General features: G+C 33.4%; 2 protein-coding genes and 1 long non-coding RNA gene across 6 annotated transcripts; 2 read left to right on the top strand and 1 right to left on the bottom strand.

Moving 5' to 3' along the window:
• Nucleotides 1-18572: 18572 nt before the first annotated feature.
• LOC129920965 (ionotropic receptor 25a) lies at nt 18573-42467 on the top strand. Its single transcript, XM_056002552.1, has 10 exons — nt 18573-18786; nt 29796-29945; nt 30242-30447; nt 30504-30768; nt 30821-31058; nt 31143-31257; nt 31351-31596; nt 33747-34339; nt 41358-41873; nt 41935-42467. The coding sequence occupies exons 1-10, from the start codon at nt 18693-18695 to the stop codon at nt 42329-42331; spliced, it is 2820 nt and encodes a 939-aa protein (XP_055858527.1). The 5' UTR covers nt 18573-18692; the 3' UTR covers nt 42332-42467.
• A 6651-nt stretch (nt 42468-49118) lies between these two features.
• LOC129920964 (zinc finger protein 184) lies at nt 49119-105498 on the bottom strand. 4 transcript variants are annotated; one of them, XR_008773445.1, is made up of 9 exons: nt 104461-105498; nt 88134-88277; nt 73050-73413; nt 68959-70143; nt 68721-68888; nt 60307-61044; nt 60021-60218; nt 51264-56546; nt 49119-50832 (listed from the first exon to the last, which is right to left on the bottom strand). XR_008773445.1 is itself a non-coding variant. In XM_056002548.1 (8 exons), exons 1-8 carry the CDS (start codon nt 104629-104631, stop codon nt 55990-55992), a joined length of 3525 nt encoding a protein of 1174 aa, XP_055858523.1. In that variant the 5' UTR covers nt 104632-105498; the 3' UTR covers nt 49119-55989. The 4 variants fall into 4 exon arrangements, 3 of the variants coding, with proteins under 3 accessions (XP_055858523.1, XP_055858524.1, XP_055858525.1); XM_056002548.1 differs by having other exon boundaries at nt 49119-56546; XM_056002549.1 differs by having other exon boundaries at nt 49119-56546; nt 60307-61041.
• LOC129920966 (uncharacterized) lies at nt 103876-104464 on the top strand. Its single transcript, XR_008773446.1, has 2 exons — nt 103876-104181; nt 104254-104464. It is a non-coding gene; the product is annotated as an uncharacterized LOC129920966 (long non-coding RNA).
• Nucleotides 105499-117153: the final 11655 nt, after the last annotated feature.

Below are 117153 nucleotides of genomic sequence, written 5' to 3'. Positions count from 1 at the left end.
ACTGACTTACAGTGAATCAATTTCATATTCGTATCCCTTCAATAAAAAAATTTAATGCGCTCCTAATCCAAAATGACTTCAGATACAAAAATAATAACCATGTGCATTTTAAGTACGTATATGGTTGATATATTTTGTGGAATTTGTATAGTTGGTAACATTCATTTTTCATGAGAAATGCAAATAAAAGAAAAAACTATAGTAATAGGTCAATTTCGTATTCAGTCAAAAAAGCAGGCTTTTATATTTTGTGGCACAACCTTTGGAAGCAATTTGTAACCGTTTTAGTTATTGTATCTTAAAAATTGTATCTAATATACATAAGAAGTCACTTTGTTTTAAAAGAATCGATAGATTCATGTTGTAGTCGCTACTGCAACCATGTTGTACTCGATAGTGCAACAATGTTGTACTCGATAGTGCAACAATAGCCGTTTTTTATTATCACTTGATCCATATAGATCATTAATTAAAATGTATTACAACAACTACATGAGATCTTGCAAGATCACGATTCATGATCCTGATGAAAAGCAAGATCACGATTCGTGATCCTGATGAAAAGCAAGATCTCATATAGTTGTTGTAATACATTTTAATTAATGATCTATATGGATCAAGTGATAATAAAAAACGTCTAATGTAGCAATAAATTGTGCAACCATGTTGCTGTGAGTGAAGTTGCGGCAACAACTGTTGCGACAAATGCCCAAAGAGAAGGTCCAATGATTTCAGTAAAAGAAGCTTTCTTTTTATTTTAAATATATTGAACGCTATCTTACGGTAGGAAAAAACATTCGACAAATTACCGTCATCACGAAAACACAAAAGTGGTATTTCTCGTGTGTGAAAATAAATTTAAAGAAATTTAAAGAAATTTAAGACAATTAAGATTACAAGATAGTTAAACTATCCTTTTTATATATAAGTTGTGAACTCAAGTTTTAAGGTAAATTAATTGACCTTTAGTTTTTGATTTTTTTGTTTAATTAATATTTTTTTTTAAATTATAGGCGGTTCTTGAATATAAGAGCCGTCATCTATTCTACTCCGGTGCTAGACAAGAAATTTCTATTAGGAAAATTGCTTCCGGAAAAACCCGGAAAAGTCTCACCGAATATTCCTAATAATACCAGGCGAGCAGGAAAATTAGGCAGTGACATAACAAGGAAATACATAAGTTGAAATCAACTAAATTTAAAACGACCGAAACATAATAAATGTCGACTAAAAATAGTCCACTGATTCTTCAGCAAGTACATAGCTCAGAGGTCTTACGCTCCGATATATGCGAACGAGCTGGGAGGGTTCGACGTTCAAATCCCGAGCCGAACCAATTCAAAAATTATTTTTTTTAATTTTTTTTTATATTTTTTTTATTTTTTTAAAATAAGATTTTTTGTTTAATAAGTAGTGTTTCTGATAATTTGCTATATTTTTGCTCACCGCGTTACTTCAGCAAAAAAAGTGTTAGAACAATTTTATCAGTACGTGAACCTTACTTAAAGTAAAGTAACTCACGAAATTAAAAGTGTTATATATATAATATTAAAATTTGAAATTTGTGAGTGAACGAGGGTTGAAATCCTCAAAATCAAAAAAAATCAACACCTACTTCAGCAGTGGCCACTTAAGAAGGAAATAAAGGGTGAGTTTTCTCTTTAAAATTGATTGCATAAATACATATTTACTTATATATATATATCTACTTATTATAATAATTGCGGGAGTTAAAAGGGTATATATTGTGTGGGGATCAATGATAAATTAATTAATAATAAAATTGAATAAAAGAGGATTTTTATATCCCAAAACTATATAATAAATCGAAGACGTATATATAAGATTGCGAAGAACAATTATTTTAAGAAAGTGATTCCGTGGCATAATAAGGCAAATTAATACATAAACTTACTTAAAACTTAAACTTATATATCTATACTAAAAAAACTTAAACTTATAAATCTATACTAAGAAACTTAAACTTTAATTTTTCTATTATAAATATTGATTTACATTTGAATTTTAAACGAATTAAAAACACAAACTTATAATCATAAATAAAACAAATGTAATAAAACTTTAAGTAATAAATTTTTTTTTAATTAAAGCCAACATGAATCTAATATATTTAATTTCATGAAGATTTTAAGAATCTCACTATGAGAAGTGAATAGAGTAATTTTATAAAGAGATGGGGAGGGCAGTTTGAGAGAATGATGTTCTGGGAGTGAGAAGATACCTAGTTAAGGGATCGTCTAAGCGAGTACGACGACAATGGTAGGGAGGGCAGGAAGGATTCTCGCGCATCTTCAAACACCTGTAGATGCTTAAAGTCTGATATGATTAATTTTTTTTTTGTAAGGTATAATAAGGTCAAACAACCCACCCCACCGACGAGCTAAAATGGGAACTAGCATATCAGCACTGACCGAAAGCCTAAAATAATACGTTACAAATTACGGCATTGACCATTCCAATTTTTCAGTTGTTTCAGATGTTATTTCTATACATTCATAGAGAATTTTCTCTTCAGGTCGATTTTGTTCTTAACAGTGCTTTTGCGAATTCTGCGGTCCAGTTCATCCCATAAATTCTCAATTGGATTAATGTCAGGTGATTATTGAAACACAAAAATTTATGACCGAAAATTCAAATAGAAGTGTCTTTGTTTTTTCTCTTTCAAGTTTCCAAATATAATTTTTCCCATTTTATTTTAAATAATATAATTTAAAAAATATAATTTGTCCACGTTATTTTAAAGTGTTGTTTCTAATATAAGCCTAAATCGGCATTGTCGAAAGTTGTCAAAATGAGCCACAGAAAGCATTGTTCCGAAAAGTTCATGAAATTCAATAAAAAAATCTTTACTAAGAGGAAAAAACTTACCAGTGTATCCGAGACATCGAAGAATATCCCGTTGAAATGCTGAGCAATACAGCAACATCCAAAATAATAACATTAGCTCGAAACACGTTATCTAAAAAGTATCAGGACTTAGCGAATTGATTTATAAATTAGCTAAGTGGCAAAGTACCTAAGATTCTTTAAGAGGTACCAGAATACGCATCTACTTTTGAGGAACAAATTTTGAAAAAGAATGTGACTTAAGTAGTTTTTAAAGATGATTTATTGACCAATTTAGAGTTAATAATCGAAAAAGTGGGGAAGATTAAAATCTTGTTTTTCTTTGGCTTTTTTTGGTCGCAAAGGTTCATTTCTACAACCATTGCGACCAAAAAAAAAGCCAAAAGAAAAAAAGATTTTAATCTTCTCCATTTTTTCGATCACATTTTTTTTCAAAATCGATTTTTTTGCTAAAAATTGTTCCTCAAAGGTAGATGCGTAGGTATTCTGGGTAAAAAGTAGATAAGATAATAAATTCCTTCGCCTTCAAATTATTACGGTTATTTGAAAATAAACATAAGTCCAGGGACTTATGCCCGTCTTACGTCTAGCGTTCAACGCACTCAACGCGAATTTAACAAATTAATTATAAAAAAAAGGCACTATACGTATACTTTATAATTAATTCTATTAGCAGCGGTCTCCAACTGTCTAAAACTCGTTGTTTGAATATAATGGAAAGCATCATCAATTAGAATTTAAGGTTTTAAATTTGCGTTGAATGCGTTGAGAGCTAGATGTACGACGGGCATTACACTGTTTGATTGTAGGTGTTTCACCAATATTCAAGTCTTTAATGTGGATTATATTTGCCACAAATATAGAGGAAAAGAATGATAGAGAATATGATTAGGGACCTTAAAATAATGAAACATTCAAAATAAATACATGTGACATGTAAATAAATATTTGTTTAAGAACAATTATAGTTTTCAATAATAAATCATTACAAAATTCTTAAAAGAGATTATACACTGCGATTCACTTGAATAAAGGCACACATTTTAGAAAAGAAAAAAGCGATTGGAGCTTTGGTAAGGTAACTTACCAGATTCTAGGTTTTGGTCTTTCAAAAAGCAATTTATAACAAACAATATTGCAAAAATAAAAAGCCAAAACAGTAACCGTGTGGCTACAAGTTGCGTTTTTTCGCTACTCTTCACAAAACACAGTGATTCACTAGAATAAAGGCAGGCTATCAAATCGAGTAAATATGATGAAAAACGGTCGATCAAACTGGTTTTAGTATAGAAAAGTGAAGCGTTGATATTATTTGGGCATTTTAACCAAATATGGACCAAGAACTGTTATTATTAACCACGAAAAAGGAGAAAATCGAAGTTTGCACTGGAAATGCATTTTCACAGTGCACAATCACGGGCTAAAGTGCAGAAATTACATAAAATGCTTGGTAACATCTTAAAAAGTAAGAAATTATAGTTTTCCATAACATTTACATTCAATGAGTATGAAGGCTAGTCCAGTGAACTTTCGTCTTGATCCAAAGTGCATCAGTTTTATTTCTATTGCGATGCGATTTCGGGCATTTATCTTATGGAATGCTCATGACGTTTGTTTACCCATAGTGTTAACCAAACGAAAGCTTCCACTGTTATTTGTTTGTCAAAGTTTGCGATTATTTTCGAACCATGTAACTAAAAGTTAATTGTTGCATATTATAAAAAAGTATTGTTTCCTATTACACTTTTTAGCGACCCTTGTTGGTGATGAAAAAAATATAACCCCTTTCGAAATCTAAGAAATAGTACTAATATCGTTCTGGAACATTTTAGATGGTGTGTTTTCCATCCGAAAACCACTCACCACCCCATTTTTGTTTTCTTCAAATGCAACCGTAAATTATGAACTTTTTATTTTACCTTATTTGGCCAAACAGTGGTCTTTTTCTGCATTTTGAGGCTTTTTAAATATTGTACACATTTATAACTTCAGTGAATGTACAATACAAACTATCACACTAACATTAAATAAACACCACTTTTCGTTTGATTTTAGCGCCAACGTTTATGGAACGTGCAGCTAGTTTTTGAATTAATTTTCTCTTGGCTCTTTGTTTAGGTGCCCCATGCTTTACTTTTACATTAAATCACTAGATTACGTCAATTTTAAAATATTCTCATACAAATTTAGCGTATTTAACAACAGATTTTGTTAAAACACACAAATTATTACAAAGTTTCACTTTTCTATACTAAAACTAATTTTGTCCACGCTTTTTCATCATTTTTAAAAGATTTAAAAGCCTGCCTTTAATCTTGTGTTTTACAATATTGTTTGTAATAAGTTACTCTTTGAAAACCCAAAACCGAAAATCTGTTAAGTTACCAAATCACAGCACCAATCGCTTCTACCTTTTGTTATATTAGTGCCTTGATTCAAGTGAACCGCAGTGTATATACTGGTTAAATTATATACGACATATTCTATTCCTTGCTAAAACAACTTAAGCCCAAAAAAGTTTTTCGGTTTTTTCGTTATTATTTCTAATAAAATATGACGGTTATTTCTTTGCCGCTGCCGGGTACAAAAGGGTTAAATCATAAAATTGCACTTTTTTGGTTTTGATAAAATAAGAATAAGCTCTTTTTTATCTTTTAGTTTGTATCAAAAACATAAATTAAGAGGTACTCTTTCCTATAAAAATAAAAGAATCAATGCTCAAAAATTCATCGATTCAGCTTCAATCGCATTTTCTGGCAAACTACCATTTATGGCTTAACCCCTTTGTACCCGGCGGCAAACATTTTACACATCAGTTTCATAAGTCCTTCGAGATTCTTTTGCTTGAGCATGAAACAGTTTTGATTGGTTCCTGAAAAATTCAAATTGTTGGACTCAAATGGTTTTTGAAATTACCGATTCAAATAAGATAAGCCTAAGTTATTCTTGGAAGCAACAGCGTGTCACATCTTTCGAAAGAATTATATTATGAATACATATCTATGTGAGACCCATTGCACCACTAGTGTGAAATTTTTAGTGTGAAATAAGGCACCCAGTTACATCATATTCATATTTATTTTGATGTACACACATATTCAGCCCTATCGGCAATCTCACGTGAGAAATTTCCCTGGGAGTAGGTTTTGTCTCCCGGAAATTTTTCTCCTTATCGGCAATCTCCATCGGAATTTCGTTTTCGGGAAAGAAGTACAGCCAACTTAACAAAACAAAAAAAACCTTCGAACACATATCTTCGAAAATTTTGACAACTCTAATTTGATTGTATTTAGTGCACAAAAACAATTAAAAAGTTTAATAGTCAATATTTATATAATTTTTTTCTTTGGTGTTGATTTGTGGATTTTTATTCAATATTTTTTTTTATTTTTTGCCCAACTTATTACTTTGTTTGTTTCTTCAGATGGACATGTAATTAGTTTTGTGTTTGTAATTTTAATTAAAGAATCAATCAATAAAGTTTCTTAAGCTTTGTTTTGTTTTTGACATGATAAACAAATAACTGTAATACATTGAGGTATTCCACATAATTTGATCATTTCTTCGATCAAAGCAGCAAACTAATGCTCTCGGAATGGTCTCCTTTAGTTCCATGCTTTTTTTTTAAGGTTTTCTTATATTTTATTTTTGTCTACTATTGCGTTATCCAGTTGCAATATCATTTGCTTTTTGTTGGATTAAGGAAGTAAATAATTTAATATTTTTAACAGAATATTTTGAAAGAAAAACACGTACATTTTGGCTTCAAAAAATCTGTTCCCCATAAAAAATATGATAGAAATACTTCGGGGGAGAAACTTCATTACCGATAGGTATTTTTGTGTGGGAATTTTTTCCTAGGAAATTTTTCCATTCAAAAAGTATTGCCGATACCGATTTTTCGGAATAGAGAAATTTTTCCAGGGAAATTGTATTGCCGATAGGGCTGATTAGGTACTTGAACTATGCATAATATTAAATACAATTAAAACGGGCCAATTTTGTCGGAACTATGATCAATGAATGATAAATAGCATACAAAATTATCAAGCAAATAATCTGTGTAATTCCTGCTAAAGATGTTTAAGTGATATCTTAAGTATGTAAGTGAAGTGATAGATAGTAATAGGTACAAATTCTGTAAAATATGTACGTATAAGTCTTTATTGATTTTTTATTTAGATTAACCAATAATAATAACACTGTTTTACAAAATAAAAATCATGTCAATTACTTTGGAAATGACCTAGCAGAGGTTGTAGGTATTACTGAGTACCTACATCGTATTTCGGCACTTCAAATTTTTCGTAGACCCTCAAAATTTCAAGTTATCGTCAAAAAATCGTTTTTCAATGTTTTCACGATTTTTTACTCAGCTATTTTTCGGTCAATTTCAGATTTTTTTACAGTTCTGGCAAAAATCCTCGATCGAACCCTCCAAGTGGGTGCCGGGCGGACAATGACCACCACAGTTTATGCTTTGTACGATGTCAAAGCGGTGGCAGCTAAGGTTAGGTTGGATCGCTGAGTGGTTCTTACTTCTTAATAGTACAATCCTCAGAAATTCAACTTCACCATAGATTCGGGGTCCCTAATTTCAGTGGTGGTGTGAGCTTTTTGAAACCGTGCCGAAGAATGCAAGACTGGGGGGTAAACCAGTCACTTACGAGCTCTTTCGGATGCCTGGCAAGGTCCGAAATAGACTAGCCTTACCCCGGTACACGGCTCTGCCGGGGCTGACCTTTTCTTTCCGTTTCTACTCGTGGGACCTTCTATGAATTCTTTAAACAAAAAAACAAAACAAACAAACAAACAAACAAAACCAAAAAAACATGGCGGGAAGCAGGACTTGCCGGCCACTTGCTCTAAAAAAGCGAGTGATGCGGCAGTCATGCCAACGTCTACTACTTGCACGACGGAGTCAAATCCTAATGCTAGTAGTACGAACAATCTTCCGGGAACGGCGCCTCTGCTGCCACCGGTTCGCGATGAGGAAGTGAAAAACAACCAAACCGTAAACCTAGGTGGCGGAATGTCTCTCCTGGAAAGAAACAAACTTCCGGAGTTGCCAACTCTGCTGCCACCGGCTAGCGGCGAGGTAGTTAAGAACGACCAAACCGCCAACCAAGGTGACGGAACGTCTCTCCCGGAAGGAAGTATGAAAATGTGTGGAAAGGGGACGGTGTCACTGCTGCCACCGGTCTGTATCACAGACCAAGGTGACGGGGCACCCAAACCAGGAAACAACAATGTCCAAGGGGGGGGAGGCAGGGATGCTATTAGCAACTCTGTCTCTACCTCCAATGCCCGTAATACCAGTGAGACGGGGAAGAATATCGTGGCGAGAGGGGTTAGTGATACTAAAACCGCTGGCCACGATAAGTCATCCTCGAATCCAGCTGCTCCTTCCCTTGGTGGAGCTGCAGTTCTGAACAAGAACTCCAGCTCGGCCAAGGAAGGGGGCAAAACGAGATCCAGACCCGCTAATGAGCGTCGCCGAGCGATGAAGATCATCGAACTCGATGCTGAAAAAGCCCCGGGGGAGAGAAGTCGCTCTGAACTCGGCAAGCTCAAGTGGGCGAGGAAAGTGATGGAGAGGATCAGCGAAGACACTACGTCTAAGCGAGAAAGGTCCTTTGAGGAAGAAAATCCTCAACCCAAAAAAGCAAGGGTGTTGGATGGCGTACCACCGACACTTCGAATTGGGAATACCTTTAGTGACGTGGTCAAAGAAAAGGTTACTGTTGCGGTCATCGACAGAGGCAATTTAGATGGAAACATCTCGCCTGATCATTGGGCGGACGTCAGGGCTCACCTCGGGTTCAGGTTCATCCCTGTTCTCGAGGCGAACCCAGGCCCCCTTCCAAAGGTAAGCGACGGAGGATGGCACCAAAATAGGGTCAAACTCATCGTTTGCGATGATCAGAGATCGTTACATCTCTATAAGCTTGCTGTGGGTGATTTGGGTGAGATCTGGCCAGGTGCTAAGCTGGAGGTTGTGCCAAGGGAGGAAATCCCTTGCAGGCCAAGAGCTCGTACTCTGGTCCCGGCCTTACACACGTCACCAGAGATGGTTCTCCGACTGATTCAATTCAGTAACCCTTCGATGCCCACTCACGACTGGAAAGTCCCAATCATCGAAAAAGAGCCGGTGGGGCGCTATCGTTCGGCTCTTGTTATCATTAACAAAGAATCACTGGATCCTCTGGCTGCAACCGGGGGAGTTATCCAGTATGGATTTGATAGCCTTGTGCTAAAAATCTATAAAAAAGATGAGGAGATGGCAAGGCTTGCAGGCCATACGGCGCAGTCTGAAATGGAGGAATTGGGCATATGTAAAGCACTTTCAGCAATGGAAGTGGATGCATCATGCAGCTCTTCCATTCCAGATCAGCGGTCATCTTCGAAAGTTCCCGAAGAGGGAACAAAACAAACCCCAGTGTCAGTAAATGACACGAACCAAAACCCAGCGTCCGAAAAGGACGCGAAAACAATATCTTCCGTATTGGAAGATGATGAGATGGCTGGAAGTTTGTCCGACATGGACACTGTCAGCGTTGCGCAGGAGGATCTTCTTTCTGAGGATGAGCTATTAAACTCTACCTCAGAAACGGAAGACCTAAATGCCACAGTGGTGGAGGTTGATCGTACTGGTTGTAGCCATGCTGCAGGTGGTACAGATTAATCTCCAACACTCCATAAAGGCTTCGGCCGCCCTTCTTCTCCGACTAAGCAAGTCCGGAGAGGATATAGTCCTGATCCAGGAACCTTGGATTGTAAAATCCTTGGTGAGAGGCCTCGGGACGAAAGATTATTCTCTGCTGTATGTGACGGATAAAGGTGAGCCTAGATCCTGCATACTAGCAAAGAAAACACTAACAGTATTTTTACTCCCTAATTACAGCGATCGTGATATCACAACCGCTGCACTGCAGACCTCCAAAGGAACATATTGGATTACGTCTGCTTACCTAGGCCATGATTGTGGGCCGCCTCCGGGGGAGACACTTGGGCGAATGATCGCAGCAGCAGCGAGCCAAAAAGTAGATCTCCTCATTGGCAGTGATGCTAATGCTCATCACACAGTGTGGGGGAGTACTGACGTAAATGAAAGAGGTGAGTCACTTTTTGATTTTATTCTAAGTACTAGTCTCCTTATTTGTAATATTGGTAATGAACCTACCTTTGTTACAAAGAACCGACAAGAGGTATTGGACATTACCCTTGTATCCCAAACAATTCACCACAAGATAAAGAATTGGGCTGTATCTAATGATCACTCATTCTCAGATCATAGGTATATCCAATTTAGTCTCGAAGATGAATGCACAAAACCCACCGGTTTTCGTAATTATAGGAAAACGGATTGGGTGAAATATAGGGAAACTTTTACTACCTGCTACAATAATCAGGACAATATTTTCCCTTCTAATACAGATGATCTTGACTTAAAAGTCAACGATCTCACCAAAGCTCTAAACAATTCCATGGCTAACTCTTGTCCCCTTACCATAATAAGAGGAAAGAAAAAACCGCACTGGTGGAACAAAGAGCTAGAACCGCTCAGGAAAGACTGTAGAAAGGCTTTCAATAGGGCTAAACAAACAAGGAACCCATTAGACTGGGACCTGTATAAAGTTTCTCTAAAAAGTTACAAGAAACAACTACGGAAAAGTAAAAGATCCTCCTGGAGGAACTTCTGTAGTAAAATTGAAGATTCTTCTGAGGCATCTAGACTCAGAAAAATCCTTTCAACTAATCCAACCATGCCGAGCTCCCTAAAAGACTCTAATGGCGATTGGACTAGCTCCTATGAGGAATCGCTAAACTTGCTACTAGACACTCATTTCCCTGGTAGCTCGAACTCAATAAGTGACTTTGGTCACCGACCCAACCAATTTTATCAAATTAGCAAAGATCTTATTTCCAAGGATAGACTAATATGGGCAATAAATAGCTTCCATCCATACAAATCACCTGGGCCAGATAGTATCATACCCGCTGAATTACAACACGTCTCAGATATCATACTACGAAAGTTGGAAATTATAATGATAAGCTGCATAAGCTTCTCGTATATTCCAAAGGCCTGGAGAGAAGCAAAGGTGGTTTTTATACCAAAGGCGGGAAAATGCTCTCATGTCACTCCAAAAGATTTAAGACCTATTAGTCTATCATCCTTTCTGCTTAAAACTCTAGAAAGAATGATAGATATCCATCTAAGACAGGAAATTGAACCATGTCTGATCTCTAAGGCACAACATGCCTACACTAAAGGGAAATCGGTGGAAACTGCTCTCCATTCTCTGGTTAGCACCATTGAATACTCTCTACACTACAAAGAGTACACTCTTGTCGCCTTTTTAGACATAGAGGGTGCTTTCAATAATGTCAGGAACTCAGCAATCATGAATGCTCTTGACAATCTCAAAATAGAAGACCCGCTTAAGAACATGATAGAAATCATGCTTAGTAGCAGGATTATCAGTTCAGAGTTGGGAAACTTCAAAACCCGTAGAGCAGCCAACAGAGGGACCCCTCAAGGAGGGGTCTTATCGCCTCTCCTATGGAACTTAGTAGTCAACGAACTGCTGCTAGACCTAGAGGGAGAAGGTTTTAAGGTTATCGCCTACGCGGATGATGTGGCAATTGCCGTATCGGGCAAATACCCACAGACACTTGCAGAACTTCTACAAACAGCTTTAAACAAGCTAATTCACTGGGCTAGAGGATGTGGATTGGATATTAATCCCCACAAAACGGATCTTGTCCTTTTCACGAGGAAATACAAGATTCCAGACTTCAAACTCCCTACAATTAAAGAGGTAACACTTACTCTATCCGATCAAGCTAAATACCTAGGACTCATTTTTGATAAAAAACTGACCTGGAAGCTCAATATTGAAGAAAGAGTTAAAAAAGCCAATGTGGCACTCTTTTCATGCAAAAAAGCCATTGGTGGCAAATGGGGATTTTCTCCTAACATTGCACACTGGCTGTACACATCGGTCATAAGACCAATACTTACATATGGGATGGTAGTTTGGTGGACCGCACTGGACAAAACGATAAACTTAAACAAGCTTATCAAAGTCCAAAGGTCAGCAAGTATGTGCATAAGCGGTGCTCTGAGGTCAACCCCTTCTGACGCCCTAGACATACTTCTAAATCTCACACCCCTAGACATCTTCAGCAAACAAGTAGCAGCTAGCTCAGCTACTCGTCTAAAAGCAACCTCTCAGTGGACCAGTAATCATATTGGCCACACAAACATTCTAAACAACTTCGGATTCCTTCCGGATCGTCTAGACTATACCACACCTCAACTGGTGTTCGATAATAATTTCCAGAACTCCATTCCCTCCAGAACTGAATGGGAGACCCTTAGTACTCTGGATAATGACTCTTTACACTTCTATACTGATGGTTCAAAAACCAATGAAGGTGTAGGAAGTGGCATATTTTCGGAAAAACTGAATCTCAGTCTCTTCTTCCGCTTACCAGACCAATGTAGCGTGTTCCAAGCAGAAATTCTGGCGATTAAGGAGGTTCTCTCTTGGCTCAGAGAAAACGTAATATCCAACACGGATATTCGGATCTTCTCGGACAGTCAAGCAGCCATTAAATCTCTTGCCTCCGTCTCTACAAACTCAATCACGGTCCTCGACTGTCAAACATCTCTAAGGGAGATGTCTGAGCAGTTTAACATTCACCTCGTATGGGTGCCGGGACATAGAGACATCCCAGGCAACTGCAGGGCAGACGAACTTGCCAAACTAGGAACAATTACTCCTCTTCAACCAGAAAGGAACAATATAGGAACACCTATCGCTACATGCAAACTTATGCTAAAGCAGGACGCTTTAAAGAAAACCAACCTCAGATGGACTCAGAGTAATACTTGCCTAGCTACTAAACAAATATGGCCTTGTATAGACTTGAAACGTTCAAAGGGTTTGTTAAATTTAAACAGAATGCATATTAGCTGCACCATAGGTGTCCTTACAGGACACTGTCTAATAGGTAGACACGCAAAAAGAATGGGCGTGTTCTCTAACGATTTCTGCAGAAGTTGCATGGATGAAGAAGAAGAGGAAACTGTTCAACATCTTCTGTGCACCTGCCCTGCTCTCTCTAATAGAAGAAAACTCTATCTAGGAGAATTCTTCTACGATTACACTAGTGATCTAGTGAAAACGGACGTTAAAAGTCTATCTTCATTCATAAGAAGCACCGAGTGGTTCGGCTAGTGAGTCCCAACTTGCTAGTCTTTTGTGGTAACACAATGGATCCATAAGGGTCTAAGTGTGTCGGGTAATTTGCCTGACAGCCACTACTACCTAACCTAACCTAAACAGAGGAGTACTTGTTCTTTTTGAAAGTTTTTTTATTATGCTCAAGCACCTAATTGGGTGTTGATTTTATGGGCTGAATCTAAAAGTACAACATTTTTTCACAGTTTTTTAGAGTTCGGAGACCTTTAGATATAAAAAAAATTAAATAGGTAAGTGAGAAAAATAGTACAGTAGGAAGCAGAGTATTTAAAGTTCCATGGAGGAATGCAAAGAGTTTAGAATTTTACAAGATTGAACATTCGTGTTAAATATGTGAAATATTGTTTCACCAAGAGAAGAATATTCCAGAAGAATATATTGAAAATAAGAAGTTGTTTATTGAACAATAGTTTAACGTAGAATGAAAATAAAATAACAAAATAATTTATATAGAGAAAACAGATTTGTCAAAATAAAGATTTAGAAAATATTTTAAAGTTGAAATTATAACAAAGTAAATATATAGCATAGGAAACGATAGTATTGATTATGGATGTTGATAATAGAGTCAATATCCAACACGCCCTCTCAAGACGAACGTTAATTATGCAATTCATTTTTCTTTCTAAATCCAAGACCTTCAAGACATCTCCAGTGAACTTCTCGTGATAACGCTTTAGTCAGGACATCTGCAATCATATGTTCAGACGGTACATGCTTCAATACAAAACATCCCAGTAATAATCGATTCTCGGATAAAATGATGCTTAATATCAATATGTTTTGTGCGAGCGTGAAACACATGGTTGTTTGCCAAACACTGTGCTCCACGGTTATCCACAAAAATAGTTGTCTTAGCAAGGTTTGAAAATCCAAGTTCAATCAAAATACTTCTTAGATAAATAAAGGCGTCGAAAGAAGCCTCAGATAAGCTGATGTACTCAGCCTCAGTCGATGAAAGCGCTACAGTTCGTTGCTTCTGTGACTTCCACGATATAGCTGCACCACTGAGTAGAAATGCATAGCCAGTATATGATCGACGATCAACCATACAATTAGCCCAGTCTGCATCCGTGTATCCAGTTAATAACTCTTTGGTTTTTGTATACATTAATCCAAAATTCGCACTTCCAGCAAGATATCTAAGAACTCGCTTCGCTGCTTGCCAATGACACTTCTTTGGATTCCTAGTATACTGTGCCAATCTTGATACGGTGTTTGAAATATCTGGACGTGTAGCAACTGATAAATACATTAAAGACCCAATCAATTCTCGATACGGAAAATTCTCTTTTGGATTCATCTCTTCTGTATCATCGAAATATTCTTTCTTCTCTGAGGGTGTCGCTACGGGATTACACTTCTCCATACCATACTGTTTGAGAAGTCCTAAAGTATACCCTCTCTGAAAAAGTTCAATCATACCTCTCGTATTCTCAATGACTTTTCAACATCTTTTGCAGCAACTAATATGTTATCGACATAATCAGAATGAACAAAATCTCACCACCATCAGAATTATCTCGAAAGAGACAAGGTTCGTTTGCAGTCGGCTTCAGCCCCAAGCTTAATAACTTTGCACTTAATTTGAGGTACCATTGACGACCAGCTGGCCGCAACCCATATATGGCTTTTCGTAACCTGCAAGCATTACCTCCATTCTGTAAGTTATTGAGCATCTTCTCAGCTTTTCGTCTTAAGTTCGACGTTTCCCCTTGTTTGGAAATTATTTTTTGCAGCATTTCGGAGAACATCTCGGGTACTCGCATAGTAACTTCTTCATCTAATGTTCCGTTTAAGTAAGCTGTTACAACATCAAACTGCCAAACCTTAAGACCCATTTGAACAGAAAGAGCCAATAGCAAACGCAAGGTTTCTAATCTTGCCACTGGAGCATATGTTTGGTGAAAGTTGACCCCATAAGTCTGACTATAACCTTTTGCTACGAGTCGAGCCTTTCGTCTCTCAATATTACCATTCGGGCCATGTTTATTAGTTAAAACCCAACGGCAGCCAACGACATCATTCTTCTTATCATTTTCAATGATATCCCATGTGTCGTTTTTGAGCAAACTCATCACCTCTGACTCCATTGCCTCTTTCCATTCAACACTTTCTTCACTCTTCAGAGCATCGGCAACACTTATTTCAGCAACCCCAGCAAAATGTTCATGTTCATCTTCAGTTTCAGTTTCACTGAATCCATGAAACTCCTCTTCTTCTTCTTTCTTGGATTTTTCTGCTTGAAATATTTTTCTTGGTCGCCCTCTGCTGCCAGTTCGAACAAGGCGTGGTCTTCCAGGAGCTCTTGTTAAATCGTGATTTGGAATTCGTTCTTTTTCAAATGTTTTAGGCTCCACTTCCACATTGACTTCGTTTTCTGGTGGACTTTGCAAAAGATCCTCATCAATTGGAGTGCTGAGATCAGTTGAATTTTCCCACGATATAAACAATTCATCCATTTCAGGAAGAAAAGCACTTGGAATCTGTAGAGTCTATTCAATTAACTTTACATCGCGAGCATTTATAACTTGGTGTTTGTTTGGTAACCACACTCGATAACCTTTTCTGTCTTGAGGATATCCAACAAATACTCCTTCTATGGATCTTGCCTCAATTTTGTCTTTGCCAGAGTTTTTATCCAAGACATACACACGTGAGCCAAACTTCTTCAGGTAGTTAAGTTGAAGTTTCTTTTTATACCATTTGACAAATGGAACCTCACCATTCAGACTTCTTGTCGGACAACGATTCCGAATATGACAAGTAGTGGCAACTGCTTCAGACCAAAAACCACCCCTCAATCCAAACTGCAACAACAAACATCTTGCCATGTCCATGAGCGTCCTGTTCATCCTCTCGGCTAAGCCATTTTGTTGAGGAGTATGAGGAATTGAGAGTCTTCTTTTGATGCCTTGATCTAAAAGATATTTTTCAAATTCTGAACTGCAGTACTCACCACCATTGTCGGATTGCAAACATTTGATTTTCGCCCCCGTTTGCTTTTCCACAAGATTTTTATAGAATTTGAAAGCTTCAAAAACACTACTCTTTTGTTTAAGGAAATATACTTCGCACCACCTTGTGCTTTCATCTATGAAGGTAACAAAATATTTAGCTCCTCCAAGTGATTCCGTCCTAAATGGACCCACAACATCAGAGTGAACTATTTTCAAAACTTCTTCACAGGACTCTCGTGACTTTGGAAAGGGCAACGCTACCATTTTTCCTTTCAAGCAAACTTCGCATTTTAATAATTCTTCATGATTCTTTGTATCAATTGCAGGAACTACACCGATTTGAATCAGCTTAAGAAGATCTTTGCTGTTCAAATGACCCAACCTTTCATGCCACTTCGACAGTTCGGAGCAATCAGGCTGGACGACCACTTTTGAGCATTCTGGCCGTTCTCGAAGGACGTAAAGGTCTCCCCTTCTATCTGCAATCATACTTACAGAACCATCCTTTGCTTGAACAATTGCACAATCTTTACCAAATTTGACTTCATGCCCTTTGTTTGTAAGTCTTGCCACAGAAATCAGATTTGTACGTAATTCTGGTACAAATAACGTGTCTTTGAATGCAATTGTGCGAAATCCTGTATCATTTGCAACGGATAAATGTACAACACCTCTAGCTTTGACTTCAGCTGTTGCATGACTTGCAAGATTCAGTTTCGCCTTAGGTGATTCACATAATGATTTGAAGAGACCTTCATCACCACACAAATGAGACGTACATCCACTGTCAAGAATCCATGTTCTAGTTGGCTCAGACATGTAACTCTCTCCAACAGCGATTGAATCATTTGCAGCAAAAGAATCATCAGCATTATGGACAAATTGCTTGGATTTCTTTTTTGAATATTCTGGTTTTCTAGCAGGACATGCATTTTCTTTGTGTCCTAAAACACCACATTTGTAACACTTAACCTTTTTACCAGAAGTTTTCTGTGATGTTTCTTCAGTCTTATGATGTGTCTTATATTGGAATTTTCCATTTCGGGCAGCCATAGCCATGACGACACCTCCATTTGTTTGTTTTCGTGCTTCGCTCTCTTCAATGATTTTAACCTTAAGCACTTCAGCAGAAGGTAAGTCATCACGAGACTCTATGGCACAACGAAAATTCTCAAATGACGATGGAATACTGTACAGCAACATAATTGACAAAAGATCACCATTAATTTTTATCTTCATGCTTTCTAGTTTGTCAAAGAATTTAGCCATGTGCTCTCTAACATCACCACCATCGTCCAACTTTTGAAGCATTAATTGCTTTAAAAGCGTAGCTTTTCTTGCTGGACCACACTGAGTTCGAGGTTTCACATCCACGAATCTGCTTCAATTCTGATGGGTGAATCGTGAATGGACAGAATAAGATCAGCCTTTGCTTTACGATTCTGTTTACACCATGCCGCAATTTCAGCATCACCAGTTGCTGGTTTGAGAGATTTTCCATTTACAAAATCCCATAAATCGTTCTTGATAAGAAGTGCCTCCGCTTGCATACACCACGTATCATAGTTCTCCTTAGATAGCAACTCCATTCTTGAAGAACTATACGTTGTCGCAAGACCCGCAGCCATTTCAATTAAATAAATTAATTTAAAAACTCTTACCAACGTTAAAACCGTTAGTTAATAAAAAAACTCAAAATATCTTCTTATTAATTCTTCAAATGATTATACCACAATGGAACCTTAGGTCCTGGGCCCAAAACCTGTGAAATATTGTTTCACCAAGAGAAGAATATTCCAGAAGAATATATTGAGAATAAGAAGTTGTTTATTGAACAATAGTTTAACGTAGAATGAAAATAAAATAAAATAACAAATCTGTTGATTTGTCAAAATAAAGATTTAGAAAATATTTTAAAGTTGAAATTATAACAAAGTAAATATATAGCATAGGAAACGATAGTATTGATTATGGATGTTGATAATAGAGTCAATATCCAACAAAATATGTTCCGGTCCATTTATGAGAAAATTCTTCAGACTTCAGCATTTACCTAAATTTAGTCCTCAAGCATTTTTTTTTAATCGAATCCTAATGAATAAACTTTCAGATACCTGCATAATATAGGTTAGGTACTTGTATTTTTTATTTATATTTTCCTTCAGAAAGAACTTTGTCCCCATTCCTAAAAAAAATTCTGACAAAGCTCTACTAATATGATTTTCGTGACATGTAGTAAGTTGTAGTATACCTACATGAAGGGTGTCGAGCAAATACAAATCTGTTAGCAAATACAATGTTGACACAATAATGATTATAACGAATTAACTGCACAATTGCTTACGGTTCAAGTTACATACGTGTTCTTCAGTGACCAATCAATGACCAATAACTGTACATCACCAAGGATACTCTCTGACACATACATGACAAAATGCATTGAAAGACTAGTTGTAATTCCTTCAGGCATATCACAGTCAAAAACAGATTTTCGGAGAGTACGGTTGAGTTTGATTTTTAATTGAAAAAAAAAATATAAAATTTCCGAATAGGTAGTTTTGCTGTGAAAATATTTGCAATAAATGACGAAATGCAAATAAAGAAAAAATATTACATATTCTTAATAAGATATTTTTGGATACTGACCTTGGCTAATGGACAAACTACGCAAAATATCAACGTTTGTAAGTCTGAAACTTTTCTGTCTTGTTAGGTATAAATTTAATACTTACATTATGCCAGTATCTATGGGCTTTGACTTAATCATTTTCAGTAATTCTTAATCGTGAAAATGAAACACACATATTTAAGATTCCCTTAATAAATTAGTTTTTCAAAATCGCTACCTAATTATTCTTAAACATAAAATGTCAATGCAAATACAAGGCTAAATTTTTCGTGTGTTTTTTTTACCATTGGGTAGGTAAGGGAATGTGAATACGTGTGTTTTTTAAAGGCAGTAGAAAATACAATTGCAAAAATGTGAGAAATAGATATTAATCAAACATGACATTTTGTTCTGTATATCGAGCTCTGTGATATACTCGGTACATGCATTGACACCTACCTAAGCGCCTGCAATTAATAAATCAAATACACAAATAGCTGAAAATTGTTACTTACACATAGTTATTCGCTTATACAATACAGCTACAACTGTTGGTAGTTGTTAATACCTACATCCCTCAGGAAATACAATTTTGATAGTTGAAGTGAGAAGGAGTTAATTTTCATTTTTGAAAAGTTGTATGTCAAAAAACAACCTAAATTTTGGTCTTATAGTTTGTCGCCTTTAGTGTCATACCTTTAGAAATGAGCTTAAGACTTTTTTCCAAAAACAAAAAGTTTAAACGACCATTACTCAAAACTCTATAATTGCTACTCTTTACACCTTCTCACTCTCGACCCCTCAATTGTAGTAAGAAAGCTCCAAATAGTTAAATTGTAAGTTATAGATTGTAGGTAGGTACATGCAATGAATTTATCAAAAACAACGGACTTCTAAGTACGAAAAATATACATACATACATCTCAACAAAAACAAGTGTAAATAAGGAACCAAGTTCTGCTATGTTGAAATTATGATGGCATGAAATATCAAAGGATTAATATACTTATTTCATATTCTTCTGTCGCATATAATATTGAGGTATGAGTTTTTTTTATCAAAAATATGTCCTTAAAATCTTAGTGGGTCTACTTTTTGAGATGACTATAAACAGTTTGGCTTGTCAAATTTCAAATAATGGCTTGCTCATCTGTCATTTTTTTTCTCCAGATGGAGGAAATAAAACTGTTTTTCACCTGTATTTGTCTGAGCTTGGGACATTTTTTGACCAAAAGGTTTGTTTTTCTCCTCAATAAGTGGACAATCGGCCGCATTTGAGAGGGCAAAAAAATAAAGTTTTGCCAAAAAAAAAAAAATGGGTGAACCTTCTTTTAATGGACAGAATCAAAGTAGAAATCTAAATGAAACATAAATAAGAACAAAGCTTCTTGTTTGCATGTTAGAGCTTAAACAAATGAACGAAGTTGTTACAACTTACCCCGGAAAAATATTTTTCTCTCTCAAGGTATTCTTAATTCTTAGAGAAACAATGTTTTTTAACTGTTACTTCTTACACCCATTGTTACTTCTTATCCCTATCTCGCCCTTACTCAAAAAGCATTAATCTTTTCATAAAAAGGTTAAAAGCTTTTTAAGAGTCGGTGTTTCGGGTCTTATTCAATTCAGCATAATAAATATTTACTTAAAAATACTAAGACATGTGATCATATTGCATGAACAAAAATGTTCTAGCTGTTTAAAGAAATAAAAATTACGTATACATCACAGTGTACGTGGGTAACGTTAATTCGATGAGAAAATTGAACCTAAAGGAGACTGGGCATTTTGGCCCATTGCACAGTGGTACCGGTTGCTAAGAAGGGCGGCCATAGGGGATTATGGTTTAGGACAGCAACAAAATATGCTTGAATATGTGTGAGAATATATTTTTTTTGCAATAAAAAAGAATAATTCAAATGAAAAACAATTGATTTATAAAGAAATCTTGTATAGGTATATTTAATAACAAAATGAACAAAATGTAAAAAGAAGCCTTGAATCAACATACAAACAAATGATAAGTTATTTTTTGAAATTATTTATTTGTTTCTTTTTTTTCAATTTCAGTCATAATTTTTATGTTACATTTTAGATTTAAAGCTTGCTTAATATCATATATTTTTATAAAAATATGTACAAAAACTTAAGGAAAACATAAAAACTTAAAAAAAAATATTATTAAAAAGTTTTAAATATGAGAAATATGGGTAAAATTGAAACAGTGGGTGTGAAAGAGTCAGTCGTAGCCCGTCGCATTTATTCGCAGACAGATTCAGTTGTTTAAGAAACTACACATGCTAGAGAAAAATTTTATATATGAATCATGTATTTATATTGATGACAACATAGTTACACGGTGGGCAGGAAGCATCCATAGGTATCACAAAAATGTCGACAAAAACTGCAAGTTGGGTTGTATTCGTTGATGATTATACGTCCAAAATCCGTTGGATTTGAAATCCTAGCTGCTCCTTTTCAAAAGTTATTCATATTTTTGTATTTCTAGTCGGGACAATTTGGAATAAAAATCTTGGGGAGAGTACGATAACTTAGGCGACAAGAATTGATAACGGTATTTTGTAGAGGAGTTTAATACAATAATTTTGTACAATGGGAGGGGGGGTCCATCTCCCCCCGTTTAGGCGGGAGGGGCAATTTTCTAAAATATCACGTTAAATACAAAAAAAAATTATTTGAAAACAACGGCAACACTTACAGTTATGAATGATACATTTTTCAAAAGCCAGAATTGTACACTTGATTTTTATTTTTAAATCAAATTATTGCAATTAATTGTTCTCGAAATAATCAACTTCAAAGTCAAAATTTGGAAAAAAAGTTGAAAAAAAAAACACATTAAATACAATTTTAACCAAGATTGCAAATTTAAATATGAAATAAATCAATGAAATAAACTGCCTCAATCAATTTCTTATCAAATCCTAAAAACTATATGCTTCTATGCCTTATAATTTCCGAGAAAATTGAAAATAAGAAAATTACTTTTTTATCAGATTTTCATTTTCTTAACTATTTTCGCCAATATGAACAGCTTTTTAACATAAAAGAATCATGTCTGGCTCTCTTCTCGGGTTCTCAAGATTCAAATTTTTTTGGGTCCTCTGTCCCGCTAAGACAACTTCGTTGCTTCGCTTAGGCCATTTGAAATTGGTCCTAAGAATCTCGCGATTTTTGTATAAAAATGGTAAATAAAAATGGTTAAGATATGAAGTTCAAGGCGTATCAAAGTGAGATGGCTAAGAGGGGGGGGGCATGCTGCCCCCTGCAACCCCCCAGCTTTGGCACACTATGGGATTCATTTGGGGTGGGGTCAAGGTTGGGTATGTACAAAGTTTCTTTTGAATTCGAAAAAACTTTTAAATTCTGAACAAAATTTGTCTTCACCCAAACTCGCACCCACCCCAAATCCTATAAAAGTGAGCTCAACCAGGGGGGTTGCAAGGGGGCATACTGCTTGCAAGCATTATGTTTATGTAAACACGAAAACAGCTAAAAAATAGAAATCCGATAAAAAGGAAGTTTTTTAATTTTCAATTTTCTCAAAAACTAGAAACATAGAAGCATATAATTTTCAGAATTTGATTATAAATTTATTGAGGCTGTTTATTTCATTGATTTATTTCGTATTTAAATTCACATTCTTGGTAAAAATAGTACTTAAAGTGTTTTTTTTTCAACTTTTTTCCAAAATTTTGACTTTGAAGTTGATTATTTCGAGAACAATTAATTGCAATAATTTGATTTAAAAATAAAAATCAAGTGTACAATTCTGGCTTTGGAAAAATGTATCATTCATAACTGTAAGTGTTGCCGTTGTTTTTAAATAATTTTTTTTTGTATTTAATGTGATATTTTAGAAAATTGCCCCTCCCGCCTAAACGGGGGGAGATGGACCCCCCCTCCCATTGTAAAAAATTATTGTATTAAACTCCTCTACAAAATACCGTTATCAATTCTTGTCGCCTAAGTTATCGTACTCTCCCCAAGATTTTTATTCCAAATTGTCCCGACTAGAAATACAAAAATATGAATAACTTTTGAAAAGGAGCAGCTAGGATTTCAAATCCAACGGATTTTGGACGTATAATCATCAACGAATACAACCCAACTTGCAGTTTTTGTCGACATTTTTGTGATACCTATGGATGCTTCCTGCCCACCGTGGTTAAAAGTTTCGTTGAAGTGAGAAGAAAAACAAAAGTATGGAATTTGAACCAATAATTTTCTAGTCTGTTTTGTATTGAAAATTTTAAATAAAATAGAATTGTAAACTCTTTAAATATATAGACCGAGAGCCCAAAGCAAATTTTGGGAGTGGAGGTATAACCAAAATGTGAGTATGCAGTTTTATAGCCATATGCATTCTAATAACGAATTCAAAAGTCTGGCAGCTTTAAATCGCGGCTTTATATGGTTTCCGAGGGGTTAAATATCGCGAGTTTTCCAATTAATGTGAATTGGCTAAATTAACACAAAATGAAATTCGGAATATAAGGGCTGATGCTCTGTCATTTCCCCTAACCCTGAAGACATCAATCTTGACGATGCGATGAATAGAACTCAAGATATAAGCATTTTAAACTAACCATAAGGGCTCTATTTTTGGAGAGTTCTGAATTCAAAATAACAAACAATAAATTAAACAGGAAAGTCTAAAAAACATAGCCGTTTAAACAGCTTATATCTTGAGTTCTATTCATTGCATCGTCAAGATAAAGCCGCGATTTAAAGCTGCCAGACTTTTGAATTCGTTATTAGAATGCATAAGGCTATAAAACTGCATACTCACATTTTGGTTATACCTCCACTCCCAAAATTTGCTGTGGGCTCTTAGACTAATAGTACATACCTTATACTTTAACTTCCATAACAAAAAAAAACTTTAAAAATTATTTTAACCGAAAAATACACTTAAAAGTTTAAGTTGATTCGGGACCAAAATTAAAGCATTGAAAACAGACTTTTTTCGACAACTTTTCATGGTCGATATGAAAAGTTCCGTTATTTTCTCAAAATTTCTGTTATGCCATCTTAAAGAATAGGCTTTTTACACCAAATATTACGAAAAATGACGTCATTATATTGACTTTCTTGTTGGTGGAGACTTCAATGCGAAACACACCCATTGGGGTTCAAGACTTATATCAACTAAAGGCAAAAGACTTTTCCAAGCAGGCCGTAAATACAATTGCGAATTCTATTCCTCCAGGTCGCCTACTTACTAGCCTTCCGATACTAACAAAATACCAGACCTTATTGACTTTTTCGTAGCTAAATCCAACTAACAATTTCGATGTTATAACGATGGTGAGAAGCTTTTTGTCATCACTAATTTCACACCTAAAAGACTCATGTAACCCTGTTTATCATTAAAAAGGCCCCCTTTTTTTACTCCTATTAAACCTATAAGAAATTCAATGAAATACTCCTGTAAAGTTTTTCATCAGTAGCCGAATGTGGTATTCTATCCTATAAATGTGCGAAGAAGTACACTGTAAGACTACTGTAAGGTTTCTCATCAGTAGCCGAAAGTGGTATTCGATCCTATAGGTGTGGGAAGAAGTACACTATAAGACTACTGTAAAGTTTTTCATCAACAAACGAAAGTGGTGGAGGAGAAATAAAAAGTGAGGTTGGATATAAAAGGAGGGGAAATAAAAGGAGGAGAAATAAAAAGAAATTAAATTGTGTTGCATTTATACTGATTTTTATTTTAGTATTAACTTTTTTTTATAAACCAAGTTTATCTGAGGAGCTAGGTTGATACTAATAGTATAAAAGAGAAATACTTTAAACTTTACACCAATTTTAACTGTTTTTATATTTTATTTTAAACTATTTAACACACAAAATAATTACAATAACGCACTTGAGAATTTTTAAGTTTGAATAAAAATCAAACACTTTCCAACTAACATTATTGTATTATGACACTGTAAGCACTTCCCAACATCATTATAGTGTGACACTAAACAGAAGTCCAGCGAAGCTTTATACAATGCTTACAGAGAATTTTTCATCGCACCTATAATCCCACTATAAGATACTCCTAAAAAGTTTCTTAGAGGTATAAATATCAGCGTTTACTGATATTTTTTTACCGTGAGTAGTATACCAGTTTTATAGGTGCGAATAGCCCTTTGAGCTCGAAACCCGTAAGCAAAAATGTTAGTTGGGAAGGAATCAAACGAAATCACATTAGTGTCGAAGGTAATTATGACTTGTCATCAGATCATACTCCAGTGATTCTATCACTAAGTGAATCGGAAGTAATAGAAAAAAGTAATCCAAAGCTTGTAAATAAGAAAACAAACTGGAGTGATTTTAGAGAAAGGCTTTTAAGTTTTATAAATTTAAGATCTCCTATGGATACAATCGAGCAAATTGACCATGAAGTGGAACAATTTATTGCTGATGTGCAACAGGCCGCTGAAGAAAGTACTCCAACATTTTCTAATAGAAGACAAAATGAAATAAAATATCCTTTAGAGATAAGAGAGTTGATAATAGAGAAAAGAAGAGCTCGAAGAAAATGGCAAAATACTAGATTTCCAGACGATGAAACAACGTTTAACCGTATAAGCAACAATCTTAAAGTATTTCTCTTTTATACTATTAGTATCAACCTAGCTCCTCAGATAAACTTGGTTTATAAAAAAAAGTTAATACTAAAATAAAAATCAGTATAAATGCAACACAATTTAATTTCTTTTTATTTCTCCTCCTTTTATTTCCCCTCCTTTTATATTCAACCTCACTTTTTATTTCTCCTCCACCACTTTCGTTTGTTGATGACAAACTTTACAGTAGTCTAATAGTGTACTTCTTCCCACACCTATAGGATCGAATTCCACTTTCGGCTACTGATGAGAAATCTTACAGTAGTCTTACAGTGTACTTCTTCGCATATTTATAGGATCGAATACCACATTCGGCTACTGATGAAAAACTTTACAGGAGTATTTCATTGTACTTCTTATAGGTTTAATAGGTGTACAAAAAGGGGGCCTTTTTAATGATAAACAGGGTTATATGAGTCTTTTAGGTGTGAAATTAGTGATGACAAACAGCTTCTCACCATCGTTATAACATCGAAATTGTTAGTTGGGAAGCCACCTTAGCCCAGGGAAATTAGTAAATTAAATCGCATTTTTCGCGGGACAAAATTTTTTTCATGGAATGTGTTCGGGGGGATGTCCTTATCATAAAAGTAAATTTGTTGGGATGATTGGAGGTTGGGAACAGCCGCCATCTTGGAAAAGAGAATGGTATCGTTTTTATTGAATAGCTCCATTGTTATTCATTTCAACAAAAAATGACAAAGGTATGACTTATTAACAATAAAATTATCTAAAAACTGATATACAAAACAATTCCGTGAGTTGATTAAATAAAATTATATAGTTGGTTAAAGTGCGGGTTTGTTTCGCAAGTTTGGGGCAAAATGGCATTTTTTAATATATCTGACGAACTTTTGATTTGTCTGGGTAATTCTTCAAGAATGAATTATAGTACTTATAATTACCTATAAATTGAGCCCACAATTGTTATTGTAACCATCATATTTTAGAAGTAATCTAACTTCGAAATTCTCTATGTACTAGTCAAGAGTGATAAAAAAGCAAGTTTTTTGCTACAAGGCCTAGCAAATTTTTTAAGTAGAGGTATTACCAAAATATAAGTACGCAGTTTTGTACCTATGCTCGTCTTAATATCAAATTCAAAGGTCTGACAACTCTAATTTTATGCTTTATACGGTTTTCGTGGGGTTAAATAACGTAAGTTTTCCAGTTAATGTGAATGAGCTAAATTTACATTATTTCAAATTATAAACATAAAACCAGATGCTCTGTCATTTTTCCTAAATTTGGACACCTCAATCTTGGCAATGCGGCCAGTAGAACTCAAGATATAAACTTTTTTTAACTACCATATCGGGGTTTTCAATTCAAATAAACAAATAAAAATTTTAACACAAAAGTCTCTAAAACATTACCGCATAAACGGCTTATATCTTGAGTGGGCTCAATTTATAGGTAATTATAAGTACTATAATTCATTCTTGAAGAATTACCCAGACAAATCAAAAGTTCGTCAGATATATTAAAAAATGCCATTTTGCCCCAAACTTGCGAAACAAACCCGCACTTTAACCAACTATATAATTTTATTTAATCAACTCACGGAATTGTTTTGTATATCAGTTTTTAGATAATTTTATTGTTAATAAGTCATACCTTTGTCATTTTTTGTTGAAATGAATAACAATGGAGCTATTCAATAAAAACGATACCAATCTCTTTTCCAAGATGGCGGCTGTTCCCAACCTCCAATCATCCCAACAAATTGACTTTTATGATAAGGACAACCCCCCAAACACATTCCATGAAAAAAATTTTGTCCCGCGAAAAATGCGATTTAATACCCATATTTTGACTAATTTCCCTGAGCTACCTACAGAAGTGACGTCTTGTAGACCAATATCGCTTATACCAATTATGGCAAAAGTTTTTGAAAAACTGCTTCTGAAGAGACTTAGCAAAATTATAGAAGAAAGAAGGTTAATCTCAAATCATCAGTTTGGCTTTAGAAATAAACATTCCACGATAGACCAAGTTCATAGAATAACGGATGTAATAGAAAAAGCATTAGAAGAAAAACAAGTATGTTCAGCTATTTTCTTAGATGTTGCTCAAGCCTTTGACAAGGTTTGGCATGAGGGACTTGAGTACAAACTGCAAAGGGATCTTCCCAGACAGTACTATGAAATATTAAAATCGTACATCTCAGACCGATTGTTTAGAGTAAGGTACGATCAAGAATATTCGGAATTGAAGAAAATAGAAGCCCGTGTACCACAAGGAAGTGTCCTAGGTCCTACCCTGTATTTACTATACACAAGGGATATCCCAGTTGGTAATCACACCATAATGGCTACTTTTGCAGATGATACCGCAATTTTGGTACCCGACAAATGTGTCTCTAAGGCAGCAGTAAAACTGCAAAATGCCGTCGACACAGTCAGAGATTGGACCGAAAAATGGCGTATCAAACTCAATGAAACAAAATCTTCACATATAAACTTTACAAATAAAAAGATAAACAATATTCCAATATTCATTAATAATCAAGCTGTACCTTACGTCAATACGGCCAAATACCTTAGAATGACTTTGGATGCAAAGCTAAAGTGGAAAGAGCACATCAAAAAGAAAAGAGAAGAACTAAACTTGAAATATAGAAAAATGTACCTACTGGTTACTTGGTAACAACTCTGATTTATCAACCCAAAACAAAATAATGCTGTATAATCAAGTACTAAAGCCTGTTTGGACCTATGGTATCCAATTATGGGGCTGTACAAAGAAAACAAATACCGAAATCATCCAAAAATTCCAAAACAAAGTCCTTCGTGGAATAGTTAATGCACCTTGGTACATAAGAAATAGCGATCTACATCGTGACTTACAAATAGAAACGGTTACAGAAGTTGTTAAAAAATACGCTGTATCGCATAATCAGAGACTGCAAAGTCATACCAATTCTGAAATGGTGTCCGTCTTGAATACAAGAAACCATGTTCGGAGATTAAGAAGAACCAAGCCTCATGAGCTTATGGTCTAAAAAAACATGGGAAAGTATTAAAAGTTTAAACTTCCCCCAAAGTGATTTTACAAAGTTAAGAAAGAAAAATCTGATGTCGATCTCTCAAGATTGGTCCTGATAAAGAGGTGGTTTTAGTGGTTAAGAGTCCCACACTACTTGGTGTCGAATACTGCCAAGTGTCTTTTGAAGATTTCCTCCCGTCAAAAAAAAAAAAAAAAAAAAAATTATATTGACATCGATATTTCGGCCTATGGCCTACAACGGAACCACTGTGCATTGGTGTAACACATTGAACCATACATCAAATGAAAGGTCTCGATTACGATGAGTGTACCTACTATTTTTTTGTATGGCCACAAGTTTGTATCTCGTGCAGGGAAAGTACAGTGATGCATATTATGCTCAAAAATGTATATAATAAAATTCAGAAAAGTATACATTTTCACTAGATGCTCGATTAAATTGTTTTAAAAACAATTATGGATTTATGGAATACAATAATAAAAAAACATTTGAGTATAAGTATATGATCTTCTGTACTTTGAAGTCGTGTGCGAAACTACCTTGTTTGTTTTAAAATAATTCAAATATTCGAAGGTTGTGGCTAATTTTTCAAAAATGCAACTCAAACTATCCACGAGATAGAGTATTGTGTCCATTCAAAGAAATAATGCGCTCATTGAGGTCTTTCATATGATGTATGTATGTCTCAATGTGTTAAACCAATGGGCCACGTCCCGTACAAAAGTGATCTAAAAATCGAAAAATGCATTGCGTCATGGGTGAAAACTGGTGATGGAATAGCCCAATTGAATCTCCAACACCGTTATTATGTTTTTGAATCAAGCTAAGTCAAGCATCTAGTCAAAAAAGATACTTTTCTGAATTGTATTATATACATTTTTGAACATTAAATGCATCACTGCACTTTCCCCGCACGAGATACAGACTTTTTCCCATATAAAAAATAATATACTCATCGAGACCTTTCATTTTATGTACATATGTCCCAGGGCGAGTTGTACAAATATTTAGTCCGTGGGCCAGAAACTTTAATCTACTGGATTCGGTAGTAAAGCTGAGGTTTAGCACTGGTTCAAGGTCCATATATGTAAAAATAGCCGCATCCATGTTTGAACCGAGGTTGACCCGCAGCTAATCCGCAGAAATTGGCGAGTTAAATTCCTGAACCAAGGCTGATCCACGTTTGTACAAATGGCCATCAATGTGTAACACCAATGGGCCATGTACCATACTAAAGTGACCAGTCTCCTCTTTCTTAAATATCACTTAGGGTTTTTCTGTCCTCTATTAGCCATGTCTTTAAAAACGATTTATTTATAAACTAAGTACTTTTTGTAATGGGAAGTGGGTTTTTGAAATCTGAATGTATTTAAAAAACAAATTTAATTTATAACAATATATTTTTTTTTTTGCTAAACTAATTTTTAATTTCAGTGTTTATTAATGAAGTGGACAACGAACCAGCCACAAAAGCTGTTGAGGTCGTTCAAACGTTTCTTAAGAAAAATCCCAGTTATGGACTTTCCGTGCAAGTGGAACAGCTAGAAACCAATCGATCTGATGCTAAAGTTCTTCTTGAAGCGAGTAAGACAAGACATTATTTTAATTTCTCTTAGCGGTAATCTTAGGAAGGTAAATTTAAAACACGATGAAAGTCTGTGTAATGATTTATTATCAAGTAAAGTTGAAGCTTCAGTGGGAAAGTAAAAATTTCTTATGACCTAAATATATCAATTAAATTTTTGTCTTAATTTTAAATATTTTGATCCAGATCTTTCGTAACCATACCTGCCCACAAAACTGATAGGTTTATTTAAAACACTCCTTACTTTTACATTTGATTTATTCAAGTTCTTAAAATTTGTATCTGTTCCAAACAGTATGTTCAAAATATGCTGAAAGTATAGAAAAGAAGCAATCTCCTCATGTAATTTTTGATACAACAAAAAGTGGTGTTGCATCAGAAACAGTCAAGTCATTTAGTCAGGCTCTTGGCTTACCAACTGTAACAGCATCATATGGGCAGGAGGGAGATTTAAGACAGTGGAGAAATATTGACGAAAAGAAATCGAAATACCTTTTGCAGGTTGGAAACTGTGAAATTGAAATTGTTTTTCAATTGTAAATTGTTGTGATTTATAGGTAATGCCACCTGCCGATATAATTCCTGAGGTTATTCGTAGTATTGTTAAATATATGAACATAACAAATGCGGCAATTCTTTACGATGAAACTTTTATCATGGACCATAAGTATAAATCCCTGTTGCAGAACATCCAAGCTCGCCATGTGATTACTGCTATAGCTAAGGACGGTGAAAGAGAACAGCAAATTGAGAAACTTAGAAATTTGGATATTAATAACTTCTTTATTCTCGGAAGTTTACAATCTATTAAGATGGTTTTGGGTAAGAATTGAAATTTTGTAAATCATAGCGGTGCAATGTTGTTTTTTTTTAGAGTCTGTTAAACCAGAATATTTTGAACGAAATTTTGCTTGGCATGCTATAACTCAAAACGAAGGAGAAGTTCGGAGTCAGAGGGACAATGCGACCATTATGTTTTTAAAACCCATAGCTTACCAAAGGAACCGTGATCGCTTGGGATCATTAAGTACAACATACAACTTAAAACAACAACCGCAAATCGCATCGGCTTTCTACTTTGACCTAGCCTTAAGAACCTTTTTAGCGGTCAAGTAAGAGATTGAAATTCAAACAAAATGAAATTTAGCATTCAAATACATATACATACTTATAAATAATTTCTTTTGTTCTTCAAGAGAAATGTTACAATCAGGAGCATGGCCAAAGGACATGGAGTATTTGACCTGTGATAATTTTCAAGGAGCTAACACCCCAGAACGTCTTATCGATTTGAGGCAGTACTTTCTTCAGGTATTTTCTTTGTTTATTTGTGCAAGCGCAAGATCAATTATTCTATTGCTTGTTTGTTTAAAAATTTGTATACATATTTGTTTTTTTTTTCAGGTTTCAGAAGCAACGTCTTATGGAGTTTTTGAATTAGTCACGCAGCCTAATTTACCTTTCAATGGTTATAGTTACATGCAATTCGAAATGGATATAAGTGTTTTGTCAATTCGTGGAGGAAATTCTGTGAATACAAGGTCAATTGGCAGTTGGGTAGCTGGTCTTAATTCATCATTGAATGTTAAGGACGAGAAAATTATGAGAGAATTAACAGCTGATACAGTTTACAGGGTGTTCACAGTTGTTGTAAGTATCTTTTCGCTAAAGCAATCTACATTGCATATTAACCTGAACAATATTTTTTTGCTGTTTATGCTTTCTTGGTGCTTCACTTGGACTTTTTTTTTATCTGTTTTATTGATATTAAGATAGTTTTTTATTGTAAACATGTTTAAAGGGTAAAAATTGTGTATTCAAGTGAACACAAGCGCCACTGGAAAGAAAAAAAATATGTTTTCGGACTTTTTCCGAAATTTTTTATATTTGCCGTGAATACTTTAGATTCGTGTTCAGCACACCAAAAAATAATGTTAGTAACCCAAAACAATTACAATGAGGCCGGCCTTAGAACAGTTAGTAAACTAATTAAATAACGCTTACAAGTTTTACTTTTTGAGAATTCTTTTTTGCAAGATTAATTATAAATATATCAACATGAAATATAATTTCAATTATTTAAATATTTCGTCAAATTTTATATGTATAGAGCTCTGAAAGTACAAGTTTTTTGCCTTTCAGTGGACTCATTTTAAAAAGTACTGTACGGTCACAAAAAAAAGATTTTACGATTAATAACATATTTAAACATATTTTTGATTTACAGAGCTCTAGAAGTACACGTTTTTGGCACTTTGATAGACCCTCTTAAAAAATTAATTACGTGAAAAAAAACTTTTTATTGATTTTTATTTGTAATATTTATAACCATTACATAGGAAAATGAAATATAACTAATTTCTTGTGCTTAATTAGCTAATTTTTAAATAAACGGAGTTCTGAAACTACATTAAGGTTAACTGGAAAATTGTTGTTTTTGCCTTTTTTGCAGGACTCATCAAACTCTTTTTTGTTTCATCTTTATGATGGTCTGTTATCATAACATAAGAGTTATTTTATCTAAGACCATTTACAGTAGTCTTAAATTCTCAATGAGTCGGGAAAAATTTGTGAATTTCAAGCCTCCACAGTTTCGACCGGTTTTAGCCCATATTTCACTAAATCTTTTAAAAGCGATTTTATAGTTGCCATAAATAAATTTATTCTATCTTCAGAAAGCAACACATTCACAAAATTCCATCAAAACTCTTGATTAACTGAGTTATCCAAAAATGAAAATCCTTTTTCCTTTTTTTAAATTAAATTTTTTAAAAATTTTCTTATTATAACTGAAACATCCGGTACAGTTTTTTTTTTTTCCTTGGTAAGATTCTTTTTTTAATTTTTCAAATAGCTGGGTACATTTTTTGTCTTACTCTTAATTTTGAATTTGAACACCCTGTATTTCTGCTGTGGCTATTTTTAAATCAAATTCACTAGTCTATTTTTTTTTGGAACACCCCGTGCAACAAAAAAAAATTTTAATATATAACATAATTTATAACCAAATGCTAAGAAATCATTCGATTTTGACAGTAGGTCACTTTTTTTTTGTTAAATAGTCACTTAGAAAAATCGGAAAAAAATATATTGCAATTGGCGTGTTTTTTGGCAAAGCTATCCGCAGTAGGATTTCCCAAATATCAACACTACCGCGGATCATCACTAACCGGTATTGCCCGCACTGTGGCTGGTATTGCTCGTTTGGCCTGAAAATGTCAGCCAAAGCAATGTTTTTTTTTTCAAAGAGTATTATTTATTATTTTTTATGAATTTAATTGGTTTTTTGTTATGTGATATTAAAGAGAAAATAATAAAGTTCCTATATATTAAATAAAAATGAATTTTTTCGTTAATCGTTTTTTGTTTTACTGGGTTTTAACCAAAAGTGCCCGGTATTACCCTTTCCTTCCTTATTGTAATGACTTGGGGCCTTTTTCCTATTTTTTAATTTTCTCAAAAAGTAGAAAGCATAGGAACATTATAGTTTTCAGTGTTTGAAAAGGAATCAATTCATGCAGTTTTCTTAATCGATAAATTTCCCAAATTTTGATTTCGAAATCAATAATTTCGAAAAAAAAATTACCTACCTTGATTTAAAAATTAGTTTTAAGTGTACAATTCTGGCTTTTAAAGAAAGTATTATTTATAATTGTACGTGTTATTTTCAATGCTAGGCGCAAAAGTTATCGTATCTGTGCCGATTTTTTTAAATGTATACATATAACTGTAATCACCTTATAATATCTTTGAGACTGATTGACAAACATTAATTTATTACCAATATTTTTCTCATTCAGCAAGCTCCATTCATAATGAAAGACCCAACTGCTCCAAAAGGTTACAAAGGATATTGTATTGACCTGATTGATGCAATTGCTGAAATTGTAAAATTCGATTATACCATTGAAGAAGTTGAAGATGAAAAATTCGGAAACATGGACGAAAAAGGTGAATGGAATGGAGTAGTGAAAAAGCTGATCGAAAAGAAAGCTGACATTGGGTTAGGTTCTATGTCTGTGATGGCTGAACGGGAATTAGTGATCGATTTCACAGTTCCATATTATGATCTTGTTGGAATAACTATTATGATGCAAAGACCCAGTACACCGAGTTCGCTCTTCAAATTTCTAACTGTATTGGAAACTAATGTATGGTTATGTATTTTGGCTGCTTACTTCTTCACGAGTTTTCTTATGTGGGTCTTTGATCGGTGGAGTCCATATAGCTATCAAAATAATCGCGAGAAATACAAGGATGATGACGAGAAACGTGAATTTAACTTAAAGGAGTGTTTATGGTTCTGCATGACATCGTTGACACCTCAAGGAGGAGGCGAAGCTCCAAAAAACTTGTCTGGAAGACTAGTAGCTGCTACTTGGTGGCTTTTTGGGTGAGCATTATTATCATGAAAATTTTATTTTTTAGTTAGTTAATATTCATAAAAACAACTTTCCGTAAGCTTTTTTTCCTGTGGATAGTTATGAAAACCTTCAAAAAGATCTATCTTAAACAACTATTCAATATTAATTTATTAAATCTTTTTTATAACACCAACTAGCAATTCTCTTCAAGAAAGAAATGCTGCAAAAGATTCACTGCTCCAAATTTAGTACTTAATTGAAATCACACAAAACAAAAATAAAAAGCCCTTTCTCTTTTTTCGCCCTGTGTCTTTCATCAACTTCTTACTATGAGATGTAACGTACTCTGATCAGAACTTAATAGAAACTTAGTCTGGTTGCAAATTGGTTTGCATCGAACTAGTTAGTATTCTTTGTTTTTTCCTAAATTCTGTCGGAGTTTTAGTCGATGGAAGATATACCTCACCTATAAAACAAAACTATTAGGGGAGGATCAGGTTGTTGGCAAAAGGTTCTAGGTATGACCAAACAAGATTAACGACAAGATTATACAATTTTGAGAAGACTTATACCTCTGATGTTGTCGCAATTTAGAACGTAACCCTTTTTGTAGATGGGGCATACTGTGCTGAGTTTCCATTCATTGGGCTTTCATTCTTCCCACCATATATAACAGATGGGTATCTCCTGACCAGATAACCTCCCTCCAGGCGCTTCAAACAGTTTGGCCGTTAGATATTTATTAAATAAGAAACTTAGTTCTAAGATTAATATCTTTTAGATAACTAAGCTTAAGAGGGGGTGTCCCGTCACATAAACGGCTCAACGCGTTCCAGTAACATGATACTTATATGGAGCAAATAACAACATGTATAAAATTTTCTGTACTTACAAGTACAAAGAAAGGAAAATTACATTTATGCTAATATTAACTATTATTAAGTTGACGCAAAATGAGAAAACAAAGCGATTTGACGAGCATAGGAGGAATGAATTTTTTGGAAACCGTTAAATTTCGGATTTTCCTAACATTGCATTTATGTGATCATTCCAGTAAGGGTCCTATTGAAATAAACGCCTAGGTTCTTTGCCTTGTCTACGTATTCCACTGGAGTGCCGTTTACCTCAAGTACTGGAAGATAAGACAAATCAAGCAATGTTTTTGAGGTAGCAAGGCACTTGGTTTTATTTGGATTGAGTAGAAGACTACTAATGCTGGACCACTCAAAAATTGCTTTTAGTTCAGCATTTATGCTTTCAACGCAATCCTCAATGAGACCAAGGTGGCAATGTTTAATTAACTGAACATCATTCGAAAACATGCGTGTTTCACAGTGACTCAATATGGAGGCTAATCGTTGATGTATGCTGAGAACAGAAGAGGTCCCAAAATTGATCTTACTGCCTCACCAAAATTAAACCGACGTAATAGCTTAGAACACATAATGGAGTGGTCGATGGTATCAAACGCCTTAGAGTAATCGAGCAATACCAAAAAAGTTACTTTGTTTGCATCGACATCAACGACATTGATGATCGCGGAAGTACTGCTATGATTCGCACTGAAGCCATATTGCTTGGTGACAGAAGATCGCTATTTCTAAGATAAGCAGTAATTTGTCTATGCATTAGCCTCTCAGCTACTTTTGAAATAAACGGTAATATAGTGTTTGGAGGTATTTCGCAAGTTTTTTAATTTAACATTGTGTAGCTTGTAGTGAATGTACAGTGTGATATACCAAATGAAAGGTAACATCATCAGGATGTTCAATAAAGTTAAATCAAATTTGCATTTGCTTTAGATCAAAAGATAGAACCTGTTGAATAATAAAACTTTATTTTACCGTTATCTCAAAATATAGTCCTGTCTGTTATCTATCTACAATATAAATTTCATTTATTTATCGGTTGAAGAAAAAAGATAAACATAAAAAACGGTTAAAAAAGGTCAAAAAACTTAGGACAAAAAAAACTTGTTTTTCCCGTTATTCGGTCAAAAACCATTTTGAAATGCCAATTTTTTGCACAAGTATGCACACAGTCATAGACTACATGTTCTAGGAGCTTGAGATTTTTTGAATGCTACAAAAAATTTAAAAAAATAAAAACTCACCCAAAAATACCCCAAATAAGTAGGTGTTTTTCAAAAATTCATATATCGAAACGCAGAGACTTAAAAAAAAAATCCGTATCAGACCCCTAACTTTTTTTTATTATCTTTCGAATGACTTTTTCAAATTGTCAAAAAAAAAAATTCCCCTACCTATAATCACTACTTTGTCAAAGGGCTACCATGAGTTTTAGTTTTACAAAACCATTAATAGCTTGGTTTTGAAATTTTTTAGAATTTTTTCAACAGTCTTGCAATAAATTTATCTATTGATTAAAAAAAAAAATTCAACTCTTTTCATTGTCGGGTTTAGAAAATAGCCATTTTTTTTTAAATTTTGTTTTACCCCTATTTACCCTATTAAAAGATGGAATTTTTTAAATTCCTTCAAACGTATTTAACTTTAGGTCATTATCTTTTAAATAAGCTATAAAAGATTTTTGTATCTCTAATAGTTTATTTTTAATTTTTAATTGAAATTTTTGCCGCACTGTGAAAGTGCGAGAGTGTAACGGGAGTAAGAGTTCAACATATCAATGAGCAGGCGTTTTCCGGTTCTCATAGAATCTTTTATAGATTTCAACACTTACCAACGGACAAAAGATTTTCTAATTTAAAATAAAAGGAGTATTCCCAATTCAATGCAAATGGTTTTGTATCATTACACATTTTCTTACACTTAAACAACCAAATATACAGACTAAAATTTTGTACACACCTTTTGCACTTTTTCGCATTGAATTTTATATCTACTTGTCGTATGTCGTAAACAAGTATCGAATTAAACTTTGCTTATTTTATTCGTATGTGTCAATTTGTCGTATGTGTTTGGCTAACAAATAGTTTCTGTGAAAACGTTACATACGACACCGGCATATTGGAGAAAATTGGCTATTATTTGTTTCTGGATTGGAATATTGAAATAATTCCAACAGAATTCAATACACAAATATTTTCTGTAAATATCATGTATTTTTAAAGAAATTCGCCGTACAGTTTTCGAGAAAAAAAATCTGAACTTTAATCGCGTTTTCCCAAAAGTAGCCAAATGTAACATACGACATTCTTTTATTGAGGCGACTATATGTCAAAGCAAATTTGCCGGTGATCTGATTGATGTTTCAGTCGAAACATGCCAGTTTTGAATAGCATTGCCTATGAATGGAGTGGATAGGTTGAGATCAAGGACTTCTTCCTTGATTCTGTCCTTGAAGGTAGGGCTATTCCCATGATTTAAAATTTCAAGATTATTTTTTAAAATGAACTCTAAAAGGTACTCACCCCTTTTGTTTATGTTGGAGCTACCCCATACAATGTGGTGGGCGTTGGCATCACAACTAACGATGATTTGCCGGCCTGTTCTGCCACAGTAGTCGATTAGATCCTGCAGAGGTGTGAAGCTGAGGTCGGCAGAATCCCCTGCCAGAAGGTTGAGCATATGACAGCTTCTGACCTGCCCTCTGAGGTGTGCAGCTGGATGATTGCTGCTGCCATATCCTTGTTGGTGTGCTGTGGAATAGGAATGTTTGTTATAGATTTATTTATCATTATGCAAGCTCTAGGTCTACCTTCACTACTAGAATCATAAATTACCTCGCCTTTTATGTGGTCTTTCACTATTTAAGGCTACTGGATAAAGGCTATATCGAGGTGTTCATTATTAAATCTGCGGCTTAGTACTGCATAGGCATCAGGAGCGCCAGCATCAGTTTCAGGTGCTATGGTAGAGTTATCCCTAGGGGTCTCATCGGTCTGAGATAAGTCTGCAGACGTCTTAGGGCCTTACCAATAATCAAATTTAAAGCTCAGTTAAATATTTAACTGAGCGTTAAATGTTTCTCCATACCAATAACCAATTTAATAGTCAGATTAAGGGTTAACGCCACGTTAATTTTATAGTTGGGAAACTGAACTATAAACGCGCGGTTAAATGTAAACGCACGGTTTGTACTGTCATTTGTCAGCAAAAAAAAAAAATATTTGTCAAGTCAACAAGCTGTTGAGAAAAATTAATAATATTGGCGGCAATTTATTAAATAAGTAAATGGAAAAATTTATTTGTTTATAAATATTTATCTTTTTTATTAATAATATTCATTACTTTCAGAAAAGGCTGAAAAAGAAAACTAACCCCCTGAATACAATGGTGTAGCTGTGGCTGTAGCTTGTAGCGCAAGTTGAATAATTCTCAACTTTTTGATCAGCTGCTGCCAACTTTTGTTGTTGTTTCCCTCAGTAAAATTTTGGCAGTACTACAAGCTACAGCCACAACTACACCATTGTATTGAGTCAGTCTATCGTCGTACTTCACGATAGATGAACATTTTTTTATGCACTTTTGGCCTCCTTGCTTGGGCTCCATTTTTTAACTTTTACAACCAAAATAAAAATATATGAAGGTATGTAGGTATTTTGTAGTTATATTTTTGTTCATTATTACATTACGTGCAAAAAATGTCACTTCAATTATGTCATTTTGACAACAAATGTAATAGATTTGGTAATAGAAGCACAATTAGTTAAACGCGTGTTTATTTTGATTATTAGTATACACCCAATTTAACGCAACGGTAAAATTAAACCCGACGATACTTAAACGTGTGTTTAGCGATTCATTATTGGTAAGGCCCTTAGACTTCCTTGGGTTGGTAACCTCTACCGTTGACCCACAGTCAACAAAGAGCATCTTTGTTGACTTCCTGTGGTGTTGCAAGGCCCTAAGAGCTATCGCCCTTGTTGTTCTCTCGTGTGCTAGTGTTTTCCTGCCTTGAACTTTCCTTGGTCCTAATTTGGATCTGAGAGAAGTTCAAGAACAGTTTGCACTTGGACTTCAGAATCTAGTCCTTGGATTTTTCATCGACTTAGAAAGTGACGTGATATCCACCGCTTTTTTCCTTGACGACCTTGAGGACTCTCCAGCCTTTGGTGTTTAAATCGGTGTTTTGTTTACCAAGCCGATTTAGAAATATGTCCTTGGTGAGGTTGTCGTCTTCCAGGAAATATGTCTCTGCTGTAGACATGAGCCATTTCTTGGTCTTTGTGTCGTGGCAGTTAAATGAAAGCCAACCGTCTCCCGAGACGGTCACAAACTTAATTGCTGGACAGTTTTTGTCTGTTTTGTCCATCTCTTCCAGAACGCTCTTTCTGACCAGTTTGGTTTCACGCTCAGCAAGTGTTTGCAATGGATGAAGCAAGTGAATAATCGCAACCTTACATTGGGCTGTGGCATCACGATAGAAACCCCCTGATGTGCTTGGTCGTGATTGATCATCTTCTTTTTCAAGGTTTGATCCAGGGGTCGAATTACGGCATACGTTCGTTAACGAATGGTTGCTATGTGTCCCAATCGTTTTCTAATAATTAAATAGAGACAGAAATAGTCAAAACGTTAACGTATGATCGTAATCGTGTGCCGTAATTCGACGCCAGTTTTGGCGGCACTGCTGGGTTTGTCTTTGCTAGTGCTTTGGCTGCTCCTGCAGGGGAGTTGTCAGCTGACCGTTCCCTTTTGCCCTTGTTTGTTGCCTTCACTGATATGCCTGCCTTCTTGTCTGCTAATACATTTGCGTGTCTATAGCTTTTTCCCTGTGCCTTGCTTCTTCGGGCTCAATGCCGTCTCTGATCTGCGCAGCTATACGTCGCGTCACCTTTGTGCCCCAGTGAAATAATCTTTCTGCTATGGTTTGTTGACGTGGTGGTTTCCCTCAATCATAGAGTTTGGACCTTGTGGTGCCTGATGATTTAGATCGCCTTTTGAATTGGGAGGGGGCACGGTTCTTGTATATGGGAATGTAGATGAACTCTATCTCCATATCAGTCACTGGTGAACGAAGTAGAGCTTCTTCATCTGACTCCGTTATTGTGTTGTCTATCAGTAATCGATTTTTGTTTTTGTTTGTGTTTTTGTTTGTTTTACTCCAATAGGTTGCCACGAGTATGACGAGAAATATAAGTTCAACTATCTACAGAGCTCCCATGTAGACGTAAGGCTAGTTACTATGCGAGGTTTACTGGTATCGCATAGGGACAGTACGTTCGCGATGAATATGTTTTGTTCCCTGCATTATTCAGTCCTCGGCATCACGTATTCCATCTACCTTGACTTGGGAATTTTCTTTTGAGGAGGGTAAAAGAACGTAAGTTGAGTAAAGAAAGAGAAGGGGGAGGGAAGGGAGGGGATGGCTACGTCTTAGCTTCGTTAACGAATGGTTGGTGTACAGAGTGCAGCCGCGCAGTTTAATCCTTGTATATATAGAATTTTCTGATATTACCCCTGCCATAGCATCTTCTGATAGATTCGACCACTTGTTTTGTGTAGTGTCTTCTTCCGTCTTCAAATACGGTGTTCATCTCTTCTTTTTTATGTTGATCTTTCATTATTTCAAGGTTTTAAATTCCAAATACTGATATCACTAGCTTTCAAAAATATTTACAATAAGATTTGTACCGTAAGCTTATTAGGCCAAAAAATATTAAAATCAAATTTGTAGACCCTGTTCAGACCTACAATTTCGTATTTTTTTTTTTTTTTTTGACATTAAAAAAACATGAATGATTGTTTTTTTTCACGACCGAACGAGCGGCTTGCTTGGCGGTGGGTGCGGACTAAACGACTTTGCGGCCGGCTGGAGGTCGTAATTGTTGTCCAAAATAATGTGAATGCATGAATTGTAGAACATGGTAAAAGCTACAAAAAAAAAGCTCCTAGTAAAATTTTCGTATCTCGAAGGATAGATGAGTTATAATCAAAAAAGTTATTGCGGAAAAAGCTCATAGGAAATCGTGGTCGAAAACTTCAAGTTAAGCTTTTTTAAGCATCCCCTACAACATATCCAAAATTTAGCTTTCTCGGTCATTTTGCATTTCCAAATGTATATATTTCGAATAAACCATACAATCTTCCTAAGGATCAAAACTAATTTTATATTTGATTTCAGATTCATTATAATTGCATCCTATACTGCCAACTTGGCTGCCTTTTTAACTGTTTCTCGTTTGGACACTCCAGTCGAATCATTGGATGATCTTGCCAAACAATACAAGATTTTGTATGCTCCGTTAAATGGCACTTCGGCTATGACATATTTTCAGAGAATGGCTGACATCGAACAGATGTTCTATGAAATCTGGAAGGATATGTCTCTCAATGATTCATTGACGCCTCTTGAACGCTCTAAATTAGCTGTATGGGACTACCCGGTTAGTGACAAATATACAAAAATGTGGCAAGCCATGCAAGAAGCTGTACTCCCTGTAACTTTGGAAGAAGCTGTAACAAGAGTTCGCAACTCTACAGCTGCAACAGGATTTGCATTTTTGGGTGACGCGACAGACATTCGATATCTTGTGATGACTAATTGTGACCTTCAAGTTGTCGGCGAGGAGTTCTCTCGAAAACCGTATGCTATTGCTGTTCAACAAGGGTCCCATCTGAAGGATCAATTTAACAATGCGTATGTATAACTATTTGCCTCATGATTATGATCACAACAAATTTTGCTTTTCTTATTTTAGAATTTTGACCTTGCTTAATAAACGTCAGCTGGAAAAACTCAAAGAAAAGTGGTGGAAGAATGACGAAATTCAGGCAAAATGTGAAAAACCGGAGGATCAATCCGATGGCATTTCTATTCAGAATATAGGAGGAGTTTTCATTGTAATATTTGTAGGAATAGGAATGGCATGTATAACTCTTGTATTCGAGTATTGGTGGTATAAGTATCGCAAGAATCCCCGAATTATTGATGTCACCGAGGTCAATGTTTCCGGAAAGGAAGGAATTGATGGTAAAAATAATGAAGGCGGAATCATTTTGGGACAGTCCGGAAAAGAAAATCAATATGGCAAGAGTAATGTTGCTTTAAGACCAAGATTTAACCAGTACCCAAATACATTTAAGGCTCGATTCTAAGGCCTTAAGTACACAATGGGTTTGAATATCGCACAATATGACACAGAAGGGTGATTTTATACGCACATTTTAAAAATTCTCTTTTTATATGTTCAGTGTTATTTGAAATTGAAATAAATGTCTTTATTCTTCGCAAGTTCCTTTTTATTCTTCTTTAACTAATAATTCTTTTCTTTACAACTGAAGGTTTGTTGGTCCATTCCAACTCATTTCGAGAAACGCATTTTAAAATTTTGTTCTCCATACAACTTAGTACTAAAAGCACATAATTAATTTACTTTTTCAACAACACTTAAATTTGTTTTATAAAAGTAAGTATGCCATCAGATAGTGCTCAGTAAAGACAACAAGACCTGATCATTAGTATATTTTTGACAAAAAGTGGACATGTGCCGTTTTTCCCTGGACCCTTCTTCAGTTGTATTTTGAAGAAGAGATTGCTTAGATATGTAAGGACTGGCTCCAATGAGCAAGTGCGCTCGGATTGAAGCTATTTCAATCTCTGGAGTGGCAAATGCACATAAAATCTGGGAATTGTCCATTGTTCAATCTTCACCCCATACTTTAGCTGTCAGGTTCAGAAATTTGGTTCCGAATTTACAAATGAAAAAAAAAAAACATAATAGTCGGGTGCTTAGCATTGAAAAAGAGCTCAATTGTGCACTTTGTGAAATAAGCATGAAATTTATACATCGTTGGTAGGACTCTATTTATAAGAGTTATTTTGAGAAATTGGGCCACCTTGTATTTCTTTCGGAAGGTTAAAGACAAGAGTTTTTCTGTGTTGCACTCGCTTTGTTGCATATCATAGTATGTTATGAAACATTTTTATTAATATGATACATGATTTCGAGGTGTTTTTTAACGCCCGATTGAATAAAATTTATAAATTGTAAAAATTTATTGGACTCTTTATAAATAGTCTTTTAGTTAAAGAGCAAGATTCAGAATATTACCAATTATTCTTTGAAAATAAGTGGTAGGCTGATGAAATTTTGTATGGACGTTTCATAATAGAAAAAAATACAATGGTCGGAAAAAGTATTTTCACAAAATGAACATTTTTCTAACTGATGCGAATAATCTGTAACGGTTAAACATAAAATAAGGAAGTTGACGGTTATTTAATAAGTAAGTATATTATGGTGAATCTAATGATGGCCAATGTCAGTCATATAGTTGGTATCATGCTGCATTATTTTTTTTTACAAAAAATGCTTATTTTTTGAGGGAAAAAAGTATTTTGACAAACGTTCTTTTTTAATGTTGGTAAGGTAAGGTAATGGATTTTACGTGTTTCAAGCACGTATAAAACTGACGGACTTGTTAAGGCTCCGATTTGTAAAAGAGTGTGCAAAACGCATAACTTAACATTGAAATTAATGCATCTTCTGTTGCAAGTCATAATTTCGGTGTGACTGTTAAAAAATCTGTGGAGAACTGAATTTATCGCGGGAAACTATAAATTACCAAATATGAAAACACAAAAATATAATTATACTATTCAAAATTTACCACGAATGGACAAAAAATGAAAAAATGCACTAAAAAAAAGACGCATTTTGGGGAATTCACTTTTAATTGCGGATTGACTCCAAAAAGTCTGGATTTGGAAATGCCATTCTTTCATCAAAAACATTGTTAGCAAAAGTACCCTTTGCATTTGCATTGAGCTCGAAGAAAACAATTTTGCCATATTTATGGCAAAAACAAAAATCCAAAAAAAAATGTACTATGGTATACTAATGTAAATTTATGTTTACACCATCAGAAAGTAGAGATTTTAACGAACAAATTACCAACCGATTTTTTGAATAAAGCTGATATTTTGACACGTGAATTTTCGATTGAAAATAAGGGTGTTTTTTGATATTAATGTCGTTTTCGATTGGAATCACTCAAGGATCCACTCATTCTGAAATCCAATAAAACAATTTGAATTGCTTCCACTCAATTCTATTTTTTTTGTGTTTGTGTTTGTTTTTCTGTGAAATTTAAAATGTCAAATATGGCATAAGACTTGAAGAATAATTAATATGTGAAGAAAATAGTACCTAATATTCAACAAATTAATCGGGAATTCGTTTTGCAAAATATTTTAAAAGCTTAATTTATTTGTTTGAAAATAAATAAACAAATTAATTTCAGAAAACGAAAAAAATTTGAATGAAAAATAATAATAAACAATGATTGAGTGTATATTTGACATGTGAGTATTCATGTATTAGTGCTTCTTGATTTGATTCTGATTTGAAATCAAGAAGAGAATTTCTCTTCTGAGAAGCGTTCTGGCTGTCATTTTCATGCCAATAAAACGGATTCAGAAGTCTTCTGAATGATTCCGGACGCTTCCCGAGAGCCAATCGAAAACGACATAAGTCAAAATAAGGTTAAAAAATAAATATTTTAAATCAAATAAATTACTGTGTATTTGGGACATAATAAGGTGGGTTTTCACCAAATTTCGTAGAAAAAAACATCTTTTTGAAAAAGATAAAAATAAAAAAACAAACACTCGGTTTTTGAATTTTTCACATAAATTTTGATGTTATGTGAAAAAACTGTTGGTGCATAAGTTGTAGATCTTTTTATTGCCTACAACTTTGCTATACAATTTTTTTCCATAGAACTTGTAGTTTTGCCGGAAATCGAGATATACCATTTTTTACCATTAAAAACTCAACCCAACCACATCCCGAAATCGGCTCGCCCGTTATTTTTCCCTTCATTTTTATCATTTTCACCTATTTTTCCAATGGGTTTCATCCTACTATGATTTTTCCTTACTTTTTAATGTTTTTGAAGGCTTCGGCACTGGTCTAATATGCTAATAAAATAAAATTAAATGATTAAAAGACACTTACATGGATGATGGATCCTTGAAGATTTGCGCATATACTGTTGGTCATGTTGGACTTGATTCAAATAAATTTATGCAAATACACTCACAACAAGCTCTGTAACGCGAAAAACTTATCATTTAAGACAAAAATATTTAAAATTAATTTATTATTAGAAACAAAAGAACGTTTAATATTTTAACCAAAAAAATGTCTCAAATTGTTCAAAAAAGTCTTTAATTCACCAACACTATGAGACTTTAGATCACTGTTCTTAAAGATTCGTTTGTTCTCTTGAGGATATCGGATCGGAAATTCTTTTCCACTCTTCATATAGAGCTTATGGTTAGGGTTATATCTTATACGATATTTTCGGAAACTCAAAAATTATTGCACGTTGCGCTGATTTAAATGAAGGCACTACTTAAAGTATCTTGGTTTTTCTCAATTTAGTTTTTGCATTTTTTTTTCTGTCAAGTAGCAACAAGTGGTTTTTTTCGAATAAATTGACAACGACGATTCCTTTATTTAGAAAAATTTTACTGAAATAATTTTTGAGTTACCAATAAAACACGGCTGTAATAAGACGGAGAAATACAAATAAAAAAGTTCTCATACGATTTGAATGGGAAATAGACAAACGCGATGAGCGACCTCTAAAATGAATCTAATGTCGTTTTTGATTGGTCCTCTTGAATGAATATACAGTGGCGACAAAATAAATACACATGTACTTTAAAATTTCTAAAATGAAAGTTTTTCGCACTTTTTTAACTTAAAAGAGCTGTTTTATTAATGAGGAAGTAAGAACACAGAAGATATATTTGATTTATTAAAAAAGAAATGAAGTACATTGAATTCTCTAACAAAAAATAACAACAAAATCATTAATACAGCTCAAGTTTTTTAGGACAAAATAAATAGCACACTTCCTAAAAACAAAACAAATTAAAAAAATTTTAACACAGTCAAAAGAAAATAACTATTATTTGGTTGGGTAACACTTATTATTTATCACAGCATAAAACCAGCGGTTAATAGACGTAACAAGACTTCGAAATCGTTCAAAAGGTACTGAGTACCAAGCTCGTCGAAATTCCTGCCAGTTTGTCCAAATTTGAGGTATCAGACCTGTTAATCGCTTTTCCCACATCACTCTACAAGTCCTCAATGGTAATTCCATAACACCGATTTTTTGGACGGATAGCAATTGTTTCACAGACTTAATCTTATGTTTTGGATCGTTATCCTGTAGAATTGTCCACTTTAAAGGCATTTCCTTCTCAGTAAAAGGTAGAATAGTGTCCCTTAGGATTTCCTTGTACTTAAGGTGGTCCATAATACCCTCTATCCGATGAAATGGCCCCACACCATGCCAAGAAAAACATCCCCAAGCAAGAATACTAGCCCCACCATCCTTAACAGTCTATATTTTATACTGCGGGTCACATTTCAACTGCCCCACGCGGGGACACTATTCTACCTTTTACTGGGGCCCTATTTCGTATTACGAAACGAAAGGGAAAACAACGATACCCACGACCATGGTATAAAAAGAGAAGGTATGATCATTAGAAAAAACTCAGTATCGAGAACTGTCAAACCTTAAAAATGGCTACTTAAGGCTGCTCATTGAAATTGTTGTTGTAAACAAATTTGTCTTGGAAATTGTTGTTGCTTTTGACTGTGCCAAATGCCAAACGTCAAAACCTTATTACCCCATTTTGTAAGATGGCGGCTCTAATGATCATACTTTGTCTTTTTATACCATGACCCACGCCACGACAACGATAGTCACGGCATAGAGCGATTTAGTACAACGATAATGAATCCATGTTTTTTTTTCAAGCGTACCAACCTTACCGTACCAAAGCTGTCAAAAAATAAGTAGATAAACAAAATCTTCAGTGGGAAAAAAAATTTTCTTTTACTTTTCTTGTGCTATTTAATAGTATTTTCTACTCAAAAACATAATAAAATTGAACTTAAGGACATAATTTGTGATTTCGACTATTTATTTTATGAGTTTAAAGAAAAAAATCATCTTTCCGAGAACTTTATCTCCGCCATTGTCAATTGGCCATGAAGATTAAGATCAATTGTTTGTTTTATTCTTTTGTTGTGTTGTGGTGCTTTTATAATAATAAAAAATTTGCTTATTCGTTTTAAAACTTGAGTATGTTTATATTTTTGTATGTTTATTGTAATCAGTAGAAAAAAAATTGGCTTCGAAGTTTGGCAAATTTTTTTTCTAAGCAAGCCAAACGATAGGCAAATGACAGTCGTAAGCATTAACGAGTATCGTTGAAATAAAACGATTATCGTAATACCTAATCGCATTTTAACAAGAACGAAGTAGTTTCAACGATAATCGTTTTACAAAATTGGGCCCCTGAGAAGGAAATGCCTTTAAAGTGGACATTTCTACAGGATACCTAACGATCCAAAACATAAGACTAAGTCTGTGAAACAATTGCTATCCGTCCAAAAAATCGGTGTTATGGAATTGCCAAGCCAGTCCCCAGATCTGAATCCTATTGAGGACTTGTAGAGTGACGTGGGAAAAGCGATTAACAGGTCTGATACCTCAAATTTGGACAAACTTTGGCAGGAATTTCGACGAGCTTGGTACTCAGTACCTTTGGAACGATTTCGGAGTCTTGTTACGTCTATTAACTGCTGGGGTCGAATTACGGCACACGATTACGATCATACGTTAACGTTTTGACTATTTCTGTCTCTATTTGATTATAAGAAAACGGTAGGGACACATAGCAACCATTCGATAACGAACCCCAGGTTTTATGCTGTGATAAATAATAAGGGTTACCCAACCAAATACTAGTTATTTTCTTTTAACTGTGTTAAAATTTTTGCTAATTTGTTTTGTTTTTAGGAAGTGTGCTATTTATTTTGTCCTAAAAAACTTGAGCTGTATTAATGATTTTGTTGTTATTTTTTGTTAAAGAATTCAATGTACTTCATTTTTTTTTTTAATAAATCAAATATATCTTCTGTGTTCTTACTTCCTCATTAATAAAACAGCTCTTTTAAGTTAAAAAAGTGCGAAAAACTTTCATTTTAGAAATTTTAGGGTACATGTGCTATTTATTTTGTCGCCACTGTAAATACATAATAATAATATAAAATATAATAACAATCATAAACGGATCTTCATGATTTTCATCGTCATTAAGTGATGAGTATGATATTGTTGCAGTTAACTTTTTATTAACGGATATTGTGAAAAAAACACACATACAAAGACTTGAAACTTCAAAATGAAAAGAACAGTGTTTGGCTGTTTTTTGGCGTTCGGGGTCGGAGAGCTCTTCCGGATTACCAATTGAAAACGACATAAATGGCTAAAATTTTGAAAGGCATCTTATTTTACGTAGATCTAATTAAAGTGCTGCAGCCATTTGAAATCGTAGATATTTTTAATCACCATAAGAAAAAATGCCTGTAAATTAAAAGGATTATTATTTTATCGAAGCCAAAGGAATGAATTCGTATTAAAACAACGATTTATTACAATTTTCTAAAATCTTATTTTTAATCAATTTCTACAATACTTAAAGTTTGTGTTTTTATTAGTTCTCTTTTTTCAAATATTTCCACCACATTTACTATGCATAAAAATATATATTCATAAATACGTGTGTATTTTCTGAATACATAGAGAAATGCATATTTAGTTTTATTTATTTTTTTGTTTATTTCCATCTTTTTAATCGTTTTCATTTTTAACCTAGGGTATTATATAATTACTTGTTTTTGTTATTTATAATATATATAATATATTTAGTTTTATTGTTTAATGCGTTTTCTTTTTACTTTCATATTCTACTAATATTATAACCACTGTATTTGCTTTTGTTATTTGTTTTTCGTTTTTCTTTTTTTGTTTAAATGATTTCTTCATTGCTTCTACTACTACTTATTATTTTAATAGTTTACATCAACACTATGTATATAACTGCCATATAATTATTCATTCATTTCGTTCTAGTTTTATTGTTTATCATATCGTATATATAGATATATTTGTCAATATACTATGTATAATCTATTCACTATAAATGTAACACATCAACTGTAGAAACATTATTTTCTTTTAATGTGTTTACACGTTATTTGTATAATATTGTTATCATGTATAAATATTTGCTTTTTGAGTTACATTCTGTTTTTATTTATATAATAATGTATGCAAAAATAAATCCATTTTTTTCTTTCCAGATTTTAGGAATCAATGTTGAGATTGGTTTCGGACATTCTCGCTTCTAAGTTTCTTTTTTGTTTTCATACCTTTTTTTATTACCACATAAAAAAACAATATTTTATCTAAAGAACAAAGTTTATGTTTCGTTATTGTTTCAATGTTAATTGGTGTTTGTTGGAGTTTTTTGTTTAATTTTGAATGAAAACGGAGAAATGTGCCCGGGAGAAAGGCTTCCAATCGTAAAACTTCCAGAGTAAATTAAAACTTCCGTTTTAATTTTTTTCCCTTTTCGTTAATAATGATGAAAGAGCGAAAGGGAGCAAAATGTACGAACACTTTTTGATTGGGAGCATTTTTTCTCTTATCAGATTTCTCCGAAGGAAGTTTTTAATCAGAAAAGGTCTCAATATGAAATACAAATAAGATGTGGGTAAACTACATAATATTTAATTTAAAAATTAGAAAACATTAAACGCAGCAAATTTTGAAAACATGATTTCTATAAAATGTATAGTGTTTTATATTTATAACTTAAAAATTAGACAGAACTGTAAATACACACAAGAGTTATGATATATCATTTATAATATATATTGTTTTACTATAAACATTAATTAATTAATCACTTACAAACTAAATTATAATTTTTTTTATAATTTTGAATTGTTTAATACTATAATAAAGTAATTTAGAACGCGCTCAATTTTTAATTGTTCCCTGCATTGTATATCAATTTTGAAAATTTTTATTTTTATAGCGAAAACTGAAAATGTTAATAAAAAAGTAGAATAAGAAAAAATTATGTTTTTCTGCAAACATCTATCACAATTCTGTTATTGTTCAGTGAATCAATAAATTTAAAGCGATTGATTGATTTTATTTAGAAATCAAAATGTTAAAAATTTAAACTTTATGCGGGGATTGAGTTAAACATGAATTGAATTTAATACATAATGATAAACTAGATCTGAAGGCCGTTTGAATTATACGTAGGTACTAGGCGCGGATTTGAATCAGACCAGACGGATTAAAGATAATGTATTGTACCTATGCATGTAAAATTTTCAAGTTTTTCATTTTGTAAAGAGTTCTTTTTTTTTTGAAAGAAAAATTTTGAGCTTAAGCTACTCACAACTTTTTCGATTTAAGGAATTTTGGAGAATCTAAATTACGAAAATGTTTTAGCTATTGATTGCTTAATGTGCAGTCTGTCAGTTGCTGTCCTGCTAAAACTTAACGTAATTCCGATCCATGCTGTCGAGTTAAGTCATAGGAACTCCGTTGTCCTGTTTCCGTTATATCGCTGGCTAAGAATTATTGGGTTGTATGTCTGCAGGGGTTTTCATAAAACATACAACCTTTAAATTCTCGGCCAGAAATATGTAAATACCGTTCATAGTCAGACCGGTTTCAGCGTAAATATGTGTTTATTATTACTAATGTCGTTTTCCAAAATTCAAGGAGTGACACTCCTAGCTATATAATCACTCCAAAAGGAGTGATTTCAAATTCCAAAATTGAAAAAGGAGTGAATTTTTGGAGTGAATTCTTCACTCCCAAAATTTTGAAGGAGTGACGGAGTGATTACCAATACTACTACATTTGACTTCATGGACTGCTTGTCAAATTGTTGGGTGGTTGTTTTTACCTTTTTTTTTGTGAAGGAAATTATATTTATTTACAAAAATTCAATAAAGTATTGTAAAAAATCACTCAAATTGAATTTAAAAGATTGTGTTATCATTATTTCGTATTACAAACACATGCAAAGCAAACGTCAAATCACTCCACTTGTCAAATTCTTCGTGAACAAATTCCAAAATTGTACGAAAAAGGAGTGATTCACTCCATAATTTTGGAAAACGACATAAATCAAAGAAAAGTGTGCGTAGTCGATATAAAGTAAAATTTCATAAAATCCGTGATCTGGTTGGAACCAAAATACAAATATCTTACGTTATTATTATCTTACATAATTAATATCTTATGCAGTTTCATTCGTCGTATCGGAAATTTCGACGAATCAAGCCGCCTTTTCAACTCGATAAATGGTATAATATAGTAATAGATGATAGTTAACGTGATCGTAATTCATTTGGCTACGTAACTCTATCACTATTGTCTCATTTGTAGTGATTAAATTGCAGTTCCTTGGGTGACCGAGCCTCGCTCATCAGTTTTCATCCATGGGATGTTGTGTTCTATTTTCAAATATAAACAACCAAGTTCATTAAGAGTTCATGCCCTAAAAAATATTCTAGAAAAGGGTTCAATTGAAAAGCCTATATCTTCCGGCTTAAAAGCAATAAGAGATAATTCAAAGCGGATTTATGTTTCTCGTAAATACACCATAGTAGAATGCAAGTGGCCTAATTGTGGAATATGAAGTAGACCGCTTTCGTTTTTCGTCGTTTTACCCTTCCATGGATTTACGGCAGCTTTTTCTTGCCGGATTGGTGTTTCAACCGACGGCGACGCGTCGAAGGATATTTTTTGCTGCTTTTTTCATGAGACTTATTAATGACAAAAACGGAGGAAAAAAATGTCAGCTAAAATTAAGCGCAATGTGCGTACTAGGCTTAAGTATTGTATCTTAATATTGTTTTTCACTAAAAGTTATAACACTTATTTACAAAATTAAACTTTTTTTACTGCTGAGACTAAACTATACTTTTGCAAGCTGAATCGGAAGTCAGAAATATTTGATCAACTCCCGTTTTTTTACTTGCGATATAGATACTATAGGGCAAGTTTAGGATTCGTAAAAAAAATCGAACTCGAGATAACAATTTTACATGACATTACGATGATGGAGAATGCCAAAAAAGTGGGTCCGGCAATTCTGTCTGTCTGTCTGTGTGTCTGTCTCTATCTGGAGCTGCAGCCTAAACGAGTGAAGTGATTTTCTTCAAACTTGGTAGTTAGCAGTTTTTGGTGATTCCCTAGAGGGGAAATTGAAATTTTTTTTTTATGACCAAAACTAACGGTACCTGTCATATAACGGAAATAGGAAAGTTAATTTTTTTCAAAAACGGCTCTAACGATTTTGATAAAAATTTTTGTGTGTAGTACTTCACATAAGAGCCAACTTTTGAAATAAAAAAAATATTTTTTGTACCGTTATTAACGGTACCTGTCATAGAACGGTTTTTTTCGTTTCTGAATATCTCGTACAACATTAACCCGATTTAAATTAAAATTTTTATACAAAAGTGTGTAAGTAAAGATAATATTAAAATTTTAGAAAATTTTCAAAAAACGCATTTTTGGTTTTTTAAAAAATATTTCAAATTTTTTTTTTGAAAAATCAATTTTTTGAAAACGGATCAATGAAAAATTTTGAAATTTAGTTTTTATGTGTAAATTAATTATTTCTTCAAAATGGCATACCAACTTTTTTTTTTTTTAAATGTTAACAAATTTTTAAATATAAAAAATTATTTTTTAAAAAAACGGCTCCTACAATTTTCGAAAATTTTTTTCTAAAAATACCTTTTTATACAAGAAATAAAATGGCATATTTTTTTTTTTTTTTAAGATAATTTAAAACGGAGTTTAATTAATTATAAAAACAGATTTAATTTTTTTATATGTACTACTTATGAAATTTTAAATTTCTTGAATAAAAAGCTTTAACATTATTGTTACTTTAAGCATAAGAGCAAGTACGTGCGACCCCAGTCGTGCAATTTATTTAATATGACCCTTAGAAAATGCAAACAAAAAATTGCTAAAAAGTTCCCCAAGTTCCCTGGGTCTATGCTGCGTTGCTTAGCTTAGTTTAGAAGAAAGCAAGAGAGGGCTAATCGAAAGCGCGAAAAGAACCATAACAAAATAACTTCTAACTCCGATCTAATAAAAAAAAAGCTTTGAATACTTTAGTCGAAGTTGGTTACAGGACTGGTAGAAAAGTTTATTTTTGGTGAATCATATTAATTGTATATTTTCATCTGCTTAAAAAAATAATTCAACTAAAATGTATTGGATTTTGGTAAGTTGGGATTAATATCATAATAATCAGTTGAGAATTGACTAAGAAACATTTTTTAACGATTTCAACTCAATAAAAAAGGCAGATTTTAAACTACCACTCAATAAGATTTGAACTCTTTCTTCAGTATTATTTTTTGAGTTTTCAAATTGTTCTCAAAAACCCATTGCATTACATCAAAAATCTTTTGCAAATAAGCAACAGTCAGAAAAACACTCTATAATCTGTTATATTTATGTATTTTGTTTTAAGTACATTTTATTTGTGACTCTACAAATAAAACTCTTTTAAAACCAAGATTTGCTTCCTTGTTCTGGAACATCAATTCAAGGGAGGAGAATTGGTCAGTTAGGGCATGGAAATTCCTGCCTAGCATATCAGGTGCCAACATTTGCACGACAAAACTTGGCACACGTTTCACTATGTATAGGATAGAGTTTTGTTCGGTTTTATGTGTCCACTTCATCCCTTATATTTTCCATTTGAATCGAGATTATAACGGAACTCCTTTGGATTTGGTGCACCAGTCATGAGTACTTTACAATATAGTCACGTAGTAGAGCACTTGAATTTGGTTTTACTAGATTATCATTTTCATCTATTCATAGTCTGCCATCTCCAAATGAACGCAACGTCATTTTTGACATCCACAATTTATCAAAATAGTTGATGAGTATAGGTCCTGTACGTGTTTCCTACAAAATAGAAGAACCTTCCGCTGCTTTCTTCAATCAAGTGTTTCTTGCATGAGGATCACAAATTGTCACCAAAATAATTCATCTTGGTATCCTGCCTGACGACTCTTGGCTGAACCTACCACGTACAAGGTGACAACAAACTTCTCAACAACAACCATTAATAAGAAAATTCCATAATTTGATACCGAGTAAAATACTGGTTCCTATGGTTTTCCAATCCTAGTTATCATTTCTTCTCTTAAATTGTTCTGCTAGGGTGAAGGAACAACAGTACCAAATCCGTACATTTTCCTGTAGTACAATTTCGCAAGTGAAAAGGAATGCTAAACAAAAAGGAAAATTAGGCTTAAGTTTCGGTGGGAGCGATTCAAGCGATTAGTCGCTCAAGCGAATTGGCTCGAATGCTGGTGCATAGCTTGAATTCATTGTATGTAGCGATTTGAAATCATAATATGTTTTTTTTTCTTCTCACATTTTGGTAAAATCGCTTTCATGGCTTAGTTGAAAACAACTACAAATTTGAGTCGCTTTATTCACTTACATTTATCGATACAAAAAAATTTAAGCGATCACCGAAACTATTGCCTGAGCACTTTAGATGTGTTTTTTTAAAATGTGGATCCAATATTAAGTTAGGCTAATCCCCAGTTTGAATTTTTTATAAATACTGGCAAACTATTAAACATGTAATTAGAGAAAAGTATAAAATCGCTATAAACAACTAACGCACGATACAAAAACTCAGACCATTAAAAAAGAAAATAAAACAAAACAAATAGTTAATTACGAAGAAAACAAAAAAAAACGAAATGAATTTCTAAATTTTGTGTTTATTAAACCATTTTCATTAAAATGATATTATTTGTTCAAAAATAATACCTTGCACAAATCTATGTATTCTGTTGCCTTAGATAGTATACATTAGAAGTTAGTGTTATATGTATAATATGTTTATATTTGTTAATCATATGTATAAAGTATATTAGAATATTTATATATAATATTGATTTCATAAAAAACGCCTTTAAAAAGCTTTTTTTTTCGTGTGATTTATTAAATATTTATAGTTTTTACTTATTTTTTTCATTCTCGTTTATGCATTTTTTGTAAAATTATGTTGAAATTATATTTCAAAAATATATTTTCAATTGCTACATAGTGTTTCTTTTTTTTTATAAAATTCGATTTGAAAAATATGTGTATTTGTGTTGAGAATTCGAAAAAAAAAAGTTTTGAAATATGTTAAGTGAAGCTGAAATGCAAATAATAATACATAAGTAAATAAATCTATGCGAAGAATATTTTTTAATATAATATGCTTGAATTTAAAAAAAAAATGATAGTGTTTATTTTTTTTTAGTGGTGTGTGTGCTTAGATCTAAATATATTGAAGAGAGGCAACCGCCACCTTCTAAGAATATATAAGTGAACTTATGAGATTTTGTAGTTTTTATCTTCTTTATTTTTCTCCGACAAATTAATCACAAATGTCGTTTTTGAAAGTTGCAAATCTAGACAAAACTCGATTTTTATGGTTAGGTTCCTGGGGAATCTTTTAAAAACTTTATTGTTGTTGCGTTCTCGTGGAGATTATTGCACAAAGCTTTTTGTGTATATTTTGTAAGCAAAGCTTTTCATTAAAAAGAAATGAAAATTAATTTAATAAAACAGTAAATTGGTTTCTTTGTTTTCGATTGTTCCTTAAGTAAAGTTTTGAGCTTTCTAAACCAAGGCCCAGCCTTGAACGTTCATTATATTGAAACAAACAAAACCGTCAGATGAATTTCAACTTATTGGCTAAATTAAAAGAGTTGAAAAAAAATTATCAAAATAAATGTGTAACTTAACTTTCCCTTATCCATTTTCGCTCTCTGGGTCTCATTCTCTCCTTTACTACATACCTCCTAATACACCACTGGATGTTGTTCGACATTTGTTGGCAAATGTTGTAGTTGCATAGCAGCTCGAGCTATAGCCGAAGGATCAGCTCCAATGAGAGCTAACGGCACTGAAGGCGGTTGAGGCTGTTGATGCTGTTGTGGTTGCTGTTGTGATTGTTGTTGAGCTTGTTGTTGTTGCTGGTGTTGTTGATGGCTTTGTTGCTGATGTTGTTGTTGTTGGACTTGTTGCTGCTGTTGCTGTTGTTGTTGCTGTTGTTGTTGTTGTTGTTGTTGCTGCTGCTGTTGTTGCCGATGCTCAGCTTGTTGATGTTGAGCTGCTTGCTGGATCGACAGCTGCAAAAGCTGTTGTTGTTGCAATTGATGTTGATGTTGGTGTTGCTGCTGCTGCTGTTGTTGTTGCAAGTGAGTTTGTTGCTTTATATGTGAAGTTATAGTAGATGTAACCATTGGCACTAGACCAGGTGCCAGAAGGGCGGGATTGCCAGTATTATTTGCACTTGAGCTGCCTGCAGTTGAAGTGATTTGTTGTATAGTATGCATGGTTGGGGGTTGATGAGGAACTGGAATGCAGAGTTTATAGTTAATTTATTTGGTTCAGAAAAGGGAGTTGTGCAAAATTGTTTTATTTTTATAAAATATAATTTAATAAATATCTAGAAAAAGGATCTGTAAATTTGTCAAGTCAAAATACATATGAATCGGTCATTGCAATAATTATCATTTTTATCAAAAAACAAAACCGACTTCCATGGCTAAAACTGGGTTTTATGGTTTTTCTAATAGTTCCTACGGTCAGAACTGAACGAAATTGAAACGGGACCATATGGCAGCCACCAGCTTTCCAATACAAAAAGAATTGGTTCACTCAGTCCAAAGTTATGAGGTAACAAAAAAAAAAAAATACAGTCGAATTGAATACCTCCTGCTTTTTGGAAGTCGGTAAAAACCACTTAAGTCACATTTTTTTTCAAAATCGATTTTTTTGCTGAAAATCGTTCCTCAAAGGTAGGTTCGTATTCTGGGTAAAAAGCAGATAGGATAATGCATTCCTTCAAATTATAAAGTTTTTGGAATAAACAACTTAAATCCAGGAACTTAAGAGGTTTTTGCATACACTGTTTGATGGCAGGTGCAGTTATATCTGGCTGAGTTTAAAATTTCATCGTCCTGATTGTTTTAACAATTTTCAAGCCTTCGATTTGGATAATATTTGCCATAAATATAGAGGAATTATTGCAAATAGACCAGATTTCTTTTTCTTGAAACGGTTGGTGACCCAACCCGAATAAGAATGATAGAGAATATGATTATGGACCTTAGAATAATGAAACATGCAAAATAAATATGTACATGTAATATGTAAATAAATATTTTTTTAAAAATAATTTTCAATAATAAGCCATTACGAAATTCATAAAAGAGATTATATTGGTTAAATTATATACCACATTGTGCTATTTCTTTCTAAAACAACTTAAGTAACAGTTTTTCAGGTTTTTTCGTTTTTACATATTGGTAATAAAATATTAGTCATTTTACACATCAGTCTCTTACAACTCAAATACTAAATTAAGCTTAAAAAAGTCCTGAAAAATTCAAACTGTTGGACTTAAGTGGTTGTTGAAATGACCGATTCATATATAATTTATAGTTATACAATATAACAAAGCCAATATCGTATTCTATGTCACGAGAAAATTACACAAAACTAACGAATCAAGTTTAGTTGAACTTCTTAAAAACAGTTAGAATCAAAACAACATAGACGCAACCAAGGCTATAATAATAATAGTGGACACGGCTCGCTTCGTTTAAATTTACAATTTTAATATCCACTAAAAAACATACCTTTGATGAGTATCTATTTACAACCTATCTTAACGTTTTTTCTTTCATTTCGTATACGGAAGTATTTCAAAACAAGAAGAAAAAACATCAAGTTCGTTTTAAAAGTCACTGAAAACTTTCCATCTATCCGATTCTACCGGACTATTTTATCCAATAACCGGCCAAATGCATTAATGACAATTCTTTCCAAGGTCATGCAAACATTGATTAATCGTAAACTCCTGAAATATCTTGAAGAACGAAAGCTTCTTAATGACCGGGAGTACGGCTTTCGTTGCAATAGATCCACTGGCGATTTAATGGCCGAAAAGTGGAACCAATCTTTACACTGCTTTGGAGAAAGTAAGATTATTGCGCTTGACATTTCCAAGGCATTTGTTAGAGTTTGGCGTCAAGGTCTTATATCAAAAATACTTGCTTTTGGTAACGATGATTGCCTTCTCCGTTGGATTAGTAACTACCTTTCTAATCGTTCAATACAAATTGTGTTGGATGGTTTTAAATCTGACATTCACTACATAAATGCTGGTGTGCCCCAGGGTTCCGTTTTGTCTCCGACTCTATTTCTTACATTCAAAAATGATCTCTTATCCAAAACTACTAATCCAAGGTCCAAGGCTTTTTGGACCAATTACAGATTTTACTGTCTCTTCGAAAAAAACACCCTTTCACCTAATTTTTTTTATAAAAAACTCTTTATTCTTGCTTTCTATCCCAAATTCAACGTATTCACCAAATTTCATTAGGGTGATCCATCATTTTTGTTTTCACTCAAAAAAACACCCTTTTAATCGTGAAATTTGTATAGAAATTTTAGATGTTTGTTTCTTATTTCAAAAGTAACATAATTCCTGAATCACAATAGAGTACCACTAGTACTACTCTAGTATTGCACACTTTTCAAAATATACCCATATTTTATCTACACCTAAAAAAAACACCCTTTCACATAAAAAAATATTTATAGATTTCTTTTGTTCGTAATCCCCATAAGAAAGAGAACATATTTATTGAATTTCGTGAGGGTACCTTTTATACCATTGATTTTATTAGACTTATCGCGGATTTTCCCTATTTTCCCAAAAAAAACACCATTTAACCTAAAATATTTGTAACGACTTTTTGGGTTCTTGGTTTCTGTTAAAAATGAAACATTTTTACCAATTTTCATCGATGTAACAATTTTTTCCCAGTTTTTGTGGTACTAATTCCGAATTTCATCAATTCTTGAAAAAAAAAAACACCCTTTCACTCAAGATAATTTTGTACTTTTTATAGATTCTTTATTCTTATACCAACCAAAACTTTTTCAGCAAGTTTTAAAAATTAATAAAATTTAAGTTAGCTGTTATGATACCTTTCTTACACACAACTTAACCTATCAAAAAAAAACACCCTTTCACCAAAAATAATTTTAAGAACTTTATGAATCCTTTGTCCCTGCTTTATTTAAACCTTCATCCCGAATTTCATCAGTGTAGCATGTTTTTTTACATGGATTTTGGTTATATTTTACCTGTTGAAGTCAAAAAACAAGCACCCTTGTTTTTAGTCGGCAATAACGTTTCTTAGAGCAATCGTATTGACTTTATTTTTATGTCATTAGATTCAGCATCAAAAAATACTTTGAAAACATGTGTCATATGATGATATTGGACTAACAATTTTTTTCAGTATAATTTTGACCTTCTCCCCCTCCCTTTTGTCCGCGAAAAAACATCCAGTCAACTTTTTTTTATAGACTTTTTTTGTACTTGGTTCTTATCCCAAAAGCAAACTTTTTGCCAAGTTTCATGAGTGTAACAATTTTTTTTTATTTCTTGATTTTAGGTACTATTTTACCTGTACTATCATGAATGTGTATTTAAATATTTAAAACTATCGGGGCCGTTAAGTTTTATTTTTTTCTCATCGGAGAAAACATTCCTTACTTCATGTCATATGAGATCTAAAGAAACTAAGGCAATGTTATCTTTTTACAACTAATAACTTTGCATTTCGAAACTTATTAAATTGAAATTGTATATTTTAAAAAATCGGTACAAAATAACTAAAAAATCTAAATCGTAAAGCATTACTTGACATAATACTCATAAAATGCAATCCGAGTTTTCATTTTGGGCAAATGTCTAGCGTTATAGTTATTATAATGCTAACTTAATTAAATAATAAAAACATTAACTCACTTATTATCGGCTTGATTTCTTGTTTGATTTGAGTCAAAAGCCCGGGTATAGGTGTTGGAGGTGGCGGCATTACTGCATCCGGATGATTCATCTTCATGTGACGTTTGAGATTCCCCCTTTCGACAAATGCCTTGCTACACATAGTACAAGCATGTGGTTTTTCTCCAGAATGGGATCGCATATGCGAAACCAAATGACCTTATAAAAATGCAAAATAGAAAGTAATGATTAAATTCTTCATTAAAAGAATACAAAATTTCAGAGTGACAATATATTGTCTAAGCACCTTTGCAAATAAAATTTTTCGGGCATTTCTCACAATTAAATGGACGTTCACACTCCTGACCCTTGGTGTGGCTGCGTTGATGGAAGAGCAAGTTGCCTTTGAGCGGAAAACTCTTACCGCAAGTCTCGCAAGCAAATGGTCGATCGCCGGTATGACAACGCGACATGTGATTGATCAGATGCTCCTTGCGGGTAAACGGTTTGTTGCACACATTACAGCAGTGCGGGTTGTCACTCGAATGCTGCCTCATATGATTGTTCAGATGCTCTTTGCGCGTGAATGTCTTTTGGCAGTATTCGCATTTATGAGGCGAATCGCCTGTGTGCAACCGGATATGATTCGTTAGGTGTTCCTTGCGTGTAAATGTTTTCTTGCAGTAGGTGCAACGATGTGGCGACTCACCCGTATGTTGACGCACATGGTTGGTCAGATGCTCTTTACGGGTGAAAGTTTTCGTGCAGTAGGTGCATTTATGTGGTGATTCTCCAGTATGTTGACGGATGTGATTTACCATATGATCCTTGCGTGTGAAAGCCTTGGTACAGTAGGTGCACTTGAAAGGTGTTTCGCCTGTGTGTTGACGAATGTGATTCACTAGGTGTTCCTTACGAGTGAAGGTCTTCAAGCAATAGGTGCAGCGATGTGGTGACTCACCCGTATGTTGGCGGACATGGTTCAATAGGTGCTCCTTCCTGGTAAACGTCTTCGCACAGAAATCACAGCGATGAGGGGTTTCTCCTTTGTAAAATAATAAATAAACACTAAGATTTTTTTTGGACAATCATATCTAAATATGTACTAAATCTAACTCTGATAACAATTTTTATCTAAATCAAAAGTCAACACAGTTTTTTTTTATTGGAGTAATTAGTACTAACAAGGACAAACAATCAATTAAACCTCGATTCCTAATTGATCTTAACGATCTAAAAAACTATTCAAAAAAAAAATACATTGATACATTATACTACTGTGGGTAATGTAATGAAATCTGACCGTTAAGAAAACCTGTAGCACGCATACTCACAGCAAAGTTCACTTTCTCGAGACAGACCTAGGAAGTAGGTTGCACAAAATATCGACAAAAACTATAAGCTGGGTTGTATTTGTTGATGATTATAGATACAAAATCCGTTGGAATTGAAATCCTAATTTTTCAAAAGTTAATTCATATTTTTATATTTCAGATCGGGACACTTTCGAATAAATATCAAAAGCTATTTTCGAAAAAGATATTTAAAAATTTTTCATACTCATGGTATAATAAATGTATATCAATATACACATGCAGCCCTATTTATAAATTCATCATAGAGAGTACATAGGATTATGTACTCTTTATAATGTATTTAAACAAAAAATTGTGATTTATAATATTTATGCAACGTTTAATAAAGGTTGTATAAGCTAAACGAGTTTTTAGGTTGTTTAGAGCCTGAATAAGAATTTATTTAGCTTAAATGTCATTTGAACATCAAATAATTTTCAGAGAAAGAAAAAAATATCAATATTTGTATATATTTTTGTTTTTTCATTGAAGAATTATTTTATTTTTTTGATTACATTTTCAATTAAAATTAATTAAATGAACAACTTGAAGTCAACTAAATCAAAAAATTAGAAATTTGGAGATTTGTTCCTGATATAATTTACGAGATATAAATTCATGTGTGTAGTGTATTCATCTTTTTCTTATGTGCCTACATTTTCATACATGTGAACAATTTGTTATCAAATGAAATGTGTTTTTTTTTAGAGATTTTCTTCTACATATGACATTGAGAACTTTCGCTCACGTTTTTGTTTATTTTTTTTTTTTTGTTTATTTTTGAATCAAATGGAGTTATTTTATCGACAGATGGAGTTGTTTGTCGAACTAATTTTCCATTTTTAGTACTTATTTGGACACAAACCTAGCATAATTATAATGGCTAAGAAAATGTTTTAAAAATAGAAATTTATGTAACGTTGCATAAAGGCTACATAAAACTTTATGTATTGTATAACTATGCAGCCGTTTAGAGCTGTTTAGTGAAATCTAATAAATAAGGCTGATGGTATATTATATGTGTGCCCTTAATTATGAAAGTGGACTAAGTCACTCCTAAAAATGGCATCAAATCTAGCCTAAAAATAATTATTATTTAAGGGGTAAAGTTTATTTGAAAGCGAAATTGCAGCAAATAGACTTTTTTATTGCTCCTCTAGTGATTTCATAAAAGAAATATAATTAAATCGTTATAAGAAAATTATTATGTAAGTTTTTCTTCAAACAATGCAAAAAGTGACTTAGTCCGTCCCGGTTTACCCGGGACTGTCCAGTATTTCAACAGCTTGTCCCGGGTTTTTATTTAATAAACCCGGGACGTATAATTGTCCCGTATTTAGGAATTTGTCCCGTGATTGTCCGTATTTGCACATTTTCTGATTTTTTTTACCGACTTCCAAAAAGGAGGAGGTATTCAATTCGTCTGTATTGTTTTTATTTATTTTTTTATGTTTGTTAACTCATAACTTTGGACGGAGTGAACCAATTTTGATAATTCTTTTTGTATTGGAAAGCTGGTGCTTGCAGTGTGGTCCAGTTCTGGCTATAGAATCTATGAGAAAACCATAAAACCTAGTTTCGGTCCATGGAAGTCGGTTTTTTTTTTTTTTTGATAAAAATGATTATTTATTCAAAATTTTAAAACTTTGAACGGAAAACAAGAAAAAACAGTCTTTGGTTGATTTAAATTAAAAGTTTTTCTAATAAGTCTCCAAAGTAAAAAAAACTCTTTTAGAGTAAGAAAAATTACTTGTCAGTCAAAAACGATTGAAAACTCTCCAAATATTCTAGCACAGTAAAGAATTTCGGTGGTAAAGCTGCGTGAATGTGCATCGAAAAACTAAATTTTCGTATTTCGTCGTGCTGGTTTTATATGAAAATCTTCGTTTCACTTCTAGACTAGGCTTTAATTTTAAAAATTTTTTGTCATTTTTTTAGTTCCAGCTTGTATTTGTCGAGTTGAAAAGCTATATCAGGAAAAGTTTTTTTTTATTGACAAAATATTCTTTTAGAAGTTATTAACAGTAGGTACCTATTATAAATCCGCTTTCTTGATTTCGTAAACGGCTTAAAGGATTTCAATGAAAATGCTACCATCAAATCGTTTAAGAAATCATTATATCAAAATAAGGAAATTATGAAAACTATTTTTTTAATTTTTTTTGTTGTGAAAAATCAATATTTTAAAAACGAATTTTTTATCTGTCCCGGGTTTCGCTTCTAGAAATATGGTAACCGTATGTATATTAGACTGGGCCAAAAAAATAAAATATTTTTTTTTTAAAGTTACTTCGAAAATCTTGTTCAGGATGATGAAAAAAAAATTTGGTGAAAATTTGAGCCGTTAAAAATAATTTTTAGAGGTCTATCATCGGTGTTTTTTTATTTTTATACATGATATGATGTGTTACAACAGAACTGCTAGACGATCAAAGTAAAAAAAAATTCTGTTCATTTTTTCTTATATAAAATTAAATTTCCTACAAAAAAAAATCTGATTGAAAATTTTCGTCAGACGAGCCGTATTCGAGTAATTAAGCTTTTTAAATCGAAGTGTTTTTTTCAATTTGACTGTTTCACTTTGGAATTTTGTGATGAGCAAATAAGTGAATAGAAAAATAAAACCACGACAGATTCTTATAGGAAATTTAATTCTCTACAAAAAAAGTCTCATAGTAATTTTCCCTAAATTGAGTTCTGAAGAAGTTATTCACGATTTAAATCGAAAAAAAAATTAAAAAATCAATTTTTAAATCGTGAATAACTTCTTCAGAACTCAATTTAGGGAAAATTACTAAGAGACCTTTTTTGTAGAAAATTAAATTTCCTATAAGAATCTGTCGTGGTTTAATTTTTCTATTCACTTATTTGCTCATCACAAAATTCCAAAGTGAAACAGTCAAATTGAAAAAACACTTCGATTTAAAAAGCTTAATTACTCGAATACGGCTCGTCTGACGAAAATTTTCAATCAGGGGGGTCATTCCGTAATTTTCAAAACGATGATCGTCAAAACGTTAATCGCGAACGTGATCGTCCACAATTTGCTTCACGTAACTCAGCGAAATTCGTTTCGTCTACGTTTATTTCTTGACACAGTTTGAAAGGTTTCAGAAATCCTCAAACTGCTTAAAATGTCATGCTGACTCTGTCTGTCACTAAGCAAAAGAAGAAGAAGAAGCGTGGTTGCATTTAATATTTGTGTTTGTGTCCTGTCACTTTTTTTTTTGTGGTATGAATTGAAGAAAAATGCAAAATGAATGTTGTGTTAATTTTTTTCTTTGCTTTTTTCTAAAAAAAATTTATATAAGTATGCACATGCAAATGTAAAAAATACATACGTTTGTTAGAACAAACTTGGCATTTTAATTTTTTCTAGAGTAACCCCAAAAATTAACCATCGTTTGATGGTTTTTGTATTTTAAAATAAACAAACACGAATCTAATATTACATTTGTAGTCTTGAAAAAATAAAAAAACATTAAATAGGTATAAACGTCAGCTATTTAGCTATCGTCCGAACGTCAACGTTTTTGCGTGAACGTTTAGACGATTTTCGTCTTCCGTGAAACAAAAAAATTATAGCGAAAACGTGATCGTCCAACGAGTGACGTTTTCAATTTTACGTGAAGCAAGTCTAACGTCCAAACGTTAACGTCTGACGATAATCGAGATACGGAATGACCCCCCAGGGGGGTCATTCCGTAATTTTCAAAACGTTTATCGTCCAAACGTTTATCGTGGACGTGATCGTTCACAATTTGCTTCACGTAACTCAGCGAAATACGTTTCGTCTACGTTTATTTCTTTATGCAGTTTGAGAGCTTTCAGAAATTCTCAAACTGCTTTTAATGTCATACTGACTCTGTCTGTCATTAAGAATAAGAGGAAGAAGGTGCGTTGTTGTTTTGTTATTTGTGTTGTTTTTTTGTGTGGGTTGGTGATGAATGACCAAAACCCATAATCCCAAAGAGAAAATCCCCAAAGCCAAAATTCCCAAGACAAACCTGGGTATAGACAAAATCTCCAGGAAAAAATCTCAAAAAAAAAATCTCCGAGCGAAAATCCCAAAATTTCATCTTCATTTTGGAAAAACCTATTTTTACTCATATTTAATTGTATGCTGTGATAACTTGCCTCAAAAGATTATGCTTAGTTCAACTCGCTGTATCCTTCCAGTATATTAGAATCATGGTTAAGGCACACGAATGGTAGGTCAAACAAAGAAGGTTCAAGTCACGGTTGTTTACACAATTTATTTTTTCTATTCCGTTTTAAAAGAAGAACCTTTATGATTTTAAAATTGTCGTGTTTAGTTCTGATTTTACTTTGACTAACAGTGTTTTTTATCATTTTATTAAGTTTTTGTTTTTGCTAATTGGAGATTTTTGGGGATTTGGAGAAAATGGGAGAAAAAATTATTTATTGGAGATTTTGTCCATTGGATGCCTTTCCCCATAGAGATTTTGTCCATGGGGTCAAAAATTTTCTGGAGATTTTATCCGATTGAGATTTTATTTTTTGGATATAATGTAGGTTTCATTTTTTGTGTGTCCTGTCATTTTTTTGGTGGTGGGTTGTGGTATGAATTGAAGAAAAATGCAAAATAAATATTTTAATTTCTTTTGTTTCTTGTTTGCATTTTTCTTGCAAAAACAATTATTCTATATATTTTATATGCTCATGTAAATATAATACATACAACCATTACGTTTCTTAGGACAAACCTTAGAGGATATAATATATATATTATATCCTCTAAGGTACAAATTCGTCATTTAAATTTTTTTGGAGTAACCCCAAAAATTAACCATCATTTGATGTTTTTTGTATTTAATGGTAAACAAACTCGAATATAATATTGCATTTGGTCACAGCACAGCTTTGAAAAAATAAAAAAATGGTATAAACGTATGGAAAACGTGAGCTATTTAGCTATCGTTCAAACGTGAACGTTTTGGCGTATACGTTTAGACGATTTTCGTCTTCTGTGAAGCAAAAAAATTATAGCGAAAACGTGATCGTTCAAACGATTGACGTTTTCAATTTTTGATCGTCTAGCAGTTCTGTTGTAACACATCATATCATGTATAAAAATAAAAAACACCGATGATAGACCTCTTAAAATTATTTTTAACGGCTCAAATTTTCACCCAATTTTTTTTTCATCATCCTGACCAAGGTTTTCGAAGTAACTTTCAAAAAAAAAAAATATTTTATTTTTTTGGCCCAGTCTAATATACATACGGTGACCATATTTCTAGAAGCGAAACCCGGGACAGATAAAAAATTCGTTTTTAAAATATTGATTTTTCACAACAAAAAAAATTAAAAAAATAGTTTTCATAATTTCCTTATTTTGATATAATGATTTCTTAAACGATTTGATGGTAGCTTTTTCATTGAAATCCTTTAAGCCGTTTACGAAATCAAGAAAGCGGATTTATAATAGGTACCTACTGTTAATAACTTCTAAAAGAATATTTTGTCAATAAAAAAAAAAATTTCCTGATATAGCTTTTCAACTCGACAAATACAAGCTGGAACTAAAAAAATGACAAAAAATTTTTAAAATTAAAGCCTAGTCTAGAAGTGAAACGAAGATTTTCATATAAAACCAGCACGACGAAATACGAAAATTTAGTTTTTCGATGCACATTCACGCAGCTTAACCACCGAAATTCTTTACTGTGCTAGAATATTTGGAGAGTTTTCAATCGTTTTTGACTGACAAGTAATTTTTCTTACTCTAAAAGAGTTTTTTTACTTTGGAGACTTATTAGAAAAACTTTTAATTTAAATCAACCAAAGACTGTTTTTTCTTGTTTTCCGTTCAAAGTTTTAAAATTTTGAATAAATAATCATTTTTATCAAAAAAAAAAATAAAACCGACTTCCATGGACCGAAACTAGGTTTTATGGTTTTCTCATAGATTCTATAGCCATAACTGGACAACACTGCAAGCACCAGCTTTCCAATACAAAAAGAATTATCAAAATTGGTTCACTCCGTCCAAAGTTATGAGTTAACAAACATAAAAAAATAAATAAAAACAATACAGACGAATTGAATACCTCCTCCTTTTTGGAAGTCGGTAAAAAAAATGAGAAAATGTGCAAATACGGACAATCACGGGACAAATTCCTAAATACGGGACAATTATTATATTATTATTATTATTATTATTATTATTATTATTATTATTATTATTATTATTATTATTATTATTATTATTATTATATATTATATAAGTAATATATATTAATGTTTAAAATAATTACAATAAATGCCACTAGGTGGCGGAAGGACAGTAAATTCCTTCCCGCAATAAAAAAAAGTAAAATTTAAACAATTAAACAATTGTTTGGCCAATTTATTTATATTTTATAATTTAAGAAAGTCTCAATAATATTATTTCAGAAGTGTACGTAATATATAAAGCATATTCAGCTGAAAAGTCGGGGGATATAATATCGTAAGTTGGTTTCTTTGCAAATTTTAAGTTTGAAATATTGTGTAGGTTCAACATTATATAGCTATGGTATACAGGGTGTCCCGGAACAAGGAAGGGAAAATTTAAGGGGTGTTGTTGGTTATATTCTAAAAAAAAAAATGTTCTAATGCAAAGTCGATAGTATTAACGATGATTTAAGAAAACCCTTACTTTGGTATGCCTTTATTCATATTAATGATAATATCTCTGTTAATAATATTGGTAGAAACTTGTTGCTCAGATATTAATTTAAAAATCTGTTAATTTTTTCATGCCCATAATAGCTTTTGACTTTGAAGCCAATTTTCTTCGAGAAATGTGAGATAAACATAATGTTTTACTGATTTATTCTTCTGAAGAAAACAAAAATAAAGAATAAAGTCATTAACAAGAACACCTATCGTGATCTCTTGATGTTATTTCTCTGTATGTAAGTATTAGGCTAACTAACACATATTATACCTTATTTAAAAGCAGTTTAAAATGCCCTTCTCTGGATTCAATGAAAATATAACAGTCTTTAAACTTTACAAATGGTAGCCATTTAAACTTATATAACAATATAATGGCCCGAAATAGTAGCAAGGGGTCGAGTCGAAATTCATCACAAAACCTACAACATAAAATTCATACCAGTGTACAAAAGAATATTTTTCATTATACATTCAATATTGACATGTAATCCATGTAGGTGCAACAAGGGCATTTTTGTAAAAATAAAAAGAAAACAATTGGGCATACTTTTTAAGTTTTAAGTAATTTCGATTCTGGGGAACTGTGGAATTGTGTAGTATTATTATAAGTATCCAATACAATGTAGTTTTGAGAATATTTAAAAATAAAAATATATATATACTAAAAATTTGAAATTACCTGTATGCCATAAAATGTGATTGGTAAAATGTTCCTTTCTGCTAAAACTCTTGCCACAAATTTCACACCGGAATGGTGTATCATTCGTATGTGATCGCATATGGTTGGCCAGATGTTCCTTCCTTGTATATTTCTTTCCACATATATCGCATTGGTGAGGTGTTTGACCTGAAAATAAAGGAGAACACGATGCGCTATCTAAAACTATCTTTTACAGCATATTAAATGCCGGTCCAACCTGTATGCCACATGTAATGATTAACATAGTGCTCTTTCCGCGTAAACGATTTCTTACAAATATCGCAACGATGTGGCGTCTCGCCGGTATGCTTACGTACATGGTTGACCATGTGTTCCTTTCGTGTGAATGTTTTTGCACAATATTGGCAACGGAAAGGCGTCTCCCCAGTATGACTGCGAAAATGATTGTCCAGGTGTTCTTTGCGGGCAAATGTTTTCTGGCATATAGTACATGCAAATGGTTTATCCGTTGAATGACGTTTCATGTGCCTTTCCAAGCTGGCATTGTTGGCAAACACATTGAAGCAAATAACGCACGTGAACATTGGTCCACCAATGTGAATCTTACCATGCCGGGTGAGATCTTGCGATGTGGTGAATCCCTGTCCACAAACTTGGCAATTGAATGGCTTTCGTTCACTATGATATCGACGATGCACAATTAACTGATAACGAAATTGGAACATTTTTCCGCAAATGTCACAGATATGTGTGCCTCCGATAATGGGTGTTCCGTCCGGGGCGAGCAGAGGAGTGTTTTGGTCAACACCCATTCCTTGGTTTTCCATCTTAGGAAGAATAAGCTCACCAGGCCCAGTAGGCACACCACCGGAGCCGGTTGACGGAACTGTTTGGGCACCAGATCCTGTACTGGTAAGGCTGTTGGCAGCCACTATCGAGTTTCCATTTGTCGACGATGGTGGAGGTAGTGAACCGGAGACAGAACCACTCACAGAGGTGTTTCCGCCAGCATTCGAAGTCGATACATTTGTAGTAGGATGAGTTACCGTGTGCGATATTTGTTGTTGATTTATCACTTCGCCATGTATTTTGCCAAAAACTTCGTGATATGATAAAAATTGACTCAAGTCTTCAATATTGACTTTGTACATTTCAACGCCGTGGGGGGGTTTACTTTCTTGTTGTTCGTTACCTCCCGTACTACTAGTACCACTAGGCCCAGACCCTGACTGAAGTTTAACCATTTGCGTAACACCTGGTTCAGTTGATTGACCATTGTTGCCCCCGCCACTATTACCAGAACTCATTTTTGAAGAAATGGAAGTTGCTGGATTAACATGTGCCATATGAATGTTTGGTTTGCCATTAGCAAAAGGTTTCTCCTCCTTTATGTCCTGCATACCGTGTGAGACGTGTCGATTGTCGTCGCCGGACATAGTACCTAAAGAAATACAAATTTAATTGTGCGCAAAATTCTTAATCTTTAATGGGATTAATTTATGTACACATATGGTCACAAAAATGTCATGCAAAAATGTCTTCGTATTTTCTCTTTTTCTGTTTATAATTAAAAAAAATTAGAGAGATAACCATTCTCAATAAATACAATAAGACCATTCAAAAACGGTGCTTAGCAGCAACAGAGCTGAGCTGCAGCACAAGTGCCTCCAATGGTCGACATGTCGAAGCGGAGTAGAATGTTGGTACTAATTACTGATTACCCTCATGCAAGTCCTTGGGTAAGAGGACTGGAAATCACCGTCGCACAGTGTGCATTTTTTCATATCTAGCGGCTCTTGCCCATCCGTTGTGGTACCTTTGTAAGCGTATACCACATATTGGACATATCGTTAGATATATTTTTGAAAATCTATAAAACCCTTGTAGAAATACATATTTAACATAATTAAACTGGTTTGCATCAAAAAAATTATGTGTACTTGGAATCACGAATTAAGTACCGCTAGATTGTCAAAATTGCACACTGTGCGGCGTGGTAAAAGAAGATCAAACAAGAAAACAGAAGAATGCCAGTGTGGAGAATTGCGAAAACGTTTCGCAAAACTTTCTGGAAAATTTTGAGCATTATCAAAGTACATACTTGCTAATATTGATACTGATCCTAGACCCATTAGAAATGATAGGGTCCGAGTTACTAGGTTTACGAAGTCTAGGGAAAACAATGCACGAGATTAAAAGAAATTTAGAGTTGCGAGTTAAAACGTTGGAAGTATGAACGACCGAAGCTGTGAATTGAAAGGGATGATAAATAGAAGACTGGTGGACATCTTGTGCGTCCAAGAAACAAAATGCCGAATCACTAGAAAGAGAGTGCGTTTCTTGCACGTTTATACAAAAACATAAGAAGTTCTTCTACATCACACCGCAAGGTAGAAACCGAATCGGTGTCATCCTTATGGAAACGCTTCATGCAAAAATTTTGGCTATTTCGTTAGATGTCTCGTAAACTGAGGAAGCTAGGAAAGTAGATGGTAAAAGATACATTTTTGGCTAGACTTTCACAACCTCATTAAAGCATCCCAATGGATGAGTGTTTATTTGTGGGTTGACTTTAAACTTCAATGTGTTCGTCCCATCGAACCTCACGGATAAAATTTTAGTATTTCTGAATTATTCCGACCACAAACAATATTTCCCAAGATTCAATTAAGCTGTAAAACCAGCTGATTTATTCGATGTAGCTTGGTGATTAACAGGTAACTGGAAATGAAAGAGGCAAAGCATTTATCTCTATTAAAATAACCTATGCGAAACTTCAAAGAGACTTCATAACGAAGAATATTATTAAGATTTGAATTTATTTGGTATTCAATTTCTGTAAGAACATAATTCTTTTTGACTGCACAGTATTACATAACAATTTCAGAAATAAGTTATAAATAGGAAAAATTTTGTTAAAACAGAAAAAAAAACAAAAAAAAATATAAATAAACATTATAAATAATAACAATTATATTTGATAACATGGCAAAAATTAAAAAGGGAAAACATACAGGACGAACAATTTTTCTGATTGAGACTAGTTTTTAGAATATTTTTAAGGGGAGGAATGCAACTAGCTATTTCATTAGAACATTTTCTGAAAAAATACCTATAAAATAAGGACAGGCATGATACATTACGACGGTGCTCAAGGTTTGGGATTGTATCAGTAATGGACCTATCACCTATCATTTTAAAAGCTCTTTTTTGAATTCTGTCCAAATAACTCAAGTGGGTCTTAGGAGCACCTGCCCAGATATGAGAGTTATACTCGAGCTTTGGACGAATATATGCTTTATAAATTGAAGCCAAATCAGAAGGGGTGAAATATTTCTTACATCTTCAGATCGAATATGTGCTCATTCCACAGGAGGTGGTTTGTAATGGACATACCTAGAATCGAAAGCTGATCAGTTTTCTCGATGCAAGTACCACTCATGGATAGTGGGGGAAGGTTTCGTTTTAACGATAGTAAGCAGCATTGTGTTTTAGAAGCATTAAATTCTACGCGGTTTCTTATTCCCCATTGGACAATGCATTCGAGATCAGAATTTAATGTGCTTATCATATTTTGCCGCTGATGTTCCACACCCGAAGAACAAGGGCGTGAATCCTCAAACAAATATGAAACTAATCTTAAAGCTTTTCCAGCGCCGACACAGCCTATCTCGTGTAGAAATAGCTTCTTCTATTTCATTTGACATCCAAGAAGTCTGTCCATGTCTTGAAACGAAGCGCTTCACTGGAATATGTTTCTCTTACACAATTATTGAGAATTTCAACTTGCTTGTTCACGTAAAATATATTAGATTCCAGGCAAGCGTGGAGCATTCATTAAGGAGTCTTGTTAGGTTAACTCTTTTAAAATTACGACAAGAAAATGATTCAGTTATAGGTATATGTTGTTTCAATATTAGCAGATGTAAATATCAAATCATTGTAAGAAAAACCAGGACAAGAGAGCAATACATTTATCGCTTCCTTTGATAATTTTAATTGCAACGTATTCAAAAGCGTCAGTATTTAGAGAGCTTTTTATAAGACTAGTTTTACGTGTTTTCCTTGTATATACATATATAAAGTACAAAATAACTCGCTTAATTTGCTTAATGAAAGCGAACTTAAAAAAAAAATACCAACGCGGCAAAGAAACATGGTGGTTGAGCGATGAAGTCAAAGCAGTGATATCGTTTTATGAGGTAAAACAAACAAAGTACGAAGGTTACAAAATGCCAACTTTGTTTTGACCATATGTATATAATTTTAATTTATGTAGGTAATTATAATTTTAGTTCAATATAAGAATTTTTAGATATTTAAAAGAAAAAAAAACATGCTAATTACCATGAACGTGTAAAGAATCCGCATGACGTGGGCCAGCGATTATTGTGCCATTTGGAAGCTGATGCTGATTCATTCCTGTATTTATCATTGGATTAGGTATTTGTAAGGATGTAGCACCAACGGATGAAACTATATGTGTTGATGGTGATTGAGTATGCGAGTTTGATGCAAGCTGCTGTTGCTGTTGTTGTTCTTGCTGCTGTTGTTGTTTAGAGTTTGCCGCCTTGGCTGCCGAAGCACTTGAATGCGATGATATCGGAGGCGGTATTGAAGGAACTGCTGAAGTTGTAGGTGTTACACCAATATTGTATGGGGGTTGACCGGGGCCCTGAAAGAGATTTGTAACAACCCAATATTTTCCAAGCTGAAATGAAAAAAAAAGTTAGTTATTAAATTTTTCGAAAATTATTATGCGGTAGTTATTTAAGAAATTCATAATAAATTCACAGAAATTTATTAAAAATTCACAGAAATTTATAATAAAAATATAGAAAATACAACCTTTCTGATTAGTGCTCGAAGAAATAACATCGTTTCATTTATATAGGAAGATATTTACAACTATCATATGTTTAAGAATAATAATCCCTAATGTTTTACTAAGTTTTACTTTATAATGTTTGATTCGTTGGGAGGCGTTCACGTGTAGAGACGATGATACCGCTAGTGTAGAAGAGGAACAACAGAGAAGCAGAGCAACAGGAGCGTTTGCTTAATGCAATAAGATAAGGATAAGACATAAGGAAGAAGTAATTCTGTTCCAAAACAAAAATTGCCAGTGTTAAAACCATCAGAAAAAAAAACAGATCATCTTATCATTATCATTGAGGAATGGCTTTTCAACATTTTCCGGAGACTAGGTTACCCTGTGTCTAGGTGGATAAAATTGTATGACGATTTGAATATGGATATTATTTAACCCTCTATGGACACATGGGTGCGAATTTGGCCCAAATGCTTGTTGGAGCCATCTATTTTGTACGGGCATTATGTCAATATATTAGGGTAAGCATCGAGCACTAGCTTCTTTTTAGTCGCTGCGCAGTTACAGAACACTAAGCTCCGAAAAGTAGGCGTATGCCAAATTCGCACTCTTGTGGCTAACGTGTGCATGTGCATTAAAAAAATGTAGTAATTTTTTTTTGTTTCAGTAGAAATATTGACCTTTATTTTCTAATAATTTTCATTACTTTATGCTTTACTCGTCGATTAATGATGATCACGAACTGATAAAAACAGTGTTTTCAATTGTGCTAAAAGGCGTTTCCCATAAAACCATTAGGAAAATTTGAATACTTTCGCGACAGCAGTTTTTCAAATGGTAATGAATCCAATTTTTAAAACTATAATAATTTTTTGCAAATGATTGGATTACCTGGGTGATTTATTAATTGCCACCCAAACAAAGGGATAACTTTTGAATACTTTGGCCGTGTGTGAATTGGGTTAAATAGTTAACCCCTGTTAAATTTTTGACACTATTGAGGTGAATACAAAAATTTTCAGTTTAATGGGCAATTAGCTGTGTGAATTGGTAAAAATTTTTACGAGGGTTAAGTTTTGACGTTTTGTTTGTTTACATAAAATTATTGAAAATCAATATATTTCAAAATGATTAAAACCAAGTTTTTGTTTTACATTTAGAATTAAAATGGATGACATTTTGGAAATTTTTGTACTATTGATGTTGGTGTTCTTATTGCAATACCAATACTTAATAGGACATGATTATTTGACCAGGCCATTCCTTTTTTTCAATTCGTTTATCAGGTTCGTCATCGCCTGCTCCTTCTCCTGTGTTCTCCGCCAAACATGCCTAGAATAATTACACTGTGCAAGTTTTTTGAAAAATTTTTTTGAGACAGGTGCGCGATTAACTGTTTCGCCCTATTTCGGACCCGAGAAATCGATTGGCGTCATTAGTTTTTCGATTTATCGGTACGACTTCGAACAAATTTTTTTTTGAAAGATTTTTAATTATTTTGAGAATTTTTCACTTTTTTTCGTAATTTTTCAACCAAAAACAATATTTATATTGCTAATAATTCTGCTCAAACGTTATTTGCTACCAGTAGAAAGACATTATAAACTATTTTGAACAATTTATTTGAAAATTTAGTGATTTTTTTGAAAAAATTTAAAAAAATCGAAATATTTTACATTGTTTATCGTTTTTTCGCTGTTTTTGTTCTCTTTTGCACAAATACATTGCATGTTTTCCATTAAAAATTAATTTAACTGTTAATTTAGTGTTGGTTAAACTTTGACAGTCTATCGATAGCATCGATAACAAAAAAATATCGAGTATATCGATATTTCACAAAACTATCGATAGTTTCAATAATACTTCCAAATTATTTTACCACAAGGTTACCGATATTATCGATAGTTTTTTCTCAAAACTATCGATACAATCGATAATGGAAACTATCGATATCTACCAAACACTATGTTAATTCGTTGTTTATATCCAATGTCAAACGAAAACTTAACTTGTAGTTCAAATTGTGTTTAATTAATTTCAAAGCTATCGATAATATCGGTAGCCTTGTGGTACAATAATTTGGAAGTATTGAAACTACCGATAGTTTTGTGAAGTATCGATATACTTGATATTTTTTTGTTATCGATGCTATCGATAGACTGTCAAAGTTTAACCAAGACTAAACTAACAGTTAAATTAATTTTTAATGGAAAACATGCAATGTATTTGTGCAAAAAAGAACAAAAACAGCGAAAAAACGATAAACAATGTAAAATATTTCGATTTTTTTAAATTTTTTCAAAAAAATCACTAAATTTTCAAATAAATTGTTCAAAATAGTTTATAATGTCTTTCTACTGGTAGCAAATAACGTTTGAGCAGAATTATTAGCAATATAAATATTGTTTTTGGTTGAAAAATTACGAAAAAAAGTGAAAAATTGTCAAAATAATTGAAAATCTTTCAAAAAAAATTTTGTTCGAAGTCGTACCGATAAATCGAAAAACTAATGACGCCAATCGATTTCTCGGGTCCGAAATAGGGCGAAACAGTTATTCGCGCGCCTGTCAAGAATTTCGACTTGCACAGTGTTATAAATGCAATAAAGGGAAACTTATTACAAATACCATCTACGTATAGTTAAACTTCATGCCATTATTATTATTATTATTATTATTAATTTTATTATTATTATTAATTTTATTAAATAGTAAGTAAATTACAAATTCAATAATTGCTTAAACTAGAATTAGCTGCCAGGGCTATCTACTAGATATAGTAAATATATATATATACAGAGATAGATATAGAGGAAAAAAGAATGGATTATTATTACTTATTATTATAATTTTTTTTTTTTTTTTTTAAATAGCGTTTTCAATTTTTAGAGTTTTCATAATGTTGTAAACTAAGTTTATGTTTTCGATATTTATATTTTTTAAAAGATGAATTAAGTTGTGGTTGGATAGTTTTGCGCATGTTGAGGATACTTTTGGGCAGGAAAGTAAATGGTTCATCGTGAGGGTGGAATTTTCTTCGCAGAGATGGCATATGGATGGAGATGTTTTATTGAACAGGTGTTGATGTGTTATATATGAATGTCCTAGTCTGAGCCTGATGTAGACCTTTAGTTTACTTGGTGGCATGTTGTTGGGATAGATTGCTCTGTCCCCGTGAGGATTGACATTTTTGTATAGGTGGTTATAATTTGACCAAGCGTCTTTTCTTTTGAATTTCCAGTTTTCAATAAGGAACCTTATGGTGTCTTTTTTGTTATGTTGAAAAAATGATTTCAATGGTTCTTTTATTGCGGATTTGGCTTCTGCATCAGCTGTTTCGTTACCAGCGATTCCAGCGTGTCCGGGAATCCAAACGATTTTTAAGGTTTCAGAGTTCAAGATTAGATGGTTGCGTATATTTTCTACAATTTCAGTAGAGTTGGAAATATTTTGTAGGGCTTTTATGGTAGAAAGGCTGTCAGAAAATATAATTGTTTTATTTTTCTGAGCGTGAGTTATTGCCTTATATATAGCGAATGCTTCGGCAGTAAAAGTTGAGGTATGATTTGGTAATAGTCCTTTGGAAACAACTGAATCGGTACTATCAACAACAGCAAAAGAGGTGTATGTTTCTGCTTTGGATGCATCCGTAAAGAGTAGTTTCCAACCGAGGGACTTGAAGTTCTCCGAAAATTCCAAAAATAGAGTTTTGTATATATCCACAGAGGTTGAGTTTTTTGGATAGTTGCAAAAATCGGTGTTTATGGTGTAACTTGGAAGGTTCCAAGGTGGTTGGCTAATACTGGTGTGTTCTTGCAAAGAGATCTGTAGGTTGAAATCTTTCGCGAACGTAAGCGCCCTGCATAAGGTTGATTGTATTTTTTGATTTTTCTTTCGATTCAATATCTTTTTGATTTCTGGATGGATAGATGTTTTATGGGTCGAATTAATTTTTGTAATTATTTTGGATGTAAGAAAATTGATTCTATCAGATAAATTGGGTAGACCAGCTTCGGTTAATATGTTGATAATTGGTGTCGAGCGTAATGCTTTCATGCAGCATCTGGCGGCGGTGTGGTAAGGTGTCGTGATAAGTCCCAATGATGATTTGGAGCATTTTCCGTAGATTGGTAAACAATAGTCAATTTTTGATAATACTATGGATTGTGTTAAATTAATAAGAGTATTAACGTTAGCGTAACTATTTTTTGATGATAAATATTTAATTATATTGACCCTGGCAGTTAAACTTTTTCTAAGATAAATACAATGGTTCTTAAAATTAAATTTAGAGTCAAAAATAATACCAAGAAATTTCAAAGTATTTACATTTTTAATAACATTGTTGTTTAAAATGATTTTAACAGATTTTGTACAATTGTGCTTTTTACATATATGAAACAATTCTGACTTTGAATAAGAAATTATCGAACCTGAGTAATTACTCCATTCAAGAAGAGCATTTAATATACAAGTAAAGATATTTTCCAATTCGTGGAGGTCCTTAGTCTTGGAAAAAATAATTAAATCGTCGGCATACAAAGAATGTTCAACTTTATGGAAACTGTCAATTATGTTGCTTACTTCGTTAAAAGCTATGATAAATAAGACCACTGATAGTGGTGATCCTTGAGGAATGCCGTTATTGAGTTTGTGTGTGTTTGAGTTGATGTTGCAATATTTTATTCGAAAGTTTCTGTTAATAAGAAAAGATCTTATGTAATTATACATTTTTGGCCCGATTTTCCATTTTAATAGTTGATTAAGGACAACATGTGCCCCAATCCTATCAAAAGCTTTCTGAAAGTCAAGGCTGAGAATGGTGGCATGATTTCGCACAGATAGTGTTGAGGAGACGAAATGGTCAATATGAAGAAGAGCATCGAGGGTAGATTTACCTTTTTTAAATGCCACTTGGCGGTTGTCAACTAATTTGTCTTTTTCGAGGAACCAGAATAAGCGTTTGGCTATTATTTTTTCTAAGATTTTTCCTGTGCAGGGGAGGAGAGATATTGGACGATATCCAGAAATTAGAGTGCGGTCTTCATTGGGCTTAGGTAGTGGAATTATATTTGCCGTTTTCCAAGCATGTGGAATTATTCCGGTGTCGAAGATGTTGTTGTAAAGGGTAAGTAGACGGGTTTTTAAAGCCGGGGGAGAATTCTTTAACATAACATATGAAATGCGATCAAAACCTGGTGTTTTGCCTTTGACTGTGTGTACGCAAGAAATTAGTTCGGACATGTTGATTTGTGTTTCAATAGACATAGCTGAAGAACTTGGGTAAAAAGATATATTTGTATTATCAAGGGTTTTAATTTTTTCGTTGATGAAAGAGGGTTGGAAATTGGAGTCGTCCGCAAATTGTTCCCATGTTTGGGCAAATTGTTCCACAATTTGTATGGGACATGACAATGTTGTAGTGTCTGTTTTTATTGTTTTTATTGTGTATGGAGTATATGTGCCTGTAAGAGTTTTAATTTGTGCCCAAAGTTTTTGGGGGGTTGAGTCTGGGTTTATATTGGTTGTAAAATTTTCAAAACAATTCTTTTTTTCATTTTTTACTGCTTTGCGAAATTTTGCGTTTAGTTTTCGGTATCGAATAAGGTTGTTATCAGTAGGAGAACGTTTAAAATCGTACCATGCTTTTTGTTTTTGTGTTCGCAGAGACTTTATTTCCTGATTCCACCAAGGGACTGTTTTTTTGTGAATCTTGTCGCAGGTTTGAGGAATGGCTAGGTTTGCTGCACTGCGTATTGATTTGTGAATCAAAGCAGATTCTTTATTGATGTTAGCAGAAACTTTTCTCGAAAGCAACTCTTGAGATACATTTGATCTGAATGAATCCCAGTTTGCTTTATCGAGTAGGAATTTTTTTGGTTTTTTTAACTGGTGATTGTAATGGCCAGTAGTGAGGTTAATAAAAATGGGAAAATGATCGCTGCCACAGAGGTTATCCGATGTATCCCAGGTAGTTTTACTGAGGAGAGAGGGCGTGATGAGTGATAGATCAACGTGCGTAAACGTTCTATGGGTAGAAAAGTGGGTTGGTCGACCGTCATTAAGTATGGCTAACCCAGAGTTAGCAATAAAATGTTCGACTGTTTTGCCGCGTTTATTTATTTTTTCAGAGCCCCAAGACGGACTCCATGCATTAAAATCACCTGTTATTAATACCGGATTGGTAAATCCATTGATAATGTCTTCAAGGTCTTGTATTGAAAAGTTTTGATCGGGGTGAATGTATAGGGAAATAATTGTAAATTGAATATTGAGATTGATTTGAACGCCTATTGCTAATATATTTGAGTCAATTGTGACAAAAGAATGGGGGATTGAATTGTGGACGAGGATGCCAACACCTTGTTTTGAAGTCGATATAGAATCAACATTATGGAAGTATGTGGAATATTGCTTAGGAGCGAATGGATGGCGATCCGATTGGATATGTGTTTCTTGCAAGCAAATGACTTTTGGTTGTGTGTCTTTTATAAGTAGTTGTAATTCGTGTAAATTATTTATGTAGCCATTTAGGTTCCACTGTAAGACAGTGAAATTTTGATTTATTGAAGGTTCATTATTTTTTTTGTTGGTAGAAGGAAAATTTTGTTGAGAGGAATTGGAGGTGTTGATATTATTGGGGTGTTCATTATGACTCCACGGAGTGGATACAGGATCGGTAGGGCTCCGTGAAGAGCCCGATCGATCCGGTATTCCCACCGTGGAGTCGTTATTTTGGTCAATAGGTTTAATTTTAGATTGATTCATCATCATCTTGATCCATGTGATTATTAGGTAAGTAGTATTTACTTTGTAAGAGAAGATTGTTTGTTAAATTTGTTAGAGGAGATGAGAGATTAGGAGGTGTATGTGTTGGAGTAGTTTCAACTAAGTTGTTATGTGTGTTGTTTTTGCCGTTAGATGTTTGTGTAGAGTCGTTTGACTCATTCTTGGAAGAAATAACAGAATTATTTTTTTGTGGGATACGTGCAGGAATTGCGGGTGCGGAAGAGGGAATAAGACAATTATCATTGCCTGTTGTTGTTGATGTATTTGTTTTAGTTGGAGGTAAATCAGTTGTTGTAGATTGGATTTGAAGATTTTGTTTAGAGGTGTCAGTGACGGCGGTAGAATTGGAGGGAGGGGATGGAGTTGGAGGAGGTGTTGAATGTAAGGTTGTAGAAGCTATTTGTTTTTTGGTTGTGGATGAACTTTGTATCGTAGAAGAATATGTTGTAGTAAAGAACTGTGTGGGGTTTGTTTCTTTATATATTTTTTTCGCGTCTGCCATAGAGCATTTGCGTATTGTTTTTATTTTTAGTATTTCTTTTGCCTTGATATATTCGTTGCAGGATTTGGAAGACGATGGATGACTTTCGGTACAGTTAGCGCACGAGGTACGCGTACAGTTTTCGGGTTGATGGGGGGCAAGGTTACAATTTTCACAAGCTTCTGAAGAAGTGCATCTCTTAGTCGTGTGTCCAAGGAGTTGACACTTGCGACAGCGCATCGGGTTAGGGAAGTATTCTTCTATTTTTACTTTATGCCAGCCTAAATCAACAGTAGAAGGGGGGCGGAAGCGATCAAAAGTAAATAGTACTAGTCCGGTGGCACGAAGATTATTTTCAGGTGTTGTTTTTGTAAATTTATAAACATCGGTTACCCCTTGGCTTTGCATTTCTGATATAATGTGATCTACCGACGAATTAATAAGGCATGGAGCGTATGCTATACCTTTGCAAGAGTTTAGGTTAGAATGGAGTTTAACAGAGATTGGGCATAGGGTACCGAGTTTTTTTTGTGCAATGAAATGTTTGGCTATTTTTAGGGATTTTACAAGGAGAAGGAGGCTGCCGTCGCGCAGTTCCGTTATGCTTTCATACGCGGTACTTATACCATCGATAGCTTTTTTAACGAGAAATACACTGAGAGACGACAAAGGAATTTTTTCATCATTCGAAGAAATCACTATGAATTTGGGATCGGGAAGGGAGGAATCAATTAGCACTGATTTGTTCGGTTCAACATAAGTTAAACCATTGTTTTTACGTTTCCTAGACCCAGGCACAGATTTATGCTCTCTACCAAGAAGCTCAAATCTGTTGCCCGAGTTAACAGGCGGCCCTGAGGCCATGATTTATATAATAACCCACTTGATTAAACTATATGTCAGTTTTTGCGATGCCGAGAAAAAGCAAACGAGACAATAGATTTTAGAAATAACGGTTAAATATAAATGGAGTATATAAGAAAAGAGAGCGAGCAAAACTGAGAGACAAGTTGTCGACTTGAAAGACAGACGGTGACTGCATGCCATTATTAATCTGCATTAATGCACGTAATTTTCCAGCGTTGTTTTGCGACGTCAGAATACTTTGCATTAGACTGATTAAAAAAAAAATAAGTACCGCCGCATCGCAAATTTCTATTTCCCATATGATTTACATGGGAAAGATTGGGTTTTTGAGTTTGGAATATAACTTTTTAATGGTTCATCAAAAAGGTTAGATTTAATCATTTTCTTGTATAAAATTGAACGGTCCGAAATTTTTTGATGGACATATTTTATTATATTTTTCTAAGGTATATGAAACGTGCTTACAAAATTTTATAAGCCTACCACATTTTTTCGAAGAGCAATTGGAAATATTCTGATTCTTGCTCTTTTAGTAAAAGACTATTCATAAAGAGTCCAATAACTTTTTCCATGATGTTGGAGACATTTTGGTATTAATTTTACTCGATCGGGTGTTAAAAAATACCTCGAAATCATGTATAATATTAATAAAAATGTTTTATTACTTAAACTTTGATATGCAATAAAGCAAGTGCAACACAGAAAAAAATCTTCCCTTCCGGATGAAATACAAGGTGGTCCAATATCTCAAAATAACACATATATTGAGTACTACCAACGATGTCAATTTCATGAGTTTAACACAATACAAGGTGGTCCAATATCTCAAAATAACACATATATTGAGTACTACCAACGATGTCAATTTCATGAGCTGTTTTTCAATGCTAAGCCGCACCCACTATATACTATTTTGGGAACTACAATACCGGGAGAAATCTTGCTCTGAAATAAAAGTAAGAAATTGAGTTTTTCTAATTATTAGAACTGTTATTTTACTAACAGCAAAATGGCGAATGAAATATAAAATATTTTGATCAATTATTTCCTATTATTAGACAATGTTTTAGTGAACGAATTGTTAAAAACAAAAATCAATTATGAGCAGAGGAGGAATCAAAATACTATTATAAGGTAGAGATTTTTCGAAATTTCACAAAAACTGCATTCAACGCAAAACCATAAGGATTCGATATATTAAGAACAATGAACAAATTAATATACGAAATTTTAATATGTTAAAATGCATAGCTAAAAATCTGCCAAAACATCAATCAATACACCACAAGGCATGTCTTTTAGTAGGTCTTCAATGTAGAGACAAAAAGCTGGCTGGAATATCATGAAGCCTTCATGTTTTTTTTCGAAGTATGAATAGAAAAAGCGGGGATTTAATTCGGAGCAGAGCGCGCCTTCTCTTCAGACCCTTTTTACTCTTGCATCCTCTGAAAGCACTTTGAACTTATAAATTTGAAATATATGTAAGTTCAATATTGAAAATTTGCTATATTTTTGGTGTTTTTTTCACTCCATTCAAAATCTAGTGTTCGATTATATCTGTATTCAATCATCTTTCCAAATTTAAGAGACATTCTATCCCCAAAAAGCTTAAAGATGAGCGAGTTTACGAGTTACGATCTACGGAATCAAATGCTGCAAGCAAATAGACTTCAGTAGAATATCATGAAGCCTTCATGTTTTTTTTTTCGAAGTATGAATAGAAAAAGCGGGGATTTAATTCGGAGCAGAGCGCGCCTTCTCTTCAGACCCTTTTTACTCTTGCATCCTCTGGAAGCACTTTGGTCCCTAAAAAGGGACAATCGCTGTCCATGAATGTTGCGCGTACCTTTTCCGTAGAAAAATTTCGCAAAAATGCGAACATTTGGAGTATTGATATTGGACGCTGCCCAAAACGCATCGTGTCCTGAATTCTACAGTCATTGAAAATTTAGCACTAATATTATACTTACCGATGATTCTCCCTAAAAAAAACATATAACAGCCTATAAACTATTTTCTAGCCAATAAGAAATAAACTTTTATTTCTTGATTTTTGCACTATACCCTCTGATGAATTTGATTACCGTTTTTCGTGATTGCGCAAGGAAAAAGGAAACAATATAGTATATATAGTGACAATCACTCAATCCTTGTAGTAGGCGTTAAAAATTCAAAAGCCATATCGTCGGTGAAACCAGAAAAGTGTGTAACTCCACTTTAGCAAATTTTATAGGAGAGCAAAAAAAAACAAAATCGTTTTGTTTCCAAAGCTATCTCGTCAAAAAACCACGTATCCGTGATGGCCTTGGATTTCGAAAGAGCCTTTGAGAGAATCGGTAAACATGTTATTCTTACAAAATTAAAAAAATGGGATGTTGGTTTAAAAATTTTCAAGTATGTCGAATCATTTCTCTCAAACCGCAAATTTTCTTCAAGAATTAACAATTGTCTCTCCAAACTATATACACTAGAAAATGGTATACTGCAGGGATCTCCCCTCTCGGTAATGCTTTTCACCATAGCTTTTGACGACATTAGCTCCATACTCAATGGTCATAAACTGCTAGACCACTGTCTCTACGCCGACGATGTGTATATTCTGAGCAAAATTTCCGACTTAACAAAATGCAAAGATCTTTTTCTAAATGCCATGCAAGATATCCTTGCATGGTGTTTAGAATCTGGAGCAAAATTGTCACTTACAAAATGTAAGACATTGCATATTTGCCGCAAACTTAATTGTCCTAATCTAACTTTATATGTAAATAATACACCTATCCCTAATGTAAATAACTTAAGTATTTTAGGATTAATTTTTAGTAATAAGTATTATTGGAAGGAACACTGTCTAGAATTAAGAAAATCCCTAGCTGCGAGATGTAATATAATAAAATACTTAGGTAGTAACAAATGTAATATCCATGTAAATACAATGTCACATATAACAAAAATGTTAATTTTAAGTAAAATTGATTTTGGTATCTATATATACGGCAAGTGTGCGAAATCAACCCTCAACATTATTAAACCTCCTTACCACCAAGCAGCAAGAAAATGCCTCAATGCTTTTCCAACAACACCAATACGGAATCTACTAACTGAAGCTGGACTTCCATCCGTAGAACAACGTATAGAAGAAATGACTCTGAAATTAACACCGAAATTAGTTTTCTCCAGGAATTCAGTGATTGACGACGACATAGTGAACGCACTGAACCAAAAGTCTATGAAGAGAATCCCATCAACTCTAAATCTAGCCTTAGTCAAAGCTAACCAGTTTCAACCTCCGACAAAACTAGGGTACAACTTCAAACCGTCATTTCCTTCTTGGCAAATCAATCCCGAATTACTAATCATGGACCTAGCTCAATATAATAAAAATGACACCAGTCACAACATTTACCGAGCTCTTTTTTCGAGCATCGCATCGGAACTTCGTACCAAAGGATGGAATTTCCTTTTCACCGATGGTTCTAAGACCCCAGACAACACATCATACGCAGTAACACAAGAGAATGGTCAAATAATGAGCATTGGCATTTTGCCGGGTTTCACATCCATTTTCACAGCTGAAGCTTTTGGTATTCTACAAGCAATCAACACAGCAGCTAAACAAGGTAGTAGAACTATAATCTGCTCTGACAGTATGTCTGTGTTAAAAGCTACACACTTTTCTGGTTTCACTGACGATATGCGGCTTCTTGTGATAATGATAAAAAGTGTTGTCAATGATCCGAGTGTCAATAAAAAAAAAAACTTTTGCCAAAATAAGTCCCTTCAAAATAATCAAAATCCTTCAAAATGGGAGGTATTTAATAAAAGAGTAGAAGCAGAGCCTGACTCAGGACAACACGACTTTGTACACCCCGACTCACGACAGCCCGATTCAACCCATAGCCCGACTCAAGATAGCCCGACTCATCGCAACTCGACTCAGGTAAGAACTCGACCTGGGTCGAGTTGCGATGAGTCGGGTTATCTTGAGTCGGGCTATGGGTTGAATCGGGCTGTCGTGAGTTGGGGTGTACAAAGTCGTGTTGTCCTGAGTCGGGCTATACCCTTCCCAATAAAAGATATCGGAAAATTTGCAATTTCACGTGTTCCATTTGAAGGCGTAGCTTCACCAGCAAACATGAAATTATACAGTAGGTGGCCACATATGACCGATGAATTTTTTTCTGTACAGAAGTTATTAAATGTTAAGTTAAGTTCGGCTAACAAAGATTTATTTGTATTTTGCACTCGAAGAAATAACATCGTTTCATTTATAATTGAAAGATCCTTACACATAAAAAAAAGCTTGATTACAGAGCAAGTACGTGCGACCCCAGTCGTTCATTTTATTTAAATGTGCTTCCCATAGTATCATTCAATAACACTCTGCACATTAGATATTGGTTTCAATCAAAGGAACGTTATATGTTTTATCGTGTGACATTAAAATACTGTTGTTTTTAGTATTGCGTATTTAATGTAAAGTTAAGTTCGTCTAATAAAGATTTTTTTTTGTATTTTGCTCTCGAAGAAATAACATCGTTTAATTTTTATTGGAAGATCGTCACATACAGTGGTGGCAAAATAATTAGAAACATCCTTCTTTGTTTATAAAATGTTATTTTTTTCTTACTATAAATACAACATTTTTAGCAAATTTTTAGGAAACACAAGTGATTATATAATCCTTGTAACATTTTCAGAAAAAAATTTTAGAATTTATCCAACAAAAGAAAAATATTGCAAAAAATCTAAAATATAGTCCAATTTTGTGTGGAAATATAATTAGAAACACTGAGGAAAAATTACTAAGAAATATCCTGTTTTTGATTTTTAGCATTTACATTTGCCAAACTTGGTCAATTAATTAAACGTACAATTAATACTATCACCAACTAATTTCTATTAGTTGGTTAATGTGGTTGCAGTCCTCGAAAAATGCCACATGTTCCAAAAAAATAATAAAACGTCCTTAACAATATTCCTGACACACCAACCCCTTATATTTTAGAAAATGAAGGTGCAATAAAGAGGATATCCTTAGTAAAACATCAAGCTCTTCAAATACCTCTGTTAAAAAATATTTCTAATATTTTTTATTCATATTAAGAACATACAAACATTTTGAAAAGAAAGAGCGTGTTTCTAATTATTTTTCCACCACTGTATACAGAAAGCTTGATTATAATAATATACCACAACCAAGTAAGAAATAAAAAAAAAGTGTTTGGATTGAGTTTAATGGTAATTTATCAACTTAACTTAATGGTTTTGGAAAACAAAAAAAAAATTAAGTTAACTGTCATGACTCATGAGTACATAGTTCACTAGGTGCTTTTGTTAAGGTGACCATCGATTTTCACTACCATTTCAAATTCTGTAGAAAATACAAAAATTCCCTAAAAGTTTGGGCCCTTAAAATTAAGATTTAGCACTCGCCATTCGCGTTTGAAGATTTCCCATACAAACAACACGTAAGTTTTAGTGAACTTTTTTTTAATTTCAAAAAGCTCAGAATTTATCGTTCTATAAAAGTGTCATAGGTGACTTTACTGTAACTTTCACCAGTAAGACACGACAGGTCATGAAAGCCATATTTTCACGATTTGTTTTGTTTTTTGTTGGTATAATTTCATACAATTGTATGAGACAAAGTTGTAGAGCTTTTAATTTCCTACAAAAAAGTTCTCAGAATTGAATCTCTATTATTGATATTTCTCTTAATTTTAAAGGCCCAAATTTTAGGGAATATTTTTTTGAGTATTTTCAACAGAACTTTGAAATATAAGTTCAATTTTGAAAATTTGCTATATTTTTGGTGTTTTTTTTTCACTCCATTCAAAATCTAGACCTGTTACGGGTGAAACGGGAGCCGTGTTTTGTTGGTCACTCAGATCTTGGCTCAGTAAAATAAAAATGTTGATTTTTTTTTAAATCTATAAAACTTTGTTTCACACGAAACGAATAACATGTTAACAAATGTCCTGTATAACTCTTTCCTTGCACTGACACTCTAACTGTTGGATTGCTAATATGCTTAAAGTAGGTTTATTGAAGTCATGGGCATAAAAACACATTTTGTGCACCACAAAAATAGTTCAACTTGTTAATTCTCTAGTACGAAAAATAAAATCCAAAAATAATGGCTTTATCCAAAAAGGAATTTAAACATTCTTAATTTTCAATAGTGTATATATTTAATTTCATTTAGGGATCATCTACCTCAAATAAGTAGTTGCTGACAAAATTTAAAAAAAAACATCTTATCAATTTCAGAGCGACAAAAATATTGGAATATTATGTATTTTATATGTATTGTATACACATAAAAACATACATATATACAAGCTTAAATTGATTAATAATAATATATAAGGTCTTTCGTGTTGATTATATTCTATTAGTCAAATTTTTTCGTTAGATTATTTTCTTTTTAACATCTAAACAACTTTTATTAGATTTTTGCTTACATGTTGTTGGGGACCCGATACGAGTGATGGCTGATGGTGTTGATGTTGTTGTTTGGATACATCTGACTCGATCCCGCCAACAGGCTGAATAACTCTACTAATACCCCCGGTAGGGTTTTCGTGATGGTGTAGCTGGACATGTTGCTGTAACATTTTTTTTTATTTAAGAATGAAATTAAATTTAACACTTTTAATGCAAAGTTTTAGCAAACGGAGGGATTGTTAAATGAAGAAGGAGAAATGTATGTGAACGCGCCTTGCAGCCGCTACACTTAATCACTCTCAAACACACAATGGTAATTGGGAATAACTCTTAACGAATACATAACATAAATGAAATTCCGTCCATAATTTATTGATTTTTCTCTAAATGATGATTATTACACGATGATGACGATTAAAATTACATTGCAAATATATTTTAAGGGATGAAAGAAAATTGAAGGCGGGAAGAGAGAATTATACAAGTGTAAAATAAGCAGGGGGAGTTAAGGAGGGTAGTCCTGATATACTTAGCAAAAGCTTAGGATTTAAAGGGGAGAATGAAATGTATGTACACATGACAGTGAAATAATAAATTTAATGTGTAGTATACACATCTATATATTGTGGGTTAAACTATCTGCTTATTAGTTTGTCTTTTAAATTCTTTTCGAATGTACTCTCATAAACAATGCAAAAGACAATTATTACTTTTTTATCTAAACTGTATAATGTTAATAACTAGAATTTTTGGCTGAACATTTTAAAATAAAATTTGTCCAAAGTATTTATGTACATTTTTAAGTTCAACCAACAGTTAATAAGTTTAAGCCACATCATTAAAAAAAAAAGACTCAAAATAATTCGAGGGAAAGACTTTCCAAAATTCAATCTTTTCTTTAGGGAGTAAAATTAAAAATTTTCTGATACGGCCATATTATTCACTCTGAATTCAGTTTGGATTAAAGTGAATTTTAAATCCAATGATTTAAATCAGAATTTCTTAAATCCAAGGATTAAATTTGATTTTTTTTGTATGCAATATGCATTGGTATTTGAATTCGTATTTAAAATACAAAGGGCTTTTTATTAAAACGTTTAATTTCCTATAAGAATATGTCCTCCTCGATTGAAAAAATAACTTGTTTGTAAATTAGAAAACAAAAAAAAATAAGAAATGTTTTCATGAATACAGTAAGACAAAGTCTTTTGTAGCATTTTTTCATGTTGGGTAGCTAGTGATAAATACAATTATTTAACATTTTAACATAATTTAACTATATAATACACGATTTTTTTTTCAATACCTTTCTTCTTTTTCCTTATCATTCTTTTTTCTTTCTATCACATGATTATTACCTATGAATGGTTAGAAAAATTTTGTGAAAAAATTGGGCGTAAAACAAAGAATCCGGGACAAAGTATTCGAATTTTTACTCTTAACTCTTTGGATACATTTTATTCTAACATATGAAACATAATAAGTGTTCGTTGATAAGTTTTACTTTTGGTACATTTTTTATTATGTTCCTGATCGGTTTTGTTCAGCGTAATATTAATAAAATTATCCCATCCGCACAGAAAAAAATGTTTTTTTTATGTTCGATTTACAATTTGGTTTCGGAAAAATTTGTAAAAAGTGAAGAATTAACGAAAATAATGGAAGAAATAACTCTGGCGGAATATAATATAATAGAAAATATATTCAAAATGGTTGTTTTTGTTAATAACAAAAAACTTTGAAAGAAACACTTTTAAAATGTCCTCCTTGGAGTGAAGGAAAACCAAATTAATTTAAATTAATTTTTACTACAGTTAACTCAGTTTTACAGATGAGAAAACTCATACTCACAGGCAAACTTACATAATCGGTCTGTTAATGCAGATATCACTCAAGAAATTTCGTGATAATAATCGGAGTAAACCTAATCTCGCACTGTAAACTGGACCTAGTTAATTTATTTATTATTTAAGCTTGTTTATCTTTTAAACAATCAGCACTTTACTACTTTTAAAAAATCAAATTCAGTTCTGAAAGGGTTAAAAAATTAAATAATATGGAAAAATTACCTAATAAAAAAGTCGGATTTCTTAAGAAAAATATTTTTATTTCCGTTATTTATGGAATATTCTCAACAATGTTATACCATTTTGAAAATAGAATTGAACACACCAACTTTTGAGGTAACTTGTCGAAATGTCGTAGCGCATTTTTTTTTACACTACGGTTCATTGAATTAGGGTCATGTAAAATTTGTGTTTACTTAGTTGGGTAAAAAAGTGAAATTTGCTTTAAAACTGATGCAGCTGAGTTAAAATTTTTGAATGCACTTGTTAGCAGGGTTATTCAAGGTTCCGTATCAAAAGAAAAAAATGATAAAACTTATGATTTGTAGTCACGGCACATGAAAGACCGGCACAGGCTGACCATTTTTTTGATTTTCTTTCGAATGTCCATAACTCCCAAAATATATGGCTGCGATTTTTTTTATTATTTTTCTGATAACAGTCACCACCTAACCTATCTACTGTTTTCGTTTCGACGTTGACTTTTTGGCCACCCTGTATGTATGTGTAACTCTTGATGAAAATCGAGATTGAGGTTTTTGAATCTCGATTCCAGTTTTTTGAATCTGAAGTGGTAGATAGAACATGAAATGTGAGATTTTTCCGCTTTCTCCCTTCCTCACTTCCTCTTTTAGCTGTCAGATTCATAAATCTGACACAAATCTAACAAATATAAAACGACGTCAGATTCACAAATCTAATCTTAATCAGGCAGATGGAAACCTACATCAGATTCACAAATACACTCCAAAACTTGCAAAAAGAAGATAATCATGCCTATTACCGAAGACGCAGTGATTCACACCCGGGAATCTACTCGATCCGCAACCGAATCAAATTTCAATCCGTGATAAACTGAATTATCGAACCCCGAAACCACCCTAAACTGCTTACCGACATATCGATGGCCCCATGCAATAGTATAGGTACTAAGTACAAAGGAGAGCGGTTCAAATTTTTTTGAGTGTATTTTGGGCATAACTTTTTTATCTTATATATATAATTCTCCTGTGCGTTTGTTTGTGAGCCTACTCCTTCTAAACGACTGGACAGATTTTTCTGAAATTTGGTGGGTGTGATAAGGTCCATCAGAGACAGGTTTTGTTTCATAATTGGACCCGGTAGGTGGCGCTGTTGTCGAGTTGTAGGAAAATTGCATATTCTGAACGAACGACTGGACAGATTTTTGTGAAATTTTGTGTATGTGATAAAGTCCATCCGAGACAGGATTGTTTTATAATTGGACCCGGTAGGTGGCGCTGTTGTCGAGTTTTAGGATAATTTCATATTTTGAACGAACGACTGAACAGATTTTTGTGAAATTTTGTTTATGTGATAAGGTCCGTCCGAGACAGTTTTTTTTTATAATTGGACCCGGTAGGTGGCGCTGTTGTCGAATTTTAGGAAAATTGCATATTTTGAACGAAAGACTGGGCAGATTTTTATGAAATGTTGTGTATGTGATAAAGTCTATCCGAGACGGGTTTTGTTTCAAAATTGGACCCGGTAGGTGGCGCTGTTGTCGAGTTTTAGGATAATTTCATATTTTGAACGAACGACTGAACAGATTTTTGTGAAATTTTGTTTATGTGATAAGGTCCGTCCGAGACAGGTTTTTTTTATAATTGGACCCGGTAGGTGGCGCTGTTGTCGAGTTAGGAAAATTTTCATATTTTGACCAGACTGGGGGCCAATTTGGTTCTGTGAAAACGTGAATCGAAAAAAAAAACTTTTTCATTTTAGCTTTCAAACACTCTTTTCACTTTTTCGATTCATTTGAAACGAAAAACGATTCTCATCCTATGATATCACAAATAATTTAGTGAAAAAAATATATATTTATATGAATATTTTTGATGTTTGTTTTCATTTTTTCACAGAACGAGAGTAAAATGAATGAACAAGTGAAAAGCTTTTCGTTTCACTTATTCACAGAACCAGAATTGGCCCCCTGGAGAGATTTTTCTGAAATTTGGTGGATGTGATAAGGTCCATCCGAGGCAGGTTTTGTTTCATAATTGGACCCGGTAGGTGGCGCTGATGTCGAGTTATAGAAAAATTTCATATTTTGAACGAACGACTGAACAGATTTTTTGTGAAATTTTGTTTATGTGATAAGGTCCGCCCGAGACAGGTTTTTTTTTATAATTGGACCCGGTAGGTGGCGCTGTTGTCGAGTTTTAGAAAAATTGCATATTTTGACCAGACTGGAGAGATTTTTGTGAAATTTTGTGTGTGTGGTATGGACCCAGTAGGTGTCGCTGTTGTCAAGTTATAGTTAAATTCCATATTTGAAGTCCGAATGACAGTAGATATAGATTTTTATGAAATTTTGTGTGTGTGTGTGTGTGTGTGTGTGTGTGTGTGTGTGTGATAAGGTTCGTTCGAGACAGGTTTTGTTTTATAGTTGGACCTGGTATGTTGTCAAGTTATAAGCAAATTCAATATTTGGGGTTCAAAATCGCTCATATTCAAGGGTAATAAAAACAAACATGAATTAACTCTTTAAAATGTTAGTCCCGCAAAGAAAATTGTTTACCATCAGTATATCTCAATTAAATTTATGACTGCATCTTAAAATTTGTTTAAATTGTTTCAACTACCATTAATACAATTTCCGCATAAAAATCAAATGATTTATTTTTTTTTAAAGAAATATTTCGACGTATGTATGAATAGAATTAAGACGAAATCTTTTCATTTTTAATCGTTTTTTTTTAAGATTTTATCCTATTGCTATTGTTTCGGTTACTGGCTCCAACATTACTCACACGGTAACGGTTTAGAAAACAAATACAAACTTCAATGAAACCAAAATATGTAAGAGAGAGAATACTATTTTTAAAGTGGATTAAAAATGAGCGTTGAAAGTGGATGCTACATTCCGCAAATAAAAATTTTGGAAGTTAAAACGAAAGTCAACAAAACAAAAACAATGGTTGTTTGTATAGTCGGTTTACGGACGATAATTTTACGTGATAACGTCATAAGAAAACAGGTTGTTTAAACAAAAAAAAAGTAAAAAGATCGTTCTTGGTGTTGGAATTCCAGGCCTCTGGTGCAAAACACAAATCATTAACAGTTTCACAAAAGAAAGGGAGAATGAGTCATATTTTTCTATAATGGCAGGCGGGATTCATCGATTTAGGCACTTTTTGCAAAAAAAAAAATAAGAAGTGAAACCAGAGCCAGTTTTTGTATATTTGTGAATTATATAACCTTTATTGGTTGAATAAATTCCGATAAAAATTTGTAATAGCTGTCAAACAAATGATTTGCTTTGTTTAATATTTTAAACAGTTTTACATATGTATGTACCTATGTGTAATGCGAAAAGGTTAACACATTACAAAATCAAAAATTGGAAATAAAACTTGGAAAAGGGGGAACGAAGTCCGCCGGGTCAGCTAGTTACTTAATAGATTGCTGAGCTGAAAACATCAATCAGTTTACTATTTTTATCCCTATTTTTGCAATAAAGCGTCGAATCTGTATTGATCCGTCTTCTAGGATAAATTGGAGTTGGTATACTTATTAGCTTTTATTTCTGATTTGAATTGATTCTATGTCATGTTAGTATTATACAGTACGGAAAATATATACTTGAAATCTATTTTTAGTGAACTAAGTATGAAAGTGATTGTAACTTATTAGGAGCACAGGGACCAAAGTTTTACCTAGAATTGTTTAGCTTGATTTTTTTTTTCATTTTCAATATGTTATTTAAGAAAAAATAAATTTATTTGGGCAACAAGGGTTTTGTTTTATTAACGGCCCATTTCTTCACATAAGTCCTAAGTCAGCTTAGTACCCGGTCTAGCTAGAATAGGTCCTAGCACTAGTACTCGGTCCTAAGGAAAAGTTAGGACCTGAGCATTTCTTCACATTTATAGGACCTGATCTAAGTTCACAACGCAGTCCTAAGAATTAATACGTATAAAACTGGTCTAACTGTCATTTTGACAATATTTTGATGTTTGAAATTATTTTATTTTGATATTTCAATAAATAAAACAAAACAAATAGACATAAAACGTTAAATTAATGATATCACCATTGAGAAAATTTTAAAAAATTATAATAAAGCTTAAAAAGACCAAACAAGAAAATAAAATAAAGTTCAATGAAGAAGTGTGACAATCAAAAATGGAATGTTTTGATCTAATTAAAATTGGCAAAGCTAATAACCAGATCACCAACAATGACGAGGGATTTCAATAATCTGGACTAGCAACGGATGAACCACCAGTCGCCTATAGGAAGAACAATCATTATAAAGAAATAACATAGACAGTTTGCATATAGATGTGTAATTTTACATATTTCAATAAAAAATAACAGTCTTTTTAAGGCGCATTTCTTTTTTTGTTGTGTGTTATGTCTCTTATAAGTCATCGGTGAAAATCGCATTATTTTAACATTACTTGTAGACGAGCTTGCACATAGCCTCCAAAACTGTTTGTTAATGGAACAAACATATTATTTTGTGTTCGAAACTAGAAAATTGATGTCGTACATCAATCTGTGATACTGTGGTTCAAAAGTTGTTGCATCCTAAAAATGGAATCGAAAGATCATACAAATCCCCTCTATTTTGACTTGGTTTTCACTTTTAAAAAGTTCGATATACATTTTTGTTACTTTTTCATCCAGAAGTGTTCTTTTGTTCATTCTTCACGTTCTGGCATTGCATTTCTCATTTCAGGTGTTGTTGGTAAATTTAAAAAATCATTTATTTCATCAAAATCAACAAAAAAGCACGAAACAACACCCAAGAAATTAAAAAATTAAATGAAATTCATTGCTTTGATTCAAGTACTAAGCGCTAGACTACCGATTTTGAGGTTCTAACAAAAACCGAGTCCTAACTAATACTCGGTACCAATTTGACAGTACTAGGGCTTAGGACTTTGGTGAAGAAATCATTTGGTACCGATTTGAGTCCTAACGATTGGTATAATAACCAGGTCCTAGCTGATTTTGAGGAGCTAGCTAGTACCGAGTCCTAACTAGTACTCGGTCCTAAATTGACAGTTCAAAGGCTTAGTACCTGTGTGAAGAAATGAGTTGATACCGATTTGAGTACTAACTTTAGGACTAGGACCGGTACTAGTGCTAGGAATCTGTGAAGAAATCGGCCGTAAGATTGGTCAACTTTTCGAAAGGTTTTTGGGGTGAGGAACTCGAATCTGAAATCAGATTTTTTCTATCAGCTTGTGTTTTTGAGATATTTTCGTATTTTCAAGTATTTTTCTTGCCCTATATGCCATAATTAATTATATTTAAAAAAAAAACTTTATTATTCAGTTAGGTCATGGACAAGAATGTGCAAAATTCTCCCAGACATAACATAGTAACGGTACTTAGATTATAGTGTAAGACAAAAAAAAACAGTATGAAGGATACTAACATTTGGTTAGGTGACATCTTCGATCTTTTTTGCACACACAAAAGAATACTACTTTGCACTTAAGTGCTTTTGACTTTAAAAAAATCAAAGGCAAAACAATACTATGTCAACCTAGTATACTAAATACAAATAAAAATTTCCTGGGTAAAAATACTAAGAACAGTAAGAATGATTGGAAGAAGTTTTAAAAAAGGGTTGTATACTAAGTCTTCAAGGTTTTTTGTCGAATTTGCATAAAAAAAATATGAAAAATAGAAGTCAATGCGATTTTCATGACATAAATAACTCAAAACCGTACTAACATGACTCAGTATATTTTTGCAAAACACAATCTAGAAATGCTAACAGAATCTGGTGAAGAAAATGGTATTTCCAACTACAAGTCCTGGAGATTCAAACTGAATCTTACAGTTGTGTTCATAATAATAGCAGTGCTCCCCAAATAAAACAAAAAGGCTAATATTTTCAACGTTGTAATATTTTTCACAAAACTTCAAATAGCAAATTAAAGTATTTTATTAATATTACCAGAAAAAATTAAGATTGATTTTTTACCGTTGCTTTTGTCGCGGATACATCCATTTTAAAAATTTGTGGTTGTTCACAAAAATAGCAGTGTATAGCATTTTACTGCATCTATAAGGCTAAAAGTAAGAAAACTATTAAAAGTTGTATGAAAGTGTATTAATTACACTGTGCAAGTTTTTTGAAAAAAATTTTTGAGACAGGCGCGCGATTAACTGTTTCGCCCTATTTCGGACCCGAGAAATCCATTGGCATCATTAGTTTTTCGATTTATCGGTACGACTTCGAACAAATTTTTTTTTGAAAGTTTTTTTTCAATTATTTTGAGATTTTTCCACTGTTTTTAGTCATTTTTCAATCAAAAACATTGTTTATATTGCTAATAATTCTGCTCAAACGTTATTTGCTACATTGTAAACAATTTTGAACAATTTATTTGAAAGTTTAGTGATTTTTTTTTTAATTTAAAAAAAAAAAAAAAACGAAATTTTTTACATTGTTATCGTTTTTTCGCTGTTTTTGTTCTCTTTTGCACAAATACATAGCATGTTTTCCATTTTTCGCTGTTTTTGTTCTCTTTTGCACAAATACATAGCATGTTTTCCATTAAAAATTAATTTAACTGTTAATTTAGTGTTGGTTAAACACTAACGGCCAATTTCTTCACATGAGTACTAAGCCAGCTTAGTACCTGGTCTAGCTAGATCAGGTCCTAGCACTAGTACTCGGACCTAAGGACAAGTTAGGACCTGAGCATTTCTTCACATTTATAGGACCAGATCTAAGTTCACATCGCGGTCCTAAGAATTAATTCGTATAAAACTGGTCTAACTGTCATTTTGACAATATTTTCATGTTTGAAATCATTTTATTTTGATATTTCAACAAATAAAACAAAACAAATAGACATAAAACGTTAAATTAATGATATCACCGTTGATAAAATATTTAAAAAAAATTATAATAAAGCTTAAAAAGACATAACAAGAAAAGAAAATAAAGTTCAATCAAGAAGTGTGATAATCAAAAATGGAATGTTTTGATCTAATTAAAATTGGCAAAGCTAATAACCAGACCACCAAAAATGACGAGGGATTTCAATAATCTGGACTAGCAACGGATGAACCACCAGTCGCCTATAGGAAGAACAATCATTATAAAGAAATAACATAGACAGTTTGCATATAGATGTGTAATTTTACATATTTCAATAAAAAATAACAGTCTTTTTAAGGCGCATTTCTTTTTTTGTTGTGTGTTATGTCTCTTATAAGTCATCGGTGAAAATCGCATTATTTTAACATTACTTGTAGACGAGCTTGCACATAGCCTCCAAAACTGTTTGTTAATGGAACAAACATATTATTTTGTGTTCGAAACTAGAAAATTGATGTCGTACATCAATCTGTGATACTGTGGTTCAAAAGTTGTTGCATCCTAAAAATGGAATCGAAAGATCATACAAATCCCCTCTATTTTGACTTGGTTTTCACTTTTAAAAAGTTCGATATACATTTTTGTTACTTTTTCATCCAGAAGTGTTCTTTTGTTCATTCTTCACGTTCTGGCATTGCATTTCTCATTTCAGGTGTTGTTGGTAAATTTAAAAAATCATTTATTTCATCAAAATCAACAAAAAAGCACGAAACAACACCCAAGAAATTAAAAAATTAAATGAAATTCATTGCTTTGATTCAAGTACTAAGCGCTAGACTACCGATTTTGAGGTTCTAACAAAAACCGAGTCCTAACTAATACTCGGTACCAATTTGACAGTACTAGGGCTTAGGACTTTGGTGAAGAAATCATTTGGTACCGATTTGAGTCCTAACGATTGGTATAATAACCAGGTCCTAGCTGATTTTGAGGAGCTAGCTAGTACCGAGTCCTAACTAGTACTCGGTCCTAAATTGACAGTTCTAAGCCTTAGTACCTGAGTGAAGAAATGAGTTGATACCGATTTGAGTACTAATTTTAGGACTAGGACCGGTACTAGTGCTAGGACTCTGTGAAGAAATCGGCCGTAAAAAATTTCGATTTTTTTTAATTTTTTTTCAAATAAAATCACTAAACTTTAAAATAAATTGTTCAAAATTGTTTACAATGTCTTTCTACTGGTAGCAAATAACGTTTGAGCAGAATTATTAGCAATATAAACAATGTTTTTGATTGAAAAATGACTAAAAACAGTGGAAAATTCTCAAAATAATTGAAAAAACTTTCAAAAAAAATTTTGTTCGAAGTCGTACCGATAAATCGAAAAACTAATGATGCCAATGGATTTCTCGGGTCCGAAATATGGCGAAACAGTTATTCGCGCGCCTGTCAAGAATTTCGACTTGCACAGTGTTATTAAAGATTACTATTAATACTTTGTGGAGTAACCATTATTTTAATTACTGGAATGCATCTTCGGGGCATAGAGTCCATTTAAATTTGACACTTCTCGACTGGTATTGAAATCCACGAATCTCGCACTACCTGCCACAAATCTTTCTAATTTTTTGGTTTCACTTCATGGACCTCATCTTTTACATTCCCCCATAAGTTTTCAAAGGGGTTAGGGTCGGGGGATTGTGCGGGCAACTTCCTAGCGCATACATTTTTCTTCTGAAATAATCATTTTGCCGCTTTCGAAGTACGCTTTGGGCCATTATCTTGTCGTATACCCAAACCAAAGGCATTTCCTCTTTAGCATAGGGTAACATAACCTCCTCGAGAATTTTTACGTACTCCAGAATACCCTTGATGGGCCCTGATGGGATTAATAGGCCCAACACCGTTGTATGAAAAGCATCAGTTTCGCTCTAACATGCTTCACCGTTTTCACGGTGTATAGTGGATCGTTTGATGCATTTTTTGGTCTTCTCACATACTCCCGACGACTTTTGGATCCCAATATTCTGCATCACAAATGATTGAAAGACTAGAGCAACTTTATAGTCAGAAAAGTCAGAAATCGACAGCAATGTAGTTCTTTAGTTCTTTAGCTACAAGTTTGACGAGACAAAGACAATCGCAGAAAATTGTCTACAAATTGATTTCCATGCTGCTTGGGAATCGGTTGCAGATGCACAAAAGACACTGCAGAAGTAAGAAGAAGAAGTCAGGCAAAACAGTCGAGAATCTGAAGCTCCCAGACAGATTCAAGAATGTAAATTCAAGAAAGAACAACTACCCAGTGAAGAAGCCAGAAAACAAGAGTCAAGATGCCGACCCAGGTGAATTTGAAAAGAAATGTTTCAAATGTGGTAAGTTTGGACATTTGAAGCGTGACTGCAGAAACAAACCATGTTTTGAATATTTGGAATATTGCAAAAGAAATTACAATTGCAATTACTTTCATAAGAAAGGTCATTTCGCAAGTGAATGTAGAAAAAAATCAAACAGTGAAGAGAAAAAGGTAAGATCTTTTATTACTCTTGCTTTATCATCAACTCTTCTCGACAATATTCGCAATAAACAAAATCAATGGATCCAAAACAGTGGTGCTACAAATCATTTGACGGGAAATCTTAATATTTTATCTAATGTCAACCCTTTAGATTGTCCTGTTCAAGTCCAAATTGTCGATTCAACTATACTAGAAAGCTTTTATTATGGTGATGTCTATTTAGAAGCTTATAATGGCAAAAATTGGAATCATGTTATATTACGAGACGTTTTATTTGTTCCTTATTTAAATTTTAATCTTTTTTCTGTGACAACCGTCCTTGACAAAGGTTATACTCAACAAGCAACAGCTGAAACATCTTTCATTATGGAGGATAATGAAGTTGTCATGGTAGCTTAAAGGTATGGTGGTCTTTTTGAAATGGTATTGAGACGAAGAAAAGAATAAAAATCTATCGGCTGTAAGCATTAAGCTATGGCATGAATGATTAGCGCATCAGAATATTTGTCACGTGAAAGAAATATTGAAGAAGAACAACATACCATTTATTGATGACTGGAATAGTAACGAAGGTTGTATTTTTGGAAAGCAACACAAAGTGTCTCATCCCAAAAATGACTTATTTGCAAAGAATCCACTAGACAAAATTCATGTTGATCTTTGTGAAATTAATGTACGATCTCTTGGAGGTGCAAAGTATTCCTTACTATTCAAAGATGACTTTAGTAGATTTGGAACGGTTTATTTTTTGAAACAGAAGTCAGACGCAGTAGAAAAGCTTAGCAATTTTTTGAATCTAATAGAAAATCAGTTTGGAAGAAAAGTTAAGGTCATTATGTCAGATAATGGAACTGAAATCAAAAATATAAGAAGTAAGAAAATATTTGAAGAGTTGGGCATTTTTCATGAAAGGTCTGTAACTTACACTCCACAACAAAATGGAAGAATAGAAAGATAAATGCGGACCATGGTTGAAGCAACAAGAGCAGAAATTTAAGCAAGAGAACTTGAAACATCTTTATGGGCAGAAGCAATCAACTATGCAGTCTTTACAATAAATCAAACAGGTAAAAGTAATGAACCTGGTAAGACACCTGCAGAATTATGGTAAATCTCAAGTCGTTAAAACCATTCGGATGTCAATGTTATATAGTAACACAAAATAATCATCATCAGAAACTCGACAAGAAAAGCAAGAAAGGTATTTTTGTTGGTTATGACATTGAAGAGCACGCTTACAGAATCTATCTACCACTTGAAGGACATGTAGAAGTGTCATGTAAAGTGATCTTTTATGAAGATAATATGAAACCTTGTTATAATTTTAGTGACAAAAATGAAGACAACGTAAAATTCATTCTGTTACAAACTGTTCTTGAATAAACATTTAATTGTTATAGAACTAATTGTATTTAATTAATTAGCTGGACTTCCAATACTATATTTAAAAGTTTTTTTTTTTTTTAACTAATCTCATTTATAAAATGGGTACTCTTGGCTTTAGCCATGATGGTATGCGGAAACTCTATTATTAGGCGTGTTTTTTCTGTAGCTACCGAGTAGCTACTCATTTTTCATTTTATTCGCAAAACAATAATATTATTGTTTTTCGAATAAAATAAAAAAAATGAGTAGCTACTCATTTTTCATTTTATTCGCAAAACAATAATATTATTGTTTTTCGAATAAAATAAAAAAAATGAGTAGCTACTGAGTTGTAGAAAAAACACGTCTATTATTATTATACTCATGTGAGAAACTTGTACCACAAAATTATTTTACTCTTTTTCAAAATGATATTGAGCCCTCAGAGATTTTTTCTCTGTGGGACGCGCCTAGTCACTTGGGCTCTAGTAAAACAGGCTATTAATTACATAAAAAAATAACAAATTCACTCCTGGTGGAGCCGATTGCCGCAGACATATTTCAAGTTCAAAGTCGTTGATGTAGTTGATGTATGTAGCTCGTCGAGAAATAGGCCCCTGGCTGCGGAACGTCCCAATTCCATTCAAATTTGCCCATTCTTCTTTAAGAAGCTGGTAATGATATTCCATTCAAATAAATTACAATAAACTTAGATATTTGTTAACAGCCACTTTTTCACCAAAGAGAATCCACTAAACTGCTCACTTTCTCATTCAAATCCTATTCTGTCCATAAAACACCTCACATCAGAATGCCCAAAAATCAACAGCATCACAAATAATTTGTTCAAAACTAATTTATCCTCGTTATTAAAAGTTCCGTCGGAACAAAATATTAAAAATGTATTTAACTTATTAGAAATAACAGATCTTGTAAATAGCATAAAACATAAGCTCGTTTTTACCTTGACCAGGTGGTGATCGAATGTGAGAATGTAACTCCATGTTCATATTCTTCACTTCGATCACCCCCTGCAAATTTGTTTACACTAAATACGAGGGCAGTTTAAAAAGTTCTCGGCCTGACCAATAAAACGCAATAAATGTTAAAACATTTTTTAATCCCTTTTTATAAATTCTCTTCTTATGCCAATACACTTATTTCATCTGTATGTTGGTGTTTCTATTCCCTTTTTATATGCCGATTCCTTCAGCTCTTAAAAAAACCGCTCGGATTCAGCAATCACCTCCTCGTTGGTGAAGAATTTGCGTCCAGCCAAATTTTTTTTTTAAAGTTTGGATTTATGTTTACGTAAATGTACTTGGTACTGAACAATATAGATAATGGTAATGGGCCATATTCATAGTCATATATTAAAAGTTACTACCTAGTTTAGAAGCAGGTCTTTTCCAAAGAAAAATGATATAGAAGTGGGTCTAAATTGTCTATGAATAAGATAAACCTCAGTCTATCTTAGAAGAAGGTTTAATTTAGAACTACAGAGACTAAAAAGTGAAAAAATTAGAGCTTATAGAATAGCGGTTTTAAACAAAACAAGTGACAATTGGTTGAGGTAAAAGAATCTACGTAATAGATATAAAAATGAAATTCGAAGTGCAAAGAGTGACTACATCATTTCCAAAATATCTGCTAAGGAGGGTAATCAAATTTAAATGTGGAAAACTTTGAAAAATATTGTTTTGCAGAATAAAAATACAAACAACATTGATTTTGTACGTTTTGGTGATGAAATTGCAATTCAATCCAGTGAAATAGCGAACAAGTTTAATAATTACTTTGTTGATAGTATTCTTGAAATAAATGCCTCGATACCATATATTCCCTTTGTCCCACCTGATATAAATATAAATTCTGTTTTTACTTTCAGTTTTTGTAATGAAAGATCTCTTTACACTTTAATAAATAAGTTAAATAACAAGAAAGATATGTGTAGACTAAACAAAGATATGATTCTTCAGTCGATTGAAATTATCGGTCCGGTACTTATGAAAATAATAAATAATCCCTGTCGACTGGAACATTTCCTGAAAGTTGATTATCCCTGTTGAAAAAGTGAATAATACGAACAAGTGTGAAGAATTCAGACCAATAAATATGTTGCCATTGTGTGAAAAAATATTAGAAAAATTTGTTGCAGAACAGTTTCAAAATTATTTAGAATGTAATAATCTGTTGATACAGGAACAATCTGGATTTAGAACTGGACACTCATGTGAAACAGCGATTAATTGTGTTGTGTGGAACTGGAAGAGGAAGATTGACTGTGGACATTCGATAGTTGATGTGTTTCTTGATTTGAAAAGAGCGTTTGAAACGATTGATAGACAAATATTACTGAGCAAATTACGTTTATATGGTGTGTGTCATCGAAATGGTTTGAATCTTATCTTACCAATAGAAGTCAAAGGACTAGTGTGAATGGTGTGACATCGGATGCAAAAGTAAACAATTTGGGAGTGCCACAAGGTTCTGTTTTGGGAGTGTTCTTGTTTCTTCTGTTTATAAATGACTTTAAAAAATGTTTGAAATATTGCAGCATGAAACTTTTTGCGGATTATAGTCTGATTTATATTTGTGGTAAGCAGTTCAGCCTTATAGTTTGAGAAATTCTACCAACATCAGACCAGAGCGTTGTAGGTTAAGTAGTACCCAAAGTTCAATCTTCTATGATGGCATTAACTATTTTAATTACTTACCAAGTGGAGTGAAGAGTGAACATAATTTAAATACATTCCAAAAAAAATTTGTGTGAATTTATTAAAATTGATATAAACTAGTACAAATAATACACGTAAGATCATAAGTATATGAAATATTAACAATTAATAGTATATTTAAAAGTTTTTTAACTAATCTCGTTTTTAATAACCTCTTCTAGTGCTAGGGACTAATAGAGCCCAATCTTTTTTATAAGATGAGTACTCTGGGCTTTAGCCAGGATGGTATGCGGAAACTCTACAACTATGAATATGGCCCAATACATTTTATAATTTTTTCCACTTTAAAATCAAAGCAATTGTGATTTTTGACAATTTCGTTCGTGTGTAAAAAACCAAAAATGGTGATTTTTAAGAAAACCTGGGGTTTATCATCTTCATAGACAACGTAGACCCGTTGTTTCACATGGAAAAAAGCTGGAAGAGCAATAGATGTGCATGTTCTGAAGTTAATTGCTTAGGAAATAAAAAAATCCATTGAGAAAAAAATCATGATTTCATGATTTGAGTTCAGAATGGCAGCACTGGCTCCAGCTATAAGCCCTGGTAGCTATCGCTGTATTACCTGTATTATTATCTGTACATTTATGTGCTTTTAGTAAATGATAATAATAATATTTTCCTATTTATTTTAAGAAGATTCTGAAAAAATTGGGATCTTGTGCGGAAGACATACACAACTACTTTCTAGTGCATTGATGTTTGAAAATGAGATGTCAGGATGTGATGTGCTCAGCCAAGAAAAGAGAAAACTTCATGATTGACTTTTGAAACTGTGGATTTTTTTGGTAATGCATTTTATAAAATTCTGTAAATGGATCATGAAATAAAAACAACAACACTCACTTCATTCAATTGTTGCGGATGTCGTTGATGTGCAAGTTGTTGCTGTTGTTGATGTTGATGATGTTGCTGCTGCTGTTGTTGCTGAGCTTGCTGCGGCGAATGCCGACTTTGTTGCGAGTCATTCGGATTAGATGATGACTCGCCAGGAGCTGATGCATGATCAGAATTCATTTTGTTTAATTATAAATTACCTCTCCCGTTTTGTTTTATTTTTTTTTTTTTGAAACGCAAAATCAAAAAATTCCCCGATGAACGTATCTTTGCACTTGCTTGCAATTATTTACTAGTTTTATTGACAAATTTTTAATTTAACTTTAACTTTATTTTTTTATCCCTGAGGAAAATTCTACTCCTACGCAAACATATTTTTTTCCCATATCAAATAAAAAAAAATGTAAATAAAATAGAAATATTTAATTTCTCCCCTCACGAACGGGACGCCGCCATTTATAAATGCGACAGCAATGATGGTGGAGAGCACGGCGACGGCGAATGACGCATGCTCACAAAGGTCAATTTCATTTCCAACGGGGTACACCAGAAAATATATTTATTTTTGTCATTTTTCACATTTTATCAGAAAATCCTTTTTTAAGTTTATATAGTAGCATATAAAAAGAGTTATATAATTTCACTTTTTAATGTATCAATTGAGAGTTTATCAAAGGCGGTAAATTAATTAAACTTCCACAAAAATGATTAAATTTGGAAAAAACATCACGGTAATGGTGGCGGAATACACCTCCTTCCTCGTCGTCGCCTGCTTGTTCTTCTTTTTTCGTCGTAATATGATGGAGTAGTAGACTCGTTATTGAGAATATCATCACTTTACAATTTGTTAAATATCTTTATTATTTAGCAATTCACTTATATTTTTGTATGATATTTATTTAGAACTGAATGTAAATTTATGGTATAACATAATAAAAAGTTTCAAAATAAGATTTTCTTATAGGAAAATTAAAAATTTTCCGACGAGAAAACTTTCGAAGTGCAAAAAACGCAAACAAAATGGGCATCACCAATACGTGCGCACTGAAAGAGGGTAACAACTAATGGAACGAGTGTACATTGTTCATTTTGGTTCATTGGGTTCCATAAATTGGGCTTTATAGCTAGACGTCAAATTTCATGTTGCATGAATTCTTCTTTCCTTTCAAGCAAACGAGTCCGACCTCGGTCCGAATCGGCTCTGAAGTGAGTCCGAGTTCGACAACGAAACGGGCTCCACGGTGGCTCAAGTATGGAAATTATAATCACCGCGGAGTCGATTGCATATGCATTGGTGCGGTGAAATACCGAGAAAACGGAGCCGAAGTCGTACCCGAGTCGGAGCACCGTACCAGAAAAAGGAACAAAAAAAGAAATGACGTTTCGCATTTGCGACCAAAAAAAGAACAAGATTTATTTTTTTTTTCACTGATACATGTATATGAATATACAAATATTCATCATGAGCTGTGTTTTTTTGTTTATCTATATAGATTTTGTGCAAAATAAACGACATCGGAATTTTTGAAATCCGTCCAAATGTTTGGCACCACTGTACATACACTTTGGCTGTCTGTCAAAAAAGTGCTCTGCTAATGTTTTTTTTTTAACTCCGTAGTGGTATGGCCATTACATCTGGATTTTTCAAAAATCTACACAGTTTTTGTTGTTTTTAAAGCCTAGTAAGCTGCTGAATCGAAAAGAAATTTTTCATACAAAATTTCGTTAACGAATACTTGAACGAAAAATTTCGTTTTGCTTTTCGTTTTTCAGTACGTAGCTCTAGCGAAAAATTGGAGAGTTTTCACTCATTTGTCACTTACATTTTACTGTCCTGTGCATTTTTATTGACTCCAAGAGCAGTGTTGACGGTTGTTTTACTTTTAATTCATTTATTTCTTGCTTCAAAAATTATTTCTGTTGATTTTTCTTGATTTTAAATTAATTTTGAATTTTTTTATTTTGACTTTGACAGAATACTAGTTAGCATTTTCTTTGTCGACTTTGGAGACTTGAACATTTTTCATTTCGCATCAGCAGCGTACTAGGCTTTAAGCCTAGTACGCAGCTGAAGCGAAACGAAAAGTTTTGAAGTCTCCAACTATTAACAGCGGACATGTTAACGAAAAAGTACCATCGGGTATTATAGCAAAGTAAAAATAAAAAGTAAAAAAAAAAATAAAAATACAAATGAAAAAATTCAAGAAAAAACATCAGAAAATAAGCTTTAGACCAAAATAAAACAAAATTAATTTCTTTCAAGATTTCGCTAACGAAATTTTGTATGGAAATTTTCGTTTCGCTTCAGCTGCTTACTAGGCTTTAACACGTAATTTGTTTTGATTTCCAATATCTCGATGTCGTTTTTTTTTGCACAAAATTTATATAGATAAACAAAAAAACACAACTATTATTTTATTTATAATTTAGTACTACAAACACAATGCAAAGCAAACGTCAAATCACTCCACTTGTCAAATTCATCATGAACAAATTCCAAAATAAGCAAAATAGGAGTGATTCATTTTCATAACTTTGGAGAACGACAAGACTAAAGGCTTAACTACAAACACCACTTTTTGAAAAAGTACAAAAGTGAAAATATTTTTTTTCTGGCAAGCGCAATTTTTGTGTGAAAAACAGTATACAAATTGTTTTTTAAACCAAAAAATAAGCTTTCTGCATCATTTGTTTTAATTTCCAGCCCGAAAAACTAAATTTTCACTTTTGTACTTTTTCACTTTTTGAGCCAATGTAGTTAAGCCTTAACCCTAAGAATAGGTGTGTTTTTTATTACCACCGGTCTTAACTGGACAAAAAAAACGCGTCGGGGCTTAACCTGAAATCTTGGCAGCACTGTATATTGAATATTCCGAAAACAGCAGACACAACAAAAATTTAGAGTTGTCATATTTTTCGCTTTCGTCATTTTCTTGTATTTTGCATGTATGTTTTACAAAGAGATACAAAAATGTATGCTAGCAAAACTATTTTAATACATTTTGTCCTTCCAAACGTGAGTTTTCACGTTTTTAAACAAATTCTAAACAATTTATGAAAAAATTAGTTTGGTAGCACAGATTTAAAACTGTTCAAAAAGTTAAGCCCAGAGAAATCTCCGGGCTAAACAACTAAGCCCAAGGGGCTAAGGTGTTGTTGTATTTAACATGTAATTGCGTGTTTTTTGTCTAGTTAAGACCGGTTGTAATAAAAAACACACCTATTGCAACGCCATTTGCATGGATAGGGGTCGCTGCCTTCGTTTTTCAGTGCGAGTCCGGTTCCGCAGCTGTAAATAAACACGCTTGTTGATGACAGCCATCAAATGAAAATAAAATGGAGGCATGCACTCATCGAAAAACTTAAAGAAACTAGAGCCCTCTATAAAAGCTTCACGGAACTAACAGCACAAGCAATAAGATAATTTTATACATAAATCCAGAAATAAAATTTTGAAAAAAATAATTTTGGATTTAAAAAAAATTGAAAATTTTCGAAAATGGGACATTCACCCCTAATCTGGGGTCGTTCGTAAACGTATGGTTGCTATGTGTCCATATCTTTTTCTACTAATTAAATAGGTGTGTTTTTTATTACCACCGGTCTTAACTGGACAAAAAAAACGCCTCGGGGCTTAACCTGAAATCTTGGCAGCACTGTATATTGAATGTTCCGAAAACAGCAGACACAACAAAAATTTTGAGTTGTCATATTTTTCGCTTTACCTAGTCATTTTCTTGTATTTTTCATGTATGTTTTACAAAGAGATACAAAAATGTATGCTAGCAAAACTATTTTAATTCAATTTGTCCTTCCAAACGTGACCTTTCACGTTTTTTTAACAAATTCTAAACAATTTATGAAAAAATTAGTTTGGTAGCACAGATTTAAAACTGTTCAAAAAGTTAAGCCCAGAGAAATCTCCGGGCTAAACAACTAAGCCCAAGGGGCTAAGGTGTTGTTGTATTTAACATGTAAATTGCTTAGCCCAGACTGCGTTTTTTTTGTCCAGTTAAGACCGGTTGTAATAAAAAACACACCTAATAAAGGCTTAACTACATTGGCTCAAAAAGTGAAAAAGTACAAAAGTGAAAATTTTCAAACACATTTTTGTACAGTTTTGCGGACTGGAAAATTAAAACAAATGATGCAGGAACCTTATTTTTTGGTCTAAAAAACAATTTGTAAACTCTTTTTCACAAAAAAAATGCGCTAGCCAGAAAAAAAATATTTTCACTTTTGTACTTTTTCGAAAAGTGGTGTATGTAGTTAAGCCTTAAGAAGTACAGGAATGGGTGTATATCACTTTTATAGTGTAGAAAAGAGTGATAGAAAACTGTCAAAAATAAAGCCAAAGCCGTCATTCGAGCCATTTTGGTGTGTGATAGAATTAAAACCAAAGTGTAATTGAAATTCAAAAACCCTTTAAAATCATTTTTTAATACAATTGCAAAAACTGTTATGTATAGAAATAAATAGTGAGAAAATAAGTCTAGTTATTAAAAAACAAATAAAACAATAGGGATATTCACGATTCGATCATCAGGGCTGCCAGAAATGATGATGCAGCATGATTCTCATGTTTTTTTTAGACTAAAATCATGTTTTAATGTTTTCGTGTCCAAAATCATGTTTTTTTTTGTAATCCAAGAGAAAAATTTTTACAATCTTTTTGTTAACCAACAACCTTTTTCACTTGAACTGTTATTTTTAATAAGTTACTGAAAACATGGAAGTATTTATATCAAATTAAACTTAAATGCGTACAAATTATATAAACTTATTTATGTTTTCAAGTTTTATTCCTGCCATCTCAGTAATTTAAGTTATAATTACAACTACAACTTTTTGAAAAAAGTGGGAAAATTACAAAAGCAAAAAAATATTTCTTCCTACAAAGTCCATTTATTCGGAAAAATAAACTGTAAACAAAATTTTTGAAGCCAAGATCTAAGCTCTCTGTATCATAAAGTGAGTCTAAAATTGTTAATTTTTAGAATTTTTGAAAAACGGAGCCTATGTAGTTATACCTTTGATACTTTAGCTGTGCTCCTTTGGACTAAAGTATCTACTGCTAAGTACTTCTGGTTGTATTCAACTCCATTTTTTCTATAGAAAAAATGTCTTTGAATGGATTCAGAAGTACTAAAAAGTACTTTGCTGAGCCCAAAGGAACAAAGCCTTTGTGAAGGCTTGGCCACACCGAAGGGTACATGCGGTAGCGGTACGGGTATTTGTATGAAAAAAATTCCACATCTGAACGTTGATGTGTCAGTTTGGAATTTTTTTCATACAAGTACCCGTAACGCTACCGCATGTACCCTTCGGTGTGGCCAAGCTTTTAATACTATCCCTTCAAGGCTTGGCCACACCGGAGGGTACGCGGTAGAGGTACAGGTAACGGTACGGGTATTTGTATGGAAAAAATTCAAAACTGACACATCAACGTTCGGGTTTGGAATTTTTTTAATACAAATATCGTTGCCGCTACCCGTACCGCTACCGCGTACCCTCCGGTGTGGCCAAGCCTTCAAGCAAACAGGTCCGATCTCGGTCCGAATCCGCTCCGCCTCAGGCGGAGCTGAGTCCGACTTCGAGGCAGAAACTGGTCCGAAGGCGGCTCAAATTAGTATTTAAATTAGAATCACCGTGGAGCCGATTTTATATGTATTGGTTTTTTCACCACGATTTCTCCTTCGACTTTGTGTTCATATACAAAAAGTTGCAAGTGTGTGAGTGCAACCCCGTCTTTCGCGGTCGGAGGTCGGAGTGTTTTTTCTGAACTCCGTTTCCTTGCTTGAAGGGATTTTATAAAATATTGTTTTATTCCTCCCTAGTCACTATGCACAGTGGCCCGTTTTGACTTTTTTGCTTGCAAAATTAATATCTTCTAAACAAATAAAGATATCGCCACAATTTTTTTTTATCTTGAATGATAAGGATACAGGGTGTTTCAGAATTTGGTGTTAAAGTAAGAAGTTTTAGATAAGGTGATAAACACTATGGTATATTGATATACAATCGTCAAAATCAATTTCTGAAGTAATCTGAGTGAAGTGACTCAGTGGGGAAAAAGGAAAAGAACCAATTCGAGTGAAACAGTGGGGAAAAAAGTATTTTTTTTTAATTTGTATGCAATTTTTTATTTTTCTTTATACAAGAGTACATTTATAGTGTATTTCAGTGATATATTACAAGTCAAATAGTGGAAAAGGGTAAAAGTAACAAATTAACATATAAACAACACTAGATTTCTTGAAAACTATCATCTAAGTCCGGGGAAAGCTTTCTTTGACTCTTTTAACACGAAGTGGACTTGCAGTAGATGTTGCCTTAATTATATCACTCTTCGCCTTCTGATGGTCCTTATTATATCTAATACTTAAAGCATCAGAGAGATGTTCAGTACTTATCTCCCTTGTAGTTTTGATTAGTTTTTGTTTTTTTGTGAATGTTGAGCACTCATCGACTGGTTTCCCTGGCCTTCCTACTGATAACCTTGATGTAGTTACAAGATCACCCGCTTCTTCTGTTTGTCCGGTATTAATATGCAGAGATAAAAAAAAGCCATTTTTCATTCTTTCTGAAGTTATGTTTCGATCTATTGGCTGCGATCCATTTTTTTCTAATGTTGTAATACAATACTTTTAATGTATGTTCAATTTCCAACAAATTTGCATCTGGTAGTTGGTATTCACTCACTACGGCAGAAATAAATTCTTCACAAGTCCTAATGTTGGCAAAAATTCCAAACAAATTGTTATACGATATATCCATTTTAAATATATTTGTTGAACTATGCGACTGCTTTTTTAAACATTAAATGATAATTTCATCTTAGTGTTTCATCTTTTTATACGTGGCAAAATCGCATCGTCACCTCCTCGCGGTGCCCGCTGGATATCCAACTAACGACGAGCGTTGGATCACGAAAACAAAGTTACAAAAATTATGGCAATGAACAAAACGACTAGATTAAATATCCCAGGTGGCAATCCAGTTAAACTGGTAAATCCACTCTCTTTTGAGGTCGGTCCTATGGATTCTGGGGAGGACCAATTATTGCTTATAAATATTGAGAGACGGAGTTCAAAGATGCAAAGAACTCCCCCAAACAAATTTACTTCAGGGGTTACATCACCGACAACCCCAAACAATACTATTGATGTTAAACACATCAGCGAAAAAGGGACCAAGAAAAATGAAGAGATCGACATTACAGATCAACAGAGTTCCATCGAAAACAAAGAGATAGACCAATCAAAATCAAAGAACTACTTTGAAGAATGGCAAATGGAAATAGCGGCAAGAAAACAACTTGAAGTTCTAGTTCAAAGTCTTCAGCTGCAAGTGAAAAAACTCGAAGAGAAAGTTTCCTTACTTGACAAGAAAGATTCAGCGTCCCCGCTTCAGTTAAGTCGAAAATATATTGAGCGTGAATATCAAACTGATGAAGAAGAGCTCTTGTTTGAAACTGAGAAAAAGAAAAATAAGCGTATCACAAAGAAACGTACATAAACCAAACGGGAGTCCTGAGATTTGTTTATGAAATCAGAAAAGCTCTAAAACCGAAAATAATAAAGAATTGTTAACAGAAACTAATGAAACGAATAATGTGGTAGCTGTTGTTAAATCAAACTCTCACGCTAAAGGCAGCGAAAAAATTTCACCACCACCAATTATGATCTCAGGATTTCCAATTTTTGGAGATCTTAAGAAAATAATAGAAAAATGTACTAAAAAAGCTTGCAAATACACATCGTACAACAAAGACAACTGGAAAGTCACAGTCGAAGAAGCCAACGAGTATAGATCTGTCACTGAAGAACTGAACAAACACCAAATTCAATGGCACTCATATGAGAACAAAGCTACAAGGCAAATAAAAGTAGTAGCCAGAGGTCTTCATTCCTCGTGCTCTCCCGAGGAAGTAGTGGAAGATCTTGTACAAAAAGGCTTCCAAGCCCTTGATGCAGTCAATCTATTTAAAAATGAGACTCCTCTGTAGAATCCACGTCAAGTATAAGGTTATTACCTTTATTCATGCTAACTTTTGACAGTAAACAAAGTGTCGAGGAGATTTATAAAGTAAGATCAATATTGGGCATAGCTGTTAAAATTGAACCACTCCGAAAATCTAAAGTTGTTCCGCAGTGCAAACGTTGCCAAGCTTTTGGTCATACCCAAAAATACTGCAACCGCGAGTTTGCTTGTGTAAAGTGCGAAGGAAAACATGCAACTAAAAATTGTTCGATGAGCAAAGATCAGAAAGCAAAATGTGTTAACAGCCCGGCTAGCTATAGAGGCTGCCTAATTGCCAAAAAATTCCAAGAGTTCGGAAGCAAAAATACATCTGCTAGAGACAAACCCAGAAAAACAGTAAATACCGATTTAAATGCTGAAAACAATACTAAGAATGAACCGCCTAAAAAAGCTGTTCAAAGTAAAAGCGATGAAAATAAAGCCTATTCTCAGATTCTAAAAAATGTGCGGAAGAATGAAGATACTTTCATAAAAGAAATAAAAGAAATAAATAAAAGAAATAAATAAAAGAAATTCTTCAAAGAATTGATAAACAGGATTTGAATATCAAACAGTTAAGCGAAAAAGTCGCTTTTAAAAAACAATGATGGACAGAACACTTAAAATCGCTACATGGAATGCAAACGGTCTTTTACAACACTTATCCGAATTAAAAATCTTTTTAAATCTAGAATATATAGATATTTGCCTGGTGTCTGAAACTCATTTCTCCAATGGGCAAAGTCTAGATAATGTAATAGAACACTATTCATGTTACCACGCTCCACATCCAGCTGATAAGGCAAGAGGTGGATCGGCGATTCTTATAAAAGAAAGCTTAAAACATTATGAAGAAACCAAGCTTTCTAATGACAATATGCAAGTAACAACTATTACTAGTATTGGTATGAAAAAGAAAGAGTTTAAGATAGCAGCTATATACTGCCCACCAAGGCGATCCCCGACAGAAGATGACTATACAGATCTATTAAATCTTCTTGGGCATAACTTTCTTGTTGGTGGAGACTTCAATGCGAAACACACCTATTGGGGTTTAAGACTTATATCAACAAAAGGCAAAAGACTTTTCCAAGCAGGCCGTAAATACATTTGCGAATTCTATTCCTCCAGGTCGCCAACTTACTGGCCTTCCGATACTAACAAAATACCAGACCTTATTGACTTTTTCGTAGCTAAAGGAATCAAACGAAATCACATTAGTGTCGAAGGTAATTATGACTTGTCATCAGATCATACTCCAGTGATTCTATCACTAAGTGAATCGGAAGTAATAGAAAAAAGTAATCCAAAGCTTGTAAATAAGAAAACAAACTGGAGTGATTTTAGAGAAAGGCTTTTAAGTTTTATAAATTTAAGATCTCCCATGGATACAATCGAGCAAATTGACCATGAAGTGGAACAATTTATTGCTGATGTGCAACAGGCCGCTGAAGAAAGTACTCCAACATTTTCTAATAGAAGACTTTGATTACAAACTGCAAAGGGATCTTCCCAGACAGTACTATGAAATATTAAAATCGTACATCTCAGACCGATTGTTTAGAGTAAGGTACGATCAAGAATATTCGGAATTGAAGAAAATAGAAGCCGGTGTACCACAAGGAAGTGTCCTAGGTCCTACCCTGTATTTACTATACACAAGGGATATCCCAGTTGGTAATCACACCTAATGGCTACTTTTGCAGATGATACCGCAATTTTGGTACCCGACAAATGTGTCTCTAAGGCAGCAGTAAAACTGCAAAATGCCGTCGACACACTCAGAGATTGGACCGAAAAATGGCGTATCAAACTCAATGAAACAAAATCTTCACATATAAACTTTACAAATAAAAAGATAAACAATAGGTGTGTTTTTTTGTTTATCTATATAGATTTTGTGCAAAAAAACGACATCGAGATTTTTGAAATCGAAACAATTTACGTGTTAAATACAACAAAAACTTTATCTGTATAGATTTTTGAAAAATCCAGATAATTATCCAGATTTTACTTTCTCTCGATAAAAACAGTAGTGCCAAGGTAGTTTAATTGTTGTGTTCATACAGAAATATCTGAAAATATTAAAGCCAGAACTATAATTGGCGGATGGAGTCGGATGCTAATGTCAATTGTTGTTGTATTTCCATAAGCTTCCAACCGACGAGTGCGGTTGCGAGCGCACTCGTCGGATGGAAACTTATGGAAATACAACAACAATTGACATTAGCATCCGACTCCATCCGCCAATTATAGTTCTGGCTTAACAAAACAAAAAAGCGGAGAAAACGAGGTTTGAAAAAAACTCTCATAGAAAAAAATAATAAAAAATTTGTTTGACATGGTTGCATTGAAATTAGGGCTCTTGATTCTACCCGGGTAATACCCGGGTCCAATGCTACCCGGGTACCCGGGTACCAAAATACCCGGGTATTACCCGGGTAGCACCCGGGTACCCGGGTACCTGAAATACCCGAGTACCCGGGTCCTTAAAATACTCGGGTACCCGAGTACCCGAGTATATTCAACAGCTCGTGTAACCAAGTAGATACGCAAATAAAAAATTTAGTTTTTTGTTTTTTCTTATTTTTTCATATTTTGCTATAATTTATTAACCTAGTTGACACTTTTAAGAAGATTGTTTGGCATTGTTAGTTGATAACTATAATGAAAAATATAGGGCTGCCACTTTTAAAATTGGAACTTTTATAAAACAACCTTATTTCATAGGTAAAATTGGTACATAACCAAATTGGTCATATCTTTGTACTTTAGTTCAACCAGGAAACTCTTTAAATGCCAAACAAATTCCCAAAAAGTGTCAACCAGGTTAATAAATTATAGCAAAATAAAAAAAAACACAAAAAAAGTTTTGTTTTACGCGAATTTACTTGGTTACACGAGCTGTTGAAAACACTCGGGTACTCGGGTACCCGGGTACCCGAGTATTTTAAGGACCCGGGTACTCGGGTATTTCGGGTACCCGGGTACCCGGGTGCTACCCGGGTAATACCCGGATATTCGAGTACCCGGGTACCCGGGCGGGTCTTCGGGTACCCGGGTTTCAAGAGCTCTAATTGAAATGTTAATATCTCGAGATATACGCAATGCACTTTTCAGATAAAAGTCTTAAATGGATCCTGATAAGATTGTTGAACAGATATGTATATAAAATTACCAAAGTTTTTTCGAAAAATTAGAAATAAAAATAAAAAAGTTTTCACATTTGATTTTTAAAAAATCGAAAAAAAAATCAATATGGCTACCTTCAAACGCTTATAACACAAGAACGACGCAACTAATGTTAATGGTCATGGTCTTAAAATGTAGCTAAGAATATACAGATAATTTTTGGTTTTTTGTGAAAAAACAATTTTTTTGAATCCAACATGGATGCCATGGCCATATGAAAATTTTTGTTTGCATCCAACATGGATGTAATGGCCTTCCCATTCCCACTTCGGAGTTAAAATAATAAAAAAAAAACAAAAGCAACATTTTTGACAGCAGCTGCCAAAGTATGTGTACAGTGGTGCCAAATGTTTGCATGGATTTCAAAAATCCTGATGTCGTTTTTTTGCACAAAATCTATATAGATAAACAAAAAAACACACCTAATATTCCAATATTCATTAATAATAGGTGTGTTTTTTATTACCACCGGGCTTAACTGGTTAAAAAAAACGCCTCGGGGCTTAGCGAGAAAAATTGGCAGCACTGCATACTAAATGTTCCGAAATCAGCTGACACAAAAAAATATAAAGTTGTCATATTTTTCGCTTTTGGGGTTTCTTGTGTGTTTTTGAGAAAAAAAAGTTCAATTAACTATTAAATAAATATTTAAAATAATAACTGTCCTTCCAAACATCAGTTTTGATGTTTTTAAACAAATTCTAAACAATTTACGAACAAGTTGAGTTGGTAGCACAGATTTAAATCTGTTGAAAAAGTTAAGCCCAGAGAATTCTCCGGGCTTAACAGCTAAGCCCAAGGGGCTAAAGTGTTGTTGCATTTAACATGTAAATTCCTTAGCCCCGACTGCGTTTTTTTTGTCCAGTTAAGACCGGTGGTAATAAAAAACACACCTAATCAAGCTGTACCTTACGTCAATACGGCCAAATACCTTGGAATGACTTTGGATGCAAAGCTAAAGTGGAAAGAGCACATCAAAAAGAAAAGAGAAGAACTAAACTTGAAATATAGAAAAATGTACTGGTTACTTGGTAACAACTCTGATTTATCAACCCAAAACAAAATAGTGCTCTATAATCAAGTACTAAAGCCTGTTTGGACCTATGGTATCCAATTATGGGGCTGTACAAAGAAAACAAATACCGAAATCATCCAAAAATTCCAAAACAAAGTCCTTCGTGGAATAGTTAATGCACCTTGGTACATAAGAAATAGCGATCTACATCGTGACTTACAAATAGAAACGGTTACAGAAGTTGTTAAAAAATACGCTGTATCGCATAATCAGAGACTGCAAAGTCATACCAATTCTGAAATGGTGTCCGTCTTGAATACAAGAAACCATGTTCGGAGATTAAGAAGAACCAAGCCTCATGAGCTTATGGTCTAAAAAAACATGGGAAAGTATTAAAAGTTTAAACTTCCCCCAAAGTGATTTTACAAAGTTAAGAAAGAAAAATCTGATGTCGATCTCTCAAGATTGGTCCT

Source organism: Episyrphus balteatus, chromosome 1 (genome assembly GCF_945859705.1).
Source record: "Episyrphus balteatus chromosome 1, idEpiBalt1.1, whole genome shotgun sequence".
NCBI lineage: Eukaryota > Metazoa > Arthropoda > Insecta > Diptera > Syrphidae > Episyrphus > Episyrphus balteatus.
Note: the sequence above shows the minus strand (reverse complement) of the source record. Positions and strands in the feature narration are given on the sequence as shown.

Bases quoted from the DNA above. Each gene is read 5' to 3' on its own strand.
- LOC129920965 (XM_056002552.1), top strand. From the start codon at position 18,693: ATGCAAATAAAGAAAAAATATTACATATTCTTAATAAGATATTTTTGG. The intron at 30,448-30,503 runs GTTGGAAACTGT...TGTGATTTATAG, and splicing joins AATCGAAATACCTTTTGCAG to GTAATGCCACCTGCCGATAT. The intron at 34,340-41,357 runs GTGAGCATTATT...ATTTGATTTCAG, and splicing joins GCTACTTGGTGGCTTTTTGG to ATTCATTATAATTGCATCCT.
- LOC129920964 (XM_056002548.1), bottom strand. From the start codon at position 104,631: ATGAATTCTGATCATGCATCAGCTCCTGGCGAGTCATCATCTAATCCG. The intron at 88,278-104,460 runs GTGAGTGTTGTT...AAAATGTTACAG, and splicing joins ATCCGCAACAATTGAATGAA to CAACATGTCCAGCTACACCA. The intron at 56,547-60,020 runs GTGAGTTAATGT...TCTGCATTCCAG, and splicing joins AGAAATCAAGCCGATAATAA to TTCCTCATCAACCCCCAACC.